This window comes from Macaca mulatta, chromosome 9 (genome assembly GCF_049350105.2).
Source record: "Macaca mulatta isolate MMU2019108-1 chromosome 9, T2T-MMU8v2.0, whole genome shotgun sequence".
Taxonomy (NCBI): Eukaryota; Metazoa; Chordata; class Mammalia; order Primates; family Cercopithecidae; genus Macaca; species Macaca mulatta.
The window spans coordinates 84759740-84903918 of record NC_133414.1 but is presented as its reverse complement, the minus strand read 5'-3'; positions in this window follow the sequence as shown (position 1 = coordinate 84903918).

Here is a 144179-nt window from a genome sequence, read left to right as displayed (position 1 = left end):
GAGCACCCCTACTTCATTTTAGTAAATAACACAGATTGTAATAGGAGGTTTTTTTTCATGTATTGCAACCATTTTTTATCCCCTTGCAATGTTTTATTTGCATTATGGCATCTTTAATAGTGAAATTTTAAATTTCTATATGTATGAGGATATTCTAATTTTATTTTTACCGTATTTTTCTAACCAAATTTTATTGTAATTAAGAAGTATGCTTTATAGGAGTATTTAGTTAACTATGTTAACTGTGGCCTGCTGGGCAAGTCCAGCCCTATTTTAATAAGACATTACTGGTGCAGAGCCAGGCTCATTATTATATTTTTATATTGTTTATGTCTGTGTTCACACTACAATGGCAGAGACGGCTGCAGTTTTGTTGTTTCAGTTTTGTTGCTTGAAGTAGGATATGGAGTTCTTTGTCTCATGACCAGGAGAATGAAGGAGCATAAACACAAAGGTGAGGTTGGAGCAAAAGTTTAATAAGGGAAAGGAGAAAGCTCTCTGCTTTGAAGAGGGGTTGCCATTCTACAGTTGAATACAAAGGCTTTTATAAACAAGTTAGTAGGGAGGGATATTTCATTTTCAAAAGGCGTGAAAAACTGGTTAGGAAGTGTTTCATTTGTATAAGATGTGAATTCCTGACAGCTCCACCTTGTCCTTTTAGTGCACATGTGGATTCTTAGCCTAGTCACTCCATATTGTTTAATTTCCTTCACCGTGCATGTGTTGGGGGCAGAATTCTCCACTGTGGACGTGTCTGGCTCTGTGTAACTTTTTTTATCTGTGCAGCCACAGGCACGTTTCAAGTAAGCCACCCCTCCCCATGCAAGCTCCCTTATCTGAGTATGTCCAAAAAAGGAAAGGGATGTGTTCACTGAAGCCTACCATATATATGTAACCGTTGTTAGTTATACAGAAGGCATTTTTATGGTGGACTTTGTCCCCTTATCTGTGCTTGCACCTTGATCTTTCAAGCTGTTCCTTTGTTAGAAAAAGGAATTCTAACAAGGACTTGTCCCAACTGTCTACCTAACTGGTTGCTTTCTCTCTCTTCTCTCAAGACCATGTCACCCACAGAACCTAGCATATTTACACACAGTCTGTTTACATAAAATATTTGTTGACCTTTGCTTTATAAGGATTCTGATCACTGAAGTAACACATGACTTGCTTTGTGGTCCAATATAGATCCATTTTGAAAAAAATGTTTTACATGTGCTTGAAAAGAACAGGTATCCTGAAGTTGTGGGATACAACTTTTATATGCTTACTAATGTTGAGTCTGTTTGTTTTATCAAAAACTGAGAATTGTATTTAAATATCCCACTGTGATTTCTTATTTATCTATTTCTCCTTACTGTTCTGATTTAATATGTTTTATTATCCCTTATTTTGTAATGGTTGAGAAATGATTCATTCATTTTTTTTATTCAATTAGTTATTGTCAGAGATATTGCAAGGTGGATCCTTGACTTTTAAGAGTCTAATGTTAACTAGCACCTTTACCCTATGAGGAAAATGAAAAGATCTTATGCTCTTAGACTCTATTTCTTCTCCTCCTTGCATGAATATGCTGTTTTTTCATGTATTTATATGTCCACATCCATTTTAACAGTCATTTTTAATTGAACTTGACTTCTCATTCTTTATTCCTTGTCACATTTCTGTGCTTCTGACAGGAGTCATTTCCTGAAATTAACTTCCCACCTAAAGTTAACTAGTTTTTATTCTCTTTAATGTAAATCTGCTGATTGTGAAGCCTCTCAATTTAAAAAATCAAAATCAATTTAACAATTTTTTTTTTTTTTTTTTTTTTTTTGAGAAAGAGTCGTGTTCTGTTGCCCAGGCTGGAGTGCAATGGTGTAATCTTGGTTCACCATAACTTCCACCTCCCAGGTTCAAGCGATTCTCCTGCCTCAGCTTCCCAAGTAGCTGGGATTACAGGTGCCTGCCACCATGCCTAGCTAATCTTTGTATTTTTAGCACAGACAGGGTTTCATCATGTTGACCAGGCTGGCTGGTCTCGAACTCCTGACCTCAGGTGATCCACCCTCCTTGGCTTCCCAAAGTTCTGGGATTGCACGCGTGAGCCACCATGCCGTGCATTAACAGTATATTTTACCCTCATAATTGAAGGGTATTTTTTTCCGAGGTATAGAATTCTAATATGGAAATTATTGTCCCTTAGTAGATTAAACACATTCTTCTACTGTATTCTGGCTTTCTTGCTTTTATGAGGTGAATTGTCAGTCTAATTGTGGCTTATTTGATGGTAATTTTTCCCTCATCTTCTACATACATCATACATGCTTTTAGAAGTGTGTGTGTGTGTGTGTGTGTGTGTGTGTGTGTGCAGTTTTATGCAGTTAAACTGATTGTTTCTTTATGTAATTTTTTTTAACTCCTTCTTGAAAGTGTATTGGGCTTTGGAATTTTAGCTGTCTCTCAGCTAAGTCTTTTCTGTAATGTATGCCAGCCATTCTTACCCCATCCTCTATGTCCTTCACTTTCTTTCATAGTTTTTATCCTTTTCCTTTCTTTGCTTCTTTATAAATAATTTATTTGAACCATGTTTTCTAAACTAATTCTCTCTTTAGTTACATTGATTCTGCTGTTACATTTATATAATATTAGGCTCTTAATTATTATTTTTTCAATAAATGCCAGTTGTATTTTTTGAAAAATACTCTAATTATTTTATACTTTTAGTTCTTTGCTGAAATATTTTAGTTTTGTTTTACTTCCATAAGAAGAGCAACTATAGTTGTTTTAAAACCTCTGTCTGTTAACTCCACAACCTGAAATATCTGTGGGTCTTTCTCTACAGCCTTGTGTTGTGCTGGTTTCTATTTATGTTATCTTTTTATCTTGCATAAATGGTTATCTGTGACTTTTTTCTGTACTTGTGTTTGGAAAATTATTCAAAAAAATTACATGTGGCCTATGGTCTTATTTTCCTTCAGAGAGAACATCACTTTACTTTGATCACTTGGAGCATTAGTAGTTATCTAGGTTGACTTTAATCCATTTTCAAATTTTGAGATTTTCTGACATAACGTGATTGCTAGAAGCTGGATGCACTTTATGCTTTACTTAGTTTACTTTTACTGAAAATGCACATATTTTCATTTCTTCTATCTATAAATTCTCCTTTGTTTTCTATGCCACACTTGTGGCACCTCTGGCCAGTATTCAACTCTGACTTTTAGTCTTCCTAGCTCTGCAAAGTTGACAAAGCACTGCTCAGCCTCCCATTTGTATCTATAAAGATCTCCTGAGAAAAGTGATATTAATAAAAACCTGATTTATTTGGATTTCTGTTTTCTCAGATAAATGCCACCTAGAGCCACATAAAACCATATTTTGCACTATTAAGTCAGAAGTTACATTATCATTCCATATATATATATACACACACATATATATATACACACACACATCTCAAATGGAAATATCTGTAGGTATATAGAAATCTATCTATCTATATTTCTATCTATTTAACTATTGCCCATCTATCTATCATGTATGAAAAATGCGTAATGTAACCTCTATCATACATAAAGAAACAAATAGTGCCCATAATAATTCTTTTTCCTTAAGGAGAATGTAGATGTTATAGAGGATGCTCCAATTTGTTTTTCTAAAAAAAACCTTGGTCTGTAAAGTTGAATTGAATTTTTTCTTTCGTTTGCTTATTTATCTGTTTATTTTCATTATAAATAATATTTGTGTTTGGAATAAAGGCTTTTTTGACTAAATAGAATGTGATGCAAAGATAAGATAAAGGTCAAGTAAACAAAAATCATATCAAGTATCTTATTGGATCACAGAAATAAAACTAATAATAAATACCAACAGGAACTCTCAAAACTATACAAATACATAGAAATTTAACAGCTTGCTTCTGAATGATCTTTGGGTAAATGATAAAATTCAGGCAGAAAACAAAAACATTTTTTGAAACAAATGAAAATAGCTATACGACATATCAAAACCTATTGGTTACAGCAAAAGCAGTGCTAAGAGGAAAGTTTATAGCATTAAATCCCTACATAAAAAAGATAGAAAAATCAAAAAATAAAACGCTTACGAATATATTTAAGCAAAGATGTGAAAGATCTCTTCAAGGAGAACAACAAAGCACTGGTGAAATAAATCATAGATGACACGAACTAATTTTAAAAATCCCATGCTTATGTATTGGAATAGATATTATTAAAATGACCCTGTTGCTCAAAGAAATGTGCAGATTTGATGCACTTTTTATCAAATTATCATTGCCATTTATCACAGAATTAGAAAAAAAAACTAAATTTCATATGGATTGAAAAATAGCTCAAATAGCTAAAGAAATCCTAAGCAAAAAGAAAAAAGCTAGAGGCATCACATTACCTGACTTTAATTACACTACAATACTATAGTAACAAAAACAACATGATACTATTACAAAAATGGGCACATAGATCAATGGAACACTGTAGACAATAAAGCCACATACCTACAGAAATAAAGCCACATATCTACAACCAACTAATCTTTGACAAAGTCAACAAAAATATACAATGGAGAAAGGACACCCTGTTCAGTAAATGGTGCTGAGAAAATTGGCTAGCCATATGCAGAAGAATGAAACCGGACCCCTTTCTCTCACCATATACAGCAATTAAGGTGGATTAAAGACTTAACTGTAAGACTTGAAAATATAAAAACCTACGGGAAAACCTAGGAAAAACTCTTCTGAACATTGGCCTAGGCCAAGAATTTAAGACTAAGGGCTCAAAAGCAAATGCAACAAAACCAAAAATACACAAATGAGACTTAATTAAACCAAAAAGCTTCTGTACAGCTAAAGAAATAATCAGCAGAGTAAATCAACAACCTACAATCTGGGAGAAAATACTTTCAAACTATGAATCCAACAAAGGACTAATATCCAAAACCTACAAGAAAATCAACTCATCAAGAAAAACCCTGATAACCCCATTAAAAAGTGGGAAGAAAGCCAGGCTTGGTGCCTCATGCCTGTAATCCAAGCACTCTGGGAGGCCGAGGTGGGTAGATGACTTGAGGTCAGGTGTACAAGACCAGCCTGGCCAATATGATGAAACCCCATCTCAACTAAAAATACAAAAATTAGCCAGACATGGTGGTGGGCACCTGTAACCTCAGCTACTCGAGAGGTTGAGGCAGGCGAATCACTTGAACCCAGGAGGCGAAGGTTGGAGTGAGCCAAGATTGTGCCACTGCACTCTAGCCTTGGCAACAGAGGAAGACTTCACCTCCAAAAAAAAAAAAAAAGGTGGGAAGAGGATATGTATGAACAGACATTTCCCAACAGAATACACACAAGCAAGTGGCTAACAAACATAGGAAAAAATGTTCAACATCATTAATCATCAGATAAATGCAAATTAAAGCCACATTAAGGTACCATCTCACACACCAGTCAGAATGGCTACTATAAAAAAGTCAAAAAACAAAAAACAAAGAGATATTGGCAAGGATGTGAAGGAAAGGGAATGCTTATACACTGTTGGTGGGAATGTCAATTAGTATAGCCTCTATGGAACACAATGTGACTTCTTAAAGCCCTAAAAATAGAATTATCTTTCCATACAGAAATCCCACTACTGAGTGTCTATCTAAAGGAAAAGAAATCATTATATTAAAAAGACACCTGCACTTATATGTTTATTTCAGCACTCTTAACAATAGCAAAGTTAGAGAATGAACCTAATTGTCTATCAGTGGATGACTGGATAAAGAAAATGTAGTATGTATATATACCATGGAATACTACAACCTAAAAAAGAATGAAATCATGCTTTTTCAGTAACATGGATGGAAATGAAGGCCATTATTTTATGTAAAATAACTCAGAAAATTAACTACTGGATGTTCTCACTCCCAAGTGGGAGCTAAGCAGTGGGTACACATGAGCATACAGAGGGGAATAGTAGACACTGGGGACTCTTAAAGGGGTAGAGGGATGAGAATTGAAAAATTACCTGTTGGGTACAATGTCCATTTTTCAGGCGATGGGTACACCAAAATCCCAGACTTCACCACTGGGCAATATATTCATGTAGCAAAACTGCACGTGTACCACCTGAAAATATAAACATAAAAATTAAGAAAAAAAATTTATAAGAATTTGAGGATTCTTGGAAGAAAAGAAACATGTCATATTAACTCAATTGCTTATTTTTGAGGGATTAAAAAATAGTCTTTTAAGTGTATTGGACATTTGCTGAATTCATCAGAGTTAATAACCAAGGTACATTGTCAATTACAGTGCTTGCCTTTCAGTCGCTTTTGTACTTTTTTGAAAATTTTGATCATGATTTTTTTTTTGACAGCGTGTGACTGATGGTTATGTTCTTGCAGCTTCCTGCTTGCTTTATACATGGAAGTGACTCAGAAGCAATGTGGAAAGTAGAGTAAATAAGCAAACACTAAATAATTTCTCTCTTCTGCTTCTTTACCATTTTTTTTTTAGAGTTTCCTCTGTGACTGATGGTGATTCATCCAATTTTACTCGGTCTGTTTTACTGACTATTATCACATCTCTTTCTACAACCAAATATTAACTAGAGAAAAATATATATTAGGAGACAATATCATTTGAATTGTGGAGGATTTTTAGTTATCCTAGTTTTATTATGCCATCAGATACTTGTTTCTTTTGCTGTGACCCAATGGTTAGAAAAAACTGTATAATTACTTAATTTCACAGGCACATCCAGTTCAAAATAATGACTAGTAAATACAGTTACCTGTTTTTTGCCAATCACATAAAGTAATAGAGAACTATATAAATTTGTCTTTTTTACTTACTGCTATGTCACCAAGGCTCAGTACAGTACCTATATTAGTCATGAATATTTGCTAAATAAAAACATGGCCGAATGAGTGAAAATAAACAGATGGGGAAATCTTCACATCCAATGTTATTAGATGAATACTCTATTCAGCTTGGGTTGCCCACCAGGATTGCCACTGATTCTGTTCTGCGGCGAGCAGCTGTAGTATATGCAAAAACAACAAACCAACCAACCCCAAAGGTCGAGGGAGCTGAAATTCCAAAGAAAGAGGCTGACTAATCCAGTTTCTCTGAAACTACTTACTAGAGACTTACATAAAGAGGTGATGTCTCAAGTGGCTGCAAGATGGTGGATCCCTGCACCAGCTCTCCAAAAAAATATCTTTTATACAGCAAGCTTTCAAGGTAAAACATGTGCAGCTGGTTGGTCATGTCTCAGATTTTTTTGCCAAAACTTGTGACCACTGGGCTTGTTAGATATGCATATTTATGAGGAGTTATTTATGCTGTGGGCATTGTTTTAATACTTTGCTGCAGAACACTTTGGTATGCTGGAGTCAAACCTTGGTCATCATGGCAGTTTTGCTTCAAGATGGCATAACTCTTGCTTTGCCACAGGCTGTGTTCTTGCAGTTTCTCTTTCCCTATTATCACATTGTTCTACAACAGGGTTTCTCAATCTCAGCACTAGTGATGATTTGGGCTGGATAATTCTTTGTTAGCATGGTGGAGAGATGGGTAGTTTTGTGCATTGTAGAATGTCTTGCAGCATCCTTGGCCTCTGTCTTCAAAGTGTCAGTAGTATCCAAGTGTCAGTCCAGTTGTGACAATAAAAAATGTATCCAAACATTGTCAATTATCCTCTGAATTGCACAATGTCCCTGGTTGTTAGCCAGAGAAATGACCAAATTAGGGCTCCAATTTCTGTGATTCACCAGTAACAACCCAAAGCCTGCTCACATAAAATTTCTCCATCTTGTGTTTGAAGCAGCATTAGTTAGCATTCTTTTATTATGTTCTTAGTAATTTGGTGCCATTGATGACTTTGCTCAGAATGAGGTGAACAGACATACTGAAAGACATGATGTTAAAAAAATCAAATATCACTTTGAGAACTGTGGACTGACTCACTATGTCAAGTCTCATCTTTCATCATCTATGGTGAACGATGTTTTCTTTTCTTTTTTTAATCCAATCCCGTATGAGGTGATGCTCATAAAACACACAAAAGAATGAATTAATGAAAAACAAAAAACCCACAGGTTTGGATGTGCTTGCCTGTTGCAACAAAGTCAACTTGCTATGAAAACATGAATAATTTGTCCAATATAATTTGGATAAGATGTCTTTAACTTTGCATAAAGATTTTTTATTGCTTTTGTAATTTTAAGTGAGAAAGGAAATATAAGCAGTGATTAAGCACACTGGACCCATGACCTGCAAGAAAACAAAGAATCTTTTAATGCTAACTAAAAATATATATTTATATTGTATCTACAGATTGCTAATGTTATGTACATTTTGTAGGTGAGGAAATTGAGGTTCAAAAAATTTAGCAAAACTTTGCAAAACTCATAAAAGTATTAATTAATAAAGTTAGGATGCTGAAGATGCTGAATCAGGTCTGAAACCAAGATTTTAGTAACTTGAATGTAAAGTATATGAAGACAGAATATTTTACATGCTTTGCTCCCAAACCTTACACAAGTGGCTAGAATGGTGCTTGATACCTAATAGGTAAGGAAGAAAAAAAAAGAAGGAAGGAGAAAAAGGAAGAAAAGAATACCGTATCACATAATTTTCATGGCCTTTTTGTCTCGTTCTCTTTGTTGTGTAGCAAAAGTATTTTTTGCATAGTCTAGTATCTTAAATGTTGAAGTCCTTGAATAATTGTTTTATACTCTAAGTCTCCATTACCTGTCATCCTTCCTCTTTTCCCTGACTACATCCCACAGAATAGTGTCTTCAAAGTTACCCAAAAAAGAAAACTCATTTGGGGAACAGTGAAAGATTATTATAATGGTCCCTTGACAATACAAGAATATTTTAGTGCGTATTTTTCACTTCTTCCCTCTGTGCAAACAAATCATATTTAGATGCTTAAAAGGGCTTGTTTTTACTTGCTATTGCCAGATGTTTTCTATTTCAGTGACAAGAGTCTTTTTCCATGCATATTACAAATCACATTGAGTTTCACCCATAATAGAGATGAAAATGAATATGTAAAACAAATAAAATATACTTTATTTCTATATTGCATACCATTTTCATTCTGATCATACATACATATAGCACACATCCACTGTGAGAAATTTGGAGAAGCGAGAACAATAAAAACAATTTTTATTATTTCACAATGTTTTATTTTGGCATTTTTTAGTAAATGGACCCCTATTTTTCCAAATATCACTAGTCTATGAGCATTTAGATGGCCAATACCAGCATTATTCTGAACTCCCTCTGGGAGTCACAGAAGTCTAGACTTTGCCTGTTGTTGCCTATGGATAAAATTGTTTAAATCTTTTTAAATATCAACTTCAAAGAAGGTAAAAGGGGAGAATATTAATTTGGGGACATCAATTTTTCAAAAATGGCCTGTATAAAAGTTAAAAGGAGTCAGTGTTAAATTTTACTCTGAAGATTCATCAGAGGGCTCTGGGTATGGCTTCCATTGTGATTTAGCTGTAAGTCTGTAAAATTAGTATAATTGTACACCATATTATTGTTGTAAGAATTAAAGTGATTTAGACATAAAGTGTCAAGGAAAATGTGTTCTCGTGTGTGCATGTGTGTGTGTGTGTGTGTGTGCACGCTTCAAGAAAACTAAGAACATAAACATCATTTATTATGTTTCAAAAAAATGGTTTACTTCAATTGATAATACATGTTCTACGATTCCGTAAATGTTGAGTAACTGAATATACAAATGGGCAATGGCCAGACCATATGTAACAGTAGAACTCTGACCTGCAGCCTCTGCAGCAACTAGTCCGGGAAGCCAGAACAGAACTTCTACAGCAACTAGCCCGGAAGGGCAAGCCACAATCTTTGCAGCAGCTGGCCCAGAATGGTGAGGACTTGGTCAATGACTGCCAGCTTCTCTATTTTTTAACCTGATTTCTAAATAAGGACAGACCCAAGAAAGCCAAATATGTTCCCCTGACCAACCACCTGAATGATTACTATTTAACCCACCTGCAGCCTCCTCATACCAATAACCTCCAATCAGAGAGCATATGTAAAAACCTTCTCACTTATTCACTGTAAAACTTTCCCATGTCCCTCTCTATCTTTGAGTTTTAGCTAAATGCAAGTGAGGATGGTTGATTTTCTTATTTGGATGGTTTCGTTTATTTCCAGAGTGTCCAAAAATTGACACAAACATATCAAAATTCCATAAGCTACTTTTTCATTGTCATGGTGTCAATCAACTGTGAACCATGTATTCCCTAAATAATGAACAGCAAATTGGGAGCAGATTCTCATATCACTTTTCAGAAAGGAAACCATTGCCTATTAGTGATATGGTTAGAGTTGAATTGATACAATGTTTTATCCATAACACCTGAACAACCACTATTACCTTTTAGATTTAGTTGACAGAACAGTAATTTCTGTGTCACAAGTTAGTTTCATTTTTCAGAAAAACTCCAGGAAGAATGTCCTCCAATGCTGAGAAGAACTTAAAAAAATTGTCATCTACGTTTTAACTGAAGGGTTTCTTCTAAAAAGAGCTATAACCTAAATGGTGGTTACAGAACTGTTTGATAATTGAGGCAAATGTATTTTACAAAAGAAAAAGAAAATACTCCACATATGATACTGTGGATGCATATGTAAAACAAAGTTTTTTGTTTTTTATTCCTGACTAGGCAAGTAAGTATAATACCATGCGAAAAAGGGGCCTTTGTTTTAATTTTTGTGCAATATTAGATAAAACTGATAAAAACTTGAGGCCACACCATAATAGATTTTTAATACTTACATTTTCGATTTCATGGTAAGGCATTTTGACTTTTCATTTTTCAGTGTCTGGGGGTCTCACTTAAGGAGTGGAGTATCTGCATTTAATGAAGATGACGTTCAAATTATTGAAATGGCAAACGGGAAGATGGACATTAAGGCATGTTTGATAATAAAAAAATGTTTTGGCTGGCTGCAGTGGCTCATGCCTGTAATCCCAGCATTTTGGGAGACCAATGCTGGTGTACCACCTGAGGTCAGGGGTTTTGACCAGCCTGAACAGCATGACAAAACCCTGTCTCTACTAAAAATATGAAAAAAAAAAAATCAGCCAGGTGTAGTGGTGCACACCTGTAATCCTAGCTACTCAGGAAGCTGACACATGAGAATTACTTGAATCTGGGAAGTGGAGGTTGCAGTGAGCCGAAATTGCACCACTGTACTCCAGCCTGGGCAACAGAGAAAGACTCCATCTCCACAACAGCAACAAAAAGTTATATTGCTGACTCAACTGTGTTCTAGAATTGCCTGATGGACCAATGTGCCATCCGGGTCTCAGTGGCTTTAGTTGTTTTCTTCGGATTGACAAGTTATGGATTTACTGAAGTCTTCTGCAATTGGAAAGATAACATTCTGATTATTTAATAATAATTGTTTCTCTTTAAATATTCACATGAGAAGAATTGGAATTTTATTTGTAATATGTAGGGTATTGAGCATCTTTGGTACTTCTTCCATGGGGTGTTAGAATAGAATTAGCATTGTGATTCCTGAACTATAATGATTGAATTGCCTTCATGTCAGCTTCTCTGGCATTTCCATGGAGTCAGAAAGAAGCCTGCACATGCAGCCTTCAGGGCCCAACAGGTTTAGTTTGTATTGATGGCTGAATTAAGGCAAATTTCAGACTGGCTGGGAAACTGGTTTCTGGTATGTCTGGGAAGTCACAGAGACAATAAATAGATGGGTAACAAACCAAATGCTCTCTCAGCTATCCTAGGGCCTGACTTATTTCAATTCCCTTTGAAGATTATATTATTTAGTAAATTTCTGCTCTGATCTTCTAAGTGATCCAGAAAGTCAGGGTAGTATTGTAAATATTTGTCCCTAGAAGAATCTGCATGAGTGAAAGCACCAGTTTGAAAAGCTGTGGCTGACAATGAAGCAAAAACAACAACAACAACAACAACAACAACAACAACAAAAACTCAATACCTGTACAGGATGTGTTCATTTACAGGATTTTTCCAAGATAAGGAAATTCTACTGTGTTTTCTTAAATTGAGAAAATTCATTTTGCTCTTTCCATGTTTGATGATCACAGGCTGTGGTGAGCAAAATAAAAATCACACTAGTATTTACAGGATTAACAGGTTTTGTTGAATTATTTCATGTAACAACCATAACATCTTAAATTCACACTAATAATTTCCAGTTTTGATTTTAATTCTCACTTAGACCATCTAATTTTACTTTCAGTATATACTTCAAGTGATTGATTTCACAGACTGCTCTTTCCAATGCATATGGCTAAAAGCCATAACCTATTTTCATGAAAAAAATGCTGGTGTAGCTCTATGTTTCTGTTTGTTCTTGATGTTGATCAATCTCTATGTATATATACATATATATATGTGTTATCTCTGTGTGTGCATAAATATATATATATATTTAGTAACTGTATGCATACACACATATATAGTTACTGATCTATTTAGTAACTATATGTGTATACATACACACATATATATATATGAGATCAGGTTTCTGATCTATTTAGTAACTACACACACACACAAACACACATATACATACATAGTTGCTAAATATAACAGAGATCTTCAGGACTATTTGTCATAATATAGTTTGACCAAATAGCACATTTATAGCATTTTAATGATATTTTCATTAAATGACTACCATAGAATATTTGATTTTTTCACCTTTATAAAACAGAGACTATTGCACTGGAAGAGTAAAGTGATGTATTCAACTAGATTTAATAATCAGTTTATTCTAGTAGCATATAAGATAAATTCAACTCAAATCAGCTTACACAAATAAAATAATGCATTTGATCATATAAATTGAAAACTCGGGGATATGTTTGATTCAAGGCATAGCCAGGTGTTCAAGATCATACAGCACTGTAAATACTTGGCCAATTTTGTTTCCATCTATCGTCTGTGTTTTCTTTAGGTTTATTTCACTGTCACACAGCAACTCCCCAAACGTGGTATCCCCTGACATCCCTAAACTTTATAGTCAGTGGTTCTAGTATGAAGAGAGGTTTTCATTCTATGTACTTCCAAGACATGCTGTGATTGAGTCTCATTCATTCTCTGGAGTCATTCTTGAATGCCTGAAACTGGAAAATGGAATGATGCACCATTGGTTAAATTCAAGTGATGTGCCTCACTAGTGCTGAATGGGGCTACCTTCATCTAAAGTACATGGGTGGGGACTAGGGAAAGTTCTTTATGAAACAAAAATTTGACTAGGAGAGAACAAATTCTTGCAGGAAAAATGAGATCCTCTTGACATAAAATATAAAGGAGACATAGCCTTATGCTAGAAGAGTAACTTGAGTAAGAGTTTTCATTGTAACTTAGAATGAATTTGTGTGATGAAATGGTAGAGTCTGGAAAAATATTATTTAGAAACAACAAGTAAATTAATATCTCCAAATGCACAGTTTGGGGAAAAAAGACTAACGTGTTATTTAATGGTGTTTTGATTAGGAAGAAAAAAATTTTGAGGACATCAAGGCTCTGAGGGGAATAATGCTCAGGTTGATAAAGCAATTACTTTCTTTGCTAAAGAACTCTCTACAAATCTGCCCTTAGAATATTTTTGTGTTATTTTGTTTTCACTTCAAGAAATACATTGTATTTTTTTTCCTGCCAAATTTTCAGTAATTCGTATGGCGGAGTTAATTCTTCACTAGACTCATTTTATAGAAGGTAAAGGAGAATTTTCATAAAAGATGAGTGGGATTTTTGTAACAAATGATGATGCTTTGGAGTCTATATGCAAAGGGAAGCCCAGATTGAGGAAAGCACTCCCTCTTCAGTTTTGCATGTAGGTCCGCACTGGTGAAGAATCTCAATGTCTGTTGGAACTTGGAGGAGCTGTTCAGGGCATACCACCTGTGGGGCATACAAAGGGCATCATGATCAGTGAAACATAAGAAAGCTTCATTTGGCTCAAGAAAAAGCAGAATGTGGAAGGAGCTACTTGGTGATTACACTAGCAAATATGTCTATGAACAGACATGGGTCCCTTGAAGGACTTATGAGAAGAGTGGACTGCATTACAGTAAACAAAAAATTGTGTGATCAATGATGCAAACAAAAATAAGAACTTTGGAGTGCTAGCATCAGTGTAACTTCATTGATTAGAGCTCATTAAGATGTTCTGGTTATATTTATATTAACATATAGTGTAAACATCAGAGATCATCATTTGTATCTTAATTGTACTTGATCATGTTTTCTTGCAAATACAATTTTTAAAAAATCCAACTTAATTCTATTTGCTTGCCATCTAAAGGTGGGAACATTTAGAAGTAACTTGTTTATTTTATTTTTTTGTTTTGATTTATTGAGTTCAGAAACTTGAAGTTTACATTTTTTATATATCCTCTAAAGTAATGAAATTGTGTTTTTGCTATAAAATATCTAAGAATTGTTCATTAGACATTATTTTTATTGCTTGCATAATTTTTCCTAATGTACATATTTATTGTTGTTTGCAAGAAAAGTTTCTTTATATGAAAAGAACTATATGTTTTCTGTATATATATACATATGTAAATATGAGATATAAAATGCTAAAATTGGGGAAAAGTAAAGAGTGTATGACTTTATATGCTTTTCTACTAAATTATTTTGAAAAATGCTTTATGGAATATCTAGTGTAAAATTAAATTTATAATACATTTAGTTGAATTTTTGGTAGCACCAAGTTTAGTGTTATAAAGGCAATCTCAAGGAAAATAAATAATGAAGTTCTTACTTTTTCTTAAAATTATGCAGCTTACTTTAATATTTAATAGATTTCTTTACAGTTTTGAGGAGAGATGATAGATTTTTATGCCATTGACATATAGGAGCTTTAGGATTTGTAATTATTACTAATTGTAAAGTGGAATTGCTACTTTAGAATTACATAAATTTTGGAAAACTAAATTTCAACAGCACTCTTCAGTGTTAATTAAATCACAATTTCTACCTTTAGGTAATTTGGTCAAGCATATGGGCCATCTGTGCATTGACTGCAACTTATGTAATCTTCTTGGACCATCTTTCTGTTGTATGTAGTTTACCTCATTTAATTACTGTATGCTTCAAGATTTTGTGGTTTGCAATATGCTCACTAAATGAAATTCTGTCCATATTGCACTCCCTATTCGCTGAGACACAACTAACATTTTGTGTTGATTAAAAATCAGTCTTGTCTGTCATTAGTAGCAGAATGACAGCACTAAATAATTTTTCTTTTTGTAAACATTATGTTTTCAGTGTCAGTAAAGTAGATATTTTATTAAAATTTTTCAATTTTTTTTTTTTGTTCAGAAAGTTTTAACACCTTACGGATTTTAGCATGGTTTTCTCTTCTTTTCTAATTAATTTTCTGGGACATTTTATAATTAGAAATGTTAAACGGCCAACAAATGTGAAAAATTCCTCAACATCACGAATCATCAGAGAAATGCGAATCAAAACCACAGTAAGATATTATCTTACACCAGTCAGAATGGCTGTTATTAAAAGGTAAAATAATAATAATAACAGATTTTAGCAAGGATGTAGTGAAAAGGGAACACTACATGCTGTTAGTGAGAATGTAAATTATTTCAACCATAATGAAGAACAGTTTGAAGATTTCTCAAATAACTAAAATAGAACTACCATTGGACCCAGTCATCCTGTTACTTGGTATATACCCCAAGGAACTTTTGGTCCTACCAAAAGGACACATGCACTTTTATGTTCATTGCAGCACTATTCACAATGACAAAGATGTGGAGTCAACCTAGGCATCCATCAACAGTGGGTTGAATTAAGAAAATGTGGTTCATACACGCCATGGAATACTAGCCAGAAAAATTAGCAAAATTGTGTCCTTTGCAGCAACATGGATACAGCTGGAGGCCACCACCCTAAGTGAATTAACACAGGAACAGAAAACCAAGTACTGCATGATCTCACTTATAAGTGGGAGCTAAACATTGGGTACACATGGGTACAAAGATGGGAGCAATATCACTGAGGACTACAAGATGGGAGAGGGAGGGAGGGAGAAGCAAGGATTGAAAAACTCCCTATTGGGTGTCCTGCACACTGCCTCCGTAATGGATTCAGTCATACCCTGAACTTCAGCATCATGCAATATATCCTTATAACAAACCCATACAGGTACTCCGTGAATGTAAAATAAGCTGAAATTTAAAAACAAAAATAGAAATAAACATTTTAAAAGAAAAAAATTGAAGTGTTAGCAGATTTAGAATATTCTCTCTCAAAAAGAAAATTTTATCTATCCTGTTATTTGACAATAGTTACCAATTATACTCCATCTTTTACTTGAATCTCTTGTAGATTATTTGTAAGTATATTACAGTCATTATTGGAGGGATCTCCCAGAATATCACTATATATATATTGATTTCTATTTTCCAGTTTTCCATAAAGAGTTTTGAGATTATGTCTGCTTACTTTTCTCGCTTAAATATATTTATATAATGTAGAATATGGACTGTCATAATTTCTGTTATATGGTGTCAGCACATTATTTTCTAAAAATTCTGTTAAACATTTCAGATTTCATGCACTTAGATGAGTTTTGTGAAACCAACTCAACTATTCACTTGTTGGATTGTCCCCTTGTTTGTTACACAGTAGAGTATTCTTGGCCAGGCACGGTGGTTCACGCCTGTAATCCCAGCACTTTGGGACGCCGAGGTGGGCGGATCACAAGGTCAAGAGATGGAGACCATCCTGGCCAACATGGTGAAACCCTGTCTCTACTAAAAATACAAAAATTAGCCGGGCGTGGTGGCATGCGCTTATAGTCCCAGCTACACGGGAGGCTGAGGCAGGAGAATCGCGTGATCCTGGGAGGTGGAGGTTTCAGTGAGCCGAGATCGCGCTCCAGCCTCGTGACAGAATGAGACTGTCTCAAAAAAGAAAAAAATACAATAAGCAAATAAATAAGGTTTTCTTCATCTTTTATTCTTTTCCCAAATTATGTAAAATCTTTGTGCCATTTGCATGTATAGGAGCACTGCTTAGTTATCATAAAATTCCTTTAATTTACTGTACTAAGTTGCTTACATTTGAATATATGTTTAAACTATTTAAATTGGATACTGGACATTTAATATTTTGCCCTGTAACAAACCAAACTACATGTTATTATGCTATCATTTTGTTTTGCTTCTGTATAATTAATTGGCATAATTCTGCCATGTTAGGAATTAATTCGATCTCTTATTTTAAATTTAGATCATATTTATGTTCAGTTCATAAAACATCAACCAGAAGCTTCTATGGCTGCAGAACAACACTTCCACTAATGACAACTATAAAAGTCAGGTAAAATAATAACTTAACAAAACAGCTAGTTGAAGGCATTAGGGAGCAACTGAGGCAGGAAAGACATGAGGTTTTAATATCAGAGAGAGAAGAAAAAGCAAAACCCATTCACACGAAGGTAAGCCAGATAAGATATTTTCTGCTGCCTTTCCCATCCAGGCATTTGCTAATTTCAAAGACACAGATAGCAAGAGTTATACATTTGTAATTTGTAGATTTTTTCTTATTGTGTTTTTCCTTCAAAAATAACTTAAATATTAAGTATTTAATTCATCTGAGTAGATTATATGCTGAGACAAATCATATTTAATTTTATTATTCCTTTGTCCTTTCGTTAATATGATGAGTAGTTGCCTTAACTGATAGCTAAGTATTGAAACTCAACAGAGTTTTTGCACATGATCTTGATTCATCTGATGTTGAAGGCTTATTTGAGTAGATTTGTTTTTTCTACTTGCACAAATCTTTTACCACTTATTAATTAACAAGCACAGTAGCATGTTCAATAATGCAGAATTTGGAGTTAGAGACCCTGGGGTTTAAATTATAGCCATTTCACACTTCAGCTGTGGAATAAAATAGGCAGGTTATTTAACATAACCCATTTGTGTTTCAGTATTGTCTTTTGTAGATAGGAATATGATACTTTCTACATAGTTGATTGTTACATAAATATGGCAGTAACAAAGAAAGCAAAGTGATAACTTGTCAAAATTATTTGCTGTTTCTCTTAATACTTTTTGAAAAATATCTTAAAATAATAATAAGATGGTTCTCAGTTATGAAAATGTATTTGTAATGTATAAAACATTTATTTTACTGTAATAAGAAAAAAACAAGCAAAGATATTCCTAGCTATAAGCAACAATGACTATATTATTCGTGTAATTTTCTAAATTAATTCAAATGGCATAAAGACATTTTCAAAAATCACTTTACAGTTGTAAGAAATAATTGTTAATGAAAATGAACCTGCTTCTTACACTGCAAAAGAAGCATTTCTTTTTGACAATCTAGAGAGAAAGTAGTAGATACAATAGAGAATAAATTCCATAAAACTCTATAGAAAAGCTGTTACAATACATACAGTCACCTGTACTTAATAGCTACAACTAGATTTGTATCTATCATTAATTGGTTATTGAGCCTTGGACAAATTACCCAAATTAATTTCTATCATTATAGAATGAGCTTAATAATAACATCCAGGTATACATCCTGTATTTGATAAATATGTTACTCAGTAAATATTAACACAGTGATGTTACAAAAATTATGCTTCTTGTTATTTTTGGTACTATGTATAAAGTGTAATAGAAGTCTTAAGATCTTAAAATACTATAGTCTTTTATAAAATTTTTAATTTTTAATTTTTGTGGGTATATAATAGGCATATATATTTATGTGGTACATAAGATATTTTGATATAGGCATATAATGTGTAATAATCAAATTAGGGTAAATGGTACATCCATCATCCATCTCATTAAGCATTTATCCTTTCTTTGTTTTACAAGCAATCAAAATATGCTATTTTGGTTATTTTAAAATGTACAATAATTTATTGCTGACTGTAGTCATCTTGTTGTGCTATCAAATACTAGATCTTATGCATTCTATCTAAGTATATTTTTGTACCTATTAACATTCCCCACTCCCAACCCCTGACTCCCACTCCCTACTACCCTTCTCAGCCTCTGGCAACCATCCTTCCACTTTCTATCTCCATGCATTCAACTGTTTTAATTTTCAGCTCTCACAAATGAGTGAGAATACGTAAAGTTTGTCTTTCTGTGCCTGGCTGGTTTCACTTAACATAGTGACCTCCAGTTTCAGGCATATTGTTGCAAATGACAGGATCTCATTGTTCTCTTTTCTTGTTTTGTTTCTTCAATAGTGTACTTTGTACATGTTCTGTTTTGGAGAAAGTTTTATTTAATTTAATGCACTTTTAATTTTTCGTGATATTTAATGCTGAAAAAATGTCTAAATTTCCCATTTTCCAAAGAGTTGATAGATGTATACAGAGTTTTGTTAATTTTGCCTACAATTCAAACAATTTGTCATGAAATTTCAAATTGTAACATTTCAAAAGAGTTCATTTAAACAAATAGACTTTCAAGGGGAAGGACTGGATCGATGTTCAAAATTGGCTAAAGAAAATGCTCTGTGATGTCATAGATTCCTGCCATACAGACATGTAGAGCATGCAGTTACACTGTGATGAACTGGACGTCACCTTTAACTCATGGATACTCTTACCTTTTTAAAATTTCAGTAGTTTCTGGGGAACAGGTAGTGTTTGGTTGCATGGAAAAGTTCTTCAGTGGTGATTTCTGAGATTTGGTGCACCTGTCACCTGAGCAGTATACATTGTACTTAATGTGTAGACTTTAATCTGTCTAGCCCCTCTCACCCTTCCTCGTGAGTCCCCAAAGCCCATTATATCATTCCTATGCCTTTTTGTCCTCGCAGCTTAACTCCCACTTATAAATGAGAACATACAATATTTGGTTTTCCATTCCTGAGTTACTTCACTTAGAATAATGGTCTCCAACTACATCTAGGTTACTGTGAATGCCATTATTTTGTTCCTTTTTATGGCTAAGTAGTATTCCATGGTACACACACATACGCACACACACACACACACACACACAGATTGATTCTCATCAATCATTCTTTGATTCTCATCTTGGTCTTTGTTGTTTTATAGCAGTGCTACTGATTTGTGTACATTGATTTTTGTATCCTGAAACTTTACTGAGATTCTGCATTTAATGTTGCAGCTTGGTAGTTAAAAAGGTTCTAATAGTTTATTTGCTTGGTTAGCTGAAACATGGATCAAAAGATGGCCACTGTGAGCGAGCTGGAATGCCTGATCTCTCTTGGTTTAATGTAGAGGAAGGGATCCCAAGGGTTAAGGAGATTGGAATGTAGATTTGTGAGGGGAGCACCTGAATCTTTGAAGAGCTCAGTGATTGTTCTTCTCAGTACACCAGATCTTACAGTGGGAACCTCAGTCACTCAACTGGAAAAGTTAAATGGAATAGGAATATTAGATCCTGAGGTGGCAGGGTCCAAGTGGCAGCACTCAACTGTCAAAGGCAAGGTGGGTGTAGTTACCATAATGGACAGCAGAGGCGAAACAGCAGTCAGAATAGTCTGACTCATGTAGGGCTCTGGAATTGGCTAATTAATCATGATGTTCCTAGAAGTGAAATAGACAAGAAGCCTACTACATTCTTACTTAATTTGTATAAGCAGAAAACTTCCAGGTCAAGTGGACAAAAAACTAATTTGAATTATAAAAATAGAGAATCATGACTCCTCAATCAATTTCCAGACTTGTACCAGTTTACAGACCCAGGTCCCTTTGAGGAAAGACCTCACTACACTACTGAGAATGTGTACTGTTACTCTTTCTCCCATCCTTCCCCAAAAAGACCTCTGGACTTTTACCAGAGTATCTGTGTATTGGGGAAGGGAGACTGATCAGAACTTTTGGGTACTACTGGGCACTGGCTTTGAGTTGACATTGATTCCAGGGGACCCAAAACATCATTGTGGTCCTCCAGTTAGAGTAGGAGCTTGTGGAGGTGAGGTAATTAATGGAGTTTTAGCTCAGGTCTAACTGACAATGAATTCAGTAGATCCCTGGGCTCATCCTGTAGTCATTTTCCCCGTGCCAGAATACAAAATAGAACTAGACATATTTAGCAGCTGGCAGAATCTTCACATTGGCTTTCTGATTGGCATGGTAGTTTTATTATAGTGGGAAAAGCCAAATGGAAGCCATTAGAGCTGCCTCTCCTAGAAAAATAGTAAATCAAAAACAATATGTCTCTGGAGGGATTGCAGAGATTAGTGCCACCATCAAGGACTTGAAAGATGCAAAGGTGGTGATTCTCACCACATTCCCATTCAACTCTCTTATTTAGCCTGTGCAGAAGACAGATGGATCTTGGAGAGTGACAGTGGAGTATCATAAGCTTAACCAAGTTGTGATTCCAGTTGCAACTGCTGTGCCAGATGTAGTTTCATTGCTTGAGCAAATTAAAACATCTCCTAGTACCTGGTATGCAGCCATTGATTTGGCAAATGCCTTTTGTTCCATTCCTATGCAAAAGGCCCACCAGAAGCAATTTTTCTTCAGCTGGCAAGGCCAACAATATACCTTTACTGTCCTACCTCAGGGGTATATCAACTCTCTGGCTTTGCATCATAATCTTATTCACAGAACTCTTCATCACTTTTTCCTTCCACAAGATATCACACTGGTCAATTACATTAATGACCTTATGCTGATTGGACGCAGTGAGCAAAAAGTAGCAACCATATTGGACTTATTGGTGAGATATTTGCATGCCACGGGGTGGAAAAAATATGACAAAAATTCAGAGACCTTCTACCTTTATGAAATTTCTAGTGGTACAGCAGTGTGGAGCCTGTTGAGATATTTTTTCTAAGGTGAAGGATAAGTTGTTGGATTGGCCCATCCTACAACCAAGAAAGAGACACAATGCATTGTGGGGCCTATTTGGATTTTGGAGGCAACACATTTCTCATTTGGGTGTGTTAGTTCAACCCATTTATTGAATGGGGTCCAGAATAGTAGAAGGCTCTGCAATAGGTCCAGGCTGCCTTGCAAGCTGCTCTGCCACTTGGCCTATATGACCCAGCAGATCCAATGGTGCTTGAGGTGTCTGTGGAAGATAGGGATGCTATTTGGAGCTTTTGGCAGGCCACAATAGGTGAATCACAGCAGAGGCCTCGAGGATTATTATTTTTATTATTTCTTCACACAGAGTCCACTCTGTCACCCATACTGGAGTGCAGTGGTATGATCTCGGCTCACTGCAACCTCCACCTCCCAGGTTCAAGCAATTCTCCTGCCTCAGCCTCCCGAGTCATTGGGATTGTAAGTGTGTGCCACCATGCCCAGCTAATTTTTTTATTTTTAGTAGAGATGGGGTTTTACCATGTTGGCCAGGCCTGTCTCGAACTCCTGACATCAAGTGATCCACCTGCCTCAGCCTCCCAGAGTGCTGGGATTACAGGTGTGAACCACTGAGACTGACTAGCCTCTAGGATTTTGAAACAAGGCCCTATCATCTTCTACAGATAACTATTCTCCTTTTGAGAGACAGCTCTTGGCCTGTTACTGGGCTTTAGTAGAAACTGAATGTTTAACTATGGATCACCAGTTGCCATGTGACCTAAACTGCTTATCATAAACTGGGTGCTTTCTGACCTATCTAGCCATAATGTTGAGGGTGCACAGCAGCATTTCATCAAGTGGAAGTAGTATATATGTGATTGGGTTCAAGCAGGTCCTGAAGGCACAAGTAAATTACATGAAGGAAGTGGCTCAAATGCCCATGGTCCCTTCTCCTGCTACCCTGTCTTTTCTCTGTCAGCCTGCACTGATGGCCTCATGGGGAGTTTCCTATGATAAGTTGACAGAGGAAGAGAAGACTAAGGCCTGGTTTACAGATGGTTCTGCATGATATGCCGGCACCACCTGAAAGTGGACAGCTATAGCACTACAGCCACGTTTTACGATATCCATGAACAACAGTGATTAAGGGAAATCTTCCCAGTAGGCAGAAATTTGAGCACTTTACCTGGTTGTGCACTTTGCTTAGAAGGAGAAATGGCCAGATGTGTGATTATATACTGACTTATGGGCTGTAACCAATGGTTTGGCTGGATGGTCAGGGACTTGGAAGAAGTATGACTAGAAAACTGATGACAAATACATTTGGGGAAGAGGTATATAGGTAGACTTTTCTGAGTGGTCAAAAACTGTAAAGTATTTGTGTCCCATGTGAATGTTCACCAAAGGATGACCTCAGCAGAGGGGGATTTTAATAACCTTCTGTAAATATCTGTTAAGTCCATTTCTTCTAGGGTATAGTTTATGTCCATTGTTTCTTTGTTGACTTTCTGTCTTGATGACCTGTCTAGTGCTGTCAGTGGATTATTGAAGTCCCCCACTATTATTGTGTTGCCATCTAGCTTGTTTCTTAGGTTTAGTGGTAATTGTTTTATAAATTTGGGATTTCCAATGTTAGGTGCATATATATTTAGGACTGTAATATTTTCCTATTGGACTGATCCTTTGATCATTATATAATGTACCTCTTTGTCTTTTTAAACTGTTGTTTCTTTAAATCTGTTTTGTCTGATGTAAGAGTAGCTATTTATGCTTGTTTTTGGTTTTCATTTGCATGTAATAATTTTTTCCATCCCTTTATCTTAAGTTTATGTGAATCCTTATGCATTAGGTGAGTCTCTTGAAGAGAGCAGGTACGTGGTTGGTAAATTTTTATTCCTTCTGCTATTCTGTTATCTTTTAAATGGAACATTTAGGCCATTTACATTCAGAGTTAGCATTGAGATGTGAGGTACTATTTTATTCATCCTGCTAGTTGTTGCCTGAATTTCTTTTTTTTTTTTTTTTTTTTCCATTGTGTCATTGTTTTATAGGCCCTAGGAGTCTTATGCTTAAAGGATGTTCTGTTTTGGTGTATTTCAAGGTTTTGTTTCAAGGTTTAAAACTATTTTTAGCATCCCTTGTAATGCTGGCTTCGTAGTGGCAAATTCTCTCAGCATTTGTTTCTCTGAAAAAGACTGTATCTTTTTTTAATTTATAATGTTTAGTTTTGCTTGATACAAATTTCTTGGCTGACTGTTACTTTGTTTGAGGAGGCTAATAATAGAACACCAATCTCTTCTTTTTTATAGGGTTTCTGCTAAGAAATCTGCTGTCAATGTGATCAATTTTCCTTTATAGGTCATCTGATGCTTTTGTCTCACAGTTCTTAAAATTCTTTCCTTTGTTTCCTGATGACTGTATGCCTAGATGATGATATATTTGCAATGAATTTCCCAGGTGCTCTTTTGGCTTCTTGTATTTGGATGTCTAGATCTCTAGCAAGGCCAAAGAAGTTTTCTTCAATTATTCCATCGAACAAATTTTCCAAACTTTTAGATTTCTCATCTTCCTCAGGAACACCAATTATTCTTAGGTTTGATCATTTAACACAACCCCAAACTTCTTGGAGGCTTTGTTCTTTTTTTATTATTCTTTTTTTCTTTGTCCTTGTCTGATGAAGTTAATCTAAAAGCCTGTCTTTGAGCTCTGAAGTTCTTTTTTCTACTCATTCTATTGTTGACACTTTCTAGTGCATTCTGTATTTCCGTGTTTATTTCCAGAAGTTGTGATTTTTTTCTTTATGACATCTATTTCTCTGGGGAATTTTTAATCTACATGCTATATTTTTCTTTTTAATTTCTTTAAGTTGGTTTTCACCTTTCTCTAATATCTCCTTGAGTAGGTCAACCTTTTGCTTCTTTATCTGGAAATTCATAGATTTCTGCTTGGTTTGGATACACTGCTTGGGAGCTAATGTGGTCTTTTGGGGGTATCATAGAACCTTGTTTTGTTATATAACCAGAATTTTCTGATTCCTTCTCCGTTGGGTAGACTATCTCAGTGGAAAAATCTAGAACTCCAGGGCTGCTGTTTAGATTCTTTCATCCCATGGAGTGATCCCTTGATATGTGCACTCACCCTTCCCTAAGGGATGGGGCTTTCTGGGAGCTGGAGGGCATTGAGTGGTAATGCTTTTCTGGGTCTAGCCACCCAGCAGGGCTACCAGGCGGGTGTGCAGAATGTCTGCCAGGAGTCCTGTGATGTGATCCATCTTCAGGTCTCCCAGGTGTGGATACCAACACCTGCTCTTGTGGAGGTGGTAGGGGAGTGAAGTAGACTCTGTGAGAGTCCTTGGTTGTAGATATGTTTAGTATGCTGGCTTTCTTGAATGCTGGTTATACTACCAGTGATGTGTTCATCTGAATAGACTCAGGGCCTCTGATTAGCCAGGATGACGCAGGCAGTGGAATTAGCTGTTGTTTTCTCCTTCCTTGGAGCAGGGTTATTCTGTCATGAGTTGTTTTAATGTCCTGAGTTTGTTGGCCTTCAGCCAGGAGGTGGAACTTTTAAGAGCACCAGCTGTGGTAGTAGAAGAGAGATATAAGCTTGCCTTAATTTGGCCAGGATAGGTATTCAGGTTTCTCAGGCAATGGGTGGAACCATAAAGTTCCCAAGAGTTTGTGTCTATTGTAATTGACTACCAGTGTGGATAGGAAAATATGATCAGGTCAAGCCAGGGTTAGATGGGTCTGAGCTCAGACGTTCCTTGGAGGGGACTTGCAGCAGCCACTGTGAGAGAGAAGGGGGTGGTTCTCTGGCTAATAGAGTTATGTTCCAGAAGGGATTATGGCTGCATCTGTCACCAGGGGAGTGGGGAAAAGCTTGTAGAGATGGACCTCCCCCAGCTCCTGCAATGTTGGAAAGGCTGGTCTTGCTCCCACCAAGTTCTGTTAAGACCAAAGTTTATCTCCACACAGCCTATGCATAGAATTCAGACCTTTCCTTGGGATATAAGCATCCCTGCTTAGAAAGCAAGCACAGCTTTCGAGCCATCCCTCCTCCCTATCTGCCCACACTGTAGACCATGGCGCCCGTGCTCCCTTTCTGCAACAGTTCTTGTTTTCCCTCCAGATCCTGCTCAAGATACTTTGTGCCCACTCAGAATTATTGCAAAGTTCAGCTGGAAGCTTCTTTCACACTGGGACCCCTCCCAAATTTCACCAGCTGCCTTTGCCCCTGTGAGATAGAGTCACGGATGGCTTTCCTGGGCTCAGGCTGGAGAATGGGAGCCCCTACAAGGCTCTTCATGCTGCCACTTAGACTTTTATATTCACACTAAATCCATTTCAGCTCTAGATAAGGTTAAATCCTTCTCCAACAATCCGAATTTTCAGGTTTCCTGGTGGAGTTGTGTATTCAGAGGCAGGTTTTCCCCGTCTCACACTTTGAGAACTCACAGTTTTTTGCCTATCTCATGGAATTTGCAGCAGTGTGCCACTTCTTTCAAAGGGTCTGTGAATTCTTTTGATTTTCCTGTTATGTTCCTATGGTGGTTCTTGGAGCAAAAGTCTACAGTGTGAGTCTCCACAGGCTGTTATGTTTGCCCAGGTGGAGGCTGAATGTTAGCCCTGTCTCCTCTCCACCATCCTCCTCCCACCCTGGGTCTCATTGTTTTCTATGACTGAATAAGACTCCATTGTATTTAAGTACCACATTTTCTTTATCCATTCATCTGCTGATGGACATGCAGGTTGCTTTCAAATTTTGACTATTGTGAATAGTGCTGCAATAAACATGGGAGTGGAGATATCTCTTCAAAATACTTTCTTTTGGGTACATACTTAGCAGTAGCATTGCTGGATCGTATAGTAGCTCTATGTTTAGTTTTATGAGGATTGCCAAACTGTTCTCCATAGTGGTTGTACTAATTTACATTCCTACCAACAGTGTAAAAGAGTTTCCTTTTCTCCATATACTTGCCAGTATTTATTATTGACTTTCTTTTGGATAAAAGCCATTTTAACTTGGGTGAGATGATATCTCATTGTAGTTTTGATTTGCATTTCTCTGCTGATCAATGATGTTGGGTACCTTTCCATATGCCTACATGCCATTTATATTTGTTCTTTTAAGAAATACCTATTCAGATCTTTTGCCCTTTTTTTTTTTTTTTTTTTTTTTGAGACGGAGTCTCACTCTGTCACCCAGGCTGGAGTACAGTGGCCGGATCTCAGCTCACTGCAAGCTCCGCCTCCTGGATTTACGCCATTCTCCTGCCTCAGCCTCCCGAGTAGCTGGGACTACAGGGGCCTGCCACCTCACCCGGCTAGGTTTTTTTTTTTTTTTTCTTGTATTTTTTAGTAGAGACGGGGTTTCACTGTGTTCACCAGGATGGTCTCGATCTCCTGACCTCATGATCCGCCCGTCTCGGCCTCCTTTTGCCCATTTTAAAATCAGATTATTAGGTATTTTTTCCTATTAAATTGTTTGAGCTTCCTATATATTCTGGTTATTAATTCCTTGTCATATGAGCAGTTTGAAAATGTTTTCTTTTATTCTGTAGGTTGTCTCTTCACTTCATGGATTGTTTTTTATTCTGGTGCAGAAGCTTTTAACTTGATGTGATCCTATATATCCATGTTTGCTTTGGTTGCCTGTGTTTGTGGGGCATTACTCAATAAATCTTTGCCTAGTTCAATGTCTTTTTTTTTTAGTAGCTTCATAGTTTGAAGTCTTAGATTTAAGTCTTTAATCTACTTTTATTTGATTTTTGATTATGATGAGAGATAGGAGGTTATTTTTATTCTTCTGCATATGGACATCCAGTTTTCCCAGCACCATTTATTGAAAAGACTGTTCTTTTCCCAATGTATATTCTTGGCACCTTTGTTGAAAATTAGTTTGCTGCAAATGTATGAATCTATTTGTGGGTTCTGTAGTCTGTTCCATTGGTTATGTGTCTATTTTTATGCCAGTGCCATGCTGTTTGGATTACAATAGCTTCATAGTATAATTTGAAGTCAGGTAATGTGATTATTCCAGTTTCGTTCTTTTTGCTCAAGACAGCTTTGGCTACTTTGCATCCTTTGTGGTTCCATATAAATTGTAGGGTTTTTTTCCTATTTCTGTGAAAAGTGTCATTAGTTTTGATAGGGATTGCATTGACTCTGTGGATTGCTTTAGGTAGTGTGAACATTTTAGCAATATTTATTCTTCCAACCCATCAATGTCCTTCCATTTTTTCTGTTCTTTTCAATTTATTGCATTAATGTTTTATAATTTTCATTACTGAAATCTTTCTCTTCTTTAGTTAATTCCTAGGTATTTCATTTTATCTGTAGCTTTTGTAAATGAAATTATTTTCTTGATACCTTTTTCAGATTTTTTGCTATATGACATATGGAAATGCTACTAATTTTTGTATGTTGATTTTGTATCATGCAACCTTACTAAATTTATTTATTACTTGTAATAGTTTTTTCATGCAGTCTTCAGGTTTTTTTAATATAAGATCACATAATCTGTAGGCAGAATAATTTGAGGACTTATTTTCCAATTTTGAAGCCCTTTATTTCTTTCTCTTTCTGATCTAGCTAGGACTTAAAATGCTGTAGTTTTTTAAACATCAAGTAGATACTTATAAAAGTAATCTACTTTTCAACACTTGAAATAGTTATTCATATGAAAAACATATTTTAGATTTGTTACAATGAACATTACAAAGACATTTAGAGACCCTTCAATCTAACTCTCTGATACTGTAGATAACCTAACTAAGATGAATAGATATTAAGTATATTTTTCTGGATCACAAAGACTATTACTAACAAGTGGAATATTAAGTCTCACATTACCTCATTTCTGTTCAGCATTTTGGCCTTATAGCTGGCTCTCTCTCTTAATTTATTCTCATCATTAGGAAAGAAAGTGAGGTAGAACTTTAAGATCAACAGTGCTTTAATATTGACTCTAAGTAAACATCAGTTATGCTATAACTCACTACCATCATTTCAGTTTTAAGTATTTATTTTTGCTTCATTTCTATATTTTTATTGGCAGCATCTAGTGTTTCTGTTTTGTTAATTGTTTTGTATCCTTTTAAGATTTATTTACATTGTAATAGAATTTCCTAAAAATGTTTTAATGCTCTTTATTGCCAACAGAGAAGCAAAATATTTTCAAATGTAATAGAACTTTCTTTCTCTAAAAGAATATTATAAAGGATCTCTGGTTTAAAATGGCTGACTGAATATATGCATGCATTTTTACTAACTCCTCTAAAGTACCCATAAATGTGTGCGTGTGTAAGGCACTGACACTAGATGAGGAATGTCAACTAATTTTGTAAAATGAAAAATGAAAAAATGTGTGGACTAGTAGAATGTATTAAAAGAGGGAAAAATCAACAAGAAGAAAGCCATTTGTATCACTAAACCCCCAACATATTCTTCAGTGAACAATATCAGTAGCTATAAGATATTAACCAAGAAAAAGCATCTATCAACACTGGTATTTAGGCATACTCCTGATTACCTGCCTCTTTATTCAGAAACGATGGCTGTTATTATTTAGGCTCTCTCTTTACTCATAGAGTTTATCACACTTTGTAAAGCCCTGTTGACACATATAAATTTAGATCCAAAACTCAAATTTAGTTTGAATAGTACCTTATCATAAACAGAGTCCTATACAAACAAAACCATGAACTTAGAGGGAATTATGAAAATGTAGGCAAAAATAGATGATATCAATAAAGCCTGTAAGAACCTCTGTAGAGCTGAGAATAGACATAACATTCATGAAATAAGATCAAATTTTCATGAAATGGTAATATCCTTAGCATAAGAAATAGCTTTTAGAAATTAAAACCATTAAATCGTAAATAACAAATTTGAAAAAACTTTTATAATCTTGAGTAAAAATATAAAGTGTCATGTGCAAGGAAAAATATGGCAAAATAGCAGGATTCGTCTAGTTGATCCAAGGTCTGGCTCATAGTAGTTCCAGAAATACGTAAGATAGAAAATATATGGTCAATAATTAGCAAAGAATGATACAATGCTTTGTGCAAAGTTAATGACATGAGTTTCCAACCTGAAAGAACTCACATAATATGAGCAAAATCAGTGATCCAGGAGCAAGATAAACATCAAATGCTGGTGTCAAGAATAAAGACACAATGCTAAGGGTAAAGAGTAAAAGTGAAGGTTAACAACCAAAACCCCACTACCACCAAAACAGCAGCAAAAGCAGAATCTCTATACAAAAAATCAGTAGGTGATTTCTCAGGAGTAATATAGATAACTAAAGAAAATAGAATTATGCCCTTAAATTGTGAAAGAAAAGCATTAACAACCAGAATTGTATATCTATCCAAGAAATAAAAAAATGTTTGACAACATAAGAGAGACATTTTTAGATATTCAGAATCTAAAATAATTTTTTTCTGTACATAAATATACTCCACCATCAAAAGGTGGGGAGGATATAGGATCTGACTTGTTCTACAGTAAGAAATGACTGACTAACTTCAGCTAATGTTCAAAAAAGAAAAATTAAGACATAACAATATAATGTTATGTTTTAGAATTCTTGACATTAACAATAAAAGAAAAATAGTGAGGAAATGTAAAGTGGTTATACACTTAAATCAAATGTGAAATTTGTCACATTTTTTCTTGATCAATACCCAGATCCTTTTATCACCAATCACTTGTCCTCATCTTTATTTGATATCTGAAAAATTTAACCACTCACAGGTAATTTTGAATTGCTTTCCTTTTTCTTCAAGCATCTTCCTCCTTACCCTTTATACAAAGCCTGGAAAACAGGGGAAACCATCCAGTTCAAAAACTGACAGGGAATCAAGACAATATTATTAAAGCTCTAGAAAATGTCACATAAAAATTTAATATGATTGGGCAGACGGTTATACTCAACAGGTGAAACATGTGCTATCAAAATAGAATAATGTAATATGTAGATTTATGAAATCTTCAGGTTGGAGATTGAATCCAACTCCTGTTTTTATTTAGGCACACTTGGATTCTGGCTTAGAATTGGATATGAACTCTGAATATAGCTGTTTATGCTGTTCATGTTGAGATATTTAGAGATGAGCTCTGAAAAGTCTGAATGCTGTTGCACATTTACTGCCCCACTAAAAAGATTTAAAAAATTTAAAAAACACAACTGATCATCCAGAAAAAGGGTAAGAAAACCTGATGATCCTAGACGTTGAAGTGACCACCATTAGAAATATAACACATAACGGCGACTCCTCAGTCAGCAATTCTGATCTGGATTGATCATCTCCACAGATGACGATGATTTATCCTCTAGTTCGGGATGACAAATGATCAGGGCTGAGTCTTTGGTTTGGGAAATTTTTGCTCAAGAGGACAAGAATAAGACTATAAACCCTCACTGTAATATTTATTTTATTTTAAGACAGTGATGAAATCAATCTATCTAACCAAATTGTTTGCCATCTGAGCAATTAAATATTAATTTAACAATTTTCTTACCAAGAATTACTCCAAGGTTTCTGTCTTAAAGAAGTCAAACAACCCTAAATAATTATGTCACAAAATATCCAGTCTCAAAAAGCAGTCCCCTTAAAAGACAACTGAAGCTCAGATTCAACAAGCTTGTAAACATTCATTCATATTTTGCTCTTTTTAAGACCAAGACTCTTTCAAAGTAAAGTTCTTTCTTATTGTGGTACTTTTAATGAACTTAACTTTGCATTGTCAACAGATAGTACACTGGTTTTTTGTGGGGAGTTGATATTCAGCAGGGATTTCTTTCACCAACTAACCAGGCTGGTTAAAAAATCAAAGCCCAAATATGCCTGAGATATAAGCCATGAATGTACTTTCTTCTAATAAATAACTTTTGATTCACTGAGAGCCATGGTAGAGCAACGATGCTTTTGCTTTGCTTATAGAAAAAGTCGATTTGACCTCTTTACATTTAGTCTTACTTTTAGTTCCTCATCTTCAGTGTGCTTGAAAATTCTTTTCAAGAAAAAAATATGGGTGTGAACACTAATTCCTTGTCCAATAATCCCTGTGATTTTATTGAAAAGTACTTTGTTTATTACTTTAGTTCTGCCACCTGGAAGACCTTTGTTTTATTCATGGCTATGGAAATCCTGAATAGTGCCTGGGATCTCATTGTACTCCATCATATTTGTTGAATTAATGAAAATATTAACTTATTAATGGTTTTTAACTTTCTATTCACTTCTGACACCCATGGATTCAGTTTCTTTCACAGGTGAATATCTCCTTATAAAAAACTATGTATTGGCAAGGTGTGATGGCTCACGCCTGTATTCCTAGCACTTTGGGAGGCCAAGGTGAGTGGATCACAAGGTCAGGAGTTTGAGACCGGCCTGGCCAAGATGGTGAAACCCTGTCTCTGCTAAAAATACACACACATACAAAAATTAGCTGGGTGTGGTGGCACGCACCTGTAATCCTAGCTACTCGGGAGGCTGAGGCAGGAGAATTGCTTGAAGCCGGGAGGCGGAGTTTGCAGTGAGCAGAGATTGCACCATTGCACTCCAGCCTGGGCAACAAGAGTGAAACTTCGTCTAAAAAAAAATATATATATGTATTGTATATTATATTTTATTTGCTATTTCTAGGTATTTGTAGCGTGAGGGTTTCTGTTCTGATCTTATTGGTCTTCTCATGTTATCAACCAGTATCTCATCCACTGCACCTTGTAAAAAATTGGGAAGGAGGGAGGAGAGAAAAATCTGAAGGACTAATTTAAACCTGAATGAACTGTTTAGATTTCTGAACAGTACTAAATTTTAGTTTTGATTTTATTAATTTTAGACATTCTGTTTGCTCCCCAAAACACGGTAGCGCTTATGAAGGAGATAAAATCAGCTATAGAGAAGTAAGAGTTGCATTTCTTTTTTAAAAGTAACTTTATTAAAGCATAACTGATGAGTGACATTGTATGTGTTTATGGTGTAAAATGTGATGTTTTGATATATATCTATAGACACTGTGGAATGACTAAACCAAGCTAAATCATATATCCTTCACCTCATATACTTATTTTTAGTAGCGATAACATTTAAGATCTACTTTTTTGGCAATTTCAAGTATCCAATGCATTGTTATTAATTGTAGTTATCAGACTATACAGTAGATCCCCAAAACTTATTAATCTTGTGTAACAGAGACATTGTACCATTTGACCAATATCTCCCCATTCCGTTCTCACCCTTAATCTCTGGCAACTACCAGTCTACCTTGCTCTGTGAGTTTCAGCTTTTTTTAGTTCCACATTTAAGTGAGATCATGCAGTACATTCTTTTTTGACAACACCGTGGTCGTGTTAGTAAATTAGTGACTCAACATTATATGCCTTTTTCAGAGGCTTCCTCAGATTCATTTTTGTGCATGAGAAATCTTGTTATAAGTGCTGTGTTCATTTTATATGTATTATAACTAGGATTTTTTTTTCTTTCAAAACAATTTAAAATATATCTCTTGCCAGTGAGTCTAGGGCATAGAGGAAATTGTTTGCTGTTCCTCAGGCAGGACACTTTTTCTTTTTTCTTACCCTCTCCATTCCTTCTTCCCAACTAAAGAAGTGTTTTCTCCTATAAGAACATATCAATTTAGTGCTATGATAGGACAGTATTTGTAAGAGGAAAATATTTATCTGATAAATGTTCCACTTTGAAACATCAGAATAAACAAATGGTACTAACTTAGGAGGACCTTGCTTACAAGGACCCACAGTCTTGCCACTGGTTAGTGGACCCTAGCCTTGATCATAAAAAGTGCCAACAAGATGGATCCAGGACTTTAAAAGAAGGAAAGTTGTAGAAAATGATGATGGGAAAGATTCTAGGAAGAAGAATAGTAAATTCAGTGCCCATCTAAAATCGAAATATCACTTTTGAAATATAACTCATTTTTTAAAAAATCCTTTGGTGTTCTAAATATGTTTATGATAAGCTATGATTATTTTATTATACCTACACATTTTTTTGAGATTCTGGATTAATGCTTCAATTCAAAATTTGGGAACTTACTATGTATTTAATATAACATTAATGGTTAGTCCCATCTTCTCTGTTCTATGCACCCTTTCCAAAAAAATGTGACTTCATGATTTACTCAGTATCTGCAGTAAATGGTGAGAATTCTGCTAAAATATATGGTGGATTGTTTTAGTTGACTTTCTAAAGTTTACATTATAGTAATATGGAGATATAAACTGGGAATGTTGAAAATAAGTAAGACAGTATGTTGAGTTGACTTGTAAAAATGATCAGGAAAAAGAGGACCTGAGGGAAAGTAATTAAAAATTCTAAATCTGGAACCACACAATGTTGTGGTTTAATATGAAGTTACTTAAAACTGATGCAATCACTCAGACCTCAAAAAAAAGTATTTTTATTTATTGTCTTTTTATTTTCAATATACTTTGTAATTATAAGAATTTAAAATGTAAACTATAAGTCAGTAGTTATAATTTAGCTGATTTCACCTAAAAGTACTTAAACTAATTTCACATATAGCCCTAATATGCCAATATTGTTACATTTCTTATAATCAGAAAAAGTTAAGTGCTTTGTTACCCTTAACATATATGCAGTTAAAATTAATTTACAAATTGAATTCCTGATTTTTAGCAGTAAAACCAATGTACAGTATATCCAATCAAGTTTGTCTTATAGGGCTAAATCATCAAATATGCTATTGCTTATCCAAAAACCAAATCGAGAGATGGCTAAAAGTTTGGCTTCCCCTAATAATTTAAATTATTTGTGTCATCTATATTTCAATAAAAAGGAGAATTCTGAGATCCATTATGACACACCACTGCTGCTTTAATGCATTGATGTAACAAGCTGCTGAACAGTTACAGCTTCAGATTATACTTTGAAAGAATATGAAACTTATTCAATAGAAGCAGCTTTTGGTTTTATGCTGAGCATGGCTTTAAAAATTTTTTTTCTTAGTACTTCCAAATTCCAAGAAGAAAAAATTTCATTTGAATTTCTTTCTGTTTCTGTCTGATTTCCTGATAAGTAGCTAGACCAAGAAATGGTTTGGGAAAATGCATAATCTTTCCATAATCTCCGTACACTAGTTATGTTAAAGTTGCTTGAAATGAAATATGCAGATAGACTTCACCTAGACATGTCCAAAAAAGAAATTCCTTGAGGTCCTGTTGCTCTTGACTGTTATCCATACTCCACTAACCCATGTCTTCGTGTTCCTGGACAGAACCGAGGGTCAGGCTGGTTATTCTCGCAGCCTAATAATAAGATGCAGATGCCTGGGAAAGAAGAGAGTTTATTTCTGTAACCAGGTACAGAGAGAAGACTGGGAAAATATCACCAGATCAACTGGAAATTACAAAGTTTTCCAGAGCTTCTATACCTTCTAAGCTGTATGTCTATGTGTAAGTGTGCATCTAAAGACAGAAGTGATTAAATTCTAATCTGTAACTAAGGTCTGAGTTCTGAAAACCTTCCTCTGGAGTCCCAGTAAATGTGCTTAATCTAGATGGGCCCAGGTGCTGGGGTGATTACCCTTATCTTGTCTCTTGCTAAATCATGGAGGTTTGGGGAGTTCCTTTAGACTCCCAATAAAACTTGTTTGTGAAGGTCTGGGGAGTTTCTTCAGACCCCCAATAAAACTTGTTTAATCCTAAGCAGGCCCTGTTAAGAATTCCTTCATTATCTTGTCATGCTTCAAGGCCCAGGCAAAACTCTTGGTGGGCTTTTTTTTTACATTCCAGCCTTTATATGAGGGCTCTGGTTCTATCAGCTTTTAATATTTAACTTAACCCCTCAGTGCTGAAACAGTTGTCATGGAGGCCTGTTTGTTCAGCTGTTAGTGAGACCTGGCCTGCCACATTAGTCTCCAAAATCAATTTGTATTTATTGATTAAAATATGTATAAATTGTTCCTTAGCTCTAGAAATGTAAGAGCTGAAGTCCTAACTTTCAGCAACAAGGATGTATATAATATTCTTTGGGCTCCATCCTTTATGTAAGGTTTGGTTAATTTTATTCTTTCTCTATAGAAATACTCTGAAGTTAAATTTTTCCAGTGTCTCAATAGACACATTCCTATAACAACATTAATATTTTAAATGAAAAACATTATGAATAAATTTTGAAATTTGGAAAATAAAATTAGCCTAATGATTTCTTATTTATATGTCACAACCATTTAGCAAAATCATTTCACAGTAATTGAGGTTTTTAAGGCTAAGAAAGCAAGTAAAAAAGCAGGCATATTAAAAGGCCTTATGATAAAATTATTAATATGATTTATGATACTAAATTAGCATGGTATCAGGAGAATAGTTAATAATTAATTTTCACCTGTCATTTCAATATGTGTATAAATAAAAATTGTTATTATACACTTAATTATATAAAACATCCATTTAGATAATATAGAATTCAAATAGGTTATAGTAATCAACATTAGCACTATAAAAATTAAAAATGTTAATGCGATTATTACTAATATTTTAATTGAGGTTAACTTTTATTAAAACCAATTATGAAAAATTCCCCTCTACATGCAATTTTTACAAAATTAAGAGAAAACAGGGAAAATAGACATAATTTGGAAAATGGCCATGATAAACCTTTTAAGATGTAGTATGTTGTAGTTTAACACCATCCAAACAAAAACAAGAGTGATGTAGTATTTAGTAATGATGGTGAATAAAAGCATAATAAAATCTCTTTTCTGAAAAACAAATTAAAATATATTTGTTAATTTAAAAAAAAATTGAATAGTTTTGAGCACAAAATATGTGCCAGGAAGAGGGAGAGTTCACTGAAAGACGAGGCCATGCTGTCTGTGGAAGTTTGATGATATTCAAGACCTTAGGAAGGTGCTGGGGCCTTACCGGGGTCCAGCTCAAAAAACCACATTCATAATTGAACATAGGAGATGTAATGAAATAATTATTAAATTGGTAAAAGATATTCATTATAAATAGGGGTAAAGAAAACACATAATACAGTAATAGCAAAACTAAGAGATGTCTGCAAGTTGGGAGACCTCAGTATTAAATGATGTGCTAAATCCCCCACCCACAGTTAGTGCTTATCACTCTGAACAGCAAACTTGACCAGGTACAGAAATAGGGCCCAAAGACATAACATCTAATAGATTCAGAACATTGCCAGTATTCATGTAGCATATATATTTTTTCCTATGTCCTTTGCTAAAGTCATTTGGTGCTAAACTTGTGTTTTATGTGAACCTGATTGTCTATGTGGACCTTTGTGATCATGCAGTGATAGGTGTGTGTGTGCACACATGCACACAAAGAGCAAGTGGTAGAATATAATATATGTTATACCAGTCTAATCCTATTTTCATAAAAATAAGAACAATAAAGCAGAAACAATCTGTATGTATTTATCTGTGCATGCATGTGTATGCATTGTGTTCCTAAAGTTTGATAAAACCTTGTTTATGATGAGGGGAGAGATCTAGCTTTGCTAACAACAGTGAAGGAAAAATAAACATCTACTTATAATTTTACTGTAAAAAATAAACATCTGTTCATCTTGTAAAACAGCAGCTCTATTTAAAAAAATCATATTATGATGGATATATGTCATTTTGCGTTTTCCAAAATCTATAGGATGTACAGCGAAAAGAATGAACTTCAATATAAATTATGGACTTTGGTTAATAGTAGTATATTAGTATTGGTTCATTAATTGTCATAAATGTTCCACACAAATAAATAAACTGTGAACTCTGTGCAGGGGAGAAGGGTGTGTATGAGGATTCTCTGTCCTTTCCACTCCATTTTTTGTAAATCTAAAACTGCTCTAAAAAACTAAGTATATAAATTACAAAGCAATCAATATAAAAATAATGGAAAATAATTATGGCATATAATTTTTTTAAGTTGTTACATCAGTAGACCAGAAATGCTGTTGAGGTTTTGGAAAAGACAAGGCAGGTAGTATTTTAAAGTAGAAAAGACACAAATCTAAGATAAACCAAAGTGCATGGTTCCCAAAGGAGTCACCAGAGAGCTCCGAATCTAGTATAAATTACACTAAGATCTGGGAAGGATGTGGGTAGGAGAACTGTATTTGTAAATTGCTGCAGATGCCAGCCTGTGCTTTTCTTCCACAGACCTCACAGCTGGGAGTGGTATCCTCTGCTCTTAGGTGAAATTTGGGACTTACTTTTTGTGGAAAAAATTTCACTCTGCCTAAGAAAAAGTGTAAGGAAGAATATTAATTCCTGTGTAAAGAAACAGTGAACATTAGGGACTCAGGAACTGAGGGAAGTGTAGAGAAAGAGGAAGGAGAGAGAGAATCAATCTTTCCCCCAAAGTGAAATAAGCTAATGTTCTCCCCTAGATTTATCTTTGTCACAGCAGTTTAGGGGATTTTACTTCCTCATGTCAAATCCACACTCTCTCTGGGGTAGCTGGTCTATCAACACTCCCATCTGGCAGAGAAGCCAATTAGGGAAATATACTTAACACAGCTAGAGAGGTAAGTTGCACCAGACATCTGTACTAAATAAGGGAATCTTGCTTTCATAAATTTGAATGGAAAAGCAGAAAGTAGCACAAGCAGCAGATAATTTAAAGAAAACAAAATGAACAAAAAACACTCAAATGACCAGAGAACTGACTTTAAGGACTGACATTATTAGAGGACTAGAAAATAACTTAAAATTTATGTTAGGTATCCCTAGAGGATTGAGAGAATTTTTTTTTATACACAGAATACAGAAGTTAATGTAAAGATGAACAAAATGAAAGAAAGAAGAGTTTTTGGAAAATTAGACTGTGACTATTGATATAAACAATCCACTGGATAAATGAATGAAAGTATATTAAACTTGTACTGTGAAATGAGATGAGTGAAATTTGAACATATCTTGAGTATACATAGGAAACCAGTTGATTATTTACTGAAAGTTAAAATAAGTGGAATATAAATCCAGAAAGCATTATATTTGTGTGCCAAATTTTCATAAAAAATAGAACAGATCAAATGGAGTTGAGAGAAACAAAGAAAAAAATACAAGAAAAATTCACAGAGCTAAAGATAGTAATCCTTTGATTGAAAGTATCAACCCACATGATAAAGAGAAAGAACCCCCAGAGACTCAACTTTGTAAAGTTTCAGAACCAAGTAATAAGGAGCAAGAACTAAAGTATTTTGGCAGATATTTCGTAATGTTTTTCTTTCAAGTATTTAAACGGTAATTAGCAAACAAAACTTATTATATCTGGAAAGAAAGAATGAAGATAAATGTGAGAAATGTTCCTATTTTATATTTTCTTCTAAAGGCTCTTTGAATTTTTGTATTTTTCTTGGCTTTGTGCATGTATGATTTTTATTATTTTAAAAACTTGTTATAAAAATCAAGTGCATCATATACTATTATTTCATTACTGTGATTTGTTTCATTCCTACAAATTTCACTGGGCTTTAAAAAATTATGTCTAATTCAAGTTCACATATTTTGCTAAAATAATATTGGGTAATATTTATAGCAGTCTCAGTGCTCAGCCTGATCCTAACCATTTTGAATTGCTTCTGAGGACTTCCAGTGCTTACCTGTCTGGAGCAGAGAGTCTTTTCCTGAAATTGAGCTGCTGAAGAACTGTGTCAGTCTGTTCTTGTGGTGAATTAACACCTCCTGGTAGCAGCTCTCAGCAAATGACTCCAGAGAAATGGTGCTTGCCTTGTATGCAGTTTCATGGTATGTGGTAATATGGGAGTTAATATTTCATCCCTGGCTATCTTCATTTCCAGGTACCATTTCCCTGTTCCCCTAATTGAACCTCCTATAATAAGTAGCACTATTTGTACCTTTGCCTCAGGGTCTTCTTTCGGAAGATCATAAACTAGACCAGGTCTGATTTTAGTAAACTTAACAGATATTTTCAATTTATTTTTGATGGTAATGAGGCAGTAATTTATTTTTCAATAGTTAATCAAAATATCCTTTAAATTTTTGCCCAAGAAATGTCCCATTAATCTTCTTTGTTTTGCTTGCAATCTATTAATTATGGCAACATTTTCCTTGCAGAATTAGAATATAAGTAACGAAATTTTTAAACATGTGTTATATCTTAGTCACTTACAATTAAATAATACATACACTTGCATTTAAAGCCACAATTTTTCATAACAGAACTAATAAAATGGGCTGAGTATTTTCTATCAAAATAGTTGTATATTCAGTAATGTTTCTGATCAGGTAAATACATACTAAAGTCAAAAGTATCATGAGTTAAATAAATTACTTGTTTTGATTATAAATAGAATACAACAAAATTACATATAAAATGTCTAAAGTATTGAAAAACAAAATTTTAACATATGTAATATTTTCTTTTGTTATAACACTTAAAAATCATCAATTTTAAGTGCGCTACAATTTATCCCATTGAGACTAACTGTACATTCATAAGCTGCTTTTACTTATAAGTTTAACAGAGTCTGAATTTATTCATCAATATATTAAACCGTACTTAACAATTTGAAACTGACAAAAAAGACTCATTTATCGAAAAAAAAAAATGAAGACGACTTAACCCAAACATCTATAGTTGCTAATAGAAGATTGTCTTTCCTTCAAAACTATCATCAATCTATGTTTAGATGTTTGTCTCTTTAATAATACTTAGGGAGCTATTTTAATTACAGCATTCAGATTTTTTTTTCAATTTAAAGAAAAAAGATATTGTATTTTACTTTTAAATGTTGATAATTGTATAATTTTTCTGATGTTCAGAAAAATATGTATAAAACTTTAATGAGAAATTTAAAAGATTTTACATGGGTAGAAAAGTAGTCTAAATTCCTGGATCTTTTCTCTGTAAGGGGCATCACAGCCTTCTTGCACGTGGAAATGTTGGACAACATTACAGTACTGCATTTGGAAGCCATTTTAAACAGCAAAATTGTCAACAAAAAGCATGAAGATGCAAAAACATGGCGCAAAACGAACCATGAAAGGATACTTGTTTATCGTATGGAAGATAAAAGCAAGAAGGCAGAGTCTCCTTCTATTACCTCAGCTGGGAATGTGTGTTGACAGTGATCTAACATTTTCACCACTCTGCTCATGTCTGCAAATAACTGCAAAAGTGCCACAAGTATAGATTTTTAGATTACAAATTAATTTTAGAAGAGTAGGCAAGTTCACAAATATGAAATCTTCAAATAATGAGGACTGACTGTATGTGTGTGTGTATTTGTGTGTGTGTGTGTGTGTGTGTGTGTATGGCTAACTAGTACCTAGTGTTTAGTTTCCATCTTTAAAAAAATTCTGTAGTATACGTAGTCACCTCAAATGTGAATTTTCTGTTTTTGCATGTCAGAAACAAGGGAAAACAGGCAAGTTTATAGGGTTCTAGTAAATATTTATATTTTAATTTTTATAAAGGGAAAAACAAAACTACATAATTCAAATGGAGAAACATTTTAGTGATCAACAATTGTACCCATTAACTGAATATCATACTTGTATACTATCAAATATAGAACTCATTACAATATTTGTGTAGTTTCTTTCCCATTAATTAGATTCCTGACAAGATAATCAGTAAACATTACACTCTTTGTAATTATATTTACCATTGTAAACATGATACATGGTCAACAAAATAAAAATTCAAATTCAACAGAAAAGTAGTTCAGAATTTAACTTAAATCCTGCTAAAAGTCCAATTTTGAAGGCTTAATATTTATTTTTATCCATCAGAAAATAATATGTATTTTGGATTGTTTTTGATTAAACAAAATTAAGCTGTTTTAAATTCTAAAATACAGCATACATTCATGAAGCTACTTAAGACATGCATTACAATTTAACAAATATATTGTAACAGCTAGGTGCTTTTCCAGTGTTTTTATAAACTTTGCATTTATCTAGTCCCAAGTCCAAGGCTGAAAAGTACAGTATTGCCATGCCCAAACAGTCTTACTGGTAGGTATGTAGCAACAACTATAATTTTATTTCTTATTATTGTGATTACAAATGAAACTCAGAACTTTTTTTTACTATTATTATTGATTTTGTGATGTGTACGATTCAAGTCTTTTCCCCATCTTTTCATTTCTTATTTATTCTGAGTTATTCTCTATATATTCTGGATTCAAGACATTCAACAGTTTTATGACTTGTAAGTACCTTCTCTCATTCACTTTTTTAAGCTATTGTTTGAGGAAATAGAGTTCTTATTTTGATAGAATTTAATTTATAAACCATATCTTTGTGGACAGTGTCTTTTGTCTTCTCTATAAGAGATATTTACCTTCTCAAGATCTTGATGATATTTCTATAATTCTTTCCTGGAAATGTACTGTTTTACCTATCATAATATATCTAATATTCACTGAAAATTGAGTTTGTTATATTATGGTGTGAGGTACAGACTAAAATTCATTTTTTTCAGATGGAGGCAGATTTGTCTTGGCACCATTTATTGAAAATATTCTCATATCCATCCAATTTTTTACATATATCTGACATTTTTGAAATGTCTGCTATTCATGTCTACGTGAATTTATTCCTTAAATCTCTAAACTATTTTATATTCCTATTTGTGTATTACTTCATTATTACTACAATACTTGCAAAGTTTAGATTTATGAGAAGTTCAGATATCTTTATGGACAAAATTTCTACCATGCACTTCTTTTATCTTTAATAAAGTTTCTAAAATTTTTGCTATTCTTATTCATATGCCTATCCATCTAATTTAATTTCATTTTACAGTTTTGTTATGTTTTTAATCGATACATTATAATTGTATATATTATAGTCTAAGATGTATTGTTATGATACATGTAACATTCTGGAATGGTGAATCAGGCTAACATAGCCAGCACCTTAACAGACTTATCATTTATTTGTGTGTGAAAATACTTGAAATCTACTCTTACAGCGATTTTGAAGTATACAATACATTATTATTGACTACAGTCATTATGCTGTGCAATAGATCACTAGAATGTATTCCTCCTAACTGAAACATTGTACCCTTTTGATTAATAATACCTTTTTTTTTGCATATTGCTGTACCTCATTAGCCTTTTGTAATGACCATTTTACTCTCTACTTCTATGAGTTCTACTTTGTTGGATTCCACATATAAGTGAGATCATGCAATATTTGTCTTTCTGTGTGTGGGTTATTTAACTTAGCATAATATTTTCTAGATTCATCTATGTTGTAGAAAATGACAGAATTTTCTACTTTTTTAAGGCTGAAAGTATTGCATTGTGGGTATACCACACTTTTGGAAATTCATTCATCTGTTCCCTTAGGCTATCTCTATATCTTGACTACTATGAATAATGCTGCAATTAACACAACAGTGCAGAAATCTCTTTAACATACTGATTAAATTTCTGTTGGCTACTCAAAAGTAGGAATGTTGGGTTACATGGTAATCTGGTATTTAGATTTTTTAATAACCTCTATACTGTTTTCCAAAATGGCTGTGTTACATTACATTCTCACCAACAACACATAAGGGTTTTCTTTTCTCTACATTCTAGCCTATACATTATTTATCATCTTTTTTATCATAGCTATTCTAAAAAGCATGAAGTGATAGCTCACTATGGTTTTATTTTGTATTTTTAAATTATTAGTGATATTGAATACTTTTTCCATTTATCGGTTGTCTATTTGGGTGTTTTCTTTTAAGTATTCAGGTCTTTTGCCCACTCTGAATAAGGCTATTTGTTTTCTTGTAATTGAGTAGTTTCAGTTCTTTATGTATTTTAGATATTAACCCCTGACAAGATATATGGTTTGTAAATGTTTTTTTTTTTTTTTTCAAATCTATGGGTTGTCTGTTCACTCTGTTAATTGTTTTCTTTGCTATGCAGAACCTTTTTAACTTGATGTAATCCCAATTGTCCATTTTTGCTTTTATGACCTACATGTTTGGAGTCATATTTGGGAAATTATTGCCTAGACCAATGTCATAGAGCTTCTCTCTTATATTTTTTTCCAGTCGTTTGACAGTTTTAAGGCTTAAAAGATTTATAGTGTCTCCAAGTAAACTTGGAGGCCATAAGGAATGCAACTCTTAGGCCAGTCCTAGTGCTTAACTAGGCCCAGAGACAGTGGATTAGAGAGGCATGTGACCTCCTGAGACATCAGCTGGGATGGTTAAGCAATTACTGGTGTAACCCCTACCCTAGCCCCAGGCTTCCCAGCTTATGGCTCCAAAAGAGACCCCTGCCTTCCTCTTAAGGACAAGATACAGGAGGGTCAGAGGGAGCTTGTCTTGCATCTTAGATACCAGCTCAGCCACAGCAGGATAGGGCACCAGTCAGAGTCATAAGGCCATTGTTCCAGACCATAGCTCCTGGATGACATTTCTAAATAGACTCTGGGCTAGAAGGCAACCCACTTCCTTAAAAGGAAGAACCCAGTCCTGGCAGCATTCAACACTTGCTAACTAAAGGGTCATTGGGCCCTGAGTGACAAGCAATGATACCCAGGTACTATGTTGAGTAACTTTTGAGAATTGCTGGCTTCAGGTGAGACTCTGCACATTGCCACATGTGGTAACTATGGTGCAAAACTCCTTCTGCTTGAGAAAAGCAGAGGGAAATGTAAAAGGGACTTTGTATTGCACCTTAGGTACAAACGGGACAATAGGAGGTGGAGGTAGAGCACCATGTGGGTTCTTGGGGTCCCATATTCCAGGACTTCACCCTTGGATGGCATTTCTGGACCTGCCTTGGAACACAGAGGAGCCCACTGCCCTGAAGGGTGAGTGCCAAGCCAGGCAACATTCACCACAAACTGACTTAAGAGTCATTGGACCTTAAGGGAACATTGGTAGTAGTCTGGCAGTACTCCTCATGGCCTGAGGAGGTGGTGGCTGCAAAGTTAGGCCTCTGCCTTTGGAAAGGTGAGAGAAAAGTCAGAAGGACTCTGTCTTTTGGTTGAGTGCCAGCTCAATGGCAGGACAATGGAACACCAGGTAGACTTCTAATGCTTTTGAAACTAGTCCCTGACTCCTGAATGGCACATCTAGACCCACCTAGGGCTTGGGGGACCTAACACTTTAGGTGGCTCAGAACAGAGAGAGAGAGATTCTGTTTGGGAGAAAGTAAGGGAAGATAACAAGAATCTCTGCCTGGTAAGCCAGAGAATTCTATCGGATCTTGTCCAAGACCTTCAAGGTGGTACCTCTAGGAGTCTTTAAGAACCACAGTGTTACTGGGCTTGGGGTGTGCCTTAAAGCAGATATAGCTTAGATCATGACACTTAAGGCCTTTCAAATGTCGGGAAAGCCTACCCAAGAAGGAATGGATACAAACAGGCCCAGACAGTGAAAACTATAATAAATAATTAACTCTTCAATGCCTAGACACCAAAGAAAATCTGCTAGTAGCATCACCACCCAGGAAAACATAACCTCACCAAATCAACTAAATAAGGCACCAGGGACCAATTCTGGAGAAACAGAGATATGTGACCTTTCAGACAGGGAATTCAAAATAGCTGTTTTGAGGAAACTCAAAGAAGTCTGAGATAACATAGAGAAGAAATTCAGAATTCTATCAGATAAATTTAACAAAAAGATTGAAATAATTTTAAAAAGACGGAAATTCTGGAGCTGAAAAATGCAATTGGCATACTGAAGAATGTGTCTGAGTCCTTTAACAGCAGAATTTATCAAGAAGAAGAAAGAATCGATGAGCTTGAAGACAAGCTATTTGAAAATATACAGTCAGAGGAAATGAAAGAAGAATAAAAAACAATGAAGCACAAGTGTATGATCAAGAAAATAGCCTGAAAGGGGTAAATCTAATAGTTAGTGGTCTTAAAGAGGAGGTAGAGAAAGAAAGAGGGGAGAAAAGTTAGAGAGCTTCCCAAGCCTAGAGAAAGATAATATGCAAGTACAGCAAAGTTATAGAACACAAGAAGATTTAACCAAACGAAGACTACTTGAAGGCATTTAATGATCAAACTTCCAAAGATCAAGGATATAGAAAGAGGATCCTAAAAGTAGCAAGAACAACAACAACAACAATGGAGCTCCAGTACATCTGGCAGCAGACTTTTCAGTAGACACCTTACAGGCTAGGAGAGTATGGCATGACATATTTAAAGTGCTGAAGGAAAAAAGCTTTTGCCATAGAATGGAATATCTGGTGACAATATCCTTAAACATGAAGGAGAAGTAAATGCTTTTCAAGACAAATGAAAGCGGAAGGACTTCATCAACATCAGACCTGTCCTAAAAGAAATGCTAAAGAGAGTACTTCAGTCAGAAAGAAAAAAAATTAATGAGCAATAAGTAATCCCCTGAAGACACAAAACTAACTGGCAATAGTAAGTATACAGAGAAACAAAGAATATTATAATACTGTAACATTGGTGTGTAAACTACTCTTATCCTAAGTAGAAAGACTAAGTGATGAACCAATCAAAAAAATAACCACAACAACTTCTCAAGTCATAGACAATATAATAATATATAAATAGAAACAACAAAAAGTTTAGAAGTGGGGGCATGGAGTTTTTATTAGTTTTATTTTTGCTTGTTTGTTCGTTTATGCAAACAGTGTTAAGTTGTTATGAGGTTAAAATAATGTGTTAGAAGATAATATTTGCAAGCCTCATGGTAACCTCAAACCAAAAAACATACAGTGGATACACCAAAAAACAAAAATCAATAATTAAATTATATCACCAGAAAAAATCACCTTCACTCAAGGAAGAGAGGGAGGAAAGAAAGAAAGAAGAGAAAGCCACAAAACAACCAGCAAACAAATAAAATGATGTTAAAAAGGAGTAAGTCCTTACTTATGAATAATTAAATGTAAGTGGACTAAACTCTCCAATCAAAAGACATAGAATGGGTGAATGAATTAAAAAACAAGACCCATTGATCTGTTGCCTACAAGAAACACACTTCACATACAAAGACACACATAATCAGAAAATAAAGGGATGGTAAAAGATATTTCATGCCAATGGAAACCAAAGAAGAGCAGGAGTAGCTATATTTATATCAGACAAAATAGATTTCAAGACAAAGACTATAATGATGAAGGAGGTCATTATATAATTATAAAAGGGTCAATTCAGCAAGAGAATGTAACAATTTAAATACATAAGCATCCAACCCTGCAGCACCCACATATACAAAGGAAATATTATTAGAGATAAAGACCCAGATAGGCCCCAATACAATAATAACTGGAGACTTCAACACACCATGTTCAGCGTTGGACAGATCTTCTAGACAGATAATTAACAAAGAAACACCAGACTTAATCTGCACTATAGACCAAATGGATCTAATAGATAAAGAACATTTCATCGAAGAGCTGCAGAATACACATTCGTTTCCTCAGCATACAAATTATCCTCAAGGGTAGACCATATGTTAGGTCACAAAAGAAGTATTGAAACATTCAAGAAGTTGAAATAATATCAAGCATCTTCTGTGACCACAGTGAAATAAAACTAGAAATCAATAAGAATAATTGTGGAAACTATAAAATTAAATAGAAATTAAACAATATGCTCCTGAATAACCATTGAGTCAATAAAAAATAGGAAGAAAATTGCAAAATTTCTTGAAACAAATGATAATGGAAACACAACATACCAAAACCTATGGGATATAGCAAAAGAAGTACTAAGGGAGAAGTTTATAGTTATAAGTGCCAAGATCAAAAAAAGAGGAAAAACTTCATATAAACAACCCAATGATTCATCTTAAAGAACTTGAAAAGCAAAAGCAAACTAAACCCAAAAGTAGAAGAAAAGAAATGGTAAAGATCAGAGCAGAAATAAATGGTATTGAAATGAAGAAAACAATAAAAATATCAGTGAAACAAAACTAAGAAAAAAGAATATCCAAATGAATAAAATAAAAAAAGAAAAAGGAGACATTACAACTGATAATGCAGAAATGCAAAAGGATCATTAGTGGCTACTATGAGTAACTATATGCCAATACATTTGAAAACCTAAAAGAAACAGACAAATTTCTAGACACATAAAACCTACCAGTATTGAACCAGGAAAAATCCAAAACCTGAACAGACCAATAACAAGAAACAAGCTCTAATAAAACGTCTCCCAGTAAACAAAAGTCCAGGAAATGATGGTTTCACTGCTGAATTCTACCAAACATTTAAAGAAGAACTAATATTAATCCTGCTCAAACTATTTCAAAAACTAGAGGAGTAGGAAATACTTCCAGGCCAATGTTACTTTGCTACCAAAACCAGACAAGGACACATTTAAAAAAAACAAAACAAAACAACAACAACAAAAAAAACTATAGGCTGGTATCTCTGATGAATATCAATGTAAAAATCTTTAACAAAATACTATCAAACAGAATTCAACAATGCATTATAAAGATCATCTCTTGGAAGATGCCTAGGATGCAGGATCACCCCTAGGATGCAAGGATAAACATATGCAAATTAATAAATGTGATATGTCACATCAACAGAATGAAGGACAAAAAATACATAATTATTTCAATTGATGCTGAAAAAGCATTTGAGAAAATTCAACATCTCTTCATAATAAAACCCTGCAAAAACTGGTTATAGAAGGAACATACCTCAACATAATAAAAGTCATATATGATAGACCCACAGCTAGAATCATACTGAATGGGAAAAAACTGAAAGCCTTTCTTCTAAGATAAGGAATACAACAAGGATGCCCACTCTCACCCCTGTTATTTAAAAGAGTAGGGGAAGTCATACCTAGAACAATCAGACAAGACAAAGACGTAAAGGGCATCCAAATTGGAAAGGAAGAAGTCAAATTATCCTTGTTTTCATATGATGTGATCTTATATTTTGAAAAACTTAAACACTCCATAAGAACACTATTAGAACTGATAAACAAATAGAGTGAAGTTGCAGAATTCAAAATCAACATACAAAATTAGTATCATTTGTATACACTAACAGTGAATAATGTCAAAAAGAAATGTAAAAATCTCATTTACAGTAGCAATGTGTAAAATTAAATACCTAGGAATTAACTTTACCAGAGGGGAATGATCTCTGTAACAGAAACTATAAAATACTCATGAAAGAAATTGAGAGGTCAAAAAAGTGGAAAAAAAAATTACATGTTTGTGGATTAGAAGACTGAATATTGTTAAAATGTCCATACTACACAAAGCAATCTACATATTTAATGCAATCTTTATCAAAATATCAGTGACATTTTTCACAGGAATAGAAAAAAAAATCCTAAAATGTATATGGAACCACAAAAGGCCAACAATAGCTAAAGCTATCCTAAGCAAAAAGAACTGGAGGAATCTCCTTACCTGACTTCAAATTATACTACAGAGCTGTAGTAATCAAAACAGCATAAACTGGCATAAAACAGATACCTTGACCAATGAAACAGAATAGAGAACAGAGAGACAAATCCATACACCTACAGTGAACTCATTTTTAACAAAAATGCCAAGAACATGCACTGGGGAAAATGCAGTCTTTTCAATAAATGGTGCTGGGAAAACTGAATATCCATAGGCAGAAGAATAAAACTAGACATCTATCTTTTAGCACACACAAAAATCATAAAAATGGATTAGAGGCCTAAATTTAAGACCTCAAGCTATGAACTACTACAATAAAACATTGAGGGAAATCTCCAGGACATTGGTCTTGGCAAATATTTATTAAGTGATACCCAAAAGCACAGACAATCAAAGCAAAAATGGACAAATGGGATCACATCAAGTTAAAAAGCTGCACAGCCAATAAAACAAACAACAAAGTGAAGAAACAACCCACAGAATATGAAAAAAAAATTTGAAAGCTATCTTTCTGATAAGGGAAGAATAAGCAGAATATATAAGGGGGCTTAACCAACTCTATAGGAGAAAATATAATTGATCAAAAAAATGGGCAAAAGATTTGAATAGACGTTTCTCAGAAGAAGACATACAAATGGCAAACAGGCATATTAAAGGTGCTCAACATCGTTAGTCATCAGATAAACGCAAATCAAAACTACAATGAAATATCATCTCACCAAGGTTAAAATAGCTTATTTTCAAAAGACAGGCAATAACATGTTCTTGAGGATTTGGAGAAAAAGGAACTCTGGGACATTGTTGGAGGAAATGCAAATTAGTGCAACCGCTATAGAGAATAGTTTGGAGGTTCCTCAGAAAATTGAACATAGAGCTACCATATGATCCAGCAATCCCACTGCTGAGTATATACTCAAAAAATAAATAAATAAATAAATAAATAAGGAAATTAGTGTAATGAAGAGACGTTTGCATTCCTATGTTTGTTTCTGTACTAAGTACAATATCTAAGATTTAAAAGGAACCTACGTTTCCACCAACAGATAAATGGATAAAGAAAATGTGGTATGTATACACAGTGGAGTACTATTCAACCAGTAAAAAGAATTATTTTTATTTTCTTGGCTACATAGTACTCTATTGTGTATATGTACCACATTTATAACAATTTAATCTTATTATAAGATTATAATATAACTGCGATGAGATGATATATTGTAGTTTTGATTTGCATTTCTCTGATGATCAATATTATAAGATTAAATTATTATAAGATGAACACCCTCATAACTTGTAATTGCTGCCATTTTCAAAATCATGGATGAAACTGGGGCTCATGTTAAGTGAAATAAGCCAGGCACGGAAAGACAAAACCACATGTTCTCACTTATTTGTGGGATCTGAAAACCAAAACAATTGAAGTTATGGACACAGAGAGTAGAAGGATGGTTACCAGAGGTTTGGAAGTGTAGCTGCGGGTAGGTTGGAGGGGTGCGGTGGGAATGGTTAATAGGCTCAAAAAATAGAAAGAATGAATAAGACCTACTATTTGATAGCACAACAGGATGTCTATAGTCAGTAATAACTTAGTTGTACATTTTAAAATAACTAAAAGAGTGTAATTGGATTGTTTATAACTCAAAGAATAAATGCTTGAGGGAATGAATACCCCATTTTTCGCGATGTGCTTATTTAACAATGCATGCCTGTATTAAAACGTCTAATGTATCCCATAAATATGTACAACAACTTTGCACCCACAAAACCTTTTAAAATATTTTAAAAATCAGCTAAACATGGTGGCACATGCCTGTAGTCCCAGGTACTCAAGAGGCTGAGGTGGGAGGTTTGCCTGACGCTAGGAAGTCAGGGCTGCAATGGGCTATGATCAAAACACTGCAACACAGCCTGAATGACAGAGTGAGACCCTGTATCAAAAAAAAAAAAAAAAAAAAAAAAAAGTAAAGGAGTATGATTTAAATAATAAATAAAATTAAGAGATTTTTACAAGATGAAATGAACAAACTCTTAGCTAGAAAACAAACTAAGAAAGCAGAGAGAAGACTCAAATCAGAAATTAAAGAAGGGACATTGACAACTGACACCACAGAAGTACAGAGGATCCTAAGAGACTACTGTAAACAATTATATGCAAACAAATTAGATGACTAGGAAGAAACTGATAAGTTCATACACACATACAACCTACCAAGACTAAATCATGAGAAAATTAAAAATCCGAACAGACCAGTAAGTTAGGAGATTGATTTAGTAATAAAAAGTCTACCACCAAAGAAAAGCCCAGGACCAGATGTCTTCACAGCCGAATTCCACTAAACAGGGACATCACACACCGGGGCCTGTCATGGGGTTGGGGGAGTGGGGAGGGATAGCATTAGGAGATATACCGAATGTAAATGACGAGTTAATAGGGGCAGCACACCAACATGGCACATGTATACATATGTAACAAATGTGCACGTTGTGCACATGTACCCTAGAACTTATATATATACATATACACACACACACACATATATATAAATAAGAGAATTAGCACTAATTTTTCTCAAACTATTCTAAAAAATTGAAGAGGAAGAATTACTTCCAAACTCATTTTATGAGGCCAGCGTTACCCTGATAGCAAAGTCAGACAGACACAAGAAAAGAAAATCACAGGCTAATGTCTTTGATGACCACAGATGCAAAAATATTCAATAAAATGCACCATGATCAAGTAGGATTTGTCCCCACTTGATGCAAGGATATTTCCACATACACAAATCAGTAAATGTGGTACACTACATTAACAGAATGGAAATGGAAAAAAACATAATCATCTTAATAGATGAATAAGTGGCATTTGAATAAATTAAAATCCTTTCATTATAAAAACTCTCCACAAATTAGATATAGAAGAACTGTTCCTCAACACAATAAAAGCTATATATGGCAAGTCCACAGCTAACATCATGCTCAAGGAAGAAAAGGTGAAGGCTTTTCCTCTAAGATCAGGAACAAAACAAGTTGCTCATTCCCACCAGTTTTGTTCAATGTGATATGGGAAGTCCTAGCTAGAGCAATTAAGCAAGAGAAGAAATAAAAGGTGTTTAAATAGGAAAGGAAGAAGTAAAATTTTCTCTGCTGATGACATTATCTTATATATAGAAAACCCTAAAGACTCCTCTATTATTTTAGAATATATCAAGTTATATAATCGTTTACTAAGCAGTACATTTGTTTTACATGGCTTTGGGTCTTTGCTTTATATTACAATATATATATATTTTTTTTATTATTATTATACTTTAAGTTCTAGGGTACATGTGCATAACGTGCAGGTTTGTTACATATGTATACTTGTGCCATGTTGCTGTGCTGCACCCATCAACTCGTCAGCACCCATCAACTCGTCATTTACATCAGGTATAACTCTCAATGCAATCCCTCCCCCCTCCCCTCTCCCCCCTCCCCATGATAGGCCCCGGTGTGTGATGTTCCCCTTCCCCAGTCCAAGTGATCTCATTGTCCAGTTCCCACCTATGAGTGAGAACATGCGGTGTTTGGTTTTCTGTTCTTGTGATAGTTTGCTAAGAATGATGGTTTCCAGCTGCATCCATGTCCCTACAAAGGACACAAACTCATCCTTTTTGATGGCTGCATAGTATTCCATGGTGTATATGTGCCACATTTTCTTAATCCAGTCTGTCACTGATGGACATTTGGGTTGATTCCAAGTCTTTGCTATTGTGAATAGTGCCGCAATGAACATACGTGTGCATGTGTCTTTATAGCAGCATGATTTATAATCCTTTGGGTATATCCCCAGTAATGGGATGGCTAGGTCATATGGTACATCTAGTTCTAGATCCTTGAGGAATCGCCATACTGTTTTCCATAATGGTTGAACTAGTTTACAATCCCACCAACAGTGTAAAAGTGTTCCTATTTCTCCACATCCTCTCCAGCACCTGTTGTTTCCTGACTTTTTAATGATTGCCATTCTAACAGGTGTGAGATGGTATCTCATTGTGGTTTTGATTTGGATTTCTCTGATGGCCAGTGATAATGAGCATTTTTTCATGTGTCTGTTGGCTTTATGAATGTCTTCTTTTGAGAAATGTCTGTTCATATCCTTTGCCCACTTTTTAATGGGGCTGTTTGTTTTTTTCTTGCAATATATTTTAAAAAGAAAATACCATGACAATTTTATTTTGACTATTACAAATATTTTCCTTTTATTTATTTTTCTTTTCTTACTACATCGGTTTAACATCCCATGCAACATAGAATAGAAATGGGAGTGATGGCCTTTCTTACCTATTTCCATTTCAAAGCATAGCTTTCAATATTTCACCATAAAATACAGTGCTTTTTGTGGGTTTTATATAGATATGTAATTTTATATTAACAAAGTTTTCTTCTATTTCTGATACTCTAAGAAACATTTTATCATTACAAATAGATATATAGTATTATCAACTAAGTTTGGCGTCTCTTAAGATTATTACATGATTTTTCTCCTTTATCTACTAATGTGTGTTATGTTAATTGACTTTCAAATGCTAGAACAACTTAGCATTTGTGAGTTAAATTAAGCTTGGTCATGATGTCTGTACTGGTTTTGAACTGGTGCATTAATTTTGTTGATAATTTGTTTAGGATTGTTGCACACATGTTCATAAGAGAGATTGATCTGCTTTCTCTGGTGGCCAAATAAATACTTTCTAAAAATTTCTTTGTGTTACATTCTTGGATTCTTTGTTTTTCTCAGATATGTAATGTACTTTTAAATATATGTACGCTCAGCTTTAAGTGATACTCTAAATATATGTTTCCCATTTGATAAGTAATTTGATAAGTAATTTGACTGGGATTAAGTCCTAGATTTGAAGTAATTTTCTGTCAAAACTTCAAAGACATTGTTTTACAGGCTTTCAGCTTTTAACGCTGTTGCTGAGGTATAGGATGCTAATTTTGTTATTCTTTGGAATCTTGGCTATTCAAGAAGGTAGGACAGTGTTTACATCTAGGGAGCTGTAATATTTTGCCAAATGAAAACCTCACATGTTTGTAGGATTTCCTTTCTTTTTGAGTGGGATTGGTAGTGTGTTTGGGAGGAGTACACAGAAAACACTAAATGTATCTGAAATTATTACTTATACACAAAAAATTATCTCAGGCAAAAGTACCAATATGCTAAGATATGTTTCATATAGTTTGTATTATTCTCTGAAATATTCTGTATATAATACACAAATACATGCATGTACATGTTTGCGTGTGTGTATGTCATATCTTGATGACAGAAAGGCACGTGCATTTTTTGTAGATTTATGTTTTGAAATACAATTATATCATTTTGCAAGGTTTTCTTCAAGTCTTCATAAATACAGTTAGGAACATATACAAAATAACTACTTTTAGGAGACATTGCCAATCAGAGCATGAATGTGTTGTTGATACCGGATAAGTTAAATAAGATGAAAGATTTGATAGAGTTATTGGAAAAGGCTAATATGCCAAAATATGTTTATATACAATATGTTTTTCTAGAATTCATTAATGTTTAAAATCTTATAAATATATTCATTTATCCAATGTACAATTTTATTAATACAGTGAATATGTTTGGTAGAATAATTTTCATAAGTAATGTGTTCTCTTGGATTTCTTATTTTATTATCATAGATAAGACAGAGTAATGAAAATTGTATAATCATGGATAGACTGAGAAAGCTTGCTTTATTATTTAGCTTTTGGTTTACCAACTATTATATTGCTGTGCAACTACAGGCCATCTGAATATCTGCATTCTACCTATTCTTTTTTTTTTTCTTTTTCTTCTCTTTTCTTTCTTTTTTTTTTTTTTTAGCCAGAGTCTCGCTTTGTTACCCAGGCTGGAATACAGTGGCACAATCTTGGTTCCTGTAAGCTCTGCCTCCTGGGTTCAAGCGATTCTCCTGCCTCAGCCTCCTGAGTAGCTAGGATCACAGGCGTGCACCACCAAACCTAGCTACTTTTTTTGTATTTTTAGTAGACACAGGGTTTCACCATGTTGTTCAGGCTGGTCTCAAACTTCTGACCTGATGATCCATCCACCTCAGCCTCCTAAAGTGCTGGGATTACAGGCGTGAGCCACCGCACCATCCCGACCTATTCTTCTTGAACATGTTATGCAAAAGTTGTCTATTATTCACATAAAATATAACAACAAAGAGATGTGCCACTATATTTAGCTGTGTTTGAGAAACGTTCAGTTTAGCAAGTGGTCAAGTTTCCTAGCTATTATTTTACCATTGAAAAAAATACATGTGTCTGTTCTTTTGTAGTTGTAATAATCTATGGTTTTCCATACGACCTTTTACTGGATGAACCTACAGAGTCTTTTTACTACTTATCTTGTCATCTAGACTTTTATCTTTTTAGATTTCCTACATTTCCTATTTAGTACAGGAGTTCTGAAGCTGCAATGTTATCTCTCATCTGTTATTATTTTTCTAATTATATGTGTTTTACATAAGGTTTAGATAAATATTTGAAAAATAAATAGATAAGTTCTAAATATCATCAGTGCTGAGAAGATATAATTAATATTTGGAATGCTTGTTTTCCAGTTTTATCAATGTGTAAACTCTTTTTAAGTTAAACAGGAATGGCCGGACATGGTGGCTCACATCTGTAATCCCAGCACTCTGTAATCCCAGCACTTTGGGAGGCCGAGGTCAGGAGTTTGAGACCAGCTTGGCCAACATGGTGAAACCCTGTCTCTACTGGAAAAAAAAAAAAAAAAAAAAAAAAAGATTAGCTGGTTATGGCAGTGGGCGCCTGTAGTCCCACATACTCACGAGGCTGAGGCAGGAGAACTGCTTGAACCCGAGAGGTGGAGGTTGCAGTGAGCTGAGATCGCCCTATTACACCCCAGCCTGGGCGACAAGAGCAAAACTCCGTCTCAAAAAAAAAAAAAAAAAAAAAAAACCTGTTAAACAGAAATTATATGACTCATATGTCTTTTAAAATGTATTGTAAAAGTACAGATAAAGGTAAAGTCTAGATACCAAAACGCAAGGCTTTCTCCAGATTTACAAACAAGTATTAGAGGATAAACAGCAAAACAAAATGAAAGTCCTATACTAAATTATTTCTATACATAGAAATGCTCCATTTACTATTTATATGTTTGTGATTCTACACTCTAATGTATAATTATTTAAATTATAACTGTATTTTATGTCTTGATAGTTGTTGGTTATCAGCCTTTGTTCTTTTATTCAAAATTATCTTAATTATTTCATATTACCTACAAATTTTAGAATCAACTTGTAAAAAGCATACACATTTCTTTTAGAATTTTTATGGCAATTGTGCTGAAGTTATGAAAGAATTTGGGAATGACTGGCACTTTTTGCAATACAAAGACTTTACATCCGTTAACATGGTATGTATCACCATTTATTGAAAATTCCTTTCATTAAATGACAGATATGCAGCTATTTTCATTTTTCCTTGTAAAAATAATTTCTATCCCTAATGCTATTTATTCTACACCAATATTTGCCAATATTAATGTAGTAGCAGCTCATATTTCAAGAAACATTGTTTTTCCTGAGATTAATATCCATTATGCCTATATGTAAGACGTTGGTGCTGAATGAACATGAGTTTAAAAAAATAGACTGTTTTTGGAGCAGTTTTAGATTAACAGCAAAAGTAATCAGAAGATACAGAGATTTCCCATACTGTTATTTTTTGTTTTACTCACAATATTTGTATTAGTAAAATATACTATTTGAATGTAGCTAAACAGTGTTATTATTAGGCAAAAATGAAGTCATCATTTATGCCTCCCACATTATCAACATCCCCAACCAAAGTGGGTGCATGTTTTATGACTGATGAACCTACAAGGACACATCATTATCACCAAAGGCCATAGCTGACCTTATGGTTCACTCTCAGTGTTGTACATTCCATGGGTTGGTTAAACTTACAATGGTGTGTATTCACCATCATTGTATTATACAGAATGGTTTCACTGCCCTCAAAATCCTCTGACTCTGCCTATTCTTCCTTTGTTACCTCTGTACCCGCCCTCTCCCCCACCATCCCCCTGGCCAGAGGAAGACATTTTGAAGAGTGAAACCTACAGCTATTAAATAATCAGTTTTTCTTTCTGTTGTTAGAAAAACTTTCTGTTTGACAGAAGTCCTAAAATGTATATTTAAATTCCAGAAATTTTAAAGAAAATAATCGTATTATCATACAGTCCTAAAGAAGCACTATGATGATAATAATAATATGAGTAAAAATACACTCTAATTTCCATTATAAGTTGACTTTTGTAAGAATTTTTGCATTTAATACTAACAAGCGCTTACAATTTATAGAGTTTAGAACATTGAGGTAGAAACATATTAATTTGTCTTACTACTTAAAGTTAGGTCCAAAGCCCACAGCATGAGCTCCTTAAAAATGCAGAATCCCAGGCCACATCCCAGATATCTCAGACCCAAATGTACATTTCAGCAAAATTTAGCCATGGATTCACTTGCACATTACATTTTGAAAGGCGGTTTTCAATGTTACAAGTTAGTATGGTCTGCCTAGGATGTGGACCTAAAATATTCTGACTCTTTGCCCTCTTCCTTTTCCATCTTATTTCACCAATATCCTTTGTAGATAATCCAACAAATTTTCTCTACCTTTTATTTAACCCCTCCAGTATTAGGAAAGCAGATTTTCTCCCCAGAAAACAAGTCTCATTTTTGACAAGCTACAGTAATTTTTATTTTGTGGAACAGAAAATCAACTTTTTATGACTTCTACTTAACATTTTTATTGCTTATTCTTTAGAGAAAAAAATAAACAGTCTCTTTTCAATATGACTCTCCTGTAAATATATGAAGACATTTTTGATATTATGATTCATTTTATCCTGATAGCCAGTTTATTTAACCTATTCCCAATGGTTTAAGTATTTTTATTATTGCGGCCTTTCCTCACATGCGTTCTACCTTTTTCATTGAATAATGTCAAAGTGTCTTCTATTTAGTGATTAATTCAATAGTGAGAATCTATTATGTGCCTGTGCTAGATGTTAGAGATAGAATAAGGGGCAAGATCTGCATGTCCCAACCTTCATGAACATTGGGAACTGAACCTAATAAACTAGATTGAGACCTTAGCTCCATACTACTATTATTTATCTTGCCCTGACTCTTATACTTGTGTTAATGAAGGCAGGCCTTGTTTATGTGAGGAGATGGGTAATAGGGGAGCACTTTGTGACAAGAGGTAGATCTCCATTGTTCAATTCTGAGAGTATTTTTTGACATTTTCATGACCACTAGCCCACAAAAATGAATATGTGAGATCTGTATGTGCAGTAATAATAGTGTGTTGTAAAAAATATTTTACAATTTAAAAATACTATGTATAAAATATCATTTAAACTAGCAGAACATTGAAGAGTGGCATAAAGAAAATGTGGAAGATAAACTCCATAGAAATTGATGTAAAGAAAAAATAAATAATTCGAACAGCTCATAATCGGTTATTACTGATCCTATATTCTGAATCCTAATTTAAGTCTATTTCTCCCTCTTCTATGCTGTCATTTTTGAAAGAATAAGACCAGTGATTATTGTTTATTTTCTCTTTTCTTAAAGTTCCTTTTGTTTTCATTTAGTCTTTTGTTTTACTCATAATATTTATATTAGTAATATACTCAATTTGAATGTAGGTAAACAGTGTTATTAAGCAAAATAAAACAGTCACTAATTCAACCTGCTGAGAGAGACCTAACAGTGATTTTCTCTGCCAGTTGTATTAACAGGAACTTAGATTCCTTGATGTAGTGCTCGAAATTCTAAATATCTTCATAGATCCAATTTTAGCTATTATTACTAAAATGCTATTGTGTATTTTATAAGACTACCAGACACATTTTCATAACTAGACTTTAATCTATTCGCGAGTCTTACAGTTATCTATAATTTTAATAAGCAACCAAAAGATTTATGCAGTGACAAGATGAAGTATGGTTTAATGCCATTCTATTCAACCTTTGAACTCATGAATGGACAAGTGTATTTAAAAGAATGATGTGAAACTTTTCATATGAGGTATTTAACATTTATTAGTTTTCTTGTTTTTAATGATTAAGACAGATTCATTTGCAGCATGAACATTATATATTGTTATGTTTACAACATTAAAGATAAATAAGTGCATGATTTTAAGGAAATGAAAAATAGATTTTTGAAAAGTATTTGATTTAGTAAAATTATCAGAACCGTAATCACATCAATCAATGACATAAGAAGTTAAATAAACATGTAAAGTAAATGGATAGCTTATAGAGTACTTACTACTTTCTCACTCTTAAATGTAATTAATAAGCAATGACATAAATAAGGTATAATTTGCTTAATGGATTAAAAAAAAGTCTGTCAATTTTTTTTTTACATGGGAATCAACCATACATGTTATATTATCTCTAATATGGTTACTTTTTTGGGGATTTTAAGTTTATTTTAGAATTAATACATTACGATTAAATAGACATGTTTTAGACATAAGCTATCTTTGAAAAATACTGACAGTCATTATTTTTACCAGTGATTGAATTAGCACTATTTTGCATTCTTTTACTATTGCATTATATGTATTGCATGTACCTCTATGGGTTATTGAATAGGCCAAACTCAGTGGGATTACAAAATGAAAATGACTTTTTTTTAAATCAACAGCCACTTTTAATCAAAATGATGCTGAGTAATATAGAATGTTTCTTTCTGATTAGATGATCCAGTAGAGAAGAGAGATTTCCGCAGGAAAGAAACTCAGTATGTCAATAAAAGAAGAGTTTTCAGCAGCAATGTTGTCACTACACACTAAGCATTAAGTAAATTTGAGGTTCTTTTCTCATAAATATTGTTGAAACAACTATCAAGCTAATAAACTGTTTTTAAGTACTGGAATATTCTATACAACATAGTGATTATTATACTGACAGGCTTTCAAATCCCAACTAGACTGCTTCCCAGATATGTGATATTACTATTTTGTATAGGGCTATTTTCTTGGGACGTCGATTTTATTATTTTAAGTGGTTATAATGAGAATACTTATCAAAAAACATGCCATTCACTTAACATAACAATGTCCAGTTCCATCCATGTTGCTGCAAATGACAATATTTTATTATTTCTTATGTCCAAGTAGTATTCCATTGCATATATATATACCACATTTTCTTTATCTATTCATTCACTGATGTGCACCTAGGTAATTCCACACCCTTACTACCATGAATAGTGCTACAGCAAACATGAAGCACAAGTATTTCTTTGATAAGTCAGGCACAGAAAGACAAATATCACATGTTCTCACTCTTACATGGGAGCTTAAAAAGTTGACTTCTTGGAGGTAGAAAGAAGAATGATAGTTATAAAGCTTGAAAGGTTATGTAGGGGTGGGGAGTAAAGAGAGGTTAGTTAATAGGTGCAAAAATACAAGTAGATAGAAGGAATAAGTTTAGATATTTGACAGCAGAGTAGGGTGACTATAGTTAATAACAATGTATTGTATATTTTAAAATAGCTAGAAGAGAGGATTTGAAATCTTCCCAACACATAGAAATGATGCATACTCAAGGTTATTGATATTCTGAATACCCTGATTGATCATTACAGATATTATGCCTGTAACAAAGAGTCACATGTGTCCCACAATAAATACAAATACTATGCATCAGTAAAATGTTTTTAAAATAAAAAATGCCCTAAGGATTAAATGCAGTCAATATTTTCTGTTATCACCCCTCTCATTTCTCTATTTTTAACAGAAAAATTTATCCTAAAAATATTGCTTTGCTTATAATACTCTCAAGAGCTGACTTTAATTCTGAATCTCTATTTGGAACTGGAAGTTTTGGCCAGATTTTGTTTGATTTTCCCATATATCTTCAATATAATATTTTATATTTTATTTTTAACATTTTCTACTCCTATAAAACATATGCTATCTTCGCGTAGTATCTTATTCTCATACTTATAGTCATACTAATGTTAACATCTATGTTTCTTGTAGACTTGGAATCTGGACTGTGATCGTACAATCTCTGATGTCTTCTGACAACCAAATATGTGACCCTTACTCGTGTGGTATTTGTTAGTAGATCCAACTACTTTAGCAATGGATACAGGTTGTCACATTTTTGCTCTTGCTAGCATGAATTATCTTACCTCTAAAATCCTTAACATAAGATTCTACACTATGGAAGAAATTTTGTTTTATTTCTCCTTCATGGCCTCTCCTGGTATACCTATTCTCAAATGCATTATAACTTCTATTCTATGGTTGAGAAATATTTCTTATCAATATTCTAATACCAATTGATAGTGGCTGGTTGGAACACTGTACTGAGAGTTCTCAACCGATGTCAGGGCTAGGCAGGAGACTTGAGATAAATTATTATCATTCTTTGTCTGAATGCACCTTTCTCATTGCATAGTATTTAAGTAACAGGATATCAGCAATCAATGCTATCATGTTACCAGTTCCATCCGTTACCCCTTGGCATTTAGTTCTACCCACCAAATGGTCCATTTTTTTATTGAAATCTTCTAAATTGTGTAAAATTACAAAGTGTAATTATTGATTGCATTAGACATTTCTTTTTGAACCCTGGCAAGCTGTGAGTGTTGTGAATGAGCATGTGCCGTGAGAGTGATGTTGTGTGGCTTCTAGATTAGGTCATAAAAGGAAAACCCATGTCACCTACTGCTCGAAGTATTGATTTCTCTCTCTCTCTCTCTCTCTCTCTCTCTCTCTCTCTCTCTCTCTTTCACAATGCTTTTGCTTGACACCCAATCCTTCTCTTGTAAAGAAGTCCAGGACAAATGTAGGTGTTCCTGTTGACAGTCCCAGCTAAGCTGTTATGTTGCAGACAGCACCAATTGCTAGATGTGTTTGTGAGCAAGTCTCTAGCGTTGTGCTGTTGATTACTGGGTAGTTATTGAGCACCTGAAATGTGAACTATTTCAAATTGAAATGGGCTGTATCAAATGCACACTAGATTTTGAAGATACATAGAATAAAAAAAGAATGCACAGTATGTCAGTAATATTTTACTATCGATTAAAGTTGACATAATAATATTTAGGATACAGTAAGTTAAATAACATTAAAATTAATTTTACCTATTTATGTTTACTTTTTCCTTAGTGTGGTAACTAAACATTTTAAAATTATATTTGGGGCTTGTGATATGTTTGCCTCGGACAGCACTACATTAGTTGACTCCTCCTCCTGACCTTTGAGACATCTCCACTGATGCTAAGTGGAGCAGAGAGAAGCTACTCCTCTTATCTCTGCCCAAACTGCACATTTCTGAATAAAATAAATATTGCTTTGTTGTAAACCAGAATGTCTTGCTGTTATTTGTGAAGTGGGCATAAGTTAATCTCTGACAGTAATGAGAATTTTAAAAATTATGACATATATATAAAATGCATCCTTCGGATATTTAAAACATTGTGAAATGGAGCATAAATATGAAGACACAAACATACAGTTGACTGTACAATACATATGTTCATGCTCACCCCACCAGAAAGAAAATTAAATATTATTATACTACCAAAGCTCTCTTTTTATATATGTTCAAGATCCCCTCTCCTTTCTTCCCTCCAGAAGTAAACTGTGTTTTAAATGTTACTATTTTATTCCTTTTCTTTACCACTTAAACTTTCTGACACAACACATTGTTTTATTTTTCTGGTTTTTGAATTTAAATAAATGGAGTCATACTCTATGCATATTTCTATGATTTTTCTTTGTTGGCTGAATATTTTAACTTTGTAATTCATCCATGTTGAAGCTTGTGACTGTTGGTCGTTTATTTTCTTTGCTTAATAATATTCTATGGTACGAATATTCCACAGTATATTTGTCACTGTGCTCTAATTTGGAAATTTGACTTATTTGTAGTTTTGGTAATACAAGTAATATAGCTAAAATATTTTGTATGTATTACATGAGTTTTGTATATTTCCATATATAAGTATATTTTCAATATGAATTTTTAATGTATACAAATAATAGTGAAATTATGTTATAGCATATTTGCACATTCTATATTACTAGAATTAGGCATTACGAGGTCATGTCAAACTGTTTTCACAAGTGGTTGCACTAACTTACACCCCAACCAACTGTGGGTGAGTGTTCCCTTTGATCCACACTGTAGCAAAACTTGAATTGTCAGATATTTGAAGTTCAATATTTTTATATTTGTAGAAAACTATTTTACTAGGATTTCCATTCATATTTCCTTATTAAGTATGTACTCTTGAATGTCTTTTTTATCTGCTTATTGATAATTTGTACTTTCACTACTATAAAATTCTTTCACTTTTTTACCTTTTTAAAAAAATTTTGATTTTGTGTATTTTTTCTCATTGGTTCCTCAGAATTTTTGTATATTGTGAACAATGATTCTTGTTCATGTTCATGTGCATGCTGATGTGTGTATTCCCCATGGATTTGTTGAATAAAGATTTCTAATTTTAATGTAGATTAATTTCATTGTATTGAGATCTACTTTTCTTCTTTGAAAACATAAACAATTTATTTTCTTCTAAAAATATTGTAGTTTCTGCCTTTCACATTTAGATCTTAGTCCATGCAGAACTTAATTTTGTGTGTAACAGGTAGTGATCCAGCTCCTTCCTTCCCTCCTTCCTTCCTTCCCTCCCTCCCTCCTTCCTTTATTTCTTCCTTTCTTCCTTCCTTTCTTAATTCCCTCCTTCCTTCCTTTCATTTATTCATCTTTTTTTCTCCTTCCTTCCTTCACTCTCCTCCCACCCTCCCTCCCTCCCTCCCTCCCTACCTCCTTCCTTCCTTCCTTCCTTCCTTCCTTCCTTCCTTCCTTCCTTCCTTCCTTCCTTCCTTCCTTCCTTCCTTCTTTTTCTACCTTCCTTATTTTTCCAGTATACATAACCAGTAATCTCAGGAATATTTATTGACAGATCCATGTTTCCATAGTGGCATGTATTACCACTTTGTTATACATAAGCAATTTATATACGTGTGAGTTCATTTCTAAGCTTCCTAGTCTGTTTTTGATTGTTCTCATTTTATCAGCCACTGACTTAATTATAATGGTTCTATAATAAGTTGTAATATCTAGTAGAAAAAAAAAATCTTCTTCCTCAAGAGCATCTTAGCTGTCCTTTGACTTTTTTATTTCTTTATTTTTTTAATCAACTCGTCAACTTAAAAATCCTTTTTAAAATTTTAAAATCAGATTATTTCAAAGGCAGACAAGTATGGGCTTTAGGATAGTCAGTATTCCTATTCAAGAACCTGTTATATTTCTTTATTTCCTAAAAAATATTCTTCAGTTAAGTTTAATACATTTTTTTTTTCAAATGGATGTCATGCACATTTTTATTATATTATGAAAGAACAATATATTATTTTTTGTATTTTAAAAATGTCTTTTTAAAGATGCCATCTATATTTGCTGGCCTAAGAATTTGTCTTATATCTATCAATCTACACTCTAATTATTTCTAAAATTTTAGTTGTATATTCTTTCCTTTTTATAATGCTAAGATTTATATTATCTGAAAATAACTGCAATTTAATATTTGCTGTTGTCTAACCCCAAATCACTTAATTTATTTATCTTATTATATTGTGTTGGTTTTTATTTGCATGTAAATATGACACAATATTACTGAAATATTTATATGCATTTACTTTTTTTTTTTTTCTTGAGACGGAGTCTCGCTGTGTTGCCAGGCTGGAGTGCAGTGGTGCGATCTCAGCTCACTGCAACCTCCGCTTCCCAGGTTCAAGCGATTCTCCTGCCTCAGCTTCCTGAGTAGCTGGGATTACAGGCGCATGCCACCACGCCCAACTAATTTTTTTGTATTTTTAGTAGAGACGGGGTTTCACCATGTTGGCCAGGATAGTCTCAATCTCTTGACCTCCTGATCCGCCTGCCTCGGCCTCCCAAAGTGCTGGGATTACAGGCGTGAGCCACCACGCCTGGCCATGCATTTACTGTTTTTAATGTTATAACTAATGTTTATGATATTTTTGTATACTAAAACCTGTTGCAATTCTAGTCAATTTTGAAAATGTAGTAAATGTCTATTAGAATATTAATTTAGATTTTAAAATGTTTCTTTATATTTTGATTAAATGACATTGTTCTAAAGATAATACATTTAGGACCTTTATATATCTTTGTAAAATTCTTCATTCTCAAGACTTCCCAATATTTAAGCTAAAGAATGAAGATTGGCAGTATCAAAATCATTAGTAATAGAAAATAAAGCTGTTATACATCATACGCAAAGTACTGGATTTAGGCATGCCCTGAATTTCAAGTCCTTCCAATAGTTCACTTACAAGCCTTCCAAAGTAAATTTAATCTTTTTAATCCTCTTCGGTGTAAATTATTTTCCATTCACATTACGAGAACTTAAATTAGATTTCATTTTCTCATATCTAGTGAGGAATTAGTTGCTTTCCCTGAAGCCAGTAATCAGGACTCCAAGTAGAAAGGCATTGGTATGGTTTGGCATCTCCCCACCCAAATCTCATTTTGAATTGTAATCCCCATAATCCCCACATGTTGAGGAAGGGACTGGTGGGAGGTAATACAAGTTTTCCTCATGCTGTTCTTGTGATAGTGAGTGAGTTCTCATGAGATTTGATGGTTTTGTAAGGGGCTCTACCCCCTTAGCCTTCTCGTGTCTCACCTGCTCCCATTTTAAGAAGGTCCTTGCTTCCTCACTTCCCCTTGGCCTTTCGCCATGATTTTAAGTTTCCTGAGGCCTCTTCAGCCATGTGAAACTGTGAGTCAGTTTGACCTCTTTTTTTTTTTTTTTTTTTTGATGTATTATCCAGTCTCGGGTAGTATCTTTATAGCAGTGTGAAAATGGAATAATATAGGCATACTTTACTGGTTACTTACTACAAAAAAAAAAAAAAAAACCTTCAGTAATATTTTATGTATTTAACAAGGCGATAATTAGAAATGTAGATTTATATGTGGTGCTTTGGCTAAATTAAGAATGTTTCAAAGGCTATACATGTTTAAATTATACATTTTATAAAATTCTAATTGTGTGCATATTTTATCTGGCATATAACATATTTTTGCTTCTATTCCAACAAAATTTTCAAATTATTGTACTGGTAATTTTTGCACGTATGGTCTTTGATGACTGCAGCTTTCATTAATAGGTCTATAATTCCAAACATTAATGAGTAAATGTCAAAATTCAAAATTTAGTCTGAGCTTTTTATCAGTATTAAAGTTTAATTTTGCTGAAAATTCTAAGTAAAATTTCTATAAAACAAACAATTGAGCTGTCTACACAAAGCTTTATCTTGACATATATAATTTACTTCTTGAGGATCTAATTGGCTTAGCCTGTTCAATATGAGTAAATAAGATATATTTTCTGTTTTGTGCTGGTAAGAGAAATGCATTCTCCAGTCATTTGTGGCTTCCTTTAGTTATAATAACAGCATAGAGGTTGAGACATCCCAGTTGGAATGTGGTCAACTTTATTTGCCACTAAAAAAGTGTATTTCAAAAACAAAAGTATCCTTCACTCAAATCAGCAACAATTTGAAGTAACTATAAGGAGAACTTGAGAAATGTGTTTAAAGTTTTGATTTTCACATGTGTATGTGTTGCACATGAATGAGTGTTCCTTCAGAGAATTACAACAAAACTAATATTTGTGGGTCTTTGGAGGAAAAGAAAAGTAAATATACCTTAGTGAACTGAATTCATGTTGCTCTTCAGAGAATGGAGTGGATGGTGCAGATGTAATTAAATTTGTCAAGTTAGATTGAAAAAAAATCAACTTTTAAAAATGGACATAGGTAAAATAAATTATTTTAATCTTACAGCATAAAGTCAAAGGTGATCAAATTTTTCCTAAAACTTAGAATAATATAGTTTTGAAGGAAAAAAAAATGTTCAGTCACAACATGTACTAAAGCAAGTCAAATACAGTTGATCCCTGAACAACACAGGTTTGAACTACATTGGTCTATTTAAAGGTGGATTTTCTTCTGCCTCTGCCACCCCTGAGACAAGATCATCCCCTCCTCTTCTTTCTCCTCTTCAGCCTATTCAACTTGACGACAATGAGGATGAAGTCCTGTATCATGATCTGCTTCCATGTAATGAATAGTAAATGTGTTTTCTCCCTTATGATTTTTTCATAGCATTTTCTCTTCTCTAGCTTACTATATTGTAAGAATATAGTATATAATACATACACAAAATATGTGTTAATCAACTGTCTATGTTATTGGTAAAGCTTTTGGTACAGTAGGCTATTTGTAGTTAGGGTTTGGGGGAGTAGGAGTTATGTACAGATTTTCTACTACACAGAGTGTGGGGGGTCAGCAACCATAATCCCCACATTGTTCAAATGTCAACTATGGTGAAAATGAAGTTAAGACCTTCTGAACTCCTAATGTTACAATTGTGAAAACAAGTCCAGAGTGTTGAGGAAGACTTCACGAAGAGCTAGAGACATTCTCTGGAATATCTGCTTAAAATATCTCAAACTGTTAATTTTGAGATTTTCGTAACTAAAAAAGCATGCTTACATACAGTTAAATGTTTACATAATGAAGCAAATAATGTTCAGTGAAATTTTTCAAAGGGATTGTAACACAGAGACCTCAATTCATGAAAAAGCTAGCTGAAATCAGATTTGTCCTCTCAAGACTAGGTCTTAGAAGTTTATTGAATGAGAGTTAATCTAAAATATGATCCATCATCATTTTCTTTTCTTGGGTAAAAAATGTTTACATTATAAATATATGTGATTAGTTCTGAGCACAAAGGAGGAATAACTTAATTGCTCCAAATATTCATTAACATAGAAAACTAACAATTTAAATAATGATTCACATTAATAGGCAATATTGCCAGCAAGAATATAAGACAATTAGAATATATACATTATCCTACATTGAAGCTTCTATCTGCCATTAAGTTCAGGTACCTGTAATTTTGTGTTACCGGTTAGAACAGCGGGAAGAATGATACTCTATAAAAATTGATATGCGTAGATGTCAATTATTTTAAATGTTATTATGTAAGTTTGATGTTACTTTTACTAGAAGAAAAGGGGAAAACACATCTCAGGTGAATTCTAACATGCAAGAAATTTTGGTAAATTCTATATTACAATACCTGAGTAAAGTAACTGATTTTTAAAATTATGCTAAAAGAAGACGTTATCTCACAAACATCTCTTCAATAAATTGCATTTATTCTTAGCTGGAAGTCCTGAATTTTATTTTATATCTCTAGAATTAACTTAGTTTTCAATGTTAACCATATTTCACAGAGTTGTCTCTGAGTTAACTTTATAAAGCTGATTATATATTTGTCTAAAATCATTTTCAGTTTAGAAAATTCTATTTCTAAATCAACTTTGTGTTCCTCCAACCCATCTGACCACCTCTTCTCCTTCAGCAGTTTGAAGAGTTTGAAATGAAAATTTCCAATTTTTTTTTTTTTTTTTTTTTTTTGAGACGGAGTCTAGCTCTGTTGCCCAGGCTGGAGTGCAGTGGCCGGATCTCAGCTCACTGCAAGCCCCGCCTCCCGGGTTCACGCCATTCTCCTGCCTCAGCCTTCCGAGTAGCTGGGAGTACAGGCGCCCGCCACCTCGCCCGGCTAATTTTTTTTGTATTTTAGTAGAGACGGGGTTTCACCGTGTTAGCCAGGATGGTCTCGATCTCCTGAACTCGTGATCCGCCCGTCTTGGCCTCCCAAAGTGCTGGGATTACAGGCTTGAGCCACCGCGCCCGGCCGAAAATTTCCAATTTTTAAATCTAATTTCCATGCATGCACGTGCAGACACATACACACACACACACACACACACACACACACACACACACACACACACACATATCTACGGACCCCAGTGTCATCTGGAATCACTATTGATCATCCTTCTTGTCCTTACGTGCATAATTCTCAGCTGCTTCTTCATCCTGAAGAGAATACTAAGGGGAACTTCACTGATGGAAAACGATTCTGTAATTTGAACAGTTACAGCATATTTTTGTCTTTTTTTCTATTGTTTATAATTAAATACTTAATATACATGAAAGAATTCTTGTAAATATATATATACACACACACATATATATGTATATATACAGTTAACATATTCATAGCACTGACCAAGTCAAGAAAAATTACCTTGAATGTATGCCAGACACTTCCTGCTTTGTCTTCCCTATTCAAACTCTTCTGCCTCCTCACTTGAGGCACAAGCACTTTACTAATATCCCTTGCTTTGCTTTTATTTATATTCTTTGCATGTATAATTTGATCCTTAAAATTATAATTTTGCACATTATATAAATAGAATCTTAGGCGTGTCTAAGCTATTCATTTCTTGCTCTTCATTATGTTTATAAATTTTAAATTTTAATCTACATAACTTTGCTGTAAATTGCCAAATTGTTTTTCCATTCTTTAATGTTTATTGCTATATACTATTCCTCTATGTAAATCATGTATATCACATGTATATCACAGTTTTTGTACAAATATTAATAAACTTTTATTTCCAGTGTTACTGTTGGAGACCATGTTGCTATAAATATTCTTGTCCCCTTTCCCCAATGCACATAAATTGAGCATATTCTTTAGTACTTCCTGATCTTCTTGATGGTGGTTTTGCTAAGTGGGAATTTTTAACTTTGTTACAAATTGCCAAATTGTTTTTCCAAAGTAGTTTTTTTTTTTTTTCCAATTTTGTACCAGCCAAGTATAAGATTTTCTGTGGCTCTCTAGTGTTCACAAAATGGATATTTTCAGCCATTTGTTTTTACTACCCTGGGGAGTGTGATATACACAATTAAAATGTACTCACAGAGAAAATCTCAGGCCCAGATGCCTTCACTGGTGAATTCTTCCAAATCTGAAGACATTAATACAATACCAAATCTCAGAAACTTGATTACAGAAAAAAAAAAAATATCTCTAGCTGAAAATAAACTCATTCCCAGAAAAATCTTACCAAACCTCAGAAAGATTTTCAATGAACGAAAATTATAGAACAATTTCTGCCATGAACATGGATGCAAAAATATTAAACAAAATATCATCAAGTAAAACCAATCTTGTGGCCAAGTGGGAGTTATTATAGGAATGCAAACTTGTATTAAAAACACACACACACACACACACACACACACACACACACACACTCATCATATACTTAGTAGGTGCAAAAAGAAAAAAAAAAGAAATTCTATAAAATTCAATACTCATTCATGCTAGGAACTCTTACCATGCTAGTGATTGAAACAGAATCGTTATTTTGTTGGTTAACTTGATATGTAATAAACATTATTAAACTCAACAGCCAACTTAAGTAAATCATTGAAAATAGTTTCTATATACATTCTCATCCCTCTTCCATCCCTCGCTTACTGCAATTGTAAATAAGCAATATCTAAATTTGGTGTTATATTCTCTTGTTTTTTGGTCAACTTTATTGTCTATAATCTACATACAATCAAACACACTATATTAAGTATACAATACAGTGACATTTTACTACTGCGTACATCCTGAAATAACCAATATAATAAAAAATATTCAAGACCATAAAGCATTATTTGTGCTTCTTTGTAAGGACCTTAGTTTTAAGAATAATTTTATCAGATTTGTAGGCATGCCTAAATAATATATGTAGTTTAAATTGCTCCCGAAGTTTATAAAAGTCTATTATGTTGTACGCAATTTTGATGGAATTACTTTTTTCATTCAATGAACTGTTAGTAAGATTTATCTATATTGTTTAGTATAAATTCATACAGATATAAATATATATGTAACTCCTATATATAGTTTTCCATTATGTGATTATAACATACTTCTGTGAAATTTGAGATCTTTCAAGTCTTTGCTATTACAGACAGTGCAACTGTAACATTATTGCACATGTCTCTTTTTGAACATGCACCATAGCTTCTCTTGTATATATCTGGAAATAAACTCTTAGAACAGAGAGTCAGGAAAAGTTCCAAATTTACAAGAAAATAAACTCTTTTACATGATTTAGCTAATATTGGTTATACTAATTTTTTAAAATCTTCCCAATAATGGATGTAGAATGGTATTTCATTTTTTAGTTGTACTGATTTGTATTTTCTGATTGTTAAGTAGTTTTAGTATATTTGAATCTGTGAATAATTTGCAAAAATCTATTCTTTGAGAATTTAAATTATTACCATTTTTTAACTTTTAGTATCTCCTTTAATTTTTTTTTTTTTTACAAATTAGCTTTAAAAAAAAAAAAGCACACACACACACTTTTTTTAACCTACCTATAAACTTTAGAGCCATTTATCTTCCAAGTTCATAATCTATGCCTTGTGTTCTATTGTTTCTTTTCTCTCTAATTTTCACTCAGCGGTCAGTTTTCATATGTGCTTCTAAATTTTATTGTTAAGCTCATATTCAGATGGCTTATCTTACTCTTTGGAAATCTTTTGATTTGAGTATGAGTCCCACTCAGGGATGCTTTCTGCTTCCTTCAACTACACTGGGGCTATTCTAATCTGCAACTGCTTTGAGATAATACCCAAGCCTGATTTTTTTGTGTGAATGCAAACCCACATGACAGCAAAACTGTGATTGTATTCCCTCAGTAAACTCTACTCATTCTCTTATGATTCTACTCAGAAGCATGGCAGAGACAGAAAAACAGAAAAGTAAGATAGTTTGCAAACGGCTTATTCCAAAAGCTATGTTGCTTCTTTTCTCCTTTTGTTTCTCACATGTGTGGAATTTTTTACCTTCAATTGTGCCCTACATGGAAGGTACACTGTCCTATTGAAGACTAATTAGCACCAAATATATTCCAAGAGATGTTACTTTTATTGCTGGTGACTTATATCACCTCACTATTTTTTCTAGCTCTTTTTCCAGCAACTGGAGAGAATACATCAAGAAACACAGGCATATTCCACATTTTTCTAAGAAAACTAAACAAAGTTGAGTTGGTCACATATATTTTCTAATCCAGGTTTTGAAGTACATCCTGTCTTTTTCTATACATGATTCCTGCATTTCTATATTTACTGCAGCACTATTCACAATAGCAAAGATATGGAATCAACCTAAGTGTCTGTAAAAGGGTAAATGCATAAAGAAAATATTGAAATGCAGATATCATTTCTATATATTAACCCCTTTTCTTTTGGATATATACTTATGTTGGTTAATGGGTATGAAAATAAAGTTGGACAGAAGAAATGAGATGAACTATTTGGTAACACAATAAGAAGACTATAGTCAACAGTAATTTATCTCATATTTCAAAATAACCAGAAAAGAATATTTGGAATCCTCCCAACCCAAATAAATGATAAATATTTGCGGTAATGGATATCTCAATTACCCAGATTTCATCATTACACATTGTATTCTTGTATTAAAATACCACACACAGCCTACAAATATGTATAACTATTATGTATCCATAAATATTAAAAATAAGTAAAAGAACAACAGACTGGTATGGAAATAGGTACATAAAACATCTGCTTATAAATCAAAAGTAAATTTGACAGTAGATCCTATTAACATTTGAAGTATCCATTAAAATAACTCTTTAACTTAAGGGTCAGTTTGATAACGTATCCAGGTATTTAATTATTCTATGGGTAAAATGTCAAAATAAATCACTCTCCTAATCGTAGAAATGTGCAATAATAGATAATAAATGTACCCTAAGCAGATAGATTAATCTCATGAAAAAATCAATATTGAAGATTCCTAATTAATAAAGTTGTCAATAAATATTTTTGGAGGAAATAGCTATTGGAAATGTTTATTTAAGTAATATAGAAATCAGCCAAAAAAAAATGACTTGTAGTTTTCAGAGTAAACGTAAATCAGTGATATGTCCCTCAAATCAGATCCTGTCTCATCAATACTTTTCATTTAAAAATTTAGGCACTTAGTCAAAAGGAAAAATGTTAATAACGTGTGATTTTTTTGTAACATCATACATTTTAATCATCAAAGGCTACAGTAAACAAAACAGTATGGTATTAGTGCAGAAATAGACGCATACACCAACTGAACAGAATAGAAAATACAGAAATAAAATTGCGCACCTGCAACCAACTGATCTTTGACAAAGAGGGCAAAAGCAAGCAATGGAGAGAGGACTCCCTACTCAGTAAATGGTGCTAGGAAAACTGGATATCATTTGCAGGAGAATGAAACTGCATAGCTCTCTCTCACCATGTACAAAAATTAACTCAAGATGGATTAAAGATTTAGATGTACAATCAAAAACAATAAAAATCCTAGAAAAAAAATACTAGGAAATACTCTTCTGGGCATTGATTGAAATGAAGGTTTTTATGACAAAGTCCTCAAAACAATTGCAAAAAATTCCCTCAAAAACGGACAATTGAGACCTCATTAAATTAAAGAGCTTTGGCACAGCAAAAGAAACTACCATCAGAATAAACAGACAAGCTACAGAATGGGAGAAAATATTCACAAGCTATGCACCTGACAGAGGACTAGTACCCAGAATGTATAAGGAACTTAAACCAATCAACAAGTGGGAAGAGGACATGAACAGGCATTTCTCAAAAGAAGACATACATGCAGCCAACACACATGTAAAAAATGCTCAACATCACTAATCATCAGAGAAATGCAAATTGAAACTACAATGCGATACCATTTCACACTAGTCAGGCTGTTTTAATAAAAAGTCAAAACATAACAGATGGCGAGAATATGGACAAAAGGGAAAGCTTATAAACTTTTGGTGAGAATGTAAAGTATTTTAGCCCCTGTAAAAAGAAGTTGGAAGATTTCTCAAATAACTAAAAATAGGACTACAATTCAACCCACTATTCCTGTTACTACATATATACCAAAAGGAAAAGAAATCGTTCCCCAAAAAGACAGGCGCACTCCTGTGATTGCTATGTTTATCACAGTACTATTCACAATAGTAAAGACATGGAATCGATATAGGTGCCTATCAACGGTGGATTGGATAAAGAAAATGTGGTGCATACGCACCAAGGAATAATACATAGCCATAAAAAAAAAACAGCAAAATCATGTCCTTTGCAGCAATATGGTTGCAGCTGAAGGCCATAATCCTAAGCAAATTAATACAGAAATAGAAAACCAAATAACACATGTTTTCACTTATGAGTGGGAGCTAAACACTGGGTACACACGGACATAAAGATGAGAACAATAGACATTGGGACTACCAGAATGAGGGTGGAGGGAGAAGGCAAGCGCTGAAAAACCTACCATTTGATACTATGTTCGCTATCTGTGTGACGGGGTCAATAGAAGCCTAAACTACCGCATCACATAATATATCCTTCTTACAAACCTGCACTTGTACTACCTGAATCTAAAATAAAAAATAAAAATAAAAAATACTTCATCTGTACTCTTTCTGTGTGTTTGTGTTCGATAGTAGAGAAATTACTGTTAAAATAATTTGTTGTACATTTCAAAATAGCAAGAAGAGAAGATTTGTAATTTCACAATACAAAGACAAGATAAAGATAAATGTTTGAGGAGATGAATATCCCTATTACCCTGATGTGATCATTACACATTGCATTCAAGTATCAAAATATCACATATACCTCCAAAATATGTACAACTATTATATATCAATAACATTTTTTCAAAAGAAAAAAGTTAAATAAAATACCTTAATATAGTGAAAAATTTTAACAAATTATCCAAGAACATAGGGGTCTATTTTCATTCATACTAATTTCTAAAACCAGCACTGATTTTGGAGTCTTAGGGTTGTACTGCTGCCATCCTTGCTGTGTACCAAAGCTTCATCATGGTGACTCACGAGACAGATAGTGGAAAATTTCAACTCGACTTGTGCTCAAATAAGGGCACCAAAACCAAAAATAAGCAGATGGATAGTAATGAAATAATTAACATGTCCCATCTGTAAGTGTATATGGAATTAGATTGTGTGTCAAAATTTCCAAAAATTGCAGCAAAATAAACAATATTTATTGTTTTTATTCAAGAAATATTCATAAACACTGATAATACCTTGGATATTAAATGTTTTGAAAAGTGAATAGATTCCATAAAAGAATGAATGTACAATCTTATAATTACAATCCATCAAAATTAATTGAAAAACAAGAAGAAACAATAAGTAAAATAATTAAGGACCTTAAGAGAATAGATAACAATACAGTGGCATTATGAATCAAATCTTTCCTAATGTAGCCAAAATGATACTGTGAGGAAACTTTATTAATTTAAACAACAATCCAAATAATTAATTATAACACGTTCCTAAAACAGGCGATTGTGCAGGATAGGCAGCTTTTGAAAGGTGAGGAAGGAAAAGATAAAGCAGACATAAATGAAGTTGTAAATAAGCAATCACATCCAATGATACCTACTTCAAGAAATTCATGTTGTATATCAATTTTTATACCAACTTTATTTGGCTGAGACAATAAAATTACAGAAAAAGTAGATTAACAATTATGAATAGGAAATTGGTCTGACTGAATATTAGTAAAAAATAAATGTTGATTTTTTTAGTAAAATATCAAAGTATCAGATAAAAGAGGGTAGAAGAAATAGAAAAGTAAGTGAAAAACTGCATCTATATTGAGTGTTATGGCCAGGAAATTTCACAGCAAATGTATTAACTAATTAAATAAATTAGTTAATATTTATTAGGCATCTACTATTGCTTAACAATATGCCAGATACTAGAGTTATAAAAGAGAGAGAAAGAGGTATTATATACTTTGATGAAGTTTATCATCTACTAGAGAAATGACACATTCTTTAAAAAAAAAGCAGTGCTATTCTTTGCCAACCTATAAGAAAAGAATTTGGCCTAGAACAACAGTGGAGGGATTTTGAAGTCTTCTCTGAGGATGTGTAATTGGACCTGAGTTGCAAATGATGAACAGGGTTGAACTGGGGTAAGTATATGCACAAGGTATATATGCTGAGTACCTTAATATGGCTGGTGTATGATAAGAGCATATATATATTGTCTAATGTTATTATTAGTTATTTATGAAATTTATATATTTTTAAAATGTGTGTTTTTATATCCATGTAGTTTTATGTAAATATTTCTAAAAATTTCGGGAAAAAATGTACTTCTGAGGTGGGGAGTGAGATGACATCTTTGACTTAATAATCATATAGCAATATGGCAATATATTATTCTTTTTTTTTTTTTGGAGTCTTGCTGTCACATAGGCTGGAGTACAGTGGCATGATATCAGCTCACTGCACCCTTCGTCTCCTGGGTGCAGGCAATTCTCCTGTCTCGGCCCACTACACGCCTGGCTAGTTTTTTGTATTTTTAGTAAAGACGGGGTTTCACCATATCAATCAGGCTGGTCTCAACTCCTGACCTCAGGTAATTCACCTGCCTTGGCTTCCCAAAGAGCAGGGATTATAGGCGTGAGCCATTGCCCCGGCTGAATTCAGATTTTGTTTTGTTTTGTTTTGTTTTAATTTTCATTTTCATTTTATACTGAGTCTTTTTTTTTTTTTAAATTTTTGATACACAGTCTCCCTCTGTCACCCAAGCTGGAGTACAGTGGTGTGATCTCAGCTAACTGCAGCCTCCACTTCCCAGGTTCAAGTGATTCTCATGCCTCAGCCTCCCAGGTAGCTGGGACCACAGGTGCCTACCACTGTGCCTGGCCTTTTCTCTTTTTTTTTGGCCCATAAGTTAGTGTGGTACAGGTGATATTTGGTTACACGAGTAAGTTCTTTAGTGGTGATTTGTGAGATTTTGGTGGACCCATCACCTGAGCCATATACACTGCACCATATTTGTGGTCTTTTATCTCTCGACCCCTCCCACACTTCTCCTATAGTCCCCAAAGCGGATTGTATCATTCTTATGCTTTTGTGTCCTCGTAGCTTAGCTCCACATATCAGTGAGAACATACGATATTTGGCTTTCCATTCCTGAGTTACTTCACTTAGAATAATAATCTCCAATCTCATCCAGGTCACTGTGAATGCCATTAATTCATTCCTTTTTATGACTAAGTAATATTCCATCATATAAATATACCAGTTTCTTTATCCACTCATTGACTGATGGGCATTTGGGTTGGTCCCACGATTTTGCAATTGTGAATTCTCCTGCTATAAATAGGCATGTGCAGGTAGGTTTTTCGTATAAGGACTTTTTTTTCTCTGGGTAGATACTCAGTAGTGGAATTGCTGGATCAAATAGTAGTTCTACTTTTAGTTTTTTAAGGAGTCTCCACACTGTTTTCTCTAGTAGTTGTACTAGTTTACATTCCCACCAGCAGTGTAGAAATATTCCCTGTAAACCACATCCACACCAACATCTACTGTTTTTTGGTTTTTTGATTATGGCCATTCTTGTAGGAGCAAAATGGTATCGCATTGTAGTTTTGATTTGCATTTCCCTGATCATTAGTCATGTTGAGCATTTGTTCGTATGTTTGTTGGCCATTTGTATATCATCTTTTGAGAATTGTCTATTCATGTCCTTAGCCAACTTGCTGATGAGATTGTTTGTTTTGTTCTTACTGGTTTGTTTGAGTTCATTGTAGATTCTCAAGATCAGTATTTTGTCAGATGTATAGATTGTGAAGATTTTCTCCCACTCTGTGGTTTGTCTGTTTACTCTACTGACCATTCCTTTTGCGTGCAAAAGCGCTTTAGTTTAATTCAGTACCAACTATTTATCTTTATTTTTATTGCATTTGCTTTTGGGTACTTGTTCATGAAATCCTTACCTAAGACAATGTCTAGAAGGATTTGTCCAATGTTATCTTCTAGAATTTTTATAGTTTCTAGATTTAAGTCCTTAATCCACTTGAGTTGATTTTTGTATAGGGTGAGAAACAAGGATCCACGTTCATTCTCCCACATGTGGCTAGCCAATTATCCCAGCACCATTTGTTGAAAACGGTGCCCTTTCTCCACTTTATGTTTTTGTTTGCTTTGTTGCAGATCAATTGGCTGTAAGTATTTGGGTTTCTGTGTTCTCTATTCTGTTCCATTGGTCTATGTGCCTATTTTTATACCAGTGCCATGCTGTTTTGGTGACAATAGACTTATAGTATAGTTTGAAATCAGGTAGTGTGATGCCTCCAGATTTGTTCTTTTTGCTTAGTCTTGCTTTGGTTATGCAGGTTCTTTTTTGGTTCCATATGAATTTTAGTTTTTTTTCCAACTCTGTGAAGAATGATCTTGGTATTTTGATGGGGATTGCATTGAATTGGTAGATCGCTTTTGACAGTATGGTCATTTTCACAATATTGATTTTACCCATCCATGAGCATGGGATGTGTTTCCATTTGTTTATGTCATCTACAATCTCTTTCAGCAGTGTTTTGTAGTTTTCCTTGTAGAAGTCTTTCACCTCCTTGGTTAGGTATATTTCTAAGTATTTTATTTTATTTTTTGCAGCTATCATAAAGGGGTTGAGTTCCTGGTTAGACTCTGTTTGGTCACTGTTGATATATAGAAGAGCTACTGATTTGTGTACATTAATCTTGTATCTGAAACTTTGCTGAATTCTTTTATCAGTTCTAGGAGCTTTCTGGAGGAGTCTTTAGGGTTTTCAAGGTAAACGATCATATTGTCAGCAATATGTTTGACTTCCTCTTTACCGATTTGGATGCCCTTTATTTCTTTCTCTCATCTGATTGTTCTGGCTAGGATTTCCAGTACTATGTTGAAGAAGAGTGGTGAGAATGGGCATTCTTGTCTTGTGCCAATTCTCAGAGGGAATGCTTTCAACTTTTCCCCATTCAGTATTATTTTGTCATAGATGGCTCTTATTACATTAAGGTATGTCCCTTTTATGCCAATTTTGCTGAAAGTTTTCATCAAAAGGGATGTGCTGGATTTTGTAGGATGCTTTCGCCGCATCTATTGTGATAATCATGTGATTTTTGTTTTTGTTCTGTTTATGTAATGTATCACATTTATTGGCTTGCATATGTTAAACCATCTCTGCATCCTTTCTGTGAAAGTCACTTGATCATGCTGGTTTATCTTTTTGATATGTTGTTGGATTCGATTAGCTAGTATTTTGTTAAAGATTTTAGCATCTATGTTCATCAAGAATATTGGTATGTAGTTTTCTTTTTTGGTTTCTTTTGTCCTTTGGTGTCTTTTGTCCTTTGGTTTGTCTTTCTTGGTTTCTTTTGTCCTTTGGTTTCTTTTGTCCTTTGGTTAGTCTTTTTTTGTTTTCTTTTGTCCTTGCCTGGTTTTGGTATTAGGGTGATGCTGGCTTCATAGAATGAATAGGGAGAGTTCTTCATAGCATGAATTAGGGAGAGTTCCTTCTTTCTCTATCTTGTGGAATAGTGTCAAAAGTATTGGTACCAATTCTTCTTTGAATGTCTGATAGAATTCTTCTGTGAATCTGTTTAGTCCTGGACTTTTTTTTGTTGATCATTTTTAAATTATCACTTCAATCTCACTGCTTATTATTGATCTGTTTAAGGTATCTAATTTTTCCTGATTTAAACTAAGAGGATTGTATTTTTCTAGGAACATATCCATGTCTTCTAGGTTTTCTAGTTTATGTGTGTAAAGGTGTTCATAGTAGCCTTGAATGATCTTTCATATTTCAGTTATGTCAGTTATAATATCTCGTGTTTCATTTCTTAATGAGGTTATTTACATTTCCTCTCTTTTCTTAGTTAATCTTGTTAATGCTCTATCAATTTTATTTATCTTTTCAAATAACAAGCTTTTTGTTTCACTTATCTTTTGTATTTTGTTTGTTCATTTGTTTCTATTTCATTTAGTTCTGCTCTGATCTTGTTTATTTCCTATCTTCTGTTGGGTATTGGTTTCATTTGTTCTTGTTTCCTAGTTCCCTGAGGTGTGACCTTAAAATGTCAGTTTGTGTTCTTTCAGTCTTTTTGATGTAGGTATTTAGGGCTATGAACTTTCCTCTTAGCCCCGTCTTTGCTGTATCCCAGAGGTTTTGATAGGTTGTGTTGTTCAGTTCAAATAATTTTTTAATTTCCATCTTGATTTTACTTTTGACCCAATGCTTATTCAAGAGTAGGTTATTTAATTTCCATGTATTTGCATGGTTTTGAAGGTTCCTTTGGGGATTGATTTCCAGTTTTATTCTACTGTGGTCTGAGGGAGTGCTTGATATAATTTCAATTTTCTTAAATATATTGAGGCTTGTTTTATGGCCTATCATATGGTCTATCTTGGAGAAAGTTTCACGGACTGTTGAATAGAATGTGTATTCTGTGGTTGTTGGATGGAATGTTCCACGTGTATCCATTAAGTCTATTTTTTTCCAAGATACGGTTTTAATTCATTGTTTCTTTGTTGACTTTCTGTACTGATGACCTGTCTAGTGCTGCCAGTGGAGTATCAAAGTCCCCCACTATTATTGTGTTACTGTCTATCTCATTTCTTAAATCTATTAATAATTGTTTTATAAATCTGGGAGCTCCACTGTTAGGTGCATACATATTTAAGATTATGATATTTTCCTCTTGAACAAGGCATTTCACCATTATATAATGTCCCTGTTGGTTTCTTTTAACTGCTGTTGCTTTAAATTTTGTTTTGTTCAATATAAGAATAGCTAGCTACTCCTGTTCACTTTTGGTGTCCATTTGCATGGAATATCTTTTTCCACTCCTTTACTTTATGTGAGTCCTTATGTGTTAGGTGAGTCTCCTGAAGGCAGCGGATAGGTGGTTGGTGAGTTCTTATTCATTCTGCAGTTCTGTATCTTTTAAGTGGAGCACTTAGGCCATGATTGAGATGTGAGGCACCATTGCCTTCATCATGCTATTTATTTTTGCCTGTGTATTTCAGTTTTTTTGCTTTTGCTTTCTAACTTGTATTTTTATTTTATAGGTCCTATGAGATTTATGCTGTAAAGAGGCTCTGTTTTGATGTGTTTCCAGGATTTGTTTCAAGATTTAGAGCTCCTTTTAGCAGTTCTTGTGGTGGTGGCTTGGTAGTGGCAAATTCTCTCAGCATTTGTTTGTCTGAAAAAGACTGTATCTTTCCTTTATATATGATGATTTGTTTGGCTGCGTACAAAATTCTCGACTGATAATTGTTTTGTTTGAGGAGACTGAAGATAGGGCCCCAATCCCTTCTTGCTTGTAAGGTTTTTGCTGAGAAATCTGCTGTTAATCTGATAGGTTTTCCTTTATAGGTAACCTGGTGCTCCTGTCTCCTAGCTCTTAAGATTCTTTTCTTGGTCTTAACTTTGGATAACCTGATGACGATGTGTCTCGCTGCTAATCTTTTTGCAATGAATTTCCCAGGTGTTCTTTGTGCTTATTGTATTTGGATGTCTTGGTCTCTAGCAAGGCAGGGGAAGTTGTCCTCAATTATTCCCCCAAATATGTTTTCCAAGCTTTTAGAATTCTCTTCTTCCTCAGGAACACTGATTATTCTTTGGTTTTGTCATTTAACATAATCTCGGAGGAAGGGTTTGTTCATATTTTTTATTCTTTTTTCTTTGTCTTTGTTGGATTGGGTTAATTTGAAGACCTTGTCTTCAAATTCTGAATTTCTTTCTTCTACTTGTTCAATTCTATTGCTGAGACTTTCCAGAGCATTTCATATTTCTAAAATTGTGTCTAACGTTTCCGAAATTTTTTATTGTTTTTTCTTTAAGCTATCTATTTCCTTAAATATTTCTCACTTCACTTCTTGTATTGTTTTTTGGATTTCCTTGCATTGGGCTTTCCCTTTCTCTGGTGCCTCCCTGATTAGCTTATTAATTAACCTCCTGAATTCCTTGTCAGGTAAATCAGGAATTTCTTCTTGGTTTGGATCCATTGCTGGTGAACTATGTGATTTTTGGGGGGGTGTTAAAGAGCCTTGTTTTGTCATATTACTGGAGTTGGTTTTCTGATTCCTTCTCATTTGGGTAGGCTCTGTCAGAGGGAAAGTCTAGGGCTGAAAGCCGTTTTTCAGATTCCTTTGTCCCACAAGGTATTCCCTTGATGTAGTACTCTCCCTCTTTTCCTGTGGACGTGGCTTCCTATGAGCTGAACTGCAGTGACTGTTGTCTCTCTTTTGGGTCTAGCCACCCAGTGAGTTTACCTGGCTCTGGGCTGGTACTGGGGGTTGTCTGCACAGAGTCTTGTGATGTGAAACATCTATGGGTGTCTCAGCTATGGATACCAGCACCTGTTCTGGTGGAGATGGTGGTGGGCAGGGGGGTGGGGTGGTATGTGAAATGGACTCTGAGAGTTCTTAGCTTTGGTAGTTTAATGTTCTATTTTTGTGCTGGTTTGCCTTCTACCTGGAGGTGGTGTTTTCCAGAGAGCATCAGGTGTGGTAGTATGGAGAGGAACTGCTGGTGGGCAGGGCCCTAGAATTTCCAAGATTATATGGCGTTTGTCTTCAGCTCCCAGGGGAAGGACCATCAGGTGGGGACAGGACGAGGCATGTCTGAGCTCAGATTCTCCTTGGGTGGGTCTTGCTGCAGCTGCTGTGGGGGATGAGGGTGAGGTGCCCAGGTTGATGGATTTGCGCACCTGGGAGGATTATGACTGCCTCTGCTGAGTCATGCAGGTTGTCAGGGAAGTTGGGGAAAACTGGCAGTCACAGGCCTCACCCAGCTCCTACACAAACCAAAGGGCTAGTCTCACTCCCACAGTGTCCCCCAACAGCCCTGAATCTGTTTCCAGGTGGTGGGTGAGCCAGGCTTGAGAACTTGCCCCAGGCTACATGTCTCCCTGCTGCAAAAGAAAAGGGCCTGGTTCTTCCCCACCTGTGGAGTCTGCACAGCAGATTCCTGCCCTCCCCTGAATTACAGCCAGGAGGCTTCTCACCCTGTTCAAATTGTTACAAAGTTCAGTTGGAGATTTCCTTCTCCCTGTGGTGTTTTTCCCTGGCCATCCTTCTGATTGATCCCTGTGGTGCCAAGTGGGAATGGCCTACATGGGGACCCAGCAAGCTCCCAGGGCCTTTCTGCTATTTCTTCTACCTCTGTATTTTCCTCAGCCCTCTAAATTGACTCAGCTCCAGGCAAGGTCGAAAACTTCTCTCACAAACAGATCTTCAGTTTATCCGGTGGGGGTGTGTGTTCGGAAGACAGGATCTCCCTTTCTCACTTCTGCAATTGGGGCGCTCACAGTATTTGAGGTGTCTTCAGGTCCTGCAGGAGCAGTCTGCTTTCTTCAGAAGGTCAGTGGAGCTAAAATTCACAATGAGAAGCCCTGCATGCTGCTCCGTCCGTCCAAGCTGGAGCTGCAATCTAGTCCTCCTCCTGTTCACCATCTTTGTCCAGATTTTTTTTTTTTTTAAACAAAGAGTCTAAAGCTGGTAGCATGCACCTTAAAAACCAGCACAGGCTGGGCGTGGTGGCTCAAGCCTGTAATCCCAGCACTTTGGGAGGCCGAGATGGGCGGATCACGAGGTCAGGAGATCGAGACCATCCTGGCTAACAAGGTGAAACTCCGTCTCTACTAAAAAAATACAAAAAAACTAGCTGGGCGAGGAGGCAGGCGCCTGTAGTCCCAGCTACTCAGGAGGCTGAGGCAGGAGAATGGCGTGAACTTGGGAGGCGGAACTTGCAGTGAGGATGCCCTCTCTCATCACTACTATTCAACATAGTATTGGAAGTTTGGGCCAGGGCAGTCAGGCAGGAGAAAGAAGTAAAATGTATCCAAACAGGAAGAGAGAAAGTCAAACTATCCCTGTTTGCAGATGACTTCATCCCCCTGTTTCTCTGTAGTCTCAACCCGAAACCTTCTTAAGCTGAAAAACAACTGCAGCAAGTCTCAGGATACAAAATCAATGTGTAAAAATCATTAGCATTCCTATTTATCCTGAAAGCTTGTTTAAGGCACTCTTGGATATTTTTCCATAAAAAGAATTAATCAGTATGTAACCATTCCTTAGAAAAGGAACTTGTGGGAGCTTTAGAAGGGCCTAACACTGTAAACCACTCTAAACACATGGGAACAGCCCCCAGGACCACCAAAGTACTACTGTCATTTGAAAAACTTGTTCTACTTATGACCCACTCAGAAACAAATGTGTTGTAGTATTAAACTTGATTTTATTCACTTTCAATACCAAGGGGCAACTCTTGATTTAGGAGAACAAACCACATGGAATTTTTCTCCATGTAATGAAGGGAAACAGTTGATACAGACACTGAGATTAACTAAGAGCTGCAAGCCTAGGAAGTAAGTTGAATTCAGCTAGATATTGAAATAGCTGTTTTCTCCTAAGATTTATTTATCTCACATCTGCTAAAACTAGTATTGTTTTTAGTGAATCAGAAATATGATCCAGGGAAATAACAAAAATTTCAGTAAGTTGGAGTGCAGTGATAGTCAAGTTGACTGATAATAAAAAAGAAGCCACTATGGAATGTATACAGCATAGATGTGCAGATGTGCCTCACCCCTCCCCTGCCACATTAAACTTACTATAAATGTCTATCTGGGGTTGAGACCTTCAATATTTTAAAATTCCACAGGTATTTCTTCGGTGCACTGAGGGCTGCAAGCCACTGGTCTAGAAACAATTAAGGCTGAATTAAGGAGATTTTGACAATGAATCCCCATCAGAATATACCCTATTTTAGAGGTTACAGAACCAATAGTCATAGTTTATTTTGTTATTGTTGAATATTGTTATCTTACATAGAACTAAATCCAGTGTTGACAGCATGTGCTAACTGAAGTCACAAGGAGGAGAAAAACAATTCATATGCCTAGTTGGTGTGAAGCTAAAAAAACGACTTTCCTAATTCTAAAGTTGAAAGGGTTGTGAAATATCTTTAACAAAAAGACAAAGACCACTGATTTGGCTTATATTATTAAAAATATTTTAATGAATTTTCTAAAACTTTTGAAGCATTGGGAAAGCTCTGTGGTTTTCTATTACATTACTTGCCTTTCTGAAATGTTGGACTGTGGTGTGGATAAATAGGCTTCTAAGATGCATGGGTTTTGCACATGATGTTTTGTGTGCCTACACAGAGATAATGCCTATATAGATACAGAATGAATTTGAGTTTTTTGGTTGGATATTTTCTTCCAGGTGCAGTGTTTCCATTTCTGATAATGTGGCTTTTTGTGGACCTCATAAGGCCAACACATCTAATTCTCCCCCAAAAAATGGTCAAGTTCATACACACTATATTTTATGGATTTTTAGGTTTTTTCTCCAAATTCATATAGACATTATGTGTAGGTCTAAATCAGCTTCATAAATCAGATGTAGAGCATGAGAAGGGTAGTCAACTAGTATCCAAGGGGCATAAAAATAATGAGGGTAGCTTTAATTTGTAATAAAGGTGTTAATCTCAGGTCCCAGGGTAAGCATTGCTTCAGGATTAAGCATAATCCAAATATTTCTCTAATATACAATTTTTAATTTTTAATTTAATAAAGTTACCTGGTGATATCTTATAATTATGCCTTTCTCAGAAAAAAAAGTTGTCAGCCTTGAAGATACGTTTGAATCATAAGCTATGACTTCATCCCCAGAGATTTTGATTTAATTGATGTTGAGTAGGGCCTGGATATGTTTTGTCTCATTTCATTTTTGTTATTTTAATATCCCAAGGATTTCAAATGTCTTACAATAGTAACCTCTGTATTTATAGATGTTGGTTTATAGGTATATAGAATCTGAAAATCTGTACATAAAGGAGTGGTTCAACCATATTCACATGGATATCATAAGATGTATTGAGGGAAAATAAGTAACATGCAGTACTGGCATTTCTGACTTAAGATGAGTAACAGTGTCAGAGTTTTGCATTTTTTTCTTTAAAAGCTCTCCTCGTCTTTGTCATAAAATATGTAACAGAATTTTACAGTGTTGGGATAGAACCAAAATTGGAAGAAATGTTGATATTTTGCAAGGAGAGAAAGGACTTTGCCTTTTTACCTATGAGGAGTGCTTAGTGTGTCTATTTTAAATTATTTTCATGAAATTAAATTTCCAGTTCCAAGAGTGCACATGGTGGCACCTATAACATTTTCTAAGATTTCCAAAATACTATAAAATATTCTCATGTTCTCAAAAGCAGAACCAGCCTTTTAAAATTTAATTTAATCAGCACTTTAAAAATTATCATATGAATTGATGGGTGTAGACTAAATAATTATCCCTAACTACTTTTTGTCTCCTCATAACAGAATTAAATCTCTTTAGCTATTGCTATGTGTCTTGCCTGAGCAACTAATGGAAATTGTATACATCCTTGCCTCATTGATTTAGGGCTTGATAATATGACATAATTTGACCAATGGGACGCAAGCATAATAAATTTAGCTCCATCCTTGCAGAAGCTTCAGTAATTACATAGTTTGGTTTGGGTGCTTTTGCTTTTCCCCTAAGTCATGAGAAAGAAGACTTGCATGTTAAAATAGGGAGACAGATGGAACAAAACCACAGTCTGCAGTCTTTAAAAAAGCAACATCACAACAAACCTTCAGAATCACAGCAACCCACAGCTGACCCTTAGTATGAGTTAAATGACAAAAAAATGTTGCTAGTGACACTAGACTTATTTGCTACACAGAATTACTACAGCAAAAGTATACATAGTTATTGACAATATGTATTTAGCTATTGATAAAATGTATCCTAATATTAACAATAGATGCATGATTCAAGGGCATACCAAACACATCACCTATTGACAAACACCAGGTCTGGATACATATCTATTTATATTTCAATGAGTAAACAATGTGGAAACTGGAGCTTACCATAAAAACAAAACAAAAACAAGAGGCATTGTAAGGATTTTCAAACCTCAGAAGAAGAAAATAACTCCTAAAAAGAAAAAAATGGCCTGGCAATATCTGGAATCATCAATATAATATGAAATATACATCTTACTATGAAATAGAAGTAGAAAACCCTTAGGAAGGAATTGGCCCAGATAAAAAGGCAACAGGACAAAATAAACAGAGATAAAGTGAAATAATGAAGAATTACAAAGCAACTAAAACTCAAAAGCAGAAATACATTTCACATTATGTGTATTAAAATGCAGAGCTGGGCCGGGCGCGGTGGCTCAAGCCTGTAATCCCAGCACTTTGGGAGGCCGAGACGGGCGGATCACGAGGTCAGGAGATCGAGACCATCCTGGCTAACACGGTGAAACCCCGTCTCTGCTAAAAAATACAAAAAACTAGCCGGGCGCGGTGGCGGGCGCCTGTAGTCCCAACTACTCGGGAGGCTGAGGCAGGAGAATGGCGTGAACCCAGGAGGCGGAGCTTGCAGTGAGCTGAGATCCGGCCACTGCACTCCAGCCTGGGCGGCAGAGCCAGACTCTGTCTCAAAAAAAAAAAAAAAAAAAAAATGCAGAGCTGACACTGTACATTGGATAAGTGATGTGTGTGGAAAATGAGAAACTTGAGTAGAAGAATAAAGTCAAGAAAAGGATGAGTTAACACCTACTGACTACAAATACAGAGCATAAAACTTAAATTCTAGAGATTCCCGAGAAAGAAGCCAGAGGAACTAAAATATATGACTGTACTGAAGAAAATTATTCTGGGCTTGGAAAAATAAACTGAAGATGTATATTTGTATCTGTATAGACACATATACACTTTAAATATAAATCCTGATAACATCCAGAAGGAAAGAAAACAGTTTATTAACTAAAAAAGACACAGTTCCACTAAAAGATATCTAAACCATTTCCCAGTCATTTGGTCTGGTGTTGAAGTCAGATCCATGACAATTGTTAACAGCATTTCCTAGGCTACAATCACTGGTCACTGGTCCAGATTAGTTCAATCAGAATTTTAAAAAGAATATTTGTTGATTCTTTGGGAAAAAACAACCCTTTCTCTTGTTCTCTCACTTGTTCTTTCTTTTTGTCCTCCATCATCCCTCTGGCTAAGTAAGTTTCTTGACCAGAGTGGTTGGCAGCCATATTACAAAAAGATATGAGTCAAATCTCAAAATTCTCCTGGCATTGTGGAGGGCATAGTAGAAGGATGGGAAAACACAATGTTATTGAGGGAATTGCTAAGTCAACTATGAAGTCAGACTTCATATGGAATTTATAGTTAATTGAATCAATATATTGCCTTATGGTATAAACTTCTATTCATTAATATTTATATTATTTTTAACCAACATTACCTGAAATAAGACCTGTTCTCCAACTGGCAACTCTCCATTTTCTATTTTTGAACAAGCTACAAGACCAATCTTTCCATTTTGTTGGATTATGAATAAAAATTGAGGCCCTTTAAGTAAGGAAGGTGTATTATAGATAATGTCAGTCCAACAACATAAAGATGATTTTAAATGATTTTGATAAATGTGGTGACAAAACAGAACACAGTTGGAAGTCATTCTTTGAAGTTAACTCACATATTGTAAAAAAACTTTTGAAAAAAAATAACCGAAAAACCAATGCTGAAAAACCTATGACAAAATAAAGAAAAGACAACTATACAGCAAAACAGACACCAAATATTCATGAAAGTAAATATTGATATTTAAAACAGGTAAATAATCAATAATGAAAACATCACCATCAATGGGTAAATGGATAAAAAAAGTGATATATATGCACACAATGGAATACTATTAAGCTATAAAAAAGAAAAAAAATCCTGTCATTTGCAGCAACATGAATAAACTTGGGAGATACAACGTTAAGTGAAATAAGGCAGGCACACAAAGACAAATACCACATGACCTCACTCATATGTGGAATTGGTTGATATTATAGAAGGAGAAATTAGGATACTTGTTACCGGAGTTTTGGAGGGGAGGTAAAAGGAGGAGTAAGAACAGGTTGGTCAATGGGTACAAAGTTACAGTTACATTGGAAGAATATATAGCAAATGGCGAATATAGCAAATAAGTGATATATTAAAGAGGCATACACAGTGAAGGTCTTGGGATATTTATATTGTAAGAAAGGAATTTCTTAGAGAAGTTCACGTGTAAAATGAGGCCTGAGTAAGTATTATCAAAAGAAGAGTAAAGAATGACTAGTAGCAACAACAACAACAACAAAATGCTTTTATAAAATCCCACTGGTTAGTCAGGCTGAGATTACCTCTTATTTTACAAGAGTTGTATCATGTGTTGAGAGAAAGAGGTTTATTTAGCAGTTAGTGAGAAAGAGAGTGATGTATTTATTTGATTTCAGGATATAAAATTACCATTAATCAAAATCCAGGGCTAACTCCTAATTATTTGTTGTATAAAGCCTAAAGTCTGATGTCTGATATTTATGTTCTTCCATAGATAGACTTCAAATTTTCTGTTCTATCCCCTGAAATCTACAATAACCTCTCTTTATTCCCACCAGGAAAATGTATTCACTGTCTCCAGATTGCTGCATATTTCAATACTTTCTGTTCTTTTATAATGCTCTTCTCAGTAATTTGCTTATTTAGTTTGTTTTCAAATCTACAACATTCTCAAAGAAATTTTAAATTACTCAATGTTCATTGAGTTTTAGCCTTTTATTAAATAACTTTAATCATTCACTGCTGTTTTTTTGATCACCTACAATGTGTATGTCATTATGTTGGCCATCATGGAGCATCTGTAAATAAACAGGACATGGACTCTGCTAACCAAAATATTTTCTTAAATAAAATTATCATGTGGTGGTAAATAACTGTAAAGAAAAGTAGATCATGAAAAATGTATAAAAGTGGTATAAATTCACTTCGTTGAGAGTTCCGAAGAGGGAGATATTTCTGGCAGGACCTCAAGGAACAGGGAGGACATGGCAGAAATTATAGTGTTTTATATGGTTCTTAAAAAGCAATCTTAAAGCATGAATTTTTGGACAAATATTGCAAAAACATGCATGCATTTAATTAGTCTGGACCATTAATATTGATCATTTTTTAATGTTAGCATTTTCTACCTCTGTTCTTTCAAAGAGGAATATTCCTCATTGCTTTTTATCCATATTTCTAAGAGTGCAGAGTCTAGTGCTGGTCATAAAGAAACAGATCAATAAATATTTGTAATTTATCAGAAGTGAATCATATTTACAAAAATAAATATTAAAAAGAAAGCCTAAATGTGCTTAACACCACATGGCCTTTGAAAAAAGCGTTTTTATTCAGTTAAGTGGAGTACTGCGATGTGATGTCATCTTTTTATTATTATTATTATTATACTTTAAGTTCTAGGGTACATGTGCATAACATGCAGGTTTGTTGCATATGTATACTTGTGCCATGTTGGTGTGCTGCACCCATCAACTCATCAGCACCCATCAAGTCGTCATTTACATCAGGTATAACTCCCAATGCAATCCCTCCTCCTTCCCCCCTCCCCATGATAGGCCCCGGTGTGTGATGTTCCCCTTCCCGAGTCCAAGTGATCTCATTGTTCAGTTCCCACCTATGAGTGAGAACATGCGGTGTTTGGTTTTCTGTTCTTGCGATAGTTTGCTGAGAATGATGATTTCCAGCTGCATCCATGTTCTGACAGTGATGTCATCTTTTAACCTATGGTAAAGATTATCAATTTAATAATAGCTTGGTAAACAGTGATATAATTGGGGTATGCAAGATTTAACAAAGTAAAATTGTGAAAAAGAAAACAGTAGACATTTTGTACAAAATTACCATCTTGCTTGTTCCTGATGTAGAATAAAAGAAAAATAACATGCAATATTCCCAGCAGTTCTTTGTTTAATGGAGCATACAGGACATAGTCTTATTGTATTTACAACTGCTTTTTTTTTTTCCGGAAGTTGCTGCTAGAATATCAAGGAAACAGCAATTTAGTAACAAGTCTATGTAAGTCACTGTAAAATGTAATCATGATTTCTCAACTATTGAAACAAAGTAGAACTCCCTGGGATTGAAATAACAACATGAAGTTTCAATCCCTCGGGAAAAATTACACCAGGCAGACTGATTGAGTGGAAACTATCCAATAAACTGTTCATGGACTTTACAATCAGTGAACTATATAAACAAGACTCAATTTCCTGAATTGCATGTCAAGGACTGAATTTACATGACATATCCGCTTGAAATAAACATAACTAACCATGCTAGTATAAGACTTCCTTGGGGAAAATGAGGTATCACTAAACAACTGCCTGACCTCCCAGCCAGAGTACTTTCTGTGACTGTAAATAAACATTACTACTTAGTGGAAAAAAATATACTACCACTTACATAACTATTGTCTTTCAAAAAAGAAATGTAATTGTTCTATTGTTAGATGTACCAATCTGTATCATAAAGATCCCTAGAAACAGAAATGACAGTATGCCAGTAATAGCAGATGATATGATTTGGATGTTTGTTTCCTCCAAATCTCATGTTGAAATGAGAAAATCAGAAATTGTCAACTTGAAAAAGCACAGTAATAACTAAAATTTGAAAATCAATAAGTGATTTAAGAGATATTAGATGCAGCCTAAAGATTAGTTAGTAACTTGTGAAACTTTCACATCTGTGAAAATGTAGTAAACATATTTGTTCTAATTCTTCCCACTACATATAACTAAAAACCCTAGACATAGATTCATCTGTCTGTCTATCTATCTATCTATCTATCTATCTATCTATCTATCTATCTTGTACCATAGGCTAATATGTTGAAGGTGGGAGGTGTTTCAGTCATGCGGCAGACGCCTCATGAATGGATTGGTGTCTTCCTTGCAGTAATGAATGAGTCCTTTCTTTGAGTTTACATGAGATCTGGTTGTTTAAAATAGTGTGGCACATCCCCTGTTGCTTTCTCTTGTTCAGTTTTATACCATGTGATTCGCCTGCCCCTGCTTCACCTTCCACTATGGTTGTAAGCTTCCTGAAGCACTAACCAGAAGCCAAACTATTGGCCATGTTTGTACACCCTGCAGAACCATGAGCCAAAACAAACACATTTTCTTTATAAACTACCCAGCCTCCAGGATTCGTTATAACAGTGCAAATGTACTAACACTGTAGAATAAGTAAATCAGATCAACTCTCTCTCAGAGGGTAACTAGAAAATCTTCAGAAGGTGTATCCAAATATCAACCTAAAAACAATAGGTACTAATAAATCCTAACAAATTACCAGGTGTAGTAGATTAATTGAAAAATGGCCAAGATTCCTTATCTGTCTCTACCTTTATGCTTTACAGTGTGACTCTGGTTTCTTCCAACAGGAGGTGGAGTCTTTTCCACCTTTTCCATCTTTTAAGGGAGGCCCTTAAATCTGTGCTGACTTTGAGACTTATTTTGGCCAAAGTAATATGGCAGAAGTGAAAGTTTGCCAGTTTTGAGTTTAGATTTTAAAAGAGATTTCATGCTTCCAATCTTTCTCTTAGAGCCTTGCTACCATATTTGAACAAGTCCATGCTAACCTGCTGAAGGATAAGGTAACACATGGAACAGAGCTGAGTCAGCCTAGCTAGGGTTATCCTATAGCAGTCAGCTCCTCAGTCAGCCCTGTGCCTACCTACACATGCATACGCATGTCCAGTCAAGAACATCCACAGGTCACCCAGATTTAAAAAAAAAAAAATCCAAGTAATCCGTTCATTTATGAGAAATAATATATAGGTATTGATATGGTTTGGCTGTGTCCTCACCCAAATCTTATCTTGAAAACCCATGTATTGTGAGAGAGACCTGGTGGGAGATAATTGAATCATGGGGGTGGTTTCTCCCATACAATTCTCCTGGTTGTGAATAAGTCTCACAAGACCTGACGGTTTGATAAGGGAAAACCTTAGTAAAGGTAGAAGGACCACCTACCACACTCAGTTCAGAAACAACAAAAAATAAGGTGGGCTTACTTGGTGCTTTGGGACTGCATCACTTATTGTCATTGCTCTGCTTGGCTCTCATTCTCTCTCTTGCCGCAGCCATGTGAGAAGTGCTTTTTGCCTTCCGCCATGATTGTGAGGCCTCCCCAGCCACATGGAACTGCGGGTCCATTGGACCTGTAAATTGCCCAGTCTTGGGTATGTCTTTAGCAGCAATGTGAAAGTGGACTAATACTGGTATGGTTGTAATTACTAAGTGACTTGAAATGCCACTACATTACCTTACACACCAGAATGTCCTAGAGGTTCAAGGATGTGAGGCCAATATTTGGAACCAACTTTTCTTTTAGGTTGTTTACCAATTCCTGAGGTGATGGCTGCAATGAAACGAGGTCGAGTAGTTCTTTTAACAGCCTTGTGAAACTTAGGGGACAGAAGTTGGTAACAAGCCTGTGAAGGCAAAGGTCTCTCATAGCTGGCCAGCGATAGGGTGAGGCAAGCTCAATGCCCAGGATGTAAAATTTAAGGGGGCAGTAAGTCTCAGGCTTATGTAAATGCATTGCTAGTACCTAAGAATGAATGACATCTCAAATTTTACATCCTAGATTTCTCCATTGCTTTACTCTAGTCCCAGTCCTATTAATCAATATCTCCAATTTTTGCTGACCTTTAAAAGCAACACCAGAAGTAAAAATAGGTCAGAGATCAAAAGGTCCTCTCAGATATTCAGTTTATAATAATCTCAATTCTTGAAATTAAACTAATGTCATCTTAGGTTGATAATTCTTCCAGAATCTTGGAAGAATCAAAAGTATAACCACAGAAGAGAAAGAAATGCTTTATCACCCTAGGTATGAAATTTGCTAAAATCAATCTGATAAATATAATGCCTTGCTCCTACTCCATAAATAAAATGGCAAAACACATCAGAGTTAAGAAAACAGAATTAAAATTCAGCGGAAACAAAGCATATAGAAATAGATAAAAGTGAATGTTTCCATATTGGAGTCATCAGGTGCATATTTTTATTCTTTTAATTTTTAGTTTTTATTATTTATTTATTTATTTATTGAGACAGAGTCTTGCTCTGTTGCCCAGGCTGGAGTGTGGTGGCACAATCTCGACTCACTGCAACCTCCTCCTCCCAGGTTCAAGTTATCAGCCTCCCAAGTAGCTGGGACTACAAGCATGCACCAACGTGCCTGCCTAAGTTTTGTTTCTGATGTCAGATAAAATGCACAAAAAGAATGAACAGATAGGCATATGAGCATATTCTTCATTAAATGTTATACTGACTTTCAAATTTTTTAGTCCTAATTTTATGTATGTATGTATATACATACATATTTATTTATTTGAGGCAGGGTCTTGCTCTGTTGCCCATGCTAGAGTACAGTGGCATGATTTGGCTCACTGCAATCTCTGCCTCCTAACACTAATTTTAATAATATGTGGCAAGTATTCAGCCTTACAACATTTGTGCTTTCTGATATTTCCCGTACTGTATGACTGTTATTTTTTGAGAAGTTTCAATAAAGGAAAAATAAATTAAAACAAATTTTCAAGAAGTTTTTATTTATTTATTTCCTGCTTCAGAATTAGAGATTTGGTGTGAAATTGGCTCTGGTAAATATATCTCACCTCTATTGTTTGAGATTAGGACATGTTAAGTCCTTGTTGCAATGGATTTGGTTGTTTATAATATAGAGGAAATAAATAGACTATAGCATATCGACATAAACTTGCCAAATAGTACCTGAGTTCTTTTATATCTGTTTATTTTGATTCACATTTCTAGTGCTTAGTATGCAGGATCTATATAAAACATGAATTCATGTCCTTTGCAGGGACATGGATGACGCTGGAAACCATCATTCTCAGCAAGCTAACACAAGGACAGAAAACCAAACACCACATGTATTCACTCATAAGGGGGAGTTGAACAATAAGAACACATAGACATAGGGAGGGCAACATCACACACCAGGACCTGTCTGGGGGTGGGGGTGGGGGGCTAGGGGAGGGATAGCATTAGGAGAAATCTCTAATGTAGATGAGGGGTTGATGGGTGCCCCAAACCACCATGGCACGTGTATACCTATGTAACAAACCTGTACGTTCTGCACATGTACCCCAGAACTTAAAGTATATTTTTTTAAAAAAATGTTCTTCTGATGCTGGCCACAAATCCAAATGCTGCTCACCTAACTGTTTAGAATATAAGATGCTCATGCACAGATGTTCTAAGCAGAAAGCATTTAATTTTCAAACAAAGAAAAATAAGGGATCTGTGAGTTTAACCTCTTCAAATTAGGAATGAAGTGTTAGTAATAAGCTAGACATACTCAAAATACATTCTTTTTCCTTTTTTATTGTATAATGAATATATCAATGAAAGTAATGTGAAACTAAGATAGGACTCTAGATTGCTTCAAAGGAGAAGTGTTATTTTTTTCTTTTATGATGAAATAAAACTTGCTCAAATTATGAGAAAGTCTTATCACATCATCTATTTCCTTGATGTTCATAGACATCATGACAAAATACAACCCCTATAGTTATTATCTTCATTTACTTTCCCCAAAGACTTCATGAATATCCATTATGGAAGGAGGTATTGAGTACTTGCCAAAGTATGTATATTTTCTGTTGTTGCCTAGGTGCTAGGATTAATTTGACTGTAAGCTTCTTGATGGCAAAAGCTTTGTCTGATGTGTGTCTGTTATTCTTACAACTTTCATGGCATTTTGCAGGTAATAGTTACTCAGTGAAGAGTTGTACATTAATTTACCCGATTATCTAAGATTTAGAAGGCATTGGCTCTTTTTCTAAAGGTTTTCAGAGCAGTGAAAAGTTATCATGTCAAACATAATATTCTATTTTATAAACATATAATATTTCATATAAGAACAATATATGATGATGAATCTAATACAATAAAACTATGTTAAGCATAATTGGTCTAAAATTAAGCATGCATTATATAAGGTTAAATAAAATAGAATAGTGTGAAAACTTGCTACAGGCAGCACATGATTAATAGCAATAGACAATATAAACTGGAGGTTCTCACCATTACTGCCAAGGCATATTGGATAGGTGTATGAGAAAGGGGTGGAACTAAAATACCCTGAAATCATGCCTAGTCTACAGACTGATTTGTGTTACAGCTGGTAGCAATGTGGTATTACTGATGGACATGCATTTTACATCAGCATGCTCTATCACGGTAGAGGGACAGCGTAAATCACAGTGGATATTGGGTTATTAAAGATGAGTTAGTCTGATGTCAAAGAAGAAAATGGCACTTCTGCTAGATTTTATAACCTTGCAAGACTAGACACATAGGACAAAAGGAATTAATTTTGATATTATTTTCTTGTAAATACATAGAAGCTGGTTGATTAAAATTCCCAAAGACCTCTTCAAACTTAGAGAACTCATGCAAGTAAAAGTGAGATAAATTTTAGAAAGTTCTTTGAAACTAAAGTATTGAAGGCTGGAGATTTCAAACTAAGCAGTTTAGTTGTTTTCTTAGAAACAAAGAATCAGTTGAGATGTATTTTCCTAAATTGCAAATTACAGAAGGGTAGGTATAACTATAGTTAATAATAAAAATATGTACAGTAAAAATCTATAATTAATAGTTGATATTGAGATTTTCACATTCTTAAAATCATTTTTCAATAAAATTCATGACAATCTCTTCTCTAAGGCTATATCTAGAAAGTTTAGGAACTGTTGAAATAAATGGTATATCAGTTGATATTTTACCTACAGTTGACATTTCTAAACTATTTGGGTCATATCTGAGCTTTTGTATGCATTGAAATGCAGATGTGCAATGTTTTGTATTTAAAAACAAGCAAAATTGACAGCCACTTCAAATGAAAATGAAGAGGTAGAAAGATTGCTAAAGATTTTAAAAGAGGCCCAGATTGAAAATCAAGTTTTGAATTTACAAAATATTTTTAAAAATCTTCAGGTTAGTAAGCAGGAAAGAAATATAAATTTTATGAAGCAGATGAAGATCAGTAATATAACCCATAGGCTATGCGTAGTGTGTAACTCCAGAACCAAAACTAATTTTCCTAGAGGAAAATACATATAATGATTTGGAGTTAGGAAATCCCTTACTGATTAAATGACTTAATAATAATAATTATTTACTGATTAAATGTCTTCAGTGATACTTTTTAGTATTTTATCTATTTTGTCATTATCCATGCTCTTCTCTTACCTGCAATTTTCTTTCACCTTCCTGTTCTGTCTATCAAACACTGGTTTCTATTTCAGACACTTTGAAAAAGCTGCATATGTGAAAGAATTTTTGACACAACCACATGACTCAATATCCATTTTATTGTAATAGCATTTCCCCACATTTCTATGATAGGATTTATGCCCTTCTACCTAATATTAATATTCCCACAGTAATGATTATAGACCTTTTGTGGATTTTAATGCTCAGTGAGTGTTAAGTAAATTGAATTGGATTGATCAGCATCACTCATCCAGTTAGGCAGTCTCAGAATCTGGGCTATAGACTCCCAAACATGAAAACATTCCATAAGTCTCCTAACAAAAGTTGAACTACAGCAAAGCTTTGATGGTATCCCCACATGTAGAACTAAATTGAACTGAACTATATCTTTAAGTAGGTCCTGAAAAGCTCTTCAACTGCCTTGCATCACTTTCTGCCTTAAACTAACCTAAAAGTCTAACCTGAAAAAGCTCAAGTAAATATTATTACAGCGCAGAAGTCTTACAGAAAAAAAGTTGGAAAAAATTGTTCACATATATATGGAGGTTACATGGTACACACATATATAATTGGGGCATAAACAGATGATCCTTAGCTCAAGTGAGCCCAGCCAAAGAGGTCCTAAAAAGCACCTGACTCCCTGAAACCAAAAGGAATCTTCTTCAGGTAACTAATATCTAACAGATTTTCTGCATTTTATTTTCAGTGAAAAATCAGAAAAGCATACATGGACCTCATAGGAAAGCTTTTTAGCTAAATATGTAAGATATATATACATAAACACATATGTGTGTGCATATATGTACCTTCATATATGCGTGAAATTTACTATAAGGTAAAAATTTATTAAAATATTTTCCTTTAGTATTTTTCTTTTCCCCCTTGTGTGAGACAACTTAATTTCCTAAAATTTCTGGTTTAATCTTTTTGTATGTACACAGATACTTTTGTGTTTTCTCCATTTTTTTCCCCTTAGATATCTGCGGGAAGCAAAGAATTACTGATTAAAAATTCATTCAAAATAGTATGATTATTACTCTTTAAAAGCTAATTTCACTAGATTATTCATTTTAAAAATATTTTCATGCTTTTGTTCTTTAAAGATGATAGATATATGGTCGGCTTGAAAGAACGTAACTGTGTAAAATTGCTTTGCCAGTAGTTTTGATGTGACATTTGTTGGTTTCTATCTATAGGTGCTTCTTTTTATAGCTCATCCTGAGAAAGCCTGTCTTCTCCTTATCAGTGCCTGCACTTGCTATATTGTCCCAGTGTGAAGTGTGGATCAGTGGTTAAGACAGTTCAGTGTCCCCATGGCTTATCATCAGACTCTGCAACCTTGGTGGCTGGGAATTAGTTTATGACTGTGCCCAAAGGCTCTGGAGATTTGAAGAGGAAGGGGGAGAGTATAAAAAAATGATGCCTCTCTGTGTTGGTTTCCATAGTAACAGTGGAATTGTTCTTGCTAAGTTATGACTTGGCTCTCAAGCTGATTCTAGAACTTGTGTTTTTTTCCTTGAGATAAGTGAAGTAAGCTTCATTTACGTGGAACTGCATGCACCTGATCACTTCATTCTTAACAGAGAACGTTGCATATTAGTTGACAAGACCTGTATTGAACTGGTGATTCATTTGTGGATGACAAAGTAAAATTCATTTGGCAAGCATTATTCTATGTTCCAGTGTTTTGCCTCAGAATGAAAAAATGTTAAAACTTGGGTATATTATTAATAATCACAAAGAGACCTGGCATTAATTAAAAGGAAATCTCAGAGGATAGGCAAGCCTGTTTCCCTACTAAATGGCATTCTTTTAGAACAGAATAATTCAGAAATTCTACACGTATGTGGCTCTTCCTTGAAACTATCTTAATGCCACTTTAGCATAATTATAATTGCTTTAAGGGCAAGTATCTATTTGCTCAATTTTTGCTTCTGTACTCAATGCAGTTGGAAAAGATGATGTTGTGTCCACATAATGTACATAGCTTAGAATTTTGGATCTGCAACTTGGATGGCCAAATCTGTCTGTTCAAGAACTATTTCACATAGGAAAGAAGACAAAAATATATAGGCAAAATGTCAAGAGAAATATCTAATATTGCTTCTAGAAGGTGATGAACAGGGGCAGTGCAGACAAAAGTGTAGAGATTTATGGTGTCCTGCTGTGCAAGGTGGAAGAACTAGGACTGAGGAGTAAAGACTAAGACAGTTGATGTTATAAAATCTTTGCAAAAAACTATAATTTTGTGCTGAGAACTAGCTGGAGTTTTTCTTTACTCCTATATCATGGTAAAGCACAGGGCTGGTGGGGGTATGTATGAGAAATAGCATTTCCTAAGATTTTGGCTGACTTATGTTCAGTCAAGATACCTAAAGGGCTCTAAGATGGAGGTGGATTCATGTGGTACTAAAAGTCAGGTTCAGGAAAAAACAAATGGCACTACATCTACATGAAATAAATGTTACTGCATCTTCTGAGAGATGTGATAGGCAGAGTACTTTTGTATCTAATTTATACATTACCTTTGTTTGCCACCATTGTCTTCTCAAGATAGTAGCATAATCTATCTAAATGAAATGGTTATTGTGATAAATAAGACATCTCCTTTAAGGAGCATAAAGTAAGACTCCAATAGATAGTGATGCCCCTTGTTTTATGGAAAAACAAAACTCAAACCAAAGAACCATCTATCATACCAAGAATAGCCGAATTAGTCATAATAGTACAGGATTATGCTAAGACGGCAAACTGCTCCCAAATCTCAATGGCTTATTCTCTCTGCAAAATTTTCTTGTGCACATGAGGTCCCTCTTAGGTTTCCTGACTCTTCACAGTAATTATCCTGTGGTGACTTAGGAATCTGTTTTTATTATTATTATTATTATTATTATTATTATTGTTATTATTTTATCTTGTTTCTCCAACTCTCCAGTGAACCTGAACTCACTGGCAGAGAGTGGAATGGAATACTCACATCTCCTGTAACGCTTTTGTCCAGAAGTGGTACTGCTGCTTATTACCCACTCAACGGGACTAATCATATTGCTGTCTTATTTCAAGGAGGCAGAGAAATAAAAGGTAGCACGTGGAATATTTAGTAAGCATCAATATATTTGAAAAACTACCTAAGAAAAGTTTGAGGAATTATGTAAGGTTACTTGTTTTACTAGATATTGAGACTTACCCAGCTATAGCACTATTACAAATCAACAACAATGGGATATAACTGAGAACCTCAAAATAAACCCAATGATATAAGGAAAATTAACATGGGAAAGAAAAGGCATTAAAATCCAATGTGGTAATTGTGTCTGCAGTGCAATGGAGATTGGTGTCGGATAAATGTAGCATTTCTACTAAAAAAGAAAATGATTATGGTGCCTGCCTCACACAACACAACAAAGTCAATTTCAGTTACATTCAGGATCTGCATGTATGGGTAATACAATAAATCTTTAAAAAAATAGGAGACTCTCCTCAAGAAATTGGAACAGGCCAAGTTTTCTCAAAAAGAACATGAACATTTTCAACTATTTAAGAAAAAAATGCTAACTTTAACCATATTAAAGTTAACAATTTCTGCTGTTTTAACTGATGTAATTCAGAGGATGAAATAGTAAGCCATAGTGTCAGAAAATCTGTTGGAATAAATATACCTGCAAAAGACTCATGACCCTTATATATTTCTACAAAAGAGAAAAGAAAGAAAATCCAAAAAGGAAACAGAAAAGACTTTAATAGGTACATCATGAAGGAAGATAACGCAATGCCCAGTAAACATATTAAAAGGTGCTCAACTTAATTAATCATTAAAGATGTGTAAATTAAAATCACAATATGACACCACTACACACCCAGCAGAATGGCTAAAATGAAAAAGACAGACCACTTGGTCTGGATGCAGATGCAGATCAATGGGAACACTCATGCCATGTTGGTGAAAGTATAGATTGATAAAATTCATTTTAGAGAATACCTTGCTAATATCATCTAAAACTAGACATATTCAGAACTACCCAACTAGAATTTTACGCCATAATATAAACCTTATAGATATATACGTATTCATATGTTCATGGAAATACATGTACAATTACTTTCATAGCAGCACTACTAAAAAAAGTCCCAAGTTAGAAATAAACCAAATTCTATATATATATCATAGATTAGGATCAGCACATTTTTCCTATAGGAAACCAGATAGTACATAATTTAGGCATTGCAAGCCATAAGGTCTCTGTCACAACTGCTCAACTCTGCCACTGTGGTGTGAAAGCAACGATAGAAAGTATGCAAATAAATCAGCATAGCTGTGTTTCAATAAAACCTTATTGACAAAAACAGGTGGTTGAAGTATGAGATTTGACCTGTAAGTCATAGTTTCCTTATTGGTGGCATAGAAGTAGAATAAAACTACATGCACCAACATGGATGAATAATATATTTCTGAGTGAAAGAAACCAGACATAGAAGTGTGTACATTGTAGAATTCCACTTGATAACAGGCAAACTGTGGTGACACAAGTTGGAAGATTAGTTACCCGTGTTTGGTGTATGTGTGTTTGGGGGTTTGGGGGTAGCTGGTGCTCTGTAGTAACTGAAGGAAGGTTTAAACTCAGAATATGGGAGAGGTGTCTGGGCAGCGAATACTCTCTTTGAATTTACTTCAGGTTAGATGTACATGCTTATTTTGTGAAAATTCATCAAGCTATTAGGTATGTGTGTCATACTATTATTAAGTGTTAAGTACTGCATAAGCTATTAAGTATGTATGATTAATGCATACATAATAAATAGCTTGATGTAGCTGTATGTATGTTATACTTTACTAAAATATCATTTTATAGATTCTATAGGGAAAAGATTGTCTCATCTGTGAACTTAAATCTATTAGACTATTCTAGAGCAATGACAGGTAATTAAATCACACTTAAGGGAAGACCATAAAATCAATTTCTCTCAGAAATTTTAAAATAATATTCAAACACATGAGAATATACAAAGACAGAAGCATGATATTTTCTCAATAATATATTTGAATACACAATAGTATAGTATTGAATTAATACATAAAGATCTGAGCTCTATTTTAGGTTTTTATTATAACTGATAAGAATTTAGTGTTCTGGATTTGTTAACATTAAAATGAGGGAATTAAAATTTTTCTTATTTAAAAAATATGTGAAGTGAAAAGTTAAAAATGGAAAAATTTGAACATTAACAGCTTTATGGAATCACCAGAATTCTCTTCTAGCCTAAATATATATTAAATATATATTGCTAAAAGAATATATGGCAAAAAAAGCATTATTTATAAATTCATAATATTCTAAATGAAATATATTCTAAATATCTCAAATCGTGCATTGGCTAAGTTGAAATAAATATAATGAAAGTCTAAATTAATGTTTAGGAATGATAACATAACATGTAAATATTTAAGAGGGTTAGAAGAAAGGAAATTACATTTGTAATTTTAACAACATATTATGGTCATAGAATTACATAACAAACAGTATAAACTACATCTACAAAACCTTCTAAGAAAATAGTCCAAAGGTATATAATAGTCTTTTTCTGTTAAGATCATTTATTTTTTCTTCTACTTTGGAATTTTTCCAATCATCTATAATGATAATGCATTATCTTTACCATATAAAAATAGACAATTAATATATATCTTCTCATTTCCTTCAATTTATTCTTTCATCTGTTTAGAACTTAATTTGTTTTTTATCACAGCTACATTACATAAGAGAGTCCAGTCTGGTAAATGTTTGTTAAATACCTCTGTGTTAGTGCAAAAAGAAATTCATAGGTGCCTAATACAATCATTCACCATCAGAGAATACATGACTTAATAGTCCAAATTTGTTAAAAATTAAGTGGAGTGTTTGATGAAAATATCAGAAAAGATAGTTTAATTATTGCTGAAATCTGATTCCAAATATACATGGTTTTCCTTTCATAGAAGTCTCAAATTGTAATTTAATTAATTTTAAAATAATTTTAAGAAAAAGTCTTTTGAATCTATTTTTCTGTGTGATTATGTAAACTTCCACATATATAATCAGTGATAGTTAACATTAGGTGGCACTGTTTTCCTTTTGGAAAACAAAAACAAAACAAAAATCAAAACAATTACATTTGTATTCTGCTAGTCCATAATAGAATCTAAAGTATGCTCAAGGAGGCAGTTTAATTAAAATGCAGCAGATGTTTTAGAAATGTATTGCCCACCAAAAATGTTATATACTAGGTGTTCTATTAGCAATAATGCAATATGTTAATGTTATAAAAAGAGGAATATATATTATAAAAATGGGAATATGTTTTATAGATATGGATTAAGCTTTCAATGAGTATACTTTAAATTACATTAAGATATGCTTGCTCTGGTTTCGTACAGTTCACAAAACTTTACCTTGCCATCTGGAGTCTTATACTTGGGGGTAGGGGTGGAATTTACTTTTCAATAGAGATATGAAATTTAATTACATTACAATGGCACTTCTTATATTCACAGCTACTTTAGTCATTATTGTGTTTGTGTCAGCATCTAAAATCAAAACTTTTTTGTCCTCTTGCTAATCCTTGCTCTTTGAAAGCCTTCATTGTGCCTTTTCAAACTTAACTTACAGATTATATTTGCAACCTAAATAATTAATATTTTGATATACACAAGTCGTTTTAAACATATTAGATGTATGTCAGCAGCAAGAGATGAGAAAATACACAATATCATCATTAACCAGTTAACCACACATTCATTTTTTAAATTTACTTTTTATTTTTGACATTTATCATTTGCCTGGTGTATTTATTTATTTATCAATAAGTTATTGGGGAACAGGTGGTGTTTGGTTACATAAGTTCTTTAGTTGTGGTTTGTGAGATTTTGGTGCACCCATTGCCCGAGCAGTATACACCGCACCCTATTTGTAGTTTTTTAGCCCTCACCTTCTTCCCTTCCTTTCCTCCTGGTTCCCAAAAGTCCATTGTGTCATTCTTATGCCTTCGCATCCTCATAGCTTAGCTCCCACTTATGAGTGAGAACATATGATGTTTTAACCACACATTTAAAGACAAAACTTTTTTACATTATACCTTACTACTTACATGTAAGTTTTTGATACATTCTGAGTTAGTTTTTGTACATGGCTTGAGATAGAGGTCCAAATTTCTTCTTTTAATGCGGTTATACAATTGACTTAGAAAAGAGTTGGAAACACCATTATTTTCCTATTTAACTATCTTCAAACTCTTGTTGAAAAGTAATTGACCAAAAACATGACTTTAATTTTGGACACTCAATCTTATTTTATTTATCTATGTGTTTATCCTTATACCAATACTATAACATCTTGATTACTGTAAGTTTGTAGTAAGTTTTGAAATCAGGGAATGTTTTTGTGCTTCTTTTTCAGGATTGTTTTGACTATTCTGGATCCCTTGAATTTTAGTATGAATTTTAGTATTCACTTATAATTTCTGCAAGGAAATCAGTTACAATGTTGAGGAAGAGTACATTAAATCTGTATATCAATTTATGGAATATTGTCATCATAATGTTAATTTTTTGATCCACAGATATGGGGTACCTTTCCATTTATTTAGGTTCTCTTTACTTTTTTCCACAGTGCTGCACCGTTTTTAGGGTATATGTTTTGCATGCCTTTTGTTAAATTATTCCTATTTAATTTTTGATGCTATTGTAAATAAAATTATTTTCTTAATTTAACTTTCAGTTTGAAAAAGCTACAGTATGAAAACTCAATTGATTTTCATATATTAAGCATGCATCCTGAGACCTTTCAGAGATCATTTATTAGCTCTAATAATTTTTTGTAGATTCTTTATGATTACCCATATACAAAATTATATCATCTGCAAATATAATTTTCTTTCTTCGTTTCAAATTGAGATGGCTTTTCTTTTATTTTCTTGATTATTCATCCTAATTAGAACCTCCAGAACAATGTTGAATAGAAGTGGTAAGAGAAGACATCCTTGTCTTATGCTTGATTTTAAGGGGAATATATTCCCCTCTAAATATGATGGTAGATGTGGGGTTTTTGAATATGTTCCTTATCATATTGAGAAAATTTTCTTCTATTCTCAGCTTGTGGAGTATTTTTTTTTTAAAGTCATGAAGGGGTGTTATAATTTCTCAAGCGCTTTTTCTGTGTTTGTTGAGGTGATGTGACTTTTGTCATTAACTGATATGGTATATTGCATTAATTGATGTTAAATGTCATTTTAAGTAAAAAGTTTAGAGGGCAGTAAAATATTTATTTTATGCAGATCTGTATCAAAAGTAGAAAAAAATATTACATGAGTGGGTACCTATCTCAAGAAAATTGGAGGAAACTGTGAAAATGAGACACATCTGTTTAATTCTAAAATCAATGACGCTAATCCTTTGATGAAGAGCTAGTGGAGAGCTCACAATGAAGACTTCTTTTCAGACTACATTGATTTCCTTTAGTACATGATTGGAATTCATAGACAGGATTAAACAGTATGAATGATTTATCTGCATTTTAGCAAGACACTTGTCATAGTACTACACCATACTTTTAAAGGAGAAATGATATGTGAGGGGCCTGGACCTTCCTATGGATTATTAGTAATATGACTACAGATGATCAAGTTAAGACAAAATCATTAGGATGGGTCCTAATTCAATATGACTGGTGTCTTTATAAGAAGGGGAAATTTGGACAGAGATAGGTGTGCATAGAAGAAGATGTGAAGACACAGAAAGAATGCCATCTATAACCCAAGAAACATCTGAGGCTACCAGAAGAGACAGTAATGGAACAGGTTCTCCTTCATGATCCTCAGAAAAAAGCAAATCTTGTTGACTCCTTGATTTTGGAGCTCTAGCTTCTAAAACTGTGACAATAAAAATTTCTATTTTTAAGCCACCTAGTTTTCTGTACTTTTCTATAGAAGCACTAGAAAAGTAAGACAGTCCTGTCTTAGTCTGTTTTGTGCTACTATAAAGGAATACCTGAGACTGGGTAATAAATAAACAAAAAAGGCTTATTTGGCTTGCAGTTCTGCAAGCTGTTTGAGAAACATGTTAATGGCATCTGTTTGGCTTCTGGTAAGGGTCATAGACTGATTCCACTAATGGCAGAAAGCAAAGGGAAGCTAGCATGTGCAAAGATCACATGGCAAGAGAGGAAGCAAAGCGGTCAGGGGAGGTGCCAGGCTCATTTTAACATCCAATTCTTTCAGGAATGAATAAAGGGAGAGCTCACTCACCTTTCCCTACCCCTGCCAGAGGTGGCATCATTCTATTCATGAGATATTCAGCCCCATGACCCAACTCCTTCCATTAGGTCCTGCCTCCAACACTGGAGATCAAATTTCAACCTAAGGTTTGCAGGAATCAAACTTTAAAACTATAGCAAGTAGGGACTTTATGGTTGACCCTGAGAAGACTGAAACCATGTATTCAACTAACTGTTCCATGGATTAGATGGTGTCAGATGTCAGTGAGAACCCTTTGCTCTTACCACATCAGTGCACATTGCCTGACATTGAACTTTCTCTGGACACAGAGCCTATGTTGCCAAAATATTGGAGTGGGGGAAAATGACCTTCGTGAGCACCCTTTTACTGAGTGACAGGAGGCTATAAATAAATATTCTAGCTTATTTCACATTCAAGAGAGATAACTGAATTGTATGTTCCAATAAAGCTTCCAGAGCACTCCAGCAAGCTCCAGTTACCTACATTGGTAACCAGCCCAATAATGCACATTATTTTCTGTCTTTTCCTCCTTACTTTTTCCTTCCTGGTACACTCTCAAATCTCTGTTTAGGCTTTGCTTCCATGGGAACCAAAGCTAAGTTAATCTATGTTTTCTACATATATTGACTGTACTCTGTCAGAAACTTACATGTCCTGAGAATTCCATGGTAAATAAAAACAGACTTCATGAGGCTGGAAGGAATAACATTAAAATGAGGAGATAAAAATAGTAATGCAATTATACTTGTGTTATGTGTTCTCTCTCTCTCTCTGTCTATCTGTCTATCTCTCTGTCTCTCTTTGTCTGGTGTGTGTATGTGTGTGTGTGTGTGTGTGTGTGTGTGTGTGTGTGTGTGTGTGTTTCCATGTCAATACTTTGCTTAGATGCATATGACCATTTTTCTAGGCAGTATGCCTCATCCAGATATTTGGCCCAACTCCTCTGGCTTTCATCTTAATACTTTAGCAGTCTCAGAAGAGAAAGCTACTCCTTTTCAATATCTGTGATAAAGCTTTACCAACTACAAGGGCAGGCAGTTGGAAGACACTGATTAACCTGGTTTAAATCACATGTGTTGAAACAGTAATAGAGGCAAGATCAGTCATCACTTATTTCACATTTTTAGATAATGAAGAAATTAACTGTGGCAGAGCTAGATCTAGGGCACGAACTCCGTTGTATGTTCTCCCCACCAGATAACACTGTGACTGGCATTCCACTTGTGTTAATTATCCTGTCATGGTTCTAGGTCCTACTCTACTCTGTAAAAGCCTAAGGTTATCACAATAATCAATATAAATTAACATGCTCCTGCTATTGTTAGCAGTCCCAATGTACTGTCATACATATATTATGTAAATTGAGAAAATAACTCTTGTCACTACAGTATCTATGATATCTGAAATAATCAAAATGTGAAGCTTAAGAAAAAAATGTTTATTTTAGATAAAAATACCTTGTTTTAACATTGATAGAAATGTTATGTTCTCATTTGTTATTTCATTGGACTTTTATTTTGGATCATATATTATTGATTCTTTGGGTCAAACATGACTATACTAATCATGGACTTTTCTCTCAAGATCCAATTGCTTATATTGTGAATCAATTACTCTAGGGATCGCATTGATTCTACATAAACAGTTCATAACTAATACATTTCTGATTTATTTTGATTTTTTTTAGTATTTTTATATGGGAAATTATCACTTAATAAACTACCAGAAGACAAACAGAAAGAACACTTTGGTTCCAATACTTTCCAGGCGAGAGGAGAGTAAAATCACCTTAAACTTATTTATTTATTATTTTTACTGATGTATTCTTTAGATTTAACTTCCAACTCTCTTTAGAATATTTAGTTGTCCCACAAGTACCCGGAATATCAGGTATTGACTTCACATTTTCCTAAGATGTCATTAGTGTGAAATTTTTGTTTTTGATTTTTGTTTTGGATTTTTTTTGCCTATAATTGATACAATTGTAAATATAGTTTTATTTTATGAATTCTGAAATCTAAAATCAATTTTAATTTTGTTCACTCTGTCACTCCGTGTTGCTTAGATCAATGAGCCCCATAACTCTCTCAGATGACATACCTTATAATTCTATTCTTCTCTTGCATCTTTCCTGGTACAGTATATATAGTCTATTTATTATAAAATTGATACATTATATCAACATACATTACATATATTTTATATACAAGAGAGTCTTCAAAGAGTTCATGAAAAATGCATAATATAGAAAAACTATCCATGGATTTCTATTTTTTTTGCACCAAAATAAACTTGTAGTAATTTGTTATAACACATTCAAACAAGATCTAGTTTGAGGCACTAGGAAAGATAAGACATCAGTTCAAAATAAATTCCTACCAGCACAACATAAATTCAGCTAAAATTTAAACAAGAAAAACATCACATTTATTGTGAAGCTTGTGTGCAAAAATGATGAAATCGCTGATGCTTTATGGAAAGTTTTTTGGGACAATGCTCCAAATAAATCAGCAGCTTACAAATGCTAATTTTAAATACTCATTTTAAGAAAAGATAGGACAACATCAAAGATGAAGCCTGCAGTGGCAGACTATGCACATCAATTTCTGAGAAAAATGTTAATTTTGTTCATGTCCTAATTGAAGAGGATCTAAAATTAACAGTACAAACAATAACCAGCACCATAGACATCTTCATTTGTTCATTGTACACAGTTCTTACTAAAAAATTGAAGGTGGATTAATTTCCTACTTGAAGGAGGCAAAACTACTGCACCAAGATCAGCTGAAGACATGAGCAGAGCTGTCAATGAAAATGTTAAACAATTGACATCAGTATCTTGAAGCATTTTTTTCAAAGAATTGTAAAATAGATGGAACATGAGTTTTCCAGTATAATCCTGAAGACAAAACACAATCAAAGCAATGACTAGCAAGAGGTAGAAGTGATCTGGTGAAAGAAAAAGCAGACTGGTCAAGAGTAAAGGTCATGGCAACAGGTTTTTGATATACACAAGGCATTTTGCTATTTGACTTTCTGGAGGGACAAATAATGATAATATCTGCTTATTATGAACGTGTTTTGAGAAGGTTAGCCAAAGTTTCAGCATAAAAACCCACAGGAAAGCTTCATCAGAGACTCCTTTTCACCATGATACGTCTGGAGTTGGTTCCTTCCGGTGGGTTTGTGGTCTGGCTGACTTCAAGAATGAAGCTGCGGACCTTTGTGATGAGTGTTACAGCTCCTAAAGATGACATGGACCCAAAGAGTGAGTGGTAGCAAGGTTTATTTTGAAGAGTGAAAGACCAAAGCTTCCACAGCATGGAAGGAGACCTGAGAGGGTTGCTGCTGCTGGCTGGGGTGGTCAGCTTTTATTCCCTTATTTGTCCCCTCCCATGTTCCCTTTCTGTCTTATCAGAATGACGTCTTTTTAATCCTCCCTGTGACTGGCTACTTTTAGGATCCTGCTGATTGGCACGTTTTACAGAGCACTGATTGGTGCATTCTACAATCCTCTTGCTAGCTACAGAACGCTGATAGGTGCATTTTTGCAAAGCACTAATTGGTGCAATTTACAATCCCCTTGCTAGCTACAGAGCACTGATTGGTGTGTTTTACAACCCTACCTACAGAGTGCTGATTGGGGCATTTTACAATCCTCCTGTAAGATAGAAAAGTTCTCCAAGTCCCCACTTGTCCCAGGAAGTCCAGTGGGCTTCACCTCCCTATGACAATGCTTCTGCTCATTTCTCTTGTCAAACAAAGGTAATTTTGCAATAATTTAGATGGAAAGTGTTAAGCATCCACCATCTAGTTCTTATTTGGCACCTTCTGATCTGTATTTTTTTATAATCTTTAAAAAAATCACCAATTTTCTTTAGTTAATAACATAAAGAATACTGCATTGATATGGTTGACTTCCCAGGAACCTCAGTTCTTTAGCAATGGGCTAAATAACTGGTATCATTGCTTCCACCAGCGTCTTGACTTTGATGGAGCTTATGTTGAGAAATAAAACATATATTTTTTCTTTTTATCCTTTAATTTCATGCTTTAATAAACTTTTTGAAGTCCCTTCATACTGATGATGAAAATATATATATATTTATATGCCAAATTTTTACATAATTGCCTTCCAAATTCATTTATTGATACTCATAAAAATGCTAAAGCAAATTTTTAAATTTTATTTTATTTTAGATTTATAAAAAGTGACAAAAAATGCAGCTTAAATATATCCTTTACTCACCTTCCACTAATGTTAATATATTGCATAAACAGTGTGAATATTAAAACTAAAAAATTAACATGAGTACAATTCTATTAACCAGCCTATAGACTTCACTTGGATTTTTATCAATTTTTCCATTCGTATCCTTTTTTCTGTTATAGAATTTAATCCAAGATTTTATATTGCATTTAGTTGTCATGTATCCTTAGTCTCTTTCAATCTGTGATAATTCTTCAGTATCTTTTATGACTTTGACACGTTTGATGTGTAATTGTTGGTTATTTTGTAGAATGTTCCTCTATTTGAATTTGCTTGATGTTTTCTCATGTAGATAGAGGTTTTTTACTTTTGACAAGCATATTACACAAGTGTTGTGTCCTTCTCAGTGTAATGTATTGAAGTTTATGTTGTTAATATGTCTTATAACTGGTGATGCTAACCACAATCACTGGTTAAAGTGGTCTCTGTCAGTTTTCTTCACTAAAAAGTCACTATTTTCTCCTTTATAATTAATTAATGCATATCATGGGGAAGACAATTTGTGGCTGTGCAAATACCCTATTTTTCCTGAATATTTTGATCACTAAAGTTTGCATTTAAGTAGCAGTGGATCTTGATTGCAGCAGTTATTACGATGATATTTTAGAGTAATTTTCAAAAAATCTCTTGTTTCCATTCTACATTTAATCACTTAAGTTCTTTGTTTGGGATAAACTGTCCCATCCCCCTCATTTATTTATTTTATTATTTATTTAGTAGTAAGAACTCATGAGTATTCGTTTTATTCTACAGGTTATAAACCATCATTATTCAATTTGGTTATTACTCTTTTGGTCATATTATTTCAGCTTTGGTAATTGGAAATTCTTTTTAAAAATTTTTGTTTTAGATACAGGGGGTACATAGGCTTGCTTGTTACATGGGTATTACATGTAGGGATTCAAGTGTACCCATCACCCGAATATTGAACGTTGTATCAAATAGGTAATTTTTCTACCCTCATGCTTCTTTTACCTTCCACCCTTCTAGAGTCCCTAGAGTCACGTGTCTGCATCTTTATGTCCATGTTGGAAATTCTTCGGTTTTGTTCCTGTGCTTTTTCAAGAATCCCATCCTTTATTGTGCACTTCTTTTTTCTGGCATCACAGCTTTCTCCAGGATCATTGTAAATTTTTTCTGTCTGAACCCTGGAATTAACTACTCCTCCAAGGAACCCTTGCTCATTTTATTTGAAAATGTGACTTAGAAACCACTAGTGGAATTTCATTACATCTAGACCATCTCAGAAGACAAACTTTTGCCGTCTTCTTTGTTCTTTGTGTTATATCAGCTACTCAAAATACTGTTTTTCAAAGTGACTTGGATATATTTTTACTTCCCTACTTCCTTCAGTGTAATTACAAGAGTAAATTGTAAATTATTATTATTATTATTTGAGACGGAGTCTCTTCTGTCACCCAGGCTGGAGTGCAGAGGCACGATCTCGGCTCACTGCAAGCTCCGCCTCCCGGGTTCCCGCCATTCTCCTGCCTCAGCCTCCGGAGTAGCTGGGACTGCAGGCGCCCGCCACCTCGCCCGGCTACTTTTTTGTATTTTTAGTGGAGACCGGGTTTCACCATGTTAGCCAGCATGGTGTGGATTTCCTGACCTTGTGATCCACCCGCCTCTGCCTCCCAAAGTGCTGGAATTACAGGCCTAAGCCAACGCGCTGAGCCAAAATAATTATTTGTTAAAGTTTGTGTTCAATTTTGGAATAGTTTGGGTTCCTTCAATATCCAAAATGGTGCTTTTTAATTTACATACACTAAAATTCTATCTTTATGGCCTACAAATCCCTACTTTTTGACATATAAACATACAGCCATAAATCCACCAAACATATATAAGGCAGGATAGTTCTATCACTTCAACAATTGTGCCTGCCGTTTGCTGTCAACACTTCCCCCCATGCAAAGTCTCTCAATAGCACTTTTCCAGAATGTCTTATAAATGCAAGCCTACAAAATGTTACCTTTTGTGTTTGGTTTCTTTCATTTAGCAAAATGCATTTACTTCTTTTGTTTGTTTTTAGTTATTTAATAACTATATAACAGCATCTTGATTTCAATTTATATTTTTCTGATTATTTGTTGTGCTGAGCATCTGATGTTTCTTTATTATCCGTATACTTTCTTTGGTAATCTGCTTGTTTAGATATTTTGCCTAGTGTATTATTTGTTTGCCTTGTTAAGTTTTGAGTGTCCTTTATCTGTCCTGGGTGTCAATTTTTTTAAGAAATGTGATTTTTAAATATTGTATTCCTGATTGGGACTTTCAGCTGTGTGCTCTCAACAATATCTTTCACAGAACAAATGATCTCAGTATTTTTAAAGCGTAATGTCTTTTTGTATGGATCAGGTTTTAGTGCCATATTTCAAAATTGCTTGCCTAATTCAAGATCATAAATATTTTTCCTACATTTTGTTTTAAAAGATTTGTAGTTTTAAGTTTTAAATTTAGTTTTCATTGGGAAATAATTTTCTCTCTTATTTCTGCCCATCTAATCCTTCAAGCAAAGACAGTAACAACCAATAAGGATAAGGTAACATAAGAATATGGATGATACAGTGAATAAAGTTGAAAGAGCCTAGGAATAAGCCATGTATTTTTTGCCTCAAATCTCAAGCCTCAGAGGGGAAAGAAGATACACGATGTAGAAAAAAAGTCTTAGTAAGAAGCAAGCAAGAAAGAATGATGGCGAAGAAAATACATATTTTACTGGAAATAATAAAGAAAAGTTTTCCTCAGTTTACAAAATGAGAAAGAAAAATCTTATGCTTGGCATAAGAAACATCCTGGTGAAACAGCCAGGAAGTTTGCAAAACCAATGGAAAAAAGGATTGTATGACATACTAAGAAACTTCAGGACAATGTGTGGTCCCTCAAAAATGCTCATGCCTGGAGCTTGTATGATACAGAAACTCCAGAGGGCAGTGCAACCTAAAGACACCCACTGGGTGCAAGATGGATTGTCACCAAGCCTTATGCTGTGGAAAATATACAATTCTAAATACAAGACATAATTTTATTTTGTGGAGTTGTTGAGCCCTGGAAAGATTGCTTAAATATTCCCCCAAAATAGTAGAAATGAAGTATAAAAAGTACAGAAAAGTTAATATCTGAAGTTGAATTTGTAGATTATGCTTCATACTTGCTCTGATCGCTTGATGTGCTTCATACATTGGAATATAAAATGTCATATTGTCCATGTCTCCATTTCTATACCACCTTCCCAAAAGTTATCCTTCCTTGAAGAATGAACTATGACTTACCAACTTTTCATTTAGCACTTAGAACTTTAGCTTACTTATATTGGGCTCAATATAATATTACTAGAATGAATAAATTAATGAATAATGTTTGTGAAAGTGTTTCCAAACTAAAGTTGTTAATATGTTATTATATGGGAAAAACTCTATTATCTCCTAGGTAATTACTTTTTGGTTAATACCTTAGGTTACTCTAATTTTAATTTCAAATGTACAAGATTAGAGATACATTTTTGAAAGTATAACATCCTTTACAGAAATATTTCCTTGGAAATAAGCTTTAATGATCAAAAGATGTGAGATTTGATTTTTCAATAGTGAAAAAAAACCACTCTTATCCTCCTCATATTTTTCCAATACAAACTTGCTAATACACTCAATTGTTGTGAAGACCCCTTTGCCAGTGCTCCATATCCAAGAATATGGAATCTAGTTTGTCCTTCTTATTGTGTGGACTATGCATTTGATGATTCTTCTTTTCATATGTCATGTGATATATAAATTTATGATTATGATGCTTTCTCTTTTTAAGAAAAACAGTGAAAATATTATTATACATCATTTTATGCAATAGAGTATGATATCATTAATGAATTCACCTGAGGGCTGGGGATCTTGCTTATTTCTCTGTTTAGTCTATTATCTTTATCGTGATTGGGAAATAATGTTTATATAAGAATCTTTTTGTATAACTTGTATCTATAAGGAAAAGTGTTTTATAATTACTGAGGGCTTATTAAATGTTAGCCAATGAAGCAGGTGGCTTGTATTAATTTATGTAAGCTTTTCTATATGCTTAGCTACCATTTAGGAAAATAATTTGATAAGTGCTTTAGAAGAAATAGTCATAATTGGTACCAAATCTCTGCATAAAAGTTAAATGGACAAATTTAACCAACTGGGAAACCAGATTTGGATAGGCTAAATAATGTGTGCAAGGTCACATAAGTTAGTGACTAGAAAGCTTAAATTTCTTTTTAGAGTACAAGTTCTTGGTGTGATGGCAAACTTTGGACAAAAAATGAGTGTTTAGTGGTGGTCCCCAATACTCACTTCGCTGAACAGACAGTATTACTCTCCAAGAATATTATCCACAGTGATCCTGAGAACTTGAGTCAAATTCCCAAATCCACAACTTCTTTTAATCAAAATCTTTCCCGCAATTTCTGAATCCAACAGGCTTAACTAAGTGCTCAGGCTTTACTCAGAAATCAGGCTTCTGTTGATTTGTCCTACTTCTTGGTATCAGTTCCTGTTGATCCAGCTCGAGAGCCGGATGGCAAGTTTTAAAATAAGATAACCTCACCTGTTCATAATTTAGGAACTGAAGATTTGGAGATGGTGGTACAGTTTATGCCCCGAACCCAATAGCTTTCTGACAACTCATTGGCTCTGTATTTTCCTTGCTCCAGTACAAATCTCTCCTGACCAGTTATAGCCACATCCAGGCTCCTAAAATGCATTACGTGCAATACCAAAATTATTCTAGAGACTTCTCTGCATCTCCTTGGAAGTCTAATACACTTGTGTGCCATGTGATGACCTTTGGGTCAACAGTGTACATGGGTCCCTTTGATATATGTATATGGGCCCATGTACAATAATGGGCCCATAAAATTATAACAGAGCTGAAAAATTCCCATGTCCTAGTGATGCCCTAGCCTTCATAATGGTATAGCGCAATATATTACCCATGTGTTTATGGTGATGCTTGTATGAACAAACCTACTGCACTGCTAGTTGTATTAAAGTCCAGCACATACAATTATGTACAATACATCATACTTGATAATGATAATGAATGATGTGCTAGCTACTGGTTTATGTATTTATGATACTACACTTTTTATCATTTAAAGTGCACTTCCACTTTAAAAAAGAAAGTTAACTACAAAACAGCCTCAGGCACGTCCTTGTGGAGGTATTTAAAGAAAAGGCATTGTTGTCATGACGGATGACAGCTCCATGTGTGTTACCGCCCCTAAAGACCTTTCAGTGGGAGAAGATGTGGAGGTGGAAGACAGTGATATTGTTGATTCTGACCCTGTGTAGGCCTAGACTAACTATTGTGTGTGTTTGTGTCTTAGTTTCAAGCAAAAAAAGTTTAAAAAAAGAAAACAAAAATTTATAAATATAAAAATAAGAAAAGTTTATACAATACGGATATAAAGAAAATATGTACAGCTGTACGATGTGTTTATGTTTTAAACTGTATTATCACAAAAGTTAAAATGTTAAAAAAATAAAACTATAAAGTAAAACATTATGGTAAGCTAAGGCTAATTTACTATTGAAGATTTTTTTTTTTTTTTTTTTTTTTTGAGACACAGTTTCACTCTTGTTGCCCAGGCTGGAGTGCAATGGCGGGATCTTGGCTCACTGCAACTTCTGCCTCCCAGGTTCAAGCGATTCTCCTGCCTCAGCCTCCCCAGTAGCTGGGATTACAGGCATGTGCCACTATGCCCAGCTAATTTTGTATTTTTAGTAGAAATGGGGTTTCTCCATTTTTGGTCAGGCTGATCTCAAACTCCTGACCTCAGGTGATCTACCTGCCTCAGCCTCCCAGAGTTCTGGGATTACAGGCATGAGCCACCGGGCCTGGTCAAAGAACACATTTTTTAATAAATTTAGTGTAGCCTGAGTATGTAACATTTTTAAAGTCTACAGTAACGTACAGTAATGTCCTAGGCCTTCACCTTCACTCACCACTCACTCACTGACTCACCCAGAGCAACTTCCAATCCTGCAAGCTCCATTCATGGTAAGTGTTAGATACTAGTGTACCATTTTTAGTATTTTGTATCTTACATTTTTTATATTGTATTTTTACTCTTTAGATATGCTTAGATACACAAATCCTTATCATTGAGCTACAATTGCCTACTGTATTCAGTACAGCACGATGCTGTACAGGTTTGTAGCCTAGGAGCAGCAGGCCATCTCATATCGCCTAGGTGTGTAGTAGGCTATACCATCTAAGTTTTCATAAGCACACTGATGTTCACACAGTGTCAAAGTTGTCTAATGATACATTTCTCAGAATATATCCCCATTGTTAGGTAACATGTATCCGGTTGTATTCTCTGGGTTCTAACATATTCTCCCTTGAGCATGGGAACAGATGTGGGACCAGGACATTGTAATGAACTTTTCTTGTTTGTTGTTTTCTTACTCATTAATCACACCCAATTGTTTTACTACAGTACCTTGCTCTCCTTTCCCAGACACTATCCTTCTCTTACTCTAAGTGGTTCAGGTAAAGCACTCCAATTCTGTGATTGGTTCAAACATTGGATGCATACTTAATCCAGTTCAGACTGGCCACAGACAATAAGACCAGTGATAATAATTTTGAACTCTATAGGAAGCATGGTGTCTCTTTTCTGGAGGACTTGATCCTAGAAGGGTATACCTCTGAAATATTTTCAGTTCTCTGAAAATTATTTGTGCAGGGATAACTGAGAAAGGAGACAGCATAGCACACAACAGACATAAGAGAGAGAGAAAAAATATGTTTTAGAACATCGTTTACCCCTTTATCAAGATATATCTGAGGCTGCTTCTTCCTGGGCTTTTCAGTTAAATGACACTGAATTCACTATTAGCATAAGCCAATTTTAGTTGGACTTTTTGTTAATTGCTCAGAAACATATAAAACTAGAGATGATGGCATGAAGTACTAGCCTGTAACTATTCTATGTAAGCAAAATAGGATTTCATATGCATTTTTGGTTTTTCTAAAAGTATTACCAAATACGTTCACATTTTATGCATAAAATATGCATTTTTCTGTTTACTTTCTGATCCAATCGAATATTACATGATGAACAGATGATAAAATATTAAGTAATAAGTTATTTTGAATTATTTCTTAATTTTGTTCTATATTCAATTATATAGATAATGTAAATTAAACTGCAAGTGATTGAAAGTATGTGTTGCATAGATAGCAATCTGCTAAAAAGGGACAGAATATGCTGAGCTAAATGCTTAATAAGCTGATTTTTCACAAAGCCACCATTATCTGTACTGAATTACTTTCTCATTTTCCCAACTGTGCAGATAAATCTTCATTGACTCTTTTATTTCTCTATCCTCTCTTATGTAGTCTCCTGAAAGCAGGCACACGGAATGGTGAGGTCATCGAACACTTTGAAGTGTATTCAACCATGGCCTGCTCTAATATTTGAAATAGCAGATGGGGTATATTGAAGTAACAGTCAAACAAAAACAAACAATAAATATTGCCAATGACCTTGAAATGTCCTCAAACCGATTCTGTATTTGGACATCCTAACAGGAGAAGAAGTCAGAAGAGGTTTAACATTATATCTACCAATCTGGAGTACAATTTTCACACTGTTTTCTACTGAACTTGAATTATCCCTTCCATTTTGCCTTTCCTGTGTATCTGTTGATGTTAAGTCATCTCTTCCTATTCTTAAATGCAGGACTAATACATTCAGATTTTCAACTCGATTATATCTGTAGGCTCTTTACCTGCCCATAACAGAAATTTGGTAAAGATTCTGTGGACACCAGGTCACTTAGGAAAGTTGCTGTTTATTTCTAAACATTTCCCCTGGCTAGGGAATTTCTTGATGCCCACAATGGGTTGCTAATCTCTTGTAATATGTCTTCTTAATTTATTTCTAGTTTTCTTAAGATTTCCTCTGAAACTTTCTGTACCAGCTTCAGGTTTAGATTATTTATGGAAAAGGAGGGAAAAAAGATGTTTTCAGATATTTGAAATACTATTTTCATTAAAAGCTTATTCAAATGAACTATTTTTTAAAGTGCTTTCTAAAACCTATAAGAATGACTATATAGGTACATAGATACCATGGTATGTGTATAATGCTTATATATATTTGACAAATAAAGTAGCTTGATTTTTTAATATAAATAGAGTGCAAGCTTATTAAAACTTATTAACTTATTTTTTTGCAAATATATCTTCCAAATTCACAATGGGCTGTACATTTCCTTTTAGACTTGTTTTGGAGTTTTATGCAGAAACAAAAATCTAATATCATAATGACAAAACCTAATGTGGCAGAATATATTAATAGAATCTTTCAATTATTCATGACTATTTTATTGGTAAAGAGGTAGTGGTGTTTCTCAATTGTTACTCCCTTCGGCCACAAGCTTGAACTACTATTGTGAAAAAAATGGTCATAAGATATCAAGAACAAAAACCAGATCCTTAAAAGAGGTTTAATACATTAGGAGCTAATAAAATACTACTTTAGACTCTAGCGTTGTGTCGGCTACTTAGCTGGAAGGCTTTAAATTAGTAATGGCCAATCTACTCCTGTAAAAAATTTCTTGGAAGAGATGGCCTCCAGTTCTGAATACAGCCAAACTGAAAGAATGCACGTTCAATAGACTTCTGGGTCTAAAGTATGCCAAGCTCAGCTTAATAAAGAAATCTGATTTAAGGGCATTAAATATAAAGTTTATTCACGGCTGTGTAATGAATGCTTGGTAAAAACCATTTTTACATATGTGGTATTTCATTTTCCAGAATGAGAGAAGTGGGTTCTCCATGGGAAGTGAAAGGAGGATACTTGATTTTATATGTACTTTTCTGATCTTTCAGTTTTGAATCTGAAATACTACTTTTCTTCATTACATGTTGTTGCCTTAAGTGAAAAGAAAGATGCTGAAATAAAGCGGAGAGGGGCATATTTGTCAGCTCCACAAGGATCTCATATGAGCATAAGAATTATATATTGAGCAGTTTTTAAAAATAAATTTAAAAGAAGAATTATAATGATGTGTAAGTACTTATAGATCATAATTAAATGATTATATTACATTTATATGTAAGGATGCCATAAACATACAGAAATGACAAATGAGTACATTATACACACATACACACACGTACATATAACTCACTCAAAGGTCAATCCCCAACCCCAGCTAACATCTGAAAATTTAATGTTTTTCTGCGTTTTAATTATTCACTGCATACAAAATAATATATGTAAAATATACATAAAGTATAAATAAGTGCTAACATAATCTCCACTATACCTACAATTCAGATAAAGAAATAGAACTTTAAATTCTTCATATTTCTCCCTTTAAAATCACTTTTTTTCTTTATCCCCAATAGATATTGATGACTATAAAATTTTGTTCATTTTTTTGATATGTGTTTGGTTTTAGTATATATATATAATCCCTAAACACAATGTGTTGTACAGTTTGTATTTTTATTACTTATTTGCATTTAAAATCTAATGCATGCATAAACATGCATTTATATATTTAATTAAGCATGCTTTTATTATTCTTTTCACAATCAATATTACGTTTCTAAGAGGTACTCGTATCTGATGCAGCTACTATTCTTTCATTTTCATTGCTGTAGACCATTCAGGTTAGAGAGTATAACACACAAAATTAATCTACTTTATTGGTTTATTTTCTCTTTGTACAATAATAAACACTACTCTTATTAGGATTGTTGCATAGCTATCCAGAAAGATTTTCTGGGTCTTTGAGTGCCTGCATGTTAAACTTTGATAATGCCAAATATTTCCAAAATATGTTCGTAAATTTATACTTCTAGTAGCCCTGTATGAGAAAAAAAATGATTTTTTGGTAATCCCCATAATCGCTGGTGTCAGATTTTTACCTTCTGCCTTTTTATTAATCGGGAATACTCTATTAGTTTGCATTTCCCTGATTTTGTGAGGCTGATCTTGCATGCTTCTGGACTAGTTGCATTTCCATCTCTGTGAAAAGTCTGTTTAGACTTTGTCTGTTTTTCTATTTATAAGTGTGTCTTTCCTCATGTATTTGTAAAAATTGTTGTTTTTTATATACCAATGCACTATCCATTTTATAAACTGCAAAAACCTTCTCCACGTTTATACTTGTATTTTTTACTTTTATTTATAATGTCATTTGATCCTCTTTAGCCCCAGGTCTCACAGGGCTCCTGGTAGGGCTAGAGATTGTAAGCACCTCTCATTGACGCTATTAAACTCTGGAGTAAAGGCCGAGTGCCCTGGCCCACACCTATAATCCCAGCTACTTGGAAGGCCAAGGCAGAACTGCTTGAGACCAGGAGTTAGAGACCAGCCTGGGCAACATGGTGAGACTCCATCTATAAATAAATAAAGAAATAAATGAATAAATAAATAAATAAATAAAATTTGCCAGGTATGGTGTTGTGTCCCTGTAACCCCAGCTACTCAGGAGGCTGAGTTGGAAGAGATCACATGAGCCCAAGAATTCCAGCGGCACTGAGCTATGCAGCCTGTGTGGCAAAGTGAGACCCTGTCTCTAAAAACAGCAACAACAAAACGGTGGAGTGAAAACAGCAACTGCAGGGGACAAGAAATAGGAAATAGTCTAATAGTCCAATTTCCTAGTCCCACTTTTATTGGCTGCAACCAATGGGGTAACATAGGGCAAGAGAAACTGAGTAACGGCATTCACAGGGGTTAGGCCCTGACAGAGAAGAGAAAATGAATCTGGAGTGAAATACAAGCTGTGCTCCAAGAAGAAATAGCTTATAGGCCAACCAGTTGTATGACTAGACAAGAAGTGGCAGAACATGAGTAAATATGGGTTTTTAGGGTGATAGGCCACAGGAAACAGAATATAAGGATGTTAAAAATAGAAGTCATTGGGCCAGGTGTGGTGGCTCATGCCTGTAATCCCGGCACTTTGGGAGGCCGAGACGGGTAGATCACAAGGTTAGGAGATCGAGACCATCCTGGCTAACATGGTCAAACCCCGTCTCTACTAAAAAAAAAATACAAAAAATTAGTTGAGCATAGTGGCGGGTGCCTGTAGTCCCAGCTGCTCGGGAGGCTGAGGCAGGAGAATGGTGTGAACCTGGGAGGCAGAGCTTGCAGTGAGTCGCGATCACACCACTGCACTCCAGCCTCGGTGACAGAACAAGACTCCGTCTCAAAATAAATAAATAAATAAATAAATAAATAAATAAATAAGAAAATAAAAAAAGAGAAGTCATTGATAGAAAAAGGCTCACTTGTAACAAAGGATTCAATATTATGTCAGATAACTTGGAGTTGGTCCTGTTAGTTTTTTGAGATGTCCCCTGGAAACTTAGACATGAAACTAACCTACAGAAAATTAGATGAGGTGTTAGAAATTTATCAAATTGATATTTAGGGAAGACATTAGGAAATATAGATATGTGTCTATATTAGAACCAATTTACTATGTAAGTGGAGGTGTCCAGCATATATGTTCCCTTCCCACTGATGAGAAAAGGGAGCTTCTTTAACAGAGGTGATGAAGAATGCATGGAAAGGAAGCACTGGTATGTCTTGAAAGCTCTGTTGTGAATATTTGATGCAGACCAGAATTGATGGTCATCAGTGATGATTATGTGATTCTGGAATGACAGAGGCCAAGTGGCAGCGTTTTCATCAGAAGCAAGATGGACATAATTTTTGTACTGGGCAGATAAATTAACATGGCCATCAGGAAACCTTGACACATAGAGATTGTGGTCTCCATCATATGCCTCGTTCAATTTACCTGTCCAAACTTTTCAACAATAATGTTGAGATCACAATTGAGTACTATAAACATAACAGGGTATTTGCCCTCATCACAGATCATCTGTCAGGTGTTTTATTTTTAGAAGCACCACAGCCTCTTGAACTTAGTAAGTACCTGTTGATTTTACAAAGCCTCATTCTCAATATTCATCAGTAGAGCAGACCTTAAGGAATTGACCTTACCTGGCAAAGATAGCAGTGTACTTTCACTCTCTTGCCTCTAAGCTTTGTTAACTTTCCTGCTGTCCGTCAGAATGTGTTCCCCTGCATCTACATTTTGATGTGCATATAAACTCTCTGGAGATCTTTTTAAAATTAGGATTCTAATTCAGGAGTTCTGGGTTGGGATCTAAGATTTAAAATTTCTAACAGGTCTCTCTGATGATAGCAACATTACTTAACAAAGATAAAGGCACAGATTGTGATCATCTTGACAAGTGGGAGACTGTCATTCTGGTCCTCTAGACTGATCTTTCCATGCGAAAACCTTTAAGTGACGTAGATGTGGTAATAAGACGATTGCATGCCAGAAGGTGAAAAATAAATCTTATAAAAATTTAGGGTCCTACCAAGACAACTTGTTTAGGTTTCAACAGTTCCAAGCATTATATTGTCTTGTGTAAGGCAAGAGTAAAAATGGTATTGCATCTCACATTTCAAAAACTTTCACAGCATTCTGTGGCCCTCTTGGATGTTAGAGGTTCATACAATGATCATAGGAAGACTATGATCACACATTTACTAGGTGACTTGGAAGGCTGCTAGCTTCATGTGCCCTAGGACAAGACAAGGCAGTGTAACCATGCAGCCTCCAGGACAAGCTTTTTGCATCTTAGGCCACATGACCCACCATGGCTCCAGAAATGTCTTAGGTAGATAAATATGACTTGTGAGTATCTATGGTCTGCTTCATTAAGAGAGTCACAGCATAGACTCATACATTTTTGGAGCAAAGTCTGTGGTATAAAACTACTTTCTTTTAGAAAAAGTTCCAGAAACAAAATTGAGATTCTGGCTATGGGTACTAAATGTCTATGTAACATGACCTTGTCATTATGAGAAGAGTGTTAATAAAGTGCACTGAGTCTAAAAGCCACACAGGCATGGCAGAAATCCATTTTAGATTGGAACTAGTGCATTAAGGATTTTATTTAACATGGCTACAAGTCCCAAGAAAAATATATAAATAAATCACCCATTTCTGTAACTCCCATGCTTCTTCCTCAAAATATAACTAGAGACTTGTCATGATTCACTTTAACATCAGAGGAATAAAGAACTCAATTCTTATCCATAGATTGTGCATTGTGATATCATGCTGCAACTAGGAATGGACTGCTGTAGGATTAGAGACCCACCCATGGATAGGCCTGAAGGACAGTGGTGAAAGAAAATCTTCACTTTGTTTTGTGCAACATACTTGGTCTACTTTGCATGAAGAGAAAAATATCATGAAATATGAATTTACTCTGACTTTTTTGCAGTGAGGGGCAGAATTGTTAATTGCCAATCCCAAGACAGGACTCCCACTGCATGGAGGATAGCAAAGATCATCACCATACTAACCTTGGGCTATATGTTTATCAGTTGCCTGAGTTTGATGAGACAGAATATACTCGCATGTGACAAATTATAAGAAGTGTGTTTCTTACTTACCCATAGGCAGAAAGGGACAAAAGAAGCCTCGGGTCTATTATGAACTGGTCCCCCAAGACTTGAAAAAGCTGCTCAGAATGGATGAATTTTTTTTTTTTTTTTTACTATTTTTTATTTATTTATTTATTTATTATTATACTTCAAGTTGTAGGGTACATGTGCATAACGTGCAGGTTTGTTACATATGTATACTTGTGCCATGTTGGTGTGCTGCACCCATCAACTCGTCATTTACATCAGGTATAACTCCCAATGCAATCCCTCCCCCCATCCCCCTCCCCATGATAGGCCCCGGTGTGTGATGTTCCCCTTCCTGAGTCCAAGTGATCTCATTGTTCAGTTCCCACCTATGAGTGAGAACATGCGGTGTTTGGTTTTCTGTTCTTGTGATAGCTTGCTAAGAATGATGGTTTCCAGCTGCATCCATGTCCCTACAAAGGACACAAACTCATCCTTTTTGGTGGCTGCATAGTATTCCATGGTGTATATGTGCCACATTTTCTTAATCCAGTCTGTCACTGATGGACATTTGGGTTGATTCCAAGTCTTTGCTATTGTGAATAGTGCTGCAATAAACATACGTGTGCATGTGTCTTGATAGCAGCATAATTTATAATCCTTTGGGTATATCCCCAGTAATGGGATGGCTGGGTCATATGGTACATCTAGTTCTAGATCCTTGAGGAATCGCCATACTGTTTTCCATAATGGTTGAACTAGTTTACAATCCCACCAACAGTGTAAAAGTGTTCCTATTTCTCCACATCCTCTCCAGCACCTGTTGTTTCCTGACTTTTAATGATGGCCATTCTAACTGGTGTGAGATGGTATCTCATTGTGGTTTTGATTTGCATTTCTCTGATGGCCATTGATGATGAGCATTTTTTCATGTGTCTGTTGGCTCTATGAATGTCTTCTTTTGAGAACTGTCTGTTCATATCCTTTGCCCACTTTTTGATGGGGTTGTTTGTTTTTTTCTTGTAAATTTGTTTGAGTTCTTTGTAGGTTCTGGATATTAGCCCTTTGTCAGATGAGTAGATTGCAAAAATGTTCTCCCATTCTGTAGGTTGCCTGTTCACTCTGATGGTAGTTTCTTTTGCTGTGCAGAAGCTCTTTAGTTTAATGAGATCCCATTTGTCAATTTTGGCTTTTGCTGCCCTTGCTTTTGGTGTTTTAGACATGAAGTCTTTGCCCATGCCTATGTCCTGAATGGTACTACCTAGGTTTTCCTCTAGGATTTTTATGGTATTAGGTCTAACATTTAAGTCTCTAATCCATCTTGAATTAATTTTCGTATAAAGAGTAAGGAAAGGATCCAGTTTTAGCTTTCTACTTATGGCTAGCCAATTTTCCCAGCACCATTTATTAAATAGGGAATCCTTTCCCCATTTCTTGTTTCTCTCAGGTTTGTCAAAGATCAGATGGCTGTAGATGTGTGGTATTATTTCTGAGGACTCTGTTCTGTTCCATTGGTCTATATCTCTGTTTTGGTACCAGTACCATGCTGTTTTGGTTACTGTAGCCTTGTAGTATAGTTTGAAGTCAGGTAGCGTGATGCCTCCAGCTTTGTTCTTTTGACTTAGGATTGTCTTGGAGATGCCGGCTCTTTTTTGGTTCCATATGAACTTTAAAGCAGTTTTTTCCAATTCTGTGAAGAAACTCATTGGTAGCTTGATGGGGATGGCATTGAATCTATAAATTACCTTGGGCAGTATGGCCATTTTCACGATATTGATTCTTCCTATCCATGAGCATGGTATGTTCTTCCATTTGTTTGTGTCCTCTTTGATTTCACTGAGCAGTGGTTTGTAGTTCTCCTTGAAGAGGTCCTTTACATCCCTTGTCAGTTGGATTCCTAGGTATTTTATTCTCTTTGAAGCCATTGTGAATGGAAGTTCATTCCTGATTTGGCTCTCTGTTTGTCTGTTACTGGTGTATAAGAATGCTTGTGATTTTTGCACATTAATTTTGTATCCTGAGACTTTGCTGAAGTTGCTTATCAGCTTAAGGAGATTTTGGGCTGAGACAATGGGGTTTTCTAAATATACAATCATGTCATCTGCAAAGAGGGACAGTTTGACTTCTTCTTTTCCTAACTGAATACCCTTGATTTCTTTCTCTTGCCTAATTGCCCTAGCCAGAACTTCCAACACTATGTTGAATAGGAGTGGTGAGAGAGGGCATCCCTGTCTTGTGCCAGTTTTCAAAGGGAATTTTTCCAGTTTTTGCCCATTCAGTATGATGTTGGCTGTGGGTTTGTCATAAATAGCTCTTATTATTTTGAGGTACGTTCCATCAATATCGAATTTATTGAGCGTTTTTAGCATGAAGGGCTGTTGAATTTTGTCAAAAGCCTTTTCTGCATCTATTGAGATAATCCTGTGGTTCTTGTCTTTGGTTCTGTTTATATGCTGGATTATGTTTATTGATTTGTGAATGTTGAACCAGCCTTGCATCCCAGGGATGAAGCCCACTTGATCATGGTGGATAAGCTTTTTGATGTGTTGCTGAATCCGGTTTGCCAGTATTTTATTGAGGATTTTTGCATCGATGTTCATCAGGGATATTGGTCTAAAATTCTCTTTTTTTTGTTGTGTCTCTGCCAGGCTTTGGTATCAGGATGATGTTGGCCTCATAAAATGAGTTAGGGAGGATTCCCTCTTTTTCTATTGATTGGAATAGTTTCAGAAGGAATGGTACCAACTCCTCCTTGTACCTCTGGTAGAATTCAGCTGTGAATCCATCTGGTCCTGGACTTTTTTTGGTTGGTAGGCTATTAATTATTGCCTCAATTTCAGAGCCTGCTATTGTTCTATTCAGGGATTCAACTTCTTCCTGGTTTAGTCTTGGAAGAGTGTAAGTGTCCAGGAAATTAGCCATTTCTTCTAGATTTTCCAGTTTATTTGCATAGAGGTGTTTATAGTATTCTCTGATGGTAGTTTGTATTTCTGTGGGGTCGGTGGTGATATCCCCTTTATCATTTTTAATTGCGTCGATTTGATTCTTCTCTCTTTTCTTCTTTATTAGTCTGGCTAGTGGTCTGTCAATTTTGTTGATCTTTTCAAAAAACCAACTCCTGGATTCATTGATTTTTTGGATGGTTTTTTGTGTCTCTATCTCCTTCAGTTCTGCTCTGATCTTAGTTATTTCTTGCCTTCTGCTAGCTTTCGAATGTGTTTGCTCTTGCTTCTCTAGTTCTTTTAATTGCGATGTTAGAGTGTCCATTTTAGATCTTTCCTGCTTTCTCTTGTGGGCATTTAGTGCTATAAATTTCCCTCTACACACTGCTTTAAATGTGTCCCAGAGATTCTGGTATGTTGTATCTTTGTTCTCATTGGTTTCAAAGAACATCTTTATTTCTGCCTTCATTTCGTTATGTACCCAGTAGTCATTCAGGAGCAGGTTGTTCAGTTTCCATGTAGTTGAGCGGTTTTGATTGAGTTTCTTAGTCCTGAGTTCTAGTTTGATTGCACTGTGGTCTGAGAGACAGTTTGTTATAATTTCTGAACTTGTACATTTGCTGAGGAGTCTTTAGTTCCAATTACGTGGTCGATTTTGTAGTAAGTACGATGTGGTGCTGAGAAGAATGTATATTCTGTTGATTTGGGGTGGAGAGTTCTATAGATGTCTATTAGGTCTGCTTGCTGCAGAGATGAGTTCAATTCCTGGATATCCTTGTTAACTTTCTGTCTCGTTGATCTGTCTAATGTTGACAGTGGAGTGTTGAAGTCTCCCATTATTATTGTATGGGAGTCTAAGTCTCTTTGTAAGTCTCTAAGGACTTGCTTTATGAATCTGGGTGCTCCTGTATTGGGTGCATATATATTTAGGATAGTTAGCTCTTCCTGTTGAATTGATCCCTTTACCATTATGTAATGGCCTTCTTTGTCTCTTTTGATCTTTGATGGTTTAAAGTCTGTTTTATCAGAGACTAGTATTGCAACCCCCACTTTTTTCTGTTCTCCATTTGCTTGGTAAATCTTCCTCCATCCCTTTATTTTGAGCCTATGTATGTCTCTGCGTGTGAGATGGGTGTCCTGAATACAGCAGACTGATGGGTCTTGACTCTTGATCCAGTTTGACAGTCTGTGTCTTTTAATTGGAGCATTTAGTCCATTTACATTTAAGGTTAAGATTGTTATGTGTGAACTTGATCCTGCCATTATGATATTAACTGGTTATTTTGCTCGTTAGTTGATGCAGTTTCTTCCTAGCCTCGATGGTCTTTACATTTTGGCATGTTTTTGCAATGGCTGGTACCGGTTGTTCCTTTCCATGTTGAGTGCTTCCTTCAGGGTCTCTTGTAAGGCAGGCCTAGTGGTGACAAAATCTCTAAGCATTTGCTTATCTGTAAAGGATTTTGTTTCTCCTTCACTTATGAAACTTAGTTTGGCTGGATATGAAATTCTGGGTTTAAAATTCTTTTCTTTAAGAATGTTGAATATTGGCCCCCACTCTCTTCTGGCTTGGAGAGTTTCTGCGGAGAGATCTGCTGTTAGTCTGATGGGCTTCCCTTTGTGGGTAACCCGACCTTTCTCTCTGGCTGCCCTTAAGATTTTTTCCTTCATTTCAACTTTGGTGAATCTGGCAATTATGTGTCTTGGAGTTGCTCTTCTCGAGGAGTATCTTTGTGGTGTTCTCTGTATTTCCTGGATTTGAATGTTGGCCTGCCCTACTAGGTTGGGGAAGTTCTCCTGGATGATATCCTGAAGAGTGTTTTCCAACTTGGTTCCATTTTCCCCCTCACTTTCAGGCACCCCAATCAGACGTAGATTTGGTCTTTTTACATAATCCCATACTTCTTGCAGGCTTTGTTCATTTCTTTTTCTTCTTTTTTCTTTTGGTTTCTCTTCTCGCTTCATTTCATTCATTTGATCCTCAATCGCAGATACTCTTTCTTCCAGTTGATCGAGTCGGTTACTGAAGCTTGTGCATTTGTCACGTATTTCTCGTGTCATGGTTTTCATCTCTTTCATTTCGTTTAGGACCTTCTCTGCATTAATTACTCTAGCCATCAATTCTTCCACTTTTTTTTTCAAGATTTTCAGTTTCTTTGCGCTGGGTACGTAATTCCTCCTTTAGCTCTGAGAAATTTGATGGACTGAAGCCTTCTTCTCTCATCTCGTCAAAGTCATTCTCCGTCCAGGTTTGATCTGTTGCTGGCGATGAGCTGCGCTCCTTTGCCGGGGGAGATGCACTCTTATTTTTTGAATTTCCAGCTTTTCTGCCCTGCTTTTTCCCCATCTTTGTGGTTTTATCTGCCTCTGGTCTTTGATGATGGTGATGTACCGATGGGGTTTTGGTGTAGGTGTCCTTCCTGTTTGATAGTTTTCCTTCTAACAGTCAGGACCCTCAGTTGTAGGTCTGTTGGAGATTGCTTGAGGTCCACTCCAGACCCTGTTTGCCTGGGTATCAGCAGCAGAGGCTGCAGAAGATAGAATATTTCTGAACAGCAAGTGTACCTGTCTGATTCTTGCTTTGGAAGCTTCCTCTCAGGGGTGTACTCCACCCTGTGAGGTGTGGGGTGTCAGACTGCCCCTAGTGGGGGATGTCTCCCAGTTAGGCTACGCAGGAGTCAGGGACCCACTTGAGCAGGGAGCCTGTCCCTTCTCAGATCTCAACCTCCGTGTTGGGAGATCCACTGCTCTCTTCAAAGCTGTCAGATAGAGTCGTTTGCGTCTGCAGAGGTTTCGGCTGTTTGTTATTGCCCTGTCCCCAGAGGTGGAGTCTACAGAGACAGGCAGGTTTCCTTGAGCTGCTGTGAGCTCCACCCAGTTCGAGCTTCCCAGCAGCTTTGTTTACCTACTTAAGCCTCAGCAATGGCGGGCGCCCCTCCCCCAGCCTCCCTGCTGCCTTGCCGGTAGATCACAGACTGCTGTGCTAGCAATGAGGGAGGCTCCGTGGGTGTGGGACCCTCCCGGCCAGGTGTGGGATATGATCTCCTGGTGTGCCTGTTTGCTTAAAGTGCAGTATTGGGGTGGGAGTTACCCGATTTTCCAGGTGTTGTGTGTCTCAGTTCCCCTGGCTAGGAAAAGGGATTCCCTTCCCCCTTGCGCTTCCCAGGTGAGGCAATGCCTCGCCCTGCTTCAGCTCTGGCTGGTCGGGCTGCAGCAGCTGACCAGCACCGATCGTCCGGCACTCCCCAGTGAGATGAACCCAGTATCTCAGTTGAAAATGCAGAAATCACCGGTCTTCTGTGTCACTCGCGCTGGGAGTTGGAGACTGGAGCTGTTCCTATTCGGCCATCTTGCTCTGCCCTTCAGAATGGATGAATTTTTTATTGCACATGCCCCACTTGCACCACAGCTAAGGGATCCTGAAAGGGAACCCACCGGGGTTATAGAGTTCAGCAGCAACATGACTCACTGGAAAAAGCTTTGAAGGATATTCTGCCTCCAGTGGGGTAGTAAAAAAGCCCAGGCTGTCCTCAGGTTGCTCCTCCCTAACTCAAGATATTATATTTATTCTCTAAGAGGGTTAGGAACAAGACCTGGTTGCTTCAGACCGTTCCTCCCTATCTCAAGATAACGCATTCCCAGCACCTTCTACAGTTACTCTGAAAGCTAAATGTAGGAAGGAAGCACAGAAGACCTGGGTCATTCCAAGGTCACCTAAAGGTCCTCCACAAAGTAGCAAAATTTTAATGGTCTGCAAGTAACAAGATTGGAACTTCAGGGGCAAGGAGGGTCCAGGAAGAAGTGTGTGGATTTATTTATGGGAGTGGGTAAAAGCATGTGAATCTTTGTTTCTTACATTAATGAGAAAAAAAAAAAAAAAAAACTTAAACAGAGGCACTCAGCAATGATATAGACAGGTTAACTTCTCATGTGTGCTTTGACCAGCTTTTCTTCTTCCACTACTTCAGTATGGGAGCAGTGGGCTCATAAATAGAAGGCAGGGATGATGAACTGCAAAATATGATTAACTCTTTCAAGGACTGATCTAGCTACTTTCACCATGAAATACCCAACTGCCAAGGGCAGAGACTGATGTTTATCCTTAAATGGGCAACATTTTTCTGGTTGAAGTTAATATTCAGTAGCAGGTCAATTAAATTGGACCCCTTTGATCCTGTAGGTGTAACAAACTCATCTTTAAGAGAATTCATGTACATCCATGCATGCTACTGTGTTCCCTGCTTTCAGTACCTGCACCACCACCTAAAGGCAGTTTACAGAATGTTCGATCTGTTGAAATGGTATCACATAATATAGCCTTGGTTCAAAGGACAGACATATCTTTTGGCAAGGCAGTTACAGCAATGAGTTTATGAGTACAGAATTCACTGATTTTGTTTATTGTATTGTCTTTAGTTCTTAATATTTTATTCCACCAAATGTAAAATAACCATTGTGGTACAAAAGTAGAATAACAACTTGATTCCTCAGCTAAAGTGCCAGTTCAGTGCAGGTAATCTGAGAGGTTGGTGCACTCTTCTCCAGAAAATGGCACATAAACTCAACCGATGTCTGACAAGTAGACTGTGTACTGAACAGCTGGAATATACTTATTTGAGAAACCAAGTATTCAAACAAAATTCACCCCTGTCATGATCACTTCTAGTGTTCTTTATGTAAATGTTGCATTTCCTTTCTCTGTGTTCTTAGATTCTACAAGATTAGAGGCCTTGGATCCTACAGTTGTAATGCTTTGCTTTATGCAGTATTTTTATTACTCCAAAAAATTTAAACATTTCTCAAATATTTAAAAATTGACTTTTTAAGTAGCAATTTGAATGTTTTAATCTTTTTATTAATTTTTCAAGGCTGGACTAAAATGGCAATAGAATGGCTTAATGATTTATGAATTGATAGAATTTAAAGGATTATTTTTATTATGTCAGTCACAAAAGTAATGCACTCTAGAATATATAACCTCTAATAAAATAAAAATTCACAAATATTTATTACATATGGATGGTTAATACTAGAAAGATAAATAAGCATTTAATTCAGGGTAAAGTGCACTTTGAGTACAGGTGAAGAGAAATTCAGGCTACTCTGAAAACATGAGAATTTAAAAATACAAAACATGTGAGAAGGGTAGAAAAATAAAGGCTATCTCAGGTGGATAAAGAGAAAAAAAAAGTACTTTTTCTATTGCTTGTACTCACGTTTTGACAGATAGATGATAAATTTTAGGAATAGAATGTGTTTCAATGTGTTAATCAAGTTTTCTGTATAAATTCCTTACAATATTCCACCTTGATATAAAATTAATATCAAATAAAATATCATTTATGGAACAACAATAGAGCCAACAATTTTTGCTCTCCTCTAAGTAGGCTGAGTGCTTAAGCATCTCTATTGTAATGCAAATAAGATTATTATTGTAATTTCGGATGGATATTTTCAAAAGCAGTTATTGCCTGTCAATAACGTTTATGATTATCCCAAATGCTTTAATGGCTCTCTTGAAATACAGAAATGCAAGGGCAAATAAACAGCTTTTAGAACAGACGTTAATGGAGGCAAATAAAATCCTGTTAGTAACTCACTTGGTATAATTTTCTTAGCTCTTTTAATGATTCTTAGAATCAAGAAAAGTAGTAAGTATTTACTAATGTTGTTTTAAAAAATCCTTCCATCTTTTTCTTTTATCCTAACGTATTAAGAGGATTGTTAAATCTATTTCAAGACAGTACTTTGAGTAGGAATTAGAGAACTTGTTAGTAGTTACTACTGATGGTAATACTGATAATATTACCATTACAAATGAGAAAATTCATGTTATACTTGCATAATCTAATGTAGTTTTCCAAAATACTTGTAAAATATTAAAACAGATGTGAAATTTCTTGGCTATCAGCAGTTCATATGACATATTTACAATTTTAATAATTAAGTCAAATACAATAAAGTGACATAAAAAATTTTAATGCTTTAAAAATTGGGGGGAAATTATTTATCGTAATCTACTTTCATTCATAATCATACTGAAACAAATTGCCTGAAGGTATTAATAAACTATTCTAAGAATGTGTTATTCAGTCACATCACCAAATTTGGAGAGAGTAAAAGAGTAGTAATTATTTATATGGATAGTCCTTTATATCTTCGAAAATATTTTATGTCCTGGATGTCAGTTAACTCTTAAAATATTCACATAAGATTTTATTTTAAATTAACCTAAGCTAAATGTTTTAATATGATAGTTTAAAACATTATTATTTATTTCATTAACATATATCTGATCTTATTTCCAGTATTTTATTTTATGCTTTCTATTTTAAGCATTTCTCAATGTAATTTTTTCATTTGGACAGTTTGCTGTATTGAAAGCTTAAATTTATGTATTAAAAAACTAGACTATTGTTTTATAAATTACTATTTATTATAAATAGAGATATTAAACCAATATTGAATTATCTATACATGATATAAACAGAATCATAAAGGAGTAATAAATTTTATATTAAAAATATAAATTATGAAGTAAACTGCAATATCTCACTAAATAGAATTTATAAGTTACACACCTAACATAAGGATGTAGCAAATTAACATTAAAACTGAAAGCAGAATCAGGCATTAAAATGAACATCTTATAATGGCAAATGATAAATTTACATAATATGATTTCAATAACTTATTGCAATTTTCTTTGCATTAAGATCAATATAGTAAAAATTCTAAACATACAAAAATAGTAAAAAGATTTTAATTTATGAGTTATGTTTTAATAAATCAATAAAGTAAAAATATAAGCATATATTACAATATAGGGCTTCATCTACAGTGTTTCTTCTCCTAGGCTTTAGGAGGCCCAGGTGATTCTATGGTAACCTCTATTTCCCTGAAAGTGATGGCAGATTAAAGTCTTTTCCATTGCACCTTGCCCACTTGGAAGAAGCAAAATAGTGTATAGAGAATCACATTGTGATTTTTTATTCAAGAAGGAACATGGAAATTTACCAGAATTGTCAATGATGAAGTATCCTTGCAAAAGACACTTAAGATCCCAGGGAAGAGAAGGTGGCCAGGCAGCTTGTGCATCAGCCTCATGCTGAGAACTGTGAGTGAAATCCCAAGAGGAGAGAGGGGGAAAGAATGTCCCTCTGTGATCCAACTTTCCACTGGGGAACCATGCAACCCGGGCCAAGGGAGAACATCTTGTATATTTTCACTGTTCTAAAAATCCTCTGTACACTGATTTTCATCTCTCCCTCCCACCTAACCACTTGACAACTACAAATCATTTTACTGTCTCTATTGTTTTGCCTTCTCCAGAATGTCATAGGTATGAAATCTTTTCAGATTATCTTTTCTTACACTTAGTAAAATGCATTTAAGTTTCCTTCATGCCTTTTCATGACTTGATCCTCATTTCTTTTTAGTGTTGAATAATATTTCATTGTCTGGATGTACCATTTATTCATTCATTCATCTCCTGAAGCACATCTTTGTTGCTTCCAAGTTTTAGCACTTATAGATAAAGCTATTATAAATATCTGCATGCAGTTTTTTGTGTACATATAGTTTTTTATTAAGTGGCATTAATATCAGAAAGTACTATTGCTGAATTTTATGATAAGGGTATGTTTAATTTTGTAAGAAACTACTAATCTGTCTTCCAAAGAGGCTGTATCATTTTACATTCACACCAGCAATAAAGGAGAGTTCCCATTGCTCCACATCCTCATTAGCATTTGGTGTTGTCAGGACTTCAGATTTTGGCCGTTATAACAAGGGTTTAGTGATATCTTGTTTTATTTTGTAATTTCCTAATGACATATGATTTGAAACATCTTTTCATATGATTATTTGCCTTCTGCATGTCTTCTTCAGTGATGTTTCTGTTCAGGTTTTTTGCCCATTTGTTAATTGTGTTATTCATTTTCTTACTGTTGAGTATTAATAGGTCTTGGTATATTTTGGATAACAGTCCTTTATCAAATGTGTCATTTGCTAATACTTTCTTCCACTCTGTGGCTTGTCTTCTCATTGCCTTCTCATTGTTTATGGTAGAGCAAAAGTATTTAATTTTAATAAAGTTCAGCCTATCCATTATTTCTTTTATGGATCATGCCTTGCTGTTGAAACTAAACAGTTATATACATATTCTAGGTTATCTAAATTTTTCTCCTATGTTATCATCCAGAATTTTTATAGTTTTTCATTTTACATTTAACTCCATAACCCATTTCAGGTTAATTTTTGTGAAGACTATAAGTTTATAAGGTCTGTGTCTAGATTATTTATTTTTTCTCTATGTGAATGCCCAGTTGTTCTAGCATCATTTGATGAAAGACAATCTTTTCTCCATTGTTTTGCCTTTGTTTGTCAAAGATCAGTTGATAATATTTACGTGGATCTAGTTTGGGACTCCCTTTTCTATTCCATGGATCTATTTGTCTATTCTTTTCCAATGCCACTGTGTTTTGATTAAAGTAGCTGCCTAGTAAGTCAGTTACGGCCAGTCCTCTGACTTTGTTTTTCTTCAATACTGAGTTGTCTATTTGGAGTATTTTGCCTCTCCACATAACTTTAGAATCGGTTTGTTGATATCCACAAATAACTTGTTGAGAATATAATTGGGATTCCACTGAATCTATAGATCAATTTGGGAATAATTGACATTAAGGACAACACCTATCTGCATTTTTTTAGTTCTTCTTTGATAGGCTTCATCAGAGTTTTTTAGTTTTCCTCATATAGATCTTGTATATATTTTGTTGTATTTATACGTAAGTGTTTTAATTTTTGGAGTGCTAAGATGACTGATAATGTATCTTTCTTTTGAAATTTTTTATTTTTTAATTTTTTATTATTATACTTTAAGTTCTAGGGTACATGTGCATAACGTACAGGTTTGTTACATACTTGTGCCATGTTGGCGTGTTGCACCCATCAACTCGTCAGCACCCATCAACTCGTCATTTACATCAGGTATAACTCCCAATGCAATCCCTTCCCCCTCCCCCCTCCCCATGATAGGCCCCGGTGTATGATGTTCCCCTTCCCGAGTCCAAGTGATCTCATTGTTCAGTTCCCACCTGTGAGTGAGAACATGCGGTGTTTGGTTTTCTCTTCTTGTGATAGTTTGCTAAGAATGATGGTTTCCAGCTGCATCCATGTCCCTACAAAGGACACAAATTCATCCTTTTTTGTGGCTGCATAGTATTCCATGGTGTATATGTGACACATTTTCTTAATCCAGTCTGCTAAAAACACTCAATAAATTCGGTATTGATGGAATGTATCTCAAAATAATAAGAGCTATTTATGACAAACCCACAGCCAATATCATACTGAATGGGCAAAAACTGGAAAAATTCCCTTTGAAAACTGGAACAAGACAGGGATGCCCTCTCTCACCACTCCTATTCAACATAGTGTTGGAAATTCTGGCTAGGGCAATCAGGCAAGAGAAAGAAATCAAGGGTATTCAGTTAGGAAAAGAAGTCAAATTGTCCCTGTTTGCAGATGACATGATTGTATATTTAGAAAACCCCATTGTCTCAGCCCAAAATCTCCTTAAGCTGATAAGCAACTTCAGCAAAGTCTCAGGATACAAAATTAATGTGCAAAAATCACAAGCATTCTTATATACCAGTAACAGACAAACAGAGAGCCAAATCAGGAATGAACTTCCATTCACAATGGCTTCAAAGAGAATAAAATACCTAGGAATCCAACTGACAAGGGATGTAAAGGACCTCTTCAAGGAGAACTACAAACCACTGCTCAGTGAAATCAAAGAGGACACAAACAAATGGAAGAACATACCATGCTCATGGATAGGAAGAATCAATATCGTGAAAATGGCCATACTGCCCAAGGTAATTTATAGATTCAATGCCATCCCCATCAAGCTACCAATGAGTTTCTTCACAGAATTGGAAAAAACTGCTTTAAAGTTCATATGGAACCGAAAAAGAGCCCACATTGCCAAGACAATCCTAAGTCAAAAGAACAAAGCTGGAGGCATCACGCTACCTGACTTCAAACTATACTACAAGGCTACAGTAACCAAAACAGCATGGTCCTGGTACCAAAACAGAGATATAGACCAATGGAACAGAACAGAGTCCTCAGAAATAATACCACACATCTACAGCCATCTGATCTTTGACAAACCTGAGAAAAACAAGAAATGGGGAAAGGATTCGCTATTTAATAAATGGTGCTGGGAAAATTGGCTAGCCATAAGTAGAAAGCTGAAACTGGATCCTTTCCTTACTCCTTATACGAAAATTAATTCAAGATGGATTAGAGACTTAAATGTTAGACCTAATACCATAAAAACCCTAGAAGAAAACCTAGCTAATACCATTCAGGACATAGGCATGGGCAAGGACTTCATGTCTAAAACACCAAAAGCAACGGCAGCAAAAGCCAAAATTGACAAATGGGATCTCATTAAACTAAAGAGCTTCTGCACAGCAAAAGAAACTACCATCAGAGTGAACAGGCAACCTACAGAATGGGAGAACATTTTTGCAATCTACTCATCTGACAAAGGGCTAATATCCAGAACCTACAAATAACTCAAACAAATTTACAAGAAAAAAACAAACTACCCCATCAAAAAGTGGGCAAAGGATGTGAACAGACAGTTCTCAAAAGAAGACATTCATACAGCCAACAGACACATGAAAAAATGCTCATCATCAATGGCCATCAGAGAAATCCAAATCAAAACCACAATGAGATACCATCTCACACCTGTTGGAATGGCAATCATTAAAAAGTCAGGAAACAACAGGTGCTGGAGAGGATGTGGAGAAATAGGAACACTTTTACACTGTTGGTGGGATTGTAAACTAGTTCAACCATTATGGAAAACAGTATGGCGATTCCTCAAGGATCTAGAACTAGATGTACCATATGACCCAGCCATCCCATTGCTGGGTATATACCCAAAGGATTATAAATCATGCTGCTATAAAAACACATGCACGCGTATGTTTATTGCAGCACTATTCACAATAGCAAAGACTTGATAATGTATCTTTAATTTCAAATTTATTGCTTATATATAGGAAAGTGACTGAATTTTGTATATTAACTTGGTATCCTGAAACGTTTCTATAGTTACTTATTTGTTCCTGAGTTTTGTTTTTTACCAATTCTTTTGTATTTTCTACATAGACAATCATGTCATCTGTAAACAAGACATGTTTATTTCTTTCTTCCCAATCTGTATACTTTTACTTTCTTGTCTTATTGCATTAACTGGGACTTCTAGTATTATGTTGAATAGCACTGGTGAAAGGGGACATCCTTGACTTGTTGGTGATCTTAACAGGAAAGCTTGAAGTTTCTATTATGTGAGAAATATTAGCTGTAAGTTTTTTGTAAATGTTTTTGTAAAGTCAAAGACGATCCCCTCTATTCTTTGCTGAGAAATAATCTTTAATGGATGTTGAAATTTTTCAAATTATTTTTCTGCATCTAGTGATATGATCATGTGATTTTTCTTCTTTAGTTTGTGGAGGTGACAAATTACATTAATTGATGTTTGAATGTTTAACCAGTCTTGTCTACTTGAAATAAATCCTACTTGGTCATGGTGTATAATTTGTTTCTATATTATTGAATTTAATTTGCTAATATTTTGTTAAGGATTTTTACATCTATGTTTTTGAGATATTATCAGTCTGCAGTTTCATTTTCTAGTTATTATCAGTCTGTCGTTTTCTTTTCTAGTGTCCTTTCTTTTTTTGGTTAGAATGTTAAGTAATATTAACTGTATCGAATGAGTTAGTAAGAATTCCCTCTGCTTCTATCTTCCAGGATAGATTGGAGATAACTGATGTAATTTCTTCATAACATGTTTGGTAGAATGCACTGGTGAATCCATCTTGGCCTGACACTTTCTGTTTTGAAAGAGTATTAATTATTAATTCAATGTCATTAATAGATACAGGACTATTCAATTTGAGTATTTCTTCTTATTTGAGTTTTGGCAGATTATGTCTTTCAAGGAATAGGTCCATTTCATCCAGCTTACTAGATGTGTGGACATTGAATTGTCCATAGTATTCCCTTATTATACTTTTAATGTCCTTAGCATCTGCAGTGATGTCCCCGCTTTCATTTTCAATATTAGTAATTTGTGTCTTCTCTCTCTCTCTTTTTTTTTCCCTATTTAGCCTGGCTAGAGGCTTTTCAACTTTGTTGATTTAGTCAAATAATCAGGTTTTGATTTCTTTGATTTTCTCTATTGATTTTCTGTTTTTAATTTCATTGAATTATGCTCTAACTTTTTATTTCTTGATAAATTTGGATTTAATTTACGTGTTTCTTACGTTGTAAATTTGAAGCTTAGAATATTTATTTTAGATATTTCTTCTTTTCTAACATATATATTAAATGCCGTATATTTCCCTGAAGCACTGTTTTTCTGGCATCCTACAACTCACGATAATTTGTATTTTCATTTTTGTTTAGTTAAAAATATTTTTTTTACTTTCTCTATAATTTTTATTTGAGCCATGTGTTGTTTAGGAACATATTATTTAATTTCCAACTATCTTTCTGTTACTATCTTTTAGTCTGATTCCATTGTAGTCGACATTGTACGATTTTTATTCTTTTAATTATTTTACTTAAAAAATGTGGTCTATTCTGGTGAATGTTCCATGTGAGCTTGACAAAAATGTGTAGTCTGCTATTATTGAATGAAGTAGTCTATAGGTATCAATTATATATCGTTGACTGATGGTGCTGTTGAGTTTAATTATGTCTTCACTGATTTTCTGCCTGTAGGATCTGTCTATTTCTGATTGAAGGGTGTTAGAGTCTCCAACTATAATAAAGGATTCATCTATTTCTCCTTGTGGTTCTCAGTTTTTATGTCACATATTTTGACATGTTGTTTGATGCATACATGTTGAAGATAGTTGTCTTTGTGGAGTATTAACCTCTTTATCATTACATAACACCTCTTTACCCTGATAACTTTTCTTGGTCTAAAATCTGTTCAGTCTGAAATTAGTATAGCTACTTCTACTTGCTTTTGATTAGTGTTAACGTGGTAAAGCTTTTCCCATACCTTTACTTTTAATCCATATGTGTCTTTATATTTAAGCTGGGTTTAATATACACAGCATATAGTTGGGTCTTGATTTTTTATTCATTCTAACAATGTCTCTTAATTGGTATATTTAGATCATTGATGTTTAAAATGATTGTTTATATGGTTGGGTTAATATTTGCTGTATTTGTCACTGTTTTGTATTTATTGCCCTTGTTTTGTGTTCATATGTTTGTCTTCCACTCTTTTTGTGTCTTTTGTGGTTTTAATTGAGCATTTTATTAGATTCTACTAATTTTTCAGCATATCAATTATACTTTTTTCTTATATTTTGCAGTGTTTCTTCTAGAGGCTTCAACATTTACAATTAAGCCAAGTTCACTTTCAAATAACACTATACTGCTTTATGTATAGTGAACGTACCTTTTAAAATTACAACATATCCCTAATTTCTCCCTTCCTTTCATCCCTTGTGTCATTACTCTCATTCATTCCACTTATACATAAGCATATGTAAGTGAGAATATATGTGTATATATACTCTCTATATATAAAATTAAGCACATATAACCATATGAATGGTTATATATAATTATATATAAATTTTATATATATGTATATATAATTTTCGATATCAACTTGACCAAATTAGAGGAAGCCCAGATAGTTGGTAAAACATTATTTCTGAGTGAGTCTGCTGAGGTTGTTACCAAAAGTAATTAACATTTGATTCAGGATACTGACTAAAGAATATCACCCTCACCAATGTGGGCAGATATCATCCAATTCATTGAGGACCTGGATAAAATAAAAAGGCAGAGGAAGGGAAAAGTGGTTCTCTCTTCTTCAGCCAGGACATTCATCTTCTCCTGACTCTTTGGCCTTGAAATGAGAATTATACATTGGGTCCCTTGGTTCTCTGGCCTTGTATGTGGACTGAATTGTACCACTGGGTTTCCCAGTTCTCCAGCTTGCAGGTGACATATTATTGAACTTCCTGGCCTTCATGATTGCATGAACCAATTTTTGTAAGAAATTCTTTCTCATTGTATACATCTCCTAGTGGTTCTTAGTCTCTGGACAACACTGACTAATAAGACACACACAAACACACACATAAACAAGCATTTTATATATATACACAAGCACAGTATATGTATATATACACAAGCATACATACTTGAATACATGTTAGTATTTTGAAATTATCTGTTATATCACTTAAGAATAGCAAAAATTAAAGTTTACATTTTACCTTTATTTATTTCTTTTCTGATACTTTTTCTTTATGTGGATGACTTAAATTATTTTTCTTGTTTCTAAAAAACTTTTAACATTTTTTTGCAGGACAGTTTTACTGGCAATAAAGTCCCTCAATTTTTATTTGTCTGAGAAATCCTTTATTCCTTCTTTACTTTTAAAGGATAATTTTGGGATACAGAATTTTATGTTGGTGCTTCCGCCCCCACCCCCCAAACTTTAAGTAATTCAATTAACTCACTTCTTGCTTGCCTGGTTTCTGAGAAGTCAGGTATCATTCTTATTTTTGCTTATCTATTGGTAAGGTGTTTTTTTTTCCCTCCCCATATGACCCTTTTCAAGATTTTTTCTTTACTTTTGATTTTCCAAACATTGTATATAATATGCCTAGGTTTAGTTTGTTTTTGTTTTATTTGTTTGTTTTTTGACATTTACCCTGCTTGGGGTTCTCTGAGATTCCTGTATCTATCGGTTGGTGTATGGCATTAATTTGGAGAAACTTCTCATTCATTATTGCTTGAGATATAATGTCTATTTCTTTTTCTCATTCTTTCCTTTTAGTATTCTCATTGCATAATATGTTACTTCTTTTGTACTTTCCCACCATTCTTGGATATTTTTCTCTGTTGTTTTGTTTTGTTTTAGGGTCTTTTTAAATCTTTGCTTTTCAGATTTCAAAGTTTCTATTGAGACATCCTGAAATTCAGAGATATTTCCTCACCTGTGTCTAGGCTTCTAATAAGCTTATCAAATGCATTCTTCATCTGTCTTATAGTGTTTTAGCTCTCTAGCATTCATGTTTGATTCTTTCTTAGAATTGCCATCACTCTGCTTACATTGTCTACATGTTCTCATATGTTCTCTACTTTTTCTATAATAAACATTAGTGTAATAATCATAGTTTTTTTCCCCCAAATTCAAGTGAGAATTCCACCATGTCTGCCACATCTGACTCTGGTTCTAATGTTTTGCAGTCTCTTCGTATTTTGTTTTCTTATCTTTTAGTATGCTTTGTAATTTTTGTTAAAAGACAGACACAATGTACTGGGTAAAACAATTGTGCTAAATAGGACTTTAATAATGTATAGTAAGGCATGGGAAAGGGGAAGTATTCCATAGTCCCACAGCTATGTCGCATATTTTGGTGAGCCTGTGATGCTGGCCTGTGAACTTCACCAGTGCTTCTCAGGTTTCTTCCCCATTTAGGTGGAAAACCATAGCTAGAGTTTTTAAATTTTCTTTCTTCCCTCATACAGAAGGCTAGAGGGACTTGATTTGGATATTTCCTCTCCACCAAATTCATTAGGCTCTGATAAAATGCCAGCAGTTTAGGCTTTAGTGAAATAGTCCCTCCTGGGGGCAGTCTTTGTTAAGAACAGAGTGCTCTGGCATTATAAAATGGTTTCATTTCTCTTCCTACTGCCAGAAGCATGATGGAATTTTTCTCTGATACTGACTCTGAGGACCTTGTGCAGCTTCAGGAGATAAAGCTCACTAAAGTGTGGGGATGCCCCTATGACTGAGTTCCCTGGAATTTTTAGCTCTCAGTTTTCCACACTGAGCCTCCAGCAATTCATTTCAAGTTTTCCTATCCTGGCATTGGTTCCCATCAAGATTTCTATTCATGGACTTTGTTCCGTTAGGTCGTGAAGCTCTGTATTCATGTACCTTTCTAATTTTGTGGAAAGCAGTTTTCCCAATGACTTCAATTCTCTGTAAAATATAAAAAGATTTGTTTTTGGTATGTTTTTTTTTCAGTTTGTTTAGCTTTTTACTTGTTCACTTCCATGAGTGATGACTTCTAAGCATCTTACATGTCAAACCGGAAACTGGAAATCCAGCATGTACATTTCAAGTTCTATTAAAAAATGCTGTTACGATGTTGATTGAAATTCTGACAAATTAATTAGAAGAAAATCATCATCTTTACAATATTAAATTACCTTATTCAATAATACAATATGTATTTTCATTTATGTTGGCCACTTTGGTGTCCTTTAGCACATTTTTATAATATTTTCTTATAAATCTTATTAGATTTACTGCTAATATTATATTTTTAATTTTGAATAGCATATAATTTTTAAAATTGCATGCTATGACTGCTTACTGCTAAATGAAGAAAATATATAATTTTAAAAAATTATATCCCTTATTTCTGACCACCCACTTAGCAGGCTCTTTGACTCCTTTTAAATAAGCAGAGCTTCTCTTCATGGACCTTTAGTAACAAAGGAAGAATTCATTTTTTTCATGTATGTCCTAAATGTCACTTATTTGGAATTATATTTTATTCAAAGAAGAAAATAATGGATATTTACATATCACTTTACCTATTTTTATTTTCAAAGTATTTTCGCTATTATATTATCCAAAATTATGTATTTCTAATATTTTGATCTTCGTGAAAATTAATAATTGTTACTAATATTTATTTTACATTTATATTATGAAATATGATGACACACTCATTTATTTGCCAAAACAAGCCAATTTTGTTGTTAATAAAACTGAGTCAGAGAGGCCAGTAAATTTTCTAAAGCTTAGAAAGTTGTAGCATCTGGATTCTAACCCACAATTCTTAAACTCAAAGGTGACAGCTCTTAACCTTTGTAAAATATGCTTAACCAAAATTTTATT